General features: G+C 45.7%; 1 long non-coding RNA gene and 29 other non-coding genes across 30 annotated transcripts in view; 1 reads left to right on the top strand and 29 right to left on the bottom strand.

Annotated features, from left to right (window-relative positions):
- LOC140456830 (uncharacterized) overlaps nt 1-14,135 on the top strand; it is a 14,723-nt gene extending 588 nt beyond the window's left edge. Inside the window, exons 2-3 of the long non-coding RNA XR_011953167.1 lie at nt 17-123; nt 14,017-14,135. This is a non-coding gene — a long non-coding RNA (uncharacterized lncRNA). The remainder of the gene's footprint in view (nt 1-16; nt 124-14,016) is intronic.
- A 28,275-nt stretch (nt 14,136-42,410) lies between these two features.
- On the bottom strand, nt 42,411-42,496 carry trnal-cag (transfer RNA leucine (anticodon CAG)). The gene has a single exon. It is a non-coding gene; the product is annotated as a tRNA-Leu (tRNA).
- A 1,661-nt stretch (nt 42,497-44,157) lies between these two features.
- trnav-aac (transfer RNA valine (anticodon AAC)) lies at nt 44,158-44,230 on the bottom strand. Its single transcript has one exon. It is a non-coding gene; the product is annotated as a tRNA-Val (tRNA).
- A 1,613-nt stretch (nt 44,231-45,843) lies between these two features.
- trnal-cag (transfer RNA leucine (anticodon CAG)) lies at nt 45,844-45,925 on the bottom strand. The gene has a single exon. It is a non-coding gene; the product is annotated as a tRNA-Leu (tRNA).
- A 1,665-nt stretch (nt 45,926-47,590) lies between these two features.
- On the bottom strand, nt 47,591-47,663 carry trnav-aac (transfer RNA valine (anticodon AAC)). Its single transcript has one exon. It is a non-coding gene; the product is annotated as a tRNA-Val (tRNA).
- Nucleotides 47,664-49,277: 1,614 nt separating this feature from the next.
- trnal-cag (transfer RNA leucine (anticodon CAG)) lies at nt 49,278-49,359 on the bottom strand. The gene has a single exon. It is a non-coding gene; the product is annotated as a tRNA-Leu (tRNA).
- A 1,665-nt stretch (nt 49,360-51,024) lies between these two features.
- On the bottom strand, nt 51,025-51,097 carry trnav-aac (transfer RNA valine (anticodon AAC)). The gene has a single exon. It is a non-coding gene; the product is annotated as a tRNA-Val (tRNA).
- Nucleotides 51,098-52,710: 1,613 nt separating this feature from the next.
- On the bottom strand, nt 52,711-52,792 carry trnal-cag (transfer RNA leucine (anticodon CAG)). Its single transcript has one exon. It is a non-coding gene; the product is annotated as a tRNA-Leu (tRNA).
- A 1,665-nt stretch (nt 52,793-54,457) lies between these two features.
- On the bottom strand, nt 54,458-54,530 carry trnav-aac (transfer RNA valine (anticodon AAC)). Its single transcript has one exon. It is a non-coding gene; the product is annotated as a tRNA-Val (tRNA).
- A 1,598-nt stretch (nt 54,531-56,128) lies between these two features.
- trnal-cag (transfer RNA leucine (anticodon CAG)) lies at nt 56,129-56,210 on the bottom strand. Its single transcript has one exon. It is a non-coding gene; the product is annotated as a tRNA-Leu (tRNA).
- Nucleotides 56,211-57,875: 1,665 nt separating this feature from the next.
- On the bottom strand, nt 57,876-57,948 carry trnav-aac (transfer RNA valine (anticodon AAC)). The gene has a single exon. It is a non-coding gene; the product is annotated as a tRNA-Val (tRNA).
- Nucleotides 57,949-59,561: 1,613 nt separating this feature from the next.
- trnal-cag (transfer RNA leucine (anticodon CAG)) lies at nt 59,562-59,643 on the bottom strand. Its single transcript has one exon. It is a non-coding gene; the product is annotated as a tRNA-Leu (tRNA).
- Nucleotides 59,644-61,308: 1,665 nt separating this feature from the next.
- Nucleotides 61,309-61,381, bottom strand: trnav-aac (transfer RNA valine (anticodon AAC)). The gene has a single exon. It is a non-coding gene; the product is annotated as a tRNA-Val (tRNA).
- Nucleotides 61,382-62,979: 1,598 nt separating this feature from the next.
- trnal-cag (transfer RNA leucine (anticodon CAG)) lies at nt 62,980-63,061 on the bottom strand. The gene has a single exon. It is a non-coding gene; the product is annotated as a tRNA-Leu (tRNA).
- A 1,665-nt stretch (nt 63,062-64,726) lies between these two features.
- On the bottom strand, nt 64,727-64,799 carry trnav-aac (transfer RNA valine (anticodon AAC)). Its single transcript has one exon. It is a non-coding gene; the product is annotated as a tRNA-Val (tRNA).
- Nucleotides 64,800-66,413: 1,614 nt separating this feature from the next.
- trnal-cag (transfer RNA leucine (anticodon CAG)) lies at nt 66,414-66,495 on the bottom strand. The gene has a single exon. It is a non-coding gene; the product is annotated as a tRNA-Leu (tRNA).
- Nucleotides 66,496-68,160: 1,665 nt separating this feature from the next.
- trnav-aac (transfer RNA valine (anticodon AAC)) lies at nt 68,161-68,233 on the bottom strand. Its single transcript has one exon. It is a non-coding gene; the product is annotated as a tRNA-Val (tRNA).
- Nucleotides 68,234-69,846: 1,613 nt separating this feature from the next.
- trnal-cag (transfer RNA leucine (anticodon CAG)) lies at nt 69,847-69,928 on the bottom strand. Its single transcript has one exon. It is a non-coding gene; the product is annotated as a tRNA-Leu (tRNA).
- Nucleotides 69,929-71,593: 1,665 nt separating this feature from the next.
- Nucleotides 71,594-71,666, bottom strand: trnav-aac (transfer RNA valine (anticodon AAC)). Its single transcript has one exon. It is a non-coding gene; the product is annotated as a tRNA-Val (tRNA).
- Nucleotides 71,667-73,264: 1,598 nt separating this feature from the next.
- Nucleotides 73,265-73,346, bottom strand: trnal-cag (transfer RNA leucine (anticodon CAG)). The gene has a single exon. It is a non-coding gene; the product is annotated as a tRNA-Leu (tRNA).
- A 1,665-nt stretch (nt 73,347-75,011) lies between these two features.
- Nucleotides 75,012-75,084, bottom strand: trnav-aac (transfer RNA valine (anticodon AAC)). Its single transcript has one exon. It is a non-coding gene; the product is annotated as a tRNA-Val (tRNA).
- Nucleotides 75,085-76,697: 1,613 nt separating this feature from the next.
- Nucleotides 76,698-76,779, bottom strand: trnal-cag (transfer RNA leucine (anticodon CAG)). The gene has a single exon. It is a non-coding gene; the product is annotated as a tRNA-Leu (tRNA).
- A 1,665-nt stretch (nt 76,780-78,444) lies between these two features.
- Nucleotides 78,445-78,517, bottom strand: trnav-aac (transfer RNA valine (anticodon AAC)). Its single transcript has one exon. It is a non-coding gene; the product is annotated as a tRNA-Val (tRNA).
- Nucleotides 78,518-80,130: 1,613 nt separating this feature from the next.
- Nucleotides 80,131-80,212, bottom strand: trnal-cag (transfer RNA leucine (anticodon CAG)). Its single transcript has one exon. It is a non-coding gene; the product is annotated as a tRNA-Leu (tRNA).
- Nucleotides 80,213-81,877: 1,665 nt separating this feature from the next.
- trnav-aac (transfer RNA valine (anticodon AAC)) lies at nt 81,878-81,950 on the bottom strand. The gene has a single exon. It is a non-coding gene; the product is annotated as a tRNA-Val (tRNA).
- Nucleotides 81,951-83,563: 1,613 nt separating this feature from the next.
- On the bottom strand, nt 83,564-83,645 carry trnal-cag (transfer RNA leucine (anticodon CAG)). Its single transcript has one exon. It is a non-coding gene; the product is annotated as a tRNA-Leu (tRNA).
- An 18,496-nt stretch (nt 83,646-102,141) lies between these two features.
- On the bottom strand, nt 102,142-102,223 carry trnal-cag (transfer RNA leucine (anticodon CAG)). Its single transcript has one exon. It is a non-coding gene; the product is annotated as a tRNA-Leu (tRNA).
- A 1,665-nt stretch (nt 102,224-103,888) lies between these two features.
- trnav-aac (transfer RNA valine (anticodon AAC)) lies at nt 103,889-103,961 on the bottom strand. Its single transcript has one exon. It is a non-coding gene; the product is annotated as a tRNA-Val (tRNA).
- A 1,614-nt stretch (nt 103,962-105,575) lies between these two features.
- trnal-cag (transfer RNA leucine (anticodon CAG)) lies at nt 105,576-105,657 on the bottom strand. The gene has a single exon. It is a non-coding gene; the product is annotated as a tRNA-Leu (tRNA).
- Nucleotides 105,658-107,319: 1,662 nt separating this feature from the next.
- Nucleotides 107,320-107,392, bottom strand: trnav-aac (transfer RNA valine (anticodon AAC)). The gene has a single exon. It is a non-coding gene; the product is annotated as a tRNA-Val (tRNA).
- Between the last annotated feature and the right edge of the window lie 35,278 nt (nt 107,393-142,670).

The following is a 142,670-nucleotide window of genomic DNA, read 5'->3' as shown; positions in this document are numbered from 1 at the left end:
GTTTCTCCTTCCACAGATACCAGTGATTAATGCCAAAGCTGTGTTGCCTGTGGAGAGTGTGATGTTTGACTTTCTTGTTCAGCTGCAGTTTGTGTGGTGAAGGTGCTCCCACAATGTGATTGGGTAAGAGGCATTACAGGTTATTCATTACAGCAACAGTTATTATTTGAAGATAATGTCCAAATCCAGAACAGTTTGTAGTTTTATTATCATGCTTATAATTTCACAAAAATACGATTGAGAACTTTAGACATAAAGCCATGGGTGGAGATTTTAGGTCAGGTGACCAAAAGCATTGCCGAAAAACAGGTTTTGAGGGATATCTTAAAGGTGGAAAGCAGACCTGTGAGGTTTTGTCTGCAAATTCCAGACCATGTTGCTTTAGTAACTGTAGAATCAGCCGCAGAGTTGAAGTAATGAATTTAAAAAAAGTTGGAAGTCTCGAAGAAAATGGGTTGAGAATTCGGCAAAGAATGTGTGGTGCAGGGAGCTAGGGATGATAACAGCCAGAAATCAAATCAAGAGTGAGAATTTAAAATTGTTGTTGCTTATGAATCGGAGCCTTTTGACTGATGAACGTGTTTGGGGAGAAGTGAGCACGTGGGCGATAGAGCTTTCATTTTTTTCTTGAGATTACAGGGAGGTTGAATTTGGGAGGTTGGCCAGGAGTGTGTTTGGATAATGAAGTCTGGAGATAACACATGTTGGATGAGAGTTTCAGTATATGAGCTGAGATGAGGGTAGAATCAGCTAGAAATAGTGGTGTTGGAGTGGGACTGGGCTGACCCTCTCACCTCAGGTTGTGAATCAGGCGGTAACACAATCGGGAGCTGAGTGGCCCTGGTGGGGCCTAAAATGAGTGTCGCTCAGCTGGCTGTTGCTGAGCAGCTGCTGCTTGATAGCCCTTTGATGACATTTTCCATCACTTTACTGCTGATCGAGTGTGGACTGACAGAGGGAAGTTGCCTGAGTTGGATTTGCCCTGTGTTTTTGTGTTGAACATCCCTGGGCAATGTTCCACATTGTTGGTCGATGCCAGTGCTGGAGCGGTATGTGGCTTGGTGGGTGGCAATTTATGGAGCACAAGCTATCAGTACTATTGCCAGAATATTAGCAGGACCTATAGCCTTTACACTACTTAACCATTTCTCGATATTGTTTGAACTAAATTGAACTCGCTTAAAGCTCACATCTGTGACGTTAGGAACCACTGGAGAAGGCTGAGACGGATCATCTCACTTTGCATCTGGCTGAAAATTACTGCAAATGGTGTCAACTTATCTTTTGCATGGATGTGTGAAACCCCTCCAGTAAGGGTGGGGATTTCTGTGAAGCTTCCTGCAACGAGTTGTTTAATTGTCCATTACCATTCACAACTGGGTGTGGCAGAACTGATCCATTGATTGTGGGATCATTTAGCTCTGTTGCTTGCTGCTGATGCTGTTTTGAAATGCCGATGGTCCTGTTTGGTAGCTTCGCCAGGTTGGCACTTACTTTTTAGGTATGCCTGGTGCTGCTCATGGCATGCTGACCTATCCTGTCCATTGTGATGGGTGAGTGCGGGATGTACAAACCCATGAATTTAGATTGTGCTGGAGTACAGTTCTGCTGCTGTTTTTTTATCCCTGAGTAGGAGAGTCCAGAAACAGAGAGCATAGGTTGAGGGTGAGAGGGGAAAGATATAAAAGGGAACTAAGGAACAACTTTTTCACGCAGAGTGTGGTGCATGTATGGAATAAGCTGCCAGAAGAAGTGGTGGAGGCTGACAATTATAGCATTTTAAAGGCATTCAGATACTTGATATGAATAGTGAAGATTTAGAGGCGTATGGCCCAGGTGCTGGCAAGAGGGATAAGATGAGGTTCGGATATCTAGTCGGCATGGACAAATTTGACCGAAGGTTCTATTTAGTGACTCACAGCTCAGTCGGTTTCGGTCTTTTCAAAGATAAATCTTAGTCTGTTTTATTTTAGGAAAGCTACAACATTCAGTAAAGCGACGGTTTATTTCTTTAAGTCCACATCTTATGATACTTTGATTCAGTTTTTTAATATAAAATATTGGTACTAATTTATTCTAGAGTAGTGTTTTATAAAGCTGTAAGACTATGTGCCTTTTTCTGGGTCTGTGGACTGTTAAGGTGCAGAGATGGCCATTCGTACAGTGTGCTCTTCCTGTTGGATTTCGGAGATTAAGGAAAGTTTAAATTATCCTGATTGTCTGCAGGTAGTGAGGATGCAATTCCTGGAGGATTTCATGGGCCCGATAAACGTAATGAAGAATTTTCAGGAACCGGAGGAGGGGTGTGGGGGCGGTGGTATGATAGGTGGCAGTTTCAGAAAGGCAGGAAAACTGCCGATCCAGTCAGGTAGATGGGTTTCCTCTCGGAAAGGGAGGAGTGGAGGGCAAGTAGTGCAGGAGTCTCGTGTGGTTATTTCCATCTCAAATAAGTATACTGTTTTGCAAAGCATCAGGGGTAACAGACTCTCGGGAATATCGCACTGACAGCCAAGTTACTAGTGTAATGTGAGGTATATCAGGTTCTACGCGATCGATGGTGATAGGGGGCTCTTTAGTCTGCAGCACAGACTGCAGTTTCTGACAGTGAGACATCAGAATGGGGTGGTCTCTCCTTACTGCCTGGGTGAAGGATGGCTCCGAGGGTGCAAAATATTCTGAAAGACGATAATGACCAGTGGGAGGTCGCTGTACATTGGTACCAATGACATAAGAGAAAAGGATGAAGTCCTGATGAGAGAATATAGCAAGTTAGCCTGGAGGATAATAAGCAGGTCCTTGTGGGTAGTAATATCTGGATTACTCCCGGTGCCACATGCTAGTGAGAGTAGGAATAGCAGGGTAGAGCAGATTAATGCGTGGCTAAGGATCTGATACAGGGGAGAAGGATTCACATTTTTGGATCATTGGAATCTCTGCTGGGGTAGAATTGACATGCATAAGAAGTATGGATTACACCTGAATTGGAAGGTGTCTAATATCCAAGCAGGGAGATTTGCTAGTGCTACTCGGGAGGCATTAAACCAGTGAGGGCGTGGGGGTAAACCTAAAGAGATAGTAAGAAAGGAGGTAAGTCTGAGGCTGGTACAGTTGAGAAGTTAGACAGGCAAGGCAGGCAAGGGCAAGGCACAGTAGGACTGACGAGGTACAATAGACAATAGGTGCAGGAATAGGCCATTTTGCCCTTTGAGTCAGCACCACCATTCATTATGATCATGGCTGATCGTCCACAATCAGTATCCTGTTCCTGTCTTATCTCCGTAACACTTGATTCCATTATCTTTAACAGCTCTATCCATCTCTTTCTTGAAAGTATCCAGAGACTTGGCCTCCATTGCCTTCTGGGGCAGTGCATTCCATGTGTCCACGACTCTCTGGGTGAAGACGTTTCTCCTCAACTCTGTTCTAAATGGCGTCTCCCTTATTTTTAAATGGTGTCCTCTGGTTCAGGACTCACCCATCTGTGGAAACATGCTTCTTGCCTCCAGAGTGTCCAACCCTTTAATAATCTTGTAGGTGTCTATCAGATCCCCTCTCATTCTTCTAAACTCAAGTGTATACAAGCTCAGTCGCTCCAATCTTTCAACATGATCATTCTGCCAGTCCGGTAATTGACCTCATGAACCTACCCAACACTCCCTCAATAGCCACAATGCTCTTCCTCAAATGTGGAGACCAACACTGCACACAACACTCCAGGTGTGGTCTTTCCAGGGCCCTGTACAGCTGCAGAAGGACCTCTTTGCTCCTATACTCAATTCCTCTTGTTATGAAGGCAAGCATGCAGTGAGCTTTCTTTACTACCTGCTGTACCTGCATGCTTGCTTTCATTGACTGATGTACAAGAACACCTAGATCTCATTGTACTTCCCCTTGACCAAACTTGACTCCTTTTAGATAGTAATCTGCCTTCCTGTTCTTGCTTCCAAAGTGGATAACCACACATTTATCCACATTAAACTGCATCTGCTATGCATCCGTGCACTCACCTAGCCTGTCCAAGTTCATCTGTATTCTCATAACATCCTCCTCACATTTCACCCTGCCACCAAGCTTTGTGTCATCAGCAAATTTGCTAATATTACTTTTAATATGTTCATCTATATTATTACTGTATATTGTAAACAGCTGCGGTCCCAGCACCGAACCTTGTGGTACCTGCAGTCACTGCCTGCCATTCCGACAGGAAACGTTTATCACTACTCTTTGCTTCCTGTCAGCCAGCAAATTTTCAATCCAAGTCAATCCAAGAAATTGAGGGTCTGGTCAAAAGGATGAAGGAGGGATATGACAGGTACAGACAGCTGGGTTTGAGTGAATCCCTCGGAGTATAGGGGCAGTAGCAGTACACTCGAGGGAAAACAGGAGGGCAAAAACGAGACATGAGATAGCTTTTGGGGAAAGAGGTTTAAGGACAATCCAAAGAAATTCTACAAAACACTAAGGACAAAAGAGTAACCAGGGAGAGAATAGGGACCCTCAAAGATCAACAAGGCTGTCTGTGGAACCACAGAAGGTGGGAGAGATGCTATCCGAGGATTTCATGTCAGCTTTTACTGAAAGAGGATATGGAAGCTAGAGACTTTGGAGAAATAAATCGTGATAACTTGACATCTATCCATATTACAGAGGTTGTACTGGATGTCTTATACAGGAAGCTGAGTAAATCTGTGGGACCTGATCGGGTGTATCCCAAAACTTTGTGGGACGTTAGGGAAGTAATTGATGGGCCCCTCGCTGAGATATTTCTATCACCGATAGCCACAGGTGAGGTGCTGCAAGACAGGTGCCATTATTTGAGAAAGTTGATGAGGAAAGGCCAGGGAACAATACGATGGTGAGCTTTAAGTTAGTGGCAGACAAGGTGTTGGAAGGAATTCTGAAGGACAGGTTTATATGGAATTTGAAAGGCAAGAAGTGATTAGGGATAGTCAGCATAGCTTTGTACATAAATCACTAACATGGACGTCAGAAAGGCATTCAAAAAGGTTCCACATAACAGGCTGGTTAGCTAGTTAGACACCATGGAATACGGAGAGAACCAGCTATTTGGATACAAATTGGCTGGAAGGTTGGAGACGGAGGGTAGTGTTTTTCGGACTGGAGCCCTGTGATGAGCAATATGGTGCAAGGATCGGTGCTGGGTCCACTGCTTTTCAGCACTTATATCAGTGACTTCTATGTGAATATATGAGGTATAGTTAGTAGGTTTACAGTAGACATCAAAAGTGGAGGTGCACTGGACAGCGAAGAAGGTTACCTCAGAGTACAATGGGACTTCAATCAACTGGGCTGAGGATTATCAGATCGAGTTCATTTCAGACAAATATGAGGTGCTCCATTTTCAAAAAGCAAATGAGGGCAGGAATTATACACTTAATTGGAAGTTCCTCGGGAATGTTGCTGGAAAAAGAGACCTTGGAGTGCAGGTTCACAGTTCCTTGAAAGTGGAATTATAGGCAGGGTAGTGAAGAAGGTGATTAATGGACTTGCCTTTACTGGTCAGTGCATTGAGTAGTGGAGTTGGGACGTCATTTGGCGGCTGCACAGCACATTGATTGAGCCATTTCTGGAATTCTGGTGTCAGTCCTGTTCTCCCTGCTATCGGAATGATATTGTGAAACTTGAAAGGGTTCAGAAAAGATCTGCAAAGATGTTGCCAGGGTTGAGGGTGTGAGCTACATAGGTAGATGTTGAATAAGCTGGGGCTGTTTTCCTTGGAGCATCGGATACAATTGTGAGGGGCATGGATAGGGTGAAATCCCAGGGTCTTATTCCCAGTATATGAGAGTCCAAAGCTTGGGGGCACAGGCTTCAGCTGTGAGGGAAAAGATTTAAAAGGGATCTAAGGGGCAATGTTTTCCAGCTGAACATGGTATGTGTATGGAATAAGGTGGCAGAGGAAGTGTGGAGGCTGGTACAATTACCCAATTATGCCTTGAGATGTTGTATGTGATTAGCAAAAATTTAGAAGGATATAGGCCAAGAGCTGGCATATGGGATGAGATCAATTTAGGATATCTGGTCGGCATGGACAAGTTGGATCGAAGGGTCTGTTTCTCTGCTGTACATCTTTATGCCACTACTAAAATTAAGATGGGTTTCTCTTTTATGGAGAGTTAGCAGAAGATCATATAATTCTTCTTGGAGCTGAGAAGGTTAGGCAGTAATTTCGACCAGGAGCAGATTTGTTTCCAGGATATTTAATTTATAGAGAGACAGAGGGAGAAATTATTAACGTCACAATTTTTAGTTACTACCTTCAGGTAACTGGCAAATAATGCCGGTTAAAAATGTGAAGATTATTTTACTAACTAAGTTCTGAGCATCTGGAACAGTTTGACCGACAGCTGGATGCAGATTCAGTCGTTATTGTCAGAACAAGTTTGGAATTTAACTTTTTTAAGGACGGATCTGGAGGGCTACAGACAAATGGGAGGTGAGTTGGGATAGACTGGCCCTATCTTCAGAGGGGGAGAGTACAACCCCAATGGGCTGAATAGCCCCAAGCCCCTGTGCTCTGTGTTCCTGCCCCATTCACTGTGAATGATGAAGCTCATCCCAGGGCAGAGTCATAAAGACCTCCAGAATGGAATTAGACCCTTTGTCCGAACTGGTCCATGCCGACCAGATATCCCAACTTAATCTAGTCCCATTTGCCAACATTTGGCACATTTCCTCTACACCCTTCCTATTCATATACCCATCCAGATGCCAAATGGTGTAATTGTACCAGCCTCCACCACTTCTCTGAACAGAAGATTCCATACATGCACCAATCTCAGTGTGAAAAAAGTTGCCTCTTTGTTCACTTTTAAATCTTTCCCCTCTCACTTTAAACCTACACCCTCTTGTTCTAGGCTCCCCCACCCCAGGGAAAAGACCTTGTCTATTTTTCCCATCCATGCTCCTCATGATTTTATAAAACTCTGAGGTCACCCCTCAGTATCCGATGCTCTTGGGAGAATCCCACTCAGGTCACAATGGGGCCCGGGTGTTTGACAAAACTTCAGACCAATAGGAGAATTGGCGTGATCCTCCAGCCAATGGGAGTGAATTAGGGTGGGTCCCGCAGGCCAACACGGCCATGAGCTGTGCAGGTGCAGTGTCACTGTGAGGGGGGACCTAGTAGTGAGTGTGAAGGGAGTGGGAGAGACTGAAAAGTCTGGGGAAGAAATGGAGCTATTGTGGACTGGGAGGGTTTATAAACACACGGTTTTAGGTTGCTAGACCTGAATTAGAAATTCTTGGTAAATTAGAACCAAAAGAACTGCGGATGCTGTAAATCTCACACAACAACCAAAAGGTACTGGTAAAGCTCTGCAGGTCTGGCAGCATCTGTGAAGAGAAATCAGAGTTAACATTTTTTATCCGCTGACCCTTCCTCAGAACTGATGTTACTGAAAAGAAATGTCGGTTTATATGCAGAAGGTAGGGGTTAAGCAGTAAATGATAGGTGGTGATAGATTCCAAAGAAAAATGGGAGCAGTTGTACAAGGGAGTGGATAACGATCTGACTGGGGAGAGGGTAAATAGCTGTTTCTGGGGACTGTTAGTGACTAACCATAGGTAATATGTAATGGTAGGCTGTAATAAAAAGGCCTGGCATGTGGGTTAAGAGGCTAGGGCGCTAGGACATTGGAGAGGTCAGGACCTAAACTTATGGAATTTGATACTGGGGCTCGAGGGGTGCAGGGTCCCCAAGTAGAAGATGAGGTGTAGTTCTTCCAGCTTGCGTTAACGTGTGGTGCTGGAAAAGCACAGCAGGTCAGGCAACATCTCAGGAGCAAGAGAATCGACGTTTTGGGCATATTCCTTTCATCAGGAATGCCGGGATTGGGGAGGGGGAGTAAGAGGGCGGAGAGATAAATGAGGAATTTGAGGGGTTGGTGGGAAGGGAGCAAGGATGTCGGTGGAGGGTAATGGAGAGAGGGTGGAGTGGATAATTGGAAAGGAAGATGGACAGGTGGGACAGTTCAAGAGGGTGGTGTCGAGTTGGAGGGTTGGATCTGAGATAAGGCAGGGGAGGGGAGATGAGGTAACCTTGATTCTGTGGTTAAAGGGTCCCAATGTGGAAGATGAGGTTTTATTCCTCCAGGCGGCGGGTGGCTGGGGTTTGGTGGTGGGGTTGGCCCAGGACTTGCATGTCCTTGGCGGAGTGGGTGGGGAAGTTGAAGTGGTCGGCCACAGGTTGGTGCATGCATCCCAGAAATGTTCCCTGAAACATTCCATAAGTTGGTGTCCTGACTCCCCAGTGGAGAGGAGACCACATCGAAAGTAAAGGCCATGATAGTTGAGGTGTTTGGATGTGTAGGAAAATCTCTGCTGGATGTGGAAGGGTCCTTTTAGGGGTGAGGGGGAGGTGTGGGCACAGGTTTTACACCTCTTGCTTTGACAAGTGAAGGGGCTGGGAATGGAGGGTGGGTTAGTTGGAAGCATGGATCTGACTAGGAATTCACAGGGATTGTTCTCTGTGGAATGCTGAAAGGAATGGAGCGGGAAATATATCTGGTGGGATCTGATTGTAGGTGGTGGAAATGGCGGAGGCTGATGCGTTGTATCTGGGTGGAAGGTGAGGACTAGGGGTTTCTATCCTTGTTACAGTTGGAGAGGTGTGGTTCAATGGCAGAGGTGTAGGAAGTGGTGGAGATGCACTGGAGAGTATTGTTGACCACGTGGGAGGGGAAATTGCAGTCCTTGAAATACGGGACGTTTTGGTATGTTCTGGAGTGTTCTGCCAGCTTGCATCAAGCTTCACTGGAACACTGCAGTAAGCATGAGACTGAGATGTTGGCCAGGGAACAGACTCGTGTGTTAAAATGACAGGCAACTGGAAGCTCGGGGTCTGTTTTGCAGCAGAACGTAGATCATCAGCTGCCATTTCCAGCACCTCCACTGAGATGCTGCCAGACACAGGTTCCTGTCCCTTCCATTAACAGCTGTGCACCCTCCAAGCCAGATCGTTATTCACTCCTTTTTCTTTCCAAAAGTTCCTGTCTCTCTTTGTGCTCTGTCCCCACCTATTATTTACTCTTCAACCCCTATCTCCTGCAGTCCAAAGATATGCAGGTTCCGTGAATTGGCCAAGCAAAGTTTCCCGTAGTGTTCAGGGATGTATAGGTTAGGTGCATTAGTCAGGGGAAATGTAGAATAATAGGGTCGGCGAATGGGTTTGGTTGAGCAACTCTTCAGAGAGTGGGTGTGGACTTGTTGGACCCAATGGCCTGTTTCCACTCTGTAGGGATTCTAATTTTCCCAGCTACCGTCGGTTCTGAGGAAGGGTCACTGGACCTAGAATGACCCTTGGTGTGTGCAGGGGGAGGAAACTGGAAAGGGGAGTTGGATCCAGTTTTGACTGGGAGGGTTTAATTACACTCTGAACAGGTAGTTAGGCCTGAATTAGAAACTCTTGCTCCCACGTTTACAGCAAATGGGAAAACGGCTGTGGGCCTCAGGCCGTGATAGGTCCTGGGTTATGGTCACCATGTTTACTTGGGGCAAGGTACAGCGAGGCACATAGACATGTCCTCTTCCTGGGTGGGGGAGCGGTGATTTGAAGAGGAGCATTTACACATCAAACACATACCAAGAGAAGTGTTTGCCTTCACTATTCATCTTGCATTGACTGTGAGCTTTGTTTTGTGAATTCATTTTATAGGATATTAATTGAGAATAATTGAGACAGGGATCTCAAAAGCAATTTTCTATCATCAGCAGGGTCATCAGGATCTGAATAACATTGACACTGAACTGTAGAAAGGAGGAAGGTGTGTCTGTTCTGTCTGTGGGAAAGTGTTTTTATTTCGAACAAAAAGATATTCAAATTTGTGGTTGGATCACCCTTTGGGTTTGTGCTCTGTTCTGGGCCCTGCAGCTGTGGAAGGAGATATTGCCCTGAGAGGGAGCACAGATTGATCCAAATTACACCTCGTCTCTTTGTAGGAAATGTCAGATTTTGTCCCAGTCACCCACTTCATGATGTTTGCCTGGAAACTCCTTATTTTCAATTCACTGCAAACTTCTCATTAAAATTCCTTATGGACTCAAATTGCAGCACCATTTTGGTTCGAATGTTCCAGATTCTGACAACTGTCTGTTCATCCAGAAACTGCTGAAGTCTATGTTCACTCTGGGGTTACCAAGGGCTGAAGTGAAAGATGAGATACAATTCCTCATCTCCCATTGAGATGAATTGGAACAGTACAGGAGGCTGAGGGCAGTGTAGATGGGAGAAGGCAATAAAAATGACAGGGCTGCACTGTGAGGGCTGTTTGGCTCAATCAGTGTGTTTTGGAGTTGGGTGTAAACAGAGCGAGGGGAGACAGGGAGAAGGTGAACTACAGCTTCAGTTTTAGTTCCGGACATTCAGAAATTCACTTGGTCCCAATGGGAACAGGCAATTTGTAAGTGAAACCTGCTGAGTTTGTTTTTCAACAGTTTTTAATAATATAAAATGTCAGCTTCAGTAAAGATTGGGGCTTTTGATTATGATGGAAATGTTTGAAGTGAAGGAATGTTTCTCGCTCATTTAAATTCTCTTAATGGGAGTAACTAGCTGAATCTAGAGACACATAGTTACAGGAGACCTCAGACCCATGGTCTGCTCCTCTTGTACAATGTGGAACATAAGGGACGCTTTCAGTGTCCCTGACGGCTACGTGTGCAGGAAGTGGGCCCACCTACAGCTACTGGGAAACTGCTTTTCAGAACAGGAGCTGTGAGTGGACTTACTGTAGAGCATCTGTGATACTGAGAATGTTATAGACAGCCGTTTTAGTGAGTTAGTCACACTGCAGGTGAGGATTACACAGGCAGAAAGGGAATGGGTGACCATCAGATCAAGTAAAAGGTTCAGGAAGGAAGTGCAGCACTCCCCAGTGATCATTCCCCTTCTCAGACAGATATTGTGCACCGCTTGGGATTCTATACTGGGTGGGGTGTACTCTCAGGGGAAATCAACAGCCAGGTCCATTACACCACAGATAGCTCCGCTGCACAGAACAGGAGGAAGGAGAATGGCAGAGCTACAGTGACAGGGTCAGAGACAGACGCGTCTGTGGCCACAGACATGAATTCAGGACAGTGGAACCCAGGTCTATTTATTGATAAGTAGACAGACGAATAAAGGTCAGCGTCCCAAATGTAACCTTCAGCACTTGATCACCCTGAAACTCTACTTTCCTGGGAATGTGCACTTGTTCTGAGCCCTTCAGAGGGATTGAAGGGGATGGGGATAAAACAGAAACAGGGTTGTGTTGTAGATCTACAAAATAACAGTCACCCTCCCCTCTTGGTCTCTCCCCTCTGTCTCCCATCGCCCATCGTACCTCCTCCCCACCACAGGGAAAAGACCTTGTGTATTTACCCTGTCCATGCCCCTACTGATTTTATAAACCTCTGGAAGGTCACCCATCAGCCTCTGACACTCCAGGGAAAACAGTGTATTCATCCTCTACCTGTACCTCAAATCCTCCAACCCTGGCAACATACTTGTAATTCTTTTCTGACCCTTTTCAACTTTCACAATATTGTTTTGATGGAAGGAGACCAGAATTGCACTGAATATTCCAAACATGGTCTAACCAATGCCGTGTACAGCGGTAATATGACCTCCCAACTTCTATGACTTCCCAACTCCTGTACTCTGTACTCTGACCATTAAAGGAAAGCATACTAAGCACCTTCTTCACTATCCTATCTTACTGCGATTCTGCTTTCAAGGAGCTATGAACCTGCACTCCAAGGTCTCTTTGTTCAGCAGCACTCCCGAGGACCTTACCATTAAGTGTATACATCCTGCTAATATTTGCTTTTCCAAAATGCCATACCCCACATTTATCTAAATTAATCTCCATCTGCCAGTCCTCAGCAAATTCAACCATCTGATCAAGATCCTGTTGTAATCTGAGGTAATCCTCTTCATTGTCCACTACACCTCCAATTTTGGTGTCATCTTACTAACATTACTTCCTATATTCACATCCAAATCATTTATATAAATTATGAAAATTAGTGGATCCAGCACCGATCCTTTGTGACACTCCACTGGTCACAGGTCTCCAGTCTGAAAAGCAACCTTCCACCACCCTCTATCTTCTACCTTTGAACAAGTTTTGTATCCAAATGGCTAGTTCTCTCTGTATCCCATGAAATCTAACCTTGCTAACCAGTCTCCCATGGGGAACCTTGTTGGACGCCTTACTGAAGTCCATCTAGATCATTTCCACTGCTTTGCCCCCATCAATCCTCTTGTTGTTACTTCAAAAAAATTGACTGAAGTTCATGAGAAGTGATTTCTCACACACAAAGCCGTTATTAATATCCAGGACTTAACTCTGTACATTGGGGTCTGTGTCACCCAATTATAGGTGTTAATATTCTGGATAAAGTTCACGTACACCAGCTTTGTGTTAGCGACTGTGTATTGAGTCTTGTTAATAACACCAACACAGGTGAGTTCCTTTTGAAAGGCAGTCCCTATATCCCTAACCCTCTCCCACCTGCTCTGTCTCCTCCCTCCCTAACATAGACAGTAAGTGGGAGGAGCTCACGGAGTTTCCATGTGATTGAGATTGAGAAATTCTTCCCTCCTTTCCACTAGCCCACCAAGAAATGGTGGTAGTGTCCTTACCTCTGGACCAGGAGGATCTGGTTCAGAGTTGAGTAACAGCATCTTTGAAGAGGCTGATTGGCTTGGTCATGTTTTCGATACTATCTTCCAGCTGTCCCTGCCTGAGCCTCCAAACAGAACCTTCCCGTAGTTTCTCTCCTGTCAGACTCTTCTATTGCTCCCTTTGTCCAGGATCCTCTTCTGCTACTGCACTGTTCCTGTCCCTCACTGATCTGTCCATCCCCCAGTGTCCTCCACATTCATTCATTGGTTACAATCCCATTGTCCCAGTTCTCCAGCCCCGCCCCCTCCATCCTATTAGGCAGCAGCTGCTGTCAATCACCCAGGCTCCTGTGAGATCTGGAGCATGTGCTATAGGAGGGGAGACCTGTGCACGGGGGCAGAGCTGGGCAATTGTTGGCGGATGTGTAGGGTGGGTCAATGCCAGGGAGGCTGTGGGTGTGTGGGATTAATCTGTCATTGGCAGCGTCCTCCCTCTGAAAACAGGACCCAGGTGAATGGCCCCTCCCCTGGTATCGTGACCAGTGGTCAAAGTATCAATGGGGAAGCATTTTGCAGAAAGTTATCAGAACTCTTGTGAAGATTCAGGAATGTTATGGAAAGGGACAGGGGTGGGCCTGTAATTAGAGTTCTGATCTGTTCCATTTTAGTTCAGATATGATTTGGCCAGTGTGTGCAGGATGGTTCTCATCAGAGGTTGGACTGGGGGAAATGAGTATGAGGTTCCAGTTTGGAGGGAAAAAAATCAATGTGGGTCTGACCCTGGGAGGTCGGGGGAGGATTCATCAAACACCGGGAGGCTCCGAGTCAGACTCATTGATTTGATTAAATTTACTACAGTGTGGAAACAGGCCCTTCGGCCCAACCAGTCCACACCGACTCGCTGAAGAGCAACCTACCCAGACCTATTTCCCCTCTGACTAAAGCACCAAACACTATGGGTAATTTACCGTGGCTAATTCAACTGACCTGCACTGCCAGTCTTTGGATTGTGGGAGGAAACCGGAGCACCCGGAGGAAACCCACGCAGACACGGAGAGAATGAGTCCGAGGCTGGAATCGAATCTGGGACCCTAGTGCTGTGAGGCAGCAGTGCTAATTACTGTGCCATCGTGCCGCCTCTTTTTTTGGTTCTTAGTCTGCAGACAGGAGCTCTGAAACTGAATTCAGAGAATAGAGAGTGTTAGAACTGGGTGTGGAGGGAAGGAGTGAGGAGATTGGTTTGGATTTCAGTTCACAGAAGAGAGAAATTGTGAGACTGAGATTTAAAGCTTTGGGGGAAACAAAGAAAATACAATTTTATCCTACAATTGTCTTATGAATTTCCATCCTGTATTAACAGTTGTGACTTATTTTCTCTGTTGTAGGGTTCTGAAAGGGCGGATTTGTGGATGAGAAATTCCAACTGAACTTCCTGTTCAGTTTTGATAGTTACTTGATCCGTGCCGATCTGAATATCATTGGCCTTTTCATGTGGAAGGAAAGGTGTGTATTCTGTCTGTGGGCGAATATTTCAAATGTCAGTGTGTCTGGGAAAAAAAGTACCGAGACACAGCCATGTCCATGTTAGTGTGGTGACTGTGGAGAAAGAGTTCATTTGCTTTTTAAAGTCTGAAAAAACATGGCACATTTCCCATGAACAATTAAGTTACTGATTTGTTTTGTATGAGGACAAGTTTTTAATTAATCATGCAACCAGAAAGACACCAGGATCCCTGCACCATGGAAAATACTATGAAAACGGGATTGTTGTAAAGGGGTTAATTATCGATCATGGCTTGTAATCCATTGGCGTTGTCACATCAGTTCCAATGCCTTGGGGAAACACTGCAAATGTGATGAATGCAGTGTAGGTTTCACTTATTAAACTGTCAAAAGGTGCAGAAGAAATTTACAAGGAATTTGCCAGGTCTCAGGGGTCTGAGTTACAGAGAGATGTTGGACAAGTGAAGATTTTATTTTTGTTTAGAGCAGTGGAAACAGAGGGGAGTGTTTTCTGGAAGTGTATAAGATCATGAGAGGCATGGGTAAGGTGAATGCACTCAGTCTTTTTCTCAGGAAACCAAGGATTGGAGGGCATCAGTTTACGGTTAGAGGAGAAATTATGAAAGGGAACCTGAGGGACAACTGTTTTACACAAAGGGTGGTATGTATATGGACTGAGCTGCCAGTGGAAGTGGTTGAGGCGGGAACACTAACAACATGTAAAAGACATTTGGACAAATACATGGATAGCAAAGGGTCAGAAGCAAATGGGCCAAGTGCAGGGAAATGGGGATCGCGTGGATGGGCAATCTGATTGGCTTGGGCCAAAGAGCCTGTCTCAGCTGTAGGACCCTGACTCCAAGTATATTTACTAATTCTCCCGCTATCTCTGGTAGCACCCTGGGATGTATTCGATCAGGGCAAAGAGACTTGTCTACCTTTAGCTCCATTAGCTTGCCCAGTTCTAACACTTTGGTGATAATGGTTGTTTCTTGGTTGTCGCTTTCATTAGTCTCCTTATCAATTACTGGCATGTTCTTCGTATCCTCCACTGTGAAGGCTGACTGCTGTGTACTCATATTCCTGAACCCTGTTGGATAGGAATAACTAGGCACAGAACTCTGAGAGGTCTTCTTTGAGTCTTTTATTGATGAGACATGGCAGTTACTTGGATAGTGTACATGCAGAACACCTCCAGGCAGCATCAAGTAACTCCCCGCCTGTCCGACGTATGGCTCCCATTCTTATAACTTTGTGGTTTGTGGTTTTGAATGGATGCTGTCTCTCAATATTATCTCCATGGCAATGGCAGTTAAAAAGTCGAGTTAAACCACATACCCCTCCCCCACGCCCCTGTGGCTCAATCAGGTATCTGACAGGCGGTTCACTCTCAGTGGGGCTGTCTGTCAGGATTCTGATGTGGAAGAGCCAGTGTTGGAGTAGGGTGGGCAAAGTTTAAAAACCACACATCACCAGGTTATAGTCCAACAGGTTTATTTGGAAGTACAAGCTTTTGGAGTGTGCTGTGATTTTGAACTTGATCAGGATTATCTCTATGATAAATTACAGAGGCCATATGTTCACCAAACAATAGGTTCCTTTCTAGCAGTGTAAACTGCTATTCCGGCCCTGGGGATTGCTACTCATCACTTTTCTCCCCCAATCCCATCTAGCTTTCTGTTGATCTTTAAAGTTTTTCTAATCTCCTAGTTTATCCTTGGTCTTTGCCAATTTGTATGCTTTCTATTTCAATTTGATAAACTCCCTTATTTCCTTAGCCACCCATGGCAGATTATTCCTTTTCCTATAGTCCTTCCTTTTCACTGATATACACTTTTGCTGAGCAGTTTGGAAAAAAATCTCTGATATTCCTCCACTGTCCGTCAACTGTCCCACCCTAAAGTCTTTGCTTCCAGTCTACAATAGCCAACTCTTGCCTCATTCTATCGTAGTCTCCTTTGTTTAAGCACAGGATCTTGGGATTAGATTTAATATTCCCGCTTTCCAACTGTATTCTAAATTCAACCAGACTTATCACAAGTCTTTTTATCAGATTACGGGATGAGGCGATGTTACAAGGGTGTTTTGGTTTTCATTGTTAGAGACCTTAGCTTTGTAACAAAGTACAGGATAAATATTCACAACAGAGTATTCTGGATGGTGTGAATGTACTACACAGTCTAAAACCATAAATCACTGTCTCCCCTCAGTTTACATGATTTGCAGATGCCGATGTTGGACTGGGGTGTATAAATTTAAAAATCACACTACACCAGGTTATAGTCCTTCAGGTTTAATTGGAAGCACACTAGATTAGAGTGTTGCTCTTTCATCATGATCCAATTAAACCTGTTGGACTATAACCTGTTGTTGTATGATTTTTAACTCACCTCAGTTTAAAATTGCAAAATCATTATCTCCCACATGCTTCCACACTATCTACGTTTGGACCGCTAATCCACCTGAATATACTGCTTTTTCCAAAAATCCCCTTTGGTGAAGGTGGTGAGTTTTGGATTCAGCTTTCCAGTTATTACCGTAAGAAGATAGGCCCTGGGCACAGGAGAGGCAATGCAGCCCTTCGAACCAGCTCCACCATTTAATACGGTGATGATTGAGCTCACCTCGGTCTCAACTGGATTTTCCTGCCTGCTCTCTCTCATCCTTCATCTAATTGCAAAATCAACATCTATATTTCTTCAGTAAATTTGCTCATTGTCCTGGCATCCACCGCATTTTGAATAGGGAATTCCACAGATTCACAGCACATTGAGACAGGTACATTCTTCTTCATGAGTATAGAATAGAATCCCTACCATGCAGAAACAGGGTAATCATCCATGGAGTCCACACCAATCCTATAATGAGCATCCAATTCAGACTCAACCATTTCCTGTACTTCCCATGGTTAATGGCTTAACCTGCACACGCATGGATACTGTGGACAATTTAGCATCGCCAATCCACTTAACCTGCACATCTTTGGACTGTGGGATGAAACTGGAGCACCCAGAGGAAACCCGCACAGACACAGGGAGACCGTGTAAACTCCACACAGTCGCCTAAGGCTGGAACCAAATCCAGGTCCCTGACGCTGAAACTCAGGAATGCTAACCATTGAGCCACCTCTGCTTAAAATCTGCTTCTCCTATTAACCTCCCCACGCCCCAGTTGGCTGAATCTATATTCCTTACATCAGAAAATCAGCTTGTGGAAGCAGATGTCTCCGTAAAACCCAGTGACAGTCCATATGTTCTGTGTATCTGAATGGGGATCCTATACACAACACCCAACAGTCCACGCTTTTCTTTCACTTTCCTGAGACAGGGCTCCAGTGGCTTCATGGGGACTACAACTTCCACAATCCGTGAGGCAGGGACCATACGTGTGCGGGGAAACCCGGCACTATACATGTACAGAATGTGGACGGGTTTTTGAGATGTACTTATGGTAAGTATACTTTGCGGAAAGTATTTCACATGTGATTGGCTGGAGGAGGAATGTATCTGCTTATAGTATTGATCTATTCGGGGGTCAAAGTGTCACTACACCCATGTAGGAACACTCTCCATTCCCAATTCATTGTAATGCTGGGAATCACCTAATGGGGAACAAAGAAGGATCTGACCCATTCTCCCAGACTGAAGGTTCCTCTTCGGTCCAGGATCTGCCACCTCCCTTTCTGTTTCCTTTTGTTTCATTCTGCTGTTACATCATTGACTTGCAGCAACTGAAGGGAAAGGAAGTGAACCCAGAAAGGGTGCAGAGTCTAACCAGGGACGGGAAGTGGTGGCATGGATCTGTTTATCAGTAACTCCATGAGAATGGGGAGGGTGTACATTAGGGGGTCGCAGAGTCAGAATGGTGGGAGAGAGTAAGTGGGCTGGAGGATTACAGTTTTGAGGGAAGAAAGGGAAAAAGATTCCAGAGAAACAAGAAGAATTGTCTGTTCTGAATTTCTAATCTGTACATAATCCTGGACACAGGGTGCGAGATGGTGAAGGTTTGCAGACTGAAATCTCAAAATCACGTGCAGGTCGTGATTAAGTTAACCAGCATTTGACGAAGCAAAGATGGAGAATCACTGGGCCAAAATCCTGCAACACTCTCCCTCCCAGCATCGTCGATCTCTCTGCACCAAATGGACTGTGAATGGTTCAAGACAGCAGCTCACTACCATCTTCTCAAGGGTAACGAGAGATGGGGAATAAATGCTGGCTGAGCCAGTGATGCCCATATCCTGGAAATGGGTTCTATCTCTAGTTGCATGAAACCTAACTGATGTTACTGCGGGATGATGAGGGATCTGACTGCACCCTCCAGGAGGCAGCACCATCACACTACCCCTGCCTACACCCACACAGTAACACAGCAACATCACTGGAACAAGAGGCAGTGAAACCAAAGGAGGACTTAGATATAGTTCTTCGAGGCAAAGTCATGAAAGGGGATTGGAACAGAGCAGGAACAGGAGACTGAGCTGGATGGTCAGCTGATTCCCATTGAATGGTGGAGCAGGATTGAAAGACCGAATGGCCTCCTGCTGCTATCTCCCAGATATGTATGTAGTCATGGAGCCCGGATAGGAAGAAGTGGGCAGGCATTCTCCAGGAGATTGCAATTTCACAACAGTTTTCAGTGAGGGACGGTTTGATGGATTTTATTTAACATTTATCTTTAACACAAGGTTTTTAAATTTTGGCTTTAAAACTTCCCTGTGTGCACTCACTGGTCTCTCAATCGTGTTGAAGACGCAGCAAATCCGTTGTCATGCAGAGGGGTGAACAGCTCCTACCCCGTGTGAACGCGCTGGGGACTCGGGGTGGGATGAATCACTGAATCCATTCTCCTATATTGAGTATCTGAATGGCCTCTCCCCCTGTGTGGGCTCACTGGGACTTCGCAGGTGGTGCATTTGTGTGAATCTCCCCCCACACTGGGAGCAAATGAATGGCCTTTCCCCAGAGTGAGCTCGCTGGTGTTTCAGCAGGTCACTGAGTGAGTCCTTTCCCACAAACTGAGCAGGTGAATGGCCTCTCCCCGATAGGAATGCACTGATGTCTTCGCAGGTGAGAGATTTGAATTAATCCTTTCTCACACATGGAGCAGGTGAAGGGTCTTAATCCGCTGTGCCATCTCTTGTGCCTCAGCAGGTTCTCCTTCACCGCCACTCCCTCACCACCAGACGCCTGGAGGAAGAACGCCTCATCTTCCGCCTTGGAACACTTCAACCCCAGGGCATCAATGTGGACTTTAACAGTTTCCTCATTTCCCCTTCCCCCACCTCACCTTAGTTCTAAACTTCCAGCTCAGTAACTGTCCCCTTGACTTGTCCGGACTTGTCCTACCTGCCTATCTTCTTTTCCACCTATCCACTCCACCCTCTCCTTCTTGACCTATCACCTTCATCCCCTCCCCCACTCACCCATTGTACTCTATGCTATTTTCTCCCCACCCCCACCCTCCTCTAGCTTATCTCTCCACGCTTCAGGCTCACTGCCTTTATTCCTGATGAAGGGGTTTTGCCCGAAACGTCAATTTCGAAGCGACTTGGATGCTGCCTGAACTGCTGTGCTCTTCCAGCACCACTAATCCAGAATCTGGTTTCCAGCATCTGCAGTCATTGTTTTTACCTGTAAGATCGAGTAGTTCCCTTCCCATACATGGGGCAGGTGAACGGCCTCTCCCCAGTGTGACTGTGTCAGTCAGTGTCGCGCTGGGAGGTGTAAGTGAATCCCTTCCCACAGTCCTTACATGTACACAGCCTCACCTTGGTCCAAACACATTGGTGTCTTCCCAGATCACATGACCAGTTAAATATTCGACCACTTGCATAACATAGGAATGATTTTTCTGGGCTGGGAATGCTGCTTTCCCCTTCCATATTACCGATAAGGATCAGGACCTGTGGAATTGGACGACTCTGCAGTTGATGTGATTTTAAAGCTGAGTTTCCCATTTTGGAACTCTCTCTGTCTGTAAAACAAGGTTTCCCCTATCATTACTATAACTCCCAACACCAGCTCTCCCTTCAGTTCCCCTGAATTTCTAAATTTGGACTAATGCAATGACCTACTTAATGTGCCTTTCTCTCACTTGTATCTGAAAGTAAGTTGGCGCCATTTTGAATAACTTTATACACTTTACCAGCAGAACTCATACTTCCTCTGTCATTTACGATTTGTAACCCATGGGAAATTTGTTACCATCTCCGATGACCGTTATAATGCTCTGACCACTTCGCTGGAGCCAGTGCAAGTCAATTCTAACAATTACCAATAGATTGTATCTGAACGGGATGCCCCCACAACAGTAGGCACTCTGACACTCAGTGCCCATCATTTAAGTTATTTTTGTTAAAGCCCCTCATGTGTCTGGCAATCTGACAATACAATCGAAGATATTTTATACAGTAACCTTTCAGTCTCAATTTCCAGTTCCAGTCCTCGAAGCAGCCAGTAACATGCCAGTGAATTGAATTCTAACAGCAGCATTGCCTTGGCAGAAGTGATTGAGGAGAATGAAGCTGTCTTCTCTGGACTATCTAAAAATGAACAAACATCTTAAAGAGATCAATATGGTAGACACTGCAAGGATGTGTGCCCTGGCTGATGTGTCTGGAATGAAATCAGCACTAACTGTGGTATCTTTATCCAGCATCCCCTTTAGCTGCATAAATGTTTAAGATTTATTTGCTGCTCTAATTCCACTCTCTTGATCAGTCCCACTTGTAACTGCTGTAATGTTGGTGGCCGTGTAAATTTATAACATTTCATTTATTCCATCCCAAAACTTCTCTGTATAGGTGTCTCACTTTTGTTCACCGAGACTCTCATTCAATCTGACCTCTTCACAATGCCTGCTCTGATAATTCCTTAGAGGGCTCAGAATGAAATGTTCACAGAAGGACAAAACGAGGCTGATTGACTCATCAGCTCTCCAAAGCATCACCTCACCAAATGCCATTCTTTACCTTTACCCCATAAACATTCCCATTCATCCCCTTCCAATAATTGTTCAATTCTATCTCGTCATTGTACCTGGCTCCACCTCGCTCTTTTGGCAGTGCATTCCATAAACTTTCTCTGCATGAAAACGTTTTGTCTCATGTCACATGTGCTTCCTTTATCAATCCCTTTACATCAGAGCCTCCTCATTATTGATTCCCCCATGCATGTGAACAGTTCCTCCCGATCTACTCTCACTAGATCCCTCTTGGAGGTATTTTTACCCAGTATCCCCTGAGATGATGAATATCATCTCTCCCGGTCCCAGGAGACCAGTGCGAGACCATTCAGGTGCTCCCACTCTCGTACTGGGTTCAGTGCACCATCCAGCCTCACTGTACTCCAGCGAATTCTCAGTGGGGAGAGGCCATTCACCTGCTCTGAGTGTGGGAAGCCACGCACTCAGATATCCAGCTTGATGAATCATCGGCGAGCTCACAAGTAACCACAGTGATTGGATTTGTTTTGTTTGTTCATGGGATCATGGCATCACTTGCTGGGGCAGCATTTGTCATCCATTCTAACTGTCCAGGAGATGGTTCAGAGTCAACCCCATTATTCAGGGTCTGGATTCACATGTCGGCTGGACCAGGTCAGAATTAGCACAATTTCCCAGGCCCAATGACATGAAGAGTTGATGTCTGGTCTGTTATCCTATTTCAGAAATATTAATGAATAATGTTTCCAGTTGAATTAAAAGTGAAAGACCAAAATGGGTTTTAGCCTGATTGAGCACATCCTCCTGTTTTCTTAGTTGTTATTGACAGTCTCATTCCCCTTGCACCGGAACCTGTTGCAGAGAGTGTTACAGAAAAGGCAGAATGGTCAGCTGCAGCTGGTCACCTGACCTGTCACTGGTCGCAAAGGTGCACTCTCCACAGATGCTGCCAGATCTGCTGAATTTTTACAGCAATGTCTGCTTTTGTTCCTGATATCCCAGCATTTGCTGATGATCAGTTTTTCAATGTTCATCTTGTCTGTTGCAGAGGAGTTGATTGATGAGTTTGGAGGGTTTTGAAAATTGCAAGTTAGGCCACAAATTAGCCATGATCATCCTGAATGGCAGAGCAGGATTGAGGGGCTGAATGGCCTCCCCCTGTTCCAATGGAAGTTATCCATCTGCAGCTCTCATGATAACAGCAGAGTTTCTCCGAGACCCAGTGAGTGGTGAGGCACGTGAGATTGTGGGGGGAGGCAGATTCAATCAGGGATTCGGGAAAACAATCAATGACCTATCCATCTGATTGTTAACTCAGACAGATAGGCAGAAAGAAAGATGCACATTTCGATAGCACCTTTGATGACCTGGGGTAATGAAATATGCTTCAAACCAATGATTTCAGCTTCAAATCTCTGAAAACACAGACACAAAGCTTCCTACTTGTACCAGGTTGTCTCTCAACCTCCTGTTTTCTTAAGAAAAGAGTTTTAAGCTATTTAGCCTTTCCTAGTGATTATAACCGCTGCATTTCTGTCAGATTTCTGACTGAACCTTTATTTTCCTGTTGTGAGTGATGCTATTAGCAGAAACAGTTCCTGACTTGTGAGGGGTTTCGGTTGGAGTATTTATATTTACAAATTCATTCCCACCCTCACATACAGTGTGAAATTGATGTAAAACTGAAGGAAAGGATTGAGTGAGAACCCAGAGAAACACAAAACGCAGCATGTGTACCTTAGCTGAATGAACCTGGCATGAGGAAACTGTGACAACAATCACAATTAGTTAGAATCACAGCATCCCTTAGGCACACAAACAGGCTATTCAGTCCATCGAGTCTGCAATGACCTGCTGTCCCACCCTACCCCCGTAACCCCACATTTACCATGGCTAACCCAACCCACCTAACCTACACACTACAGGCCATGTTAGCACGGCCAATCCATCAAACCTGCACATCTGTGGGAGGGTCTCAAATTATGTCTAAGTGCTCAGAATTGTGGATGAAGGCTCAAAATACTTGACTCTGATGTAAATCGTCTTTTTTATCAAAATAAAATCTAGGGGAAACTGCAGCCAGGAAGATTTTCGATTATCTCATGAGGAAGAGAATTCAAAATTCGTACCACTGACCAAAGGGCGCAGTGAAGTCACAGAGGTCTGGGAATCATAAATGTAACAGGTTGTGAGCAAGGTGAGGGTGAGACAAGGACAAAAAGACAGTCCGTTACACGGGGGAAGGCAGGAGAGATTAAACAGCAGAAATGGTAGTCCCTCAAGGCCACAGGGAATAGAGTGAGGGCTGGGAAAGAAACCAGGAAACAAGTTATGCAGCTGTGAAAGATATACATTATAAAAGCAGATTATAACAACATAGAGGGCAGAGTTCACAGTCTGAAATTGTTGCTCTCGTTGGTGAGTACGAACGCTGTAAAGCCTGGGTCATTCTATTACAGTCAACACATTCAGGATAGGCCAAGTGGCCTCGATCTGTGCTGTAACTTTCTGATAAATTTATTCTGACATTTGGAATTTAGGTTGGATGATGTTCATAAATTTTCAAATTGGACTTGAGTTTGATATTCTGGAGAAATGTTAAATAAATCTCAATGATCCCATTCTGCAGACTTTAGTCCACAGCCCTGCATGTTCCAGCATCTCAGTTAGATCCATGTCCTTTTATTCTAATGTGATGCTGGTTACTGCCTCTGCCACCCCATCAATGAGTTCCTGCTCCCCACCATCTCCGAGTGAAATGAATTCTCCCCTCCCCTTCTTTGTGAGAATTAGTTTCAATCTAAATCCTCCAGTTTCTGACCTCTCAGTTAATGAATAGCTCCTTCCTAACCATCCGATCTGGATTCCTCAGCATTTTATCACTTCAATTAAATCTCAGCTCATCCTCCTTGGAAATCATCCCCAATCTATCCAACCTTTCCTCAGAGCAGAAATTTCCCAATTGTAGAATCATTCTGATCAATCTCCTCTGTACCCTCTCTGGTGTGATCACATCAACTCTGGAATAAGGGGATCAGAAATGTGTGAAGTACTTTAGCCGTGGTCAAAGGAGTGTTCCTGACATTTCCCTTGTCACCTCTGTGTTCCTGTGGTTGTCACTCACACAAGAAGTGTCCTGGTTTTCCCACATGGAACTGGATGTGCACTCCATGGGGCTGGGATTCCCTAACATGTGTTTATTTGTTTACTCATCCTAAATTAACTTCAGATTAAAACAATATTATCAGCTACCGACCAATCAACTTCTTCTATTATACTCAAGTCACCTAACTTTGTAAAATCTCTTTAAAATTATTACAATCTAAACGCAACAGGCTTTAATTTGCTGATCAAGTATTCAGATGTCTCCACTGTTACAATCACTTGAAGATTATCTTTACCTTCAGCTACATTTGGTGAATTGAACACTGATTGTAAATATATGAATATCAAATGGACTTGAGTTTTATGATAATTAATCCAGTCTGACATTCTTGTTGGTTAATATCTTGAAGAGAACTGTCCTCAGAACTCCAGCTGTGCTCTGATTTCATTCACAACTGGTTTTGGTTGGACTGCAGATCTTAGATCTGTTCTGTTGTTTCCTGGATTGCTTCACTCTGTCTATCACTTGCTGCTTATGCTGTTAGGCACACAAGTAGTCTTCTTTGGGTACTTCATCAGGTTAACACCTCATTTTTAGGTATTCATGCTGCTGTTACTGGCATGCCCTCATGGATTCTCTCAGTTGAATGAGGATTGATACTCTGGTTAGATGGTAAGAGGTAAGTTGGGGAATATGCTGGGCCGTGATTCTGTAAGTTTTGTTGGAGTACAATTCTACTGCTGTTGGTGGAAGGAAAGAGCTGAACTCTTACACGGTCAGCCCCATACACAAGAAGCGACATGCAGTATCATGAACACTGATAGGCCAAGACATGAAATACGAGCAACACTGTACAATGATGCAGGATCACACCTGCAGCAAGGGGAGTTTAAAATCCAACTTAACATAGGAGTTGGGAAAGAAGCAGCTGATCAGATTGTCGCTTTCATAATCATAACGAGACTCTGTGAGATTGTTGTACTGTTGGAGAGAGGATGGAGGAGGTTGGGGTAATGAAGAGCCCTTCAAAAGAAACTAATCTGCCTGAAAGTCATGGGATCAACTCGATTGTGATGCATTTAACAGAAAGCTAATTAAATCTGTTTTTATCCCCAAAAGATAACAAGACTGATGGTGCTTCCAATCATCATCAGAAACAAACCCCAGAATACATTGTTCATAGATGAATATCAATAGCCAATCAACATCCAACACCTGCAATTATTCAGCAAACTTATGTGTGATGAACCAGAAAATCACTGTTCACTCTGTGCAGATGGACAGCGATGTGGGGAAGTTTTGGCCCAGTGGTATTGTTGCTAGACAGTTAATCCACAGCCTCAGATAACGTTCTGGAGACCTGGGTTCAAAGCCTACTACAGCAAATGGGGGAATTTCAATTCAATAATTAAAAATCTCGAGAATTTAAGAATCTAATGATGACCATTAATCGAATGCCAGCAAAACCCATCTGATTCAGTAATGCCCTTTCAGGAAGGAAGCTACCATCCTTACCTAGTCTGGCCTACATTGTGACCTCAGACCTACAGCAATGTGGTCGACTCTTACCTGCCCTCTGGGCAATTAGGGATGGGCAGTAAATGCTGCCGGGCCAGCGACACTCTCATCCTGTGAATGAATAAAGGAAAATAAAAGTCTCTACCCAGTGTGAATCTGTACATGGTCAACGATGTTGTGAACATTTCCAAAACTATGTTCTCTATATGCAAAACTTCATGAACTGCCAAAACCATTGTTCATTCCTTGGTGTGAAAAAGAGAGAGAAAAAATCCTTCAGCTGTGGTTATGAGTAAATTCATTGGTTTCTCAGCAGGATGGATGTCTGAGTGAATCCCTCGTCCACACCCCCCCGCCCCCTCCCCCCCCAACACACACACACACAGAGCAGGTCAACAGCTCCCCATTCTGACTGGTTTGGCCAGTTTCCAGCTGGGATGGGTAAAGAAATCCCCACATTTCCAGAGTCTGTCCCTAGTGTGGCTGCACTGCTGTTTTGCCATTTCAGATAAATGTTAGCAGACTGTTATACACACTATTAGCTCACCCCCCCCCCTACCCCCACACGAACCAGTATAAAGTAGTAAACATTATCTCCTGCTGTGGAGGGACAGCCTGTATTGGACTGAGTAGGAACACTGAGCAGATTTACATAAATGACAACTTAATCGGTGACTAGAGCAAGTTAAGCAAGTCCAAATAAAATGCATTATAGCACAGAAAGAGGCCAATCAAATCCAAGCTGGCTCTCTGTAGCAGAATCCCATATTCTCACTCCCCATACATCCCCCAAACTTATTTCCCTCAGATCTGATATAATTGTTTTTATCAATCTTTCTCTTCTCCTCTGCCTGTACCACCATAATAGGCAACATGTTCTGCATATTTCCAGCCAATACAGTCAGCAGAAACACTTGCTCATCTCCCGCTGTCTCAAAACCTTACATCTGACCTTAACGCTTGTGCCATCACCTTTCGAATGCAGATATTTTTGTCTGCTATATCTAGGTCTGTTATAATCTTATACAGCTCTATCAAAACTATATCCAACTTCTTCACTTCCAAGAAAAAAGCAATTTCTTCAAATCAATCAAGTGACAGCATTTTCTTCATCAGTGAACCACTCCAGTAAGTCTGTACTCCACACTCTGAAGATCACTCAGATCATTCATTGTTGATGCCCATTTTGTTCCACAAATCCAGACGAGACAAGTTTTCTGCACAATAGCAGTAGCTTTATTATCGGACAGCTGGCGAGAGTTTCAAAGCATCTCTAAAGTAGCAGAGTGTCTACTTGTAGAGACTCTTCTTCATGAATCTCTGCCTTACCCACAGAGACAGTACATTTAATAGGAATTAGACAAAGGCATATCAGTCAAATGGGCGATTGTCATTACATAGTTTAAAGCAGGTAATTATGACCTTACAAAGCTTGATGAATGACGATGTCCTGTGATAACGTGTGAATGGATTATAGAAATTGATTATCATATTGTTCATGACTATGTGACTATGTGTTGATGGGAAGAGATTAAGGCAGAAAGGTTCCTCCTTTAGTAAATGGGGGATTCACTGCCCTATGGAGGTAAGACAATAGGAGTGGGAGGCAGTTTAACAGGGTTTTGCACAGGGCTCTCAGTCTTGTCTGGAAAGGGCAAATTCCTCTGTCTGGGGTTCCGGGGCAATCCACAGGTGTAGCAGCAAGAAGTTCTATTTTGAGATACTGTCAGCCTCCCCCCTTCTGTAGTGTTCTGTCTGTATTGGCAGAGTACAGGCCTTCAGTTGAAGAAATAAGGCCTTTTGCAGGGGACTGTTTAACCCTTGAGACTGCACGGTGTCCTGAAAGAGAAACAAAAGGTAAGGAACTGGCCCCTCTATGGTATTTTAACTTCCTCGTTCTGACCAGGAATCTGTTGATCAATATGAATGCAATGATTGACTGTGACCTAACTGGAGATTTGTCAAGGGTCAGCATCTTTTCCATGAGTTTGTTATCATTCCACCAATAATGAATCCCAGCATCCCATTTGTTTTACTCAAAACACTTTCTGTTTTCTCTCCTTTAATGATTGGTACACATTGTCCCCATTCCTGCTGTCCTGCTCTCTGTGTCTGTGCCATTCAAATATATATATTACCTTTCTACATTGCTTCTCTCAAATGCATCAACTTACTGTGTGGTCTAAAGAAGAGACATATTCCACTCAAAATACTATCTCTCGCTCCACACATTATACCCTCTGGAAATCAGAACAGGACAGCACTGGAATAATTGGCTTACCATGTGTGTGCGGATCATGATGCTATTCCAAACTAATTCCATCTGCCTGTACATGATCCATATCCCTGCCAATCCATGCCTGCTTATGTGTCTGCCCAAATGCCTCTTAAACGTTGCGATTGTTTCTGATTTTCCCATCTCTCAGTAAAGTACATTCTTGTCACTTATCACTTTCTGCATAAGATGCTTGTCTGACACAACTCCCTTTAAACTTGCACATGTTGTTGCAAATGTTAAGCAGATCATGCAGCATCTGTGAAGAAAAACATTTAATGTTTTGGGTCTGGTCACCGTTCCTCAGAAACGTTAACTGTAATTTATCTTCATAGAAGCTGCTAGACCTGCTGAACCTTTTTTGAAAATGTTTTTGTTTCTAGTTTACAGCATCTGCAGTTGTTTTGGTTTTCATTTCCTTTAAACTTGCCCCCTCTCCCCTTAAAGCTATGGCCTCTAGAATTTGCCATTTTCACCTTGGAAAAAAATTCAGATTATTCACTCTGTCTGAACCTTTCGGATCACCCGCAGCCACTGACATTCCCAAGACAAAAATCCATGTCATTCCAACCTCTCCCAATCCAGGCAACATCGTGGTAAACCTGTTTTCACGCTGTCCAAAGCCTCCACATCCTCCTTTTTATGTGGTGATCAAAACAGCACACAATACTCCAAAGGTGGCCTCATGACAGTTTTATATTCAGTCCCTGACAAAAGAAGGCAAGTATGCCATACAGATCCTTCACCACTTTCAGGGAACTGTGAACTTGCCCCTGAAGATCCCTGTGTTCATCAATGCTGCTGAGAGCCCTTCGGTTTAGTGAATACATTCCTCTTGCAATGAGCATCCCAAAATACATCTTGTCTGGATTAAAATCTATCTTCGTATGGGTTTTCCAACTGATCTCTTTCTTGCTGTATCCTTTGACAACATTCTTCATGATTCACAACTTCATCTATTTGCACCATCTAGAAACTTACTCATTAAATCGTTTACATTTTCATGCTAATCATTGATATATGTTACTGACAATAGATGTTCCATTTCTGATCCTTGTGGAACAACACTGACCACAGAACTCCAGCCAGCGACATGTAGATAAAGGGAGACTTGGTGATGAGATACCAGCCCCTGTGGAGTTATTTCAGTAGTGACAAGAGAAAAGTGTGATTTGGGATAAGCATTTCTGCCATCATTCCATTATTTGGGAAGCTTGACTCATTCAAACCTGTCTTTGGTGACTGGCCCCAGTATGTGGAAGGAATGTGTTAAATTTTTCGAGGCAAATGACGTTGGGGCCAATGAAAAGCAAAAAGTATTTCTCCTGATAGCTTGTGGACCCGGAGATTTTTCGGTTTTTAGGAGCTGAACATATTTCATTTAGTCAGTCAGTCGGAAAGCATTTCAGGTATTGGAGTGGCACTAGATGTTCCAAGATATTCACAATCCTGGTTAAATCACCCTGGAGCAGATTTTCAGTTCTGTGTACCCTACCTGTGGACTCCCCCAGAACCAAGTATAAATCAGTAAACAGTATCTCCTGCTGTGGAAGGACAACTTGTGTTGGTCTGAGCATGAACACAGAGCAGATTTACCTGAATGATAATTTAACCCCTGGACACAAATAACCAGAACAAGTTAAGCAAGTACAAAAAAAAAGTGTTATGGCACAGAAAGGTACCCATCAAATCTAAGCTGTCTCTCTGTAGCAGAATCCTTTATTCTCATTCTCCAACTGTCCCCAAGCCCCTGGAAGTTTATTTCCCTCAGATCTGATATAATCGTATTTGTTAATCATTGATCATCACTACTTGCACCACCATAATAGGCAGCATGTTCTGCATATTTCCAGCCAATACAGTCAGCGGGAACACTTGCTCATCTCCCACTTTCTCATAACGTTATATCTAATCTTACATTTTGAGACATCACCTATCAAGTGCAATTTATTTTATTGTCTGATCTATCTAGATGTGTTATAATCTTATCCATTTTAATCTATCAAGATATATTCAACTTGATTTCTTCAAAGAAAATGGCATTTTTTTTCCAAATCAATCCTGTTACTGCATTTTCTTCATCAATACACCACACCAGTAATTCTGTCCTCCACACCCTGAAGATCACTCAGATCCTTCCTGAGCAGGAATCTGTTGACCTGAATTGGATTCAATGATTGACTGTGACCTAATCAGTCACTGAAATTGTTTAATGAAACCCAGGATCTCATATGATTTGATCAAAACTCTTTGATTATGTCCTCTCTCCTATAAAGAATTGTACACATTGTCCCCCCTTCCCTCAGTCTCTACTCTTTGTGTCTGTGCTATCCAAATATATATTTCCTTTCTACATTGCTTTTCTAAAAATGTATCAACTCACTGTGTGTTATAAAAAAATATTAACTCTCGCTCCATACGTTGTACCCCCAGGAAATCAGAAAAGTACAGCACCGGAATAATGAGCCCACCATGTCTGTGCAGACCATGATGCCATTCCAAACTAATTCCACCTGCCTGGACATGATCCATGTCCCTGCCAACCCCTGCCGGCTTATGTGTCGTCCCAAATGCCTCTGAAGCATTATGATTGTTTCTGCTTTTACCACCTCCCAGGAGAGTACATTCTAGTCATCTACCACCTTTTGCATAAGAAACTTGCCTGACATAACTCCCTTTAAACTTCCTCATGTTGTTGGAAATCCTGAGCAGGTTTTGCAGCTTCTGAGAAAATAAAAATCCGTTAATGTTTCGGGTCCTTCATCAGAACCGTGAACTCTGATTTCTCTTCACAGATGCTTCCAGACTTGTTGAGGATTTCCAGAAACTTCTGTTTTTGTTTCTGATTTACCGCATCTTCTGTTCTTTTGGTTTTTATTTTGTTTAAATTTCCCCCTGTCCCCTGAAATCTATGGCCTCTAGAATTTGTCATTTCTACCTTGGAAAAAGATTAAGATTATAGAACATGGAACATAGAACAATAAAGCGCAGAACAGGCCCTTCGGCCCTCAATGTTGCGCCGACCTGTGGAATTTTCTCAACTCGTCCCCCGACACTATCCCAAAATCATCCATGAGCTTATCTAAGGATTGTTTAAAACTCCCTAAAGTTCCCTTAGGGAACTCCCTAAAGAATTTAAAACTCCCTAAAGAATTCACCAGATCATCCAACTTGGAGATATGTGAGGAGATGAGCACAATGGAAATGTCTGGATTGTGAGAAGAATTGCAAATTCCCAGACCTACTGGAGACTCATTGTCACAGACATTCTGTGTGAAGAGATTTATTTTGTCATCCAGCTTCATGTCACACCAGTGACTTTACACTGAAAAGAGACCTTTCCGCTGACTGTGGTGAAAAAAAAATTAAGATCTCTAAAGGTCTTAAATTCAATGGTCTTTATTTACCATCACTCTATTAACACGGGGAAGAAGTCGTTCAGCTGTTCCATGCGTGGGAAGGTATTCACTTGAGGATCCACCAATGCCTTGCTCTTTCTTCCCTGCTCAGAGACTCAAGCATTTTCCCCACTACAGATGTTACGCTAACTGATCTATACTTCCCCATCTTTTGTCTACATTCCTTTTTTTAAACATCGGTGCCACTGTATTCCAATCTGCAGAGACTGCCCCAGAGTCCAGCACATTTGGAAAATTACTGACAGTGCAGCTGTTCTATCCACAGCTGTCTCTTTTAGCACCCTGGGATGCATTACACCAGGACCAGGAGAATTCTCTATCCTTAGCTCCATGAGCTTGCCCAACACTAGCATTCTGTAATAATGTTTGTTTCCAAGTCCTCACCAACTCCATCTCTTTGTCAATCACTGGCGTGTTATTAGTGCCCTCCACTGTGAAGACCGATACAAAATACCTGTTCAGTGCCTTAGCCGTTCCATCACATCCCATAACTAAATGGCCCTTCTCATCCTCTGAAGGACCAACATTTACCTTCGCCATTCTTTTTCATTTAAAGTTTTCATAGAAACTTCTGCTATCTGTCTTTAAATTCTGTGATGCATTTTTCTGTCCTGTTCTTTCTTACGGTTCTTTATCGCTCGCCTTGTGGCTTTCTTTTGACCTTTAATGCTTTCCCAATCTTCCAGTTTCATGCTGTTTTGATCACTTTGTATGCCTCATCTTTCAGTGTGAGAGATGGGGAGGGAGAGTGGGGAGGGGAGGGGGAGGGAGAGGGGAGGACAGAGGGTGAGACGAGAGGGTGGAGGAGGGGGCGCTGCGGGGATAAGGGGATTGGGGAAAGAGGCAGCGCAGAGGAAAGAAGGGGTGGAGAGAGGGCTGTAGGAGAGAGGGGGTAGGAGAGAGCTGGGAACGGTGGGTGAGAGTAGGAGGAGAGATGGGAGAAGAGAGTAGGAGGAGTTGGGTAGGAGAGGGAAAATGAGGACATGGGGTGATGAGCGAGGGGTGAATGGCATGAGGTGGAGTAGAGGGGTGGAGGGTGTAGGACAGGGAGGTTATAGGAGAGAGGGAGAGGAATGAAGGAGAGGAGAAGAGGTGAGGAGCAAGTGGAAGGTGGAGGAGGGGGAGGAGACAGTGAATGAAGTGGGGGGGCGAGTGATGGGGAGGAGAAGGGAGGAGAGGGTGTAGGAGAGAGGGGGAAGGAGGGGGGAGTAGAGGGGGTAGGAGGCGAAGGCAGAGGGGAAGTTTGTGGTGTGAGGCGAGGGAGAGTTTGGGGTGGAGTAGGAGAGGGGGTGGAGAAGGGGGTGAGAGGTGGAGGAGAGAGGGACTTGGGGGTGGAGGATGTGTGTAGGGTTGGGGAGGAGAGCAGTGAAGATGAGGAGGAGGGGGAGGATGGGGGAGGACGGTGAGAGGTGAGGGGGAGAAGAGAGTGCGGGAGGAGAGGCAGTAGTGGGGGAAGGAGTGGGAAGGTGAGGAGGGAAGGGGAGCAGAGACAGGGAGGAGAGCCATGAAAGGGGGGGGGGGGCAGGAGAGATGGTAGAGTAGAGGGGAGGACAAGTGGGAGGAGAGGATACGAGGGGAGAACATAGGGGGTAGGGAAGGGGTTCAGGAGAAGGGATAAAGAAGAAGGGGATGGGAGAGGGGAAGAAGTGAGTGTGGGGAAGAGGGGAGGAGAGGGCGGGAAAGTGGAAAGGAGAGGAGGGGAGGTGAAGAAAGGAGAGGGTGGAAGATGAGAAGGGGTGAGGAGAGGGAATGAGAAGAGAGGGGCTGAGGAGAGTGGGGAGAAGGGAGAGAGGAGAGGTGAGAGGGAGAGGGGAAAGGAGAGGAGGGGGAGAGGTGAGAGGGGAGATGAGAGAGATATGGGGATGAGAGAGGAGAGAGGGAAGAGGGTAGAGGAGAGAGGGGGGAGGGGAGAGGAGAGAGGAGAGTGTGGAGAGGAGAGCATAGAGAGAGGAGAGGAGAGAGGGAAGAGGGGAGAGGGAAGAGGGAAGAGGAGACAGTGGTGATGAGTGAGAGGAGTGAGTAGTGACGAGTGAGAGGAGGGGTAGAGGGGAGAGGAGAGAGTGGAGAGGTGAGCGGGAGAGGGGAGAAAAGAGCTGAGGGGAAAGGTGAGGGGGAGAGAAGAGAGGGGAGAGGAGAGAGGGGGGAGCAGAGAGCAGAGGGGGAGAGCTGGCAGTGGTGAGGAGTGAGAGGAGAGGGGAGAGGAGAGAGGGAAGAGGCTAGAGGGGATAGGAGAGAGTAGAGAGGGAGGAGGAGAGGGGATAGGTGATGAGGAGAGAGGGGAAAAGAGAGAGCGGAGAGGAGACAGAAGAGCTGGGAGGGGAGAAGGGAGAAGAGAGAGTGGTGAGGAGTGAGAGGAGAGGAGAGAGGAGAGAGGGAGGAGGAAGGGGAGGGGGAAGACGAGAGAGGGGAGGGGGAGAAGAGAGGAGTGGAGAGAGCAGAGGGGGAGAGGGGAGAGGTGAGGGAAGGAGAGAGAGGGATAGGAGAGAGAGGAAGTGAGAGAGGTGAAGAGACAGAAAGAGGGGGAAGAGAGAGAGGGGAGGAGAGTGTAGGGGAGGAGAGGGGAGTAGAGAGGGGGATGAGAGAGATGGGGTGGAGAGTGAGTGGGCGAGAGGGAAGGAGAGAGAGCGGAGGAGAGAGAGTGGGTGGAGTGAGGGGGAGGAAGGAGAGAGTGAGGAAAGAGAGGAGAGGTTAGGGGAGGATGGGGCAGGGGAGAAGGGAGAGGGGAGGGGAGGGTGTGTGAGGAGAGAGGGCGAGGAGAGAGAGGGGAGGAAAGAGAGTGGGGACGGAGAGAGGGAGGAGAGAGAGGGGAAGTTAGGGGAGGACGGATAGGGGGAGGAGAGGAGGGGAGGGAGTGGGAGGAGAAAGGGGAGGATGGAGTGGGGAAGAAGAGAGGGGGTGGAAGAGAGGGGCGGAAGACTGAGAGTGGGAAGTTGAGGTAGAGAGCAGCAGGGGGAAAGGAGAGTGTCAGAGATGGGGAGAAGGAGAGTAGGTGAGGTGTGGAGGCGAGTAGGAGGAGAGCAGGGGTGGATGTTAGCGGGGAGAGAAGAGGTGAGGGGGAGGAGGTGGTGATGTGGAGAGAGGGAGTAGACAGCAGGAGGGGGTGGTAGCAGAAGGAGGTGGCGAGGAGAGTTCGAGGGGACAGAGTGGTTGGAGGTGGGAGAGGAGGAGATTGGGTGAAAGGCAGAATGGCAGATGGGTAGGACGGTGAAAGTGGGGGAGGAAAGTGAGGAGAGAATCAGGAAGAAGGGTGAGGGCCGGCTGGCAGAGGAGAGAGGAGTAAGAGAGGGGTAGGAAGATTGGTAGGAGAGTAACCCACCCAGACCTTTCTCCACCTGAACACTTCATCTAACCCTATGGGCAACTCCCCCATGACCAGTCCACTCTGACCTGCACATCATTGGACCGGGTGAGGAAACCCACGCAAACACTGGGGAGAATGTGCACCCTCCACACAGACAATCGCCTGGGGCAGGATTTTTACAGGGTCCCTGGCACTGTGAGGTATCAGTGGTAACCACTGAGCCACAGTGAGACCCTAATGAGAGAGAATGGGGGAAGAGAGAGGAGAGAGGGGAGAGAGAAGAGTGAGGGGAGAGAGAAGAGAGAGCGGAGAGAGAAGATGAATGGGACAGAGAAGAGTGAGGGGGAGGAGAGAGAGGGAGAAGAGGGGAGGGGAGAAGAAAGGTGAAGAAGATGTGAAGGGAGAGCAAGAGAATGAGAGTGTGAAAGAGAAAATGAGAGAGGGAGAGAAAGAGGAGTGAGAAGAGAGAGAGCGAGAGGGAGAGAGAGAGATAGATAGAAAAGTCAGAAAAGGAACAAGTGACCCACAGCCCACACAGACAGACAGAGACAGTAACAGGTCAATATTCCCCCTGTCAGCCCACATGGTGTGAATACAATGGCTGACTTAGCTAGGTTCAAATACTCCCAAGGTCTGTCACTCAACCCCATCTCCTCCCCAACTCAGTTCATCCTTTCAGCTCCCAGCCTCCTCTACCTGGAACACACCTCCCCCCAGGAATGTGACACACCAACAATCACCTAAGACTTTTTTACAGACCGTCAGCGAGGATACGATGGAGAAATTATATGCAGTGATTGGTAATGAATGAGGATGGAACACTCAAATGCCAATTGTTTACAGTTTCTGATGAATTGATTGATCATGTCAGATTTTGATGAGATGTTTGTTTGGCGTTTCCTGTCTGTGAATCGTCTCCAAATTGGTAGGAGAGGCACGGTGGCACAGGGGGTTAGCACTGCTGCCTTACAGTGCCCGAGACCCGGGTTCAATTCTTCCCTCAGGTGACTCTCTGTGTGGAGTTTGCACATTTTCCCCGTGGCTGCATGGGTTTCCTCCAGGTGTTCCGGTTTCCTCCCACAATCCAAAAATGTGCAGGTTAGGTGAATTGGCAATGCTAAATTGCCCTTAGTGTTCGGTGAAGGGGTAAACGTAGGTGTATGGGTTTGGGTGGTATGCGGGTCGGTTGGGCTGAAGGGCCTGCTTCCAAACTGTAAGTAATCTAATCTAATTTAAATATTCAAAGAAGTTTAATAAACGGAGTGTCAGTCCAGGTGAGAAATCAGACAGACAAATAATGCCCTTTGCTTTATACTTTTGTGGGTATTCCCTTCTTTGCAATCCATCACTATTCGGGCAGAGAGAAAAGATTAATCAAAATAAAGTAAGAATTTATCTCTAGAAATGAACATTATATTTCTCTCCCAAAGCTTGCCAGTCCTATTGGGTTCCTCCTGCACCCTCTCTTTTATTTCAGAAACTCACATTATCCCTCCTCCTGGCCGAGGGTTATCAGTACACTCACAACAGAGATGATCACACATTGTGCAAGATGGGAGGGTCCTGAGAGGTGATAGACTCATTCATTTCCCAGAAGGTTTCAGGAGTGATTTATGATGAGATGGAGCAATTGCAGTTGAAGCGAGATGCGACAGAGCTTATTGGCTTATAATTGATGTAGATAAGGAAGATGAAAACAAGATGTTCACATTAGCTGTCGAAATGGACGATGAGATACAAAAATTAAGATTCTGGATATGTTGACAGGGATGATTTGATGAAGTGGCCATATGGAAGGGATTCAATACCCACTGTATCTTAATGGTATACATTTAGACTGAACAGCCTGAAGTTCTGTATTTAATTTCCAGATTCTGTCAAGCCGTGGGCTTGAATTATCCCAGTACCAGAGCCATAGTGATGTAGCTCAGGCAGTCACATTGAAGGGCCTGGGCATCTTCCAATTTGTCATGGTTCCTTCTCCTGTTTTGAAGACCCCTCTAGCTCTCTGACACATTTGGTTATGAAAGCAGGAAAATTGGTGACAACCTCTATAAACAGTGAGAGCTCCAGTTGTTCCACCGCCCTTCAGATCCCTGCTAATCTTCCTGCTGTAGGGAAATTGGCACGTCTGGCTGGTGACAGGCTGTATGGCTCCAATGGTCAGCAGCGGGCTGCAAGATAAAGGTTGCGAGTTTGAGATCATCCAGGTATGGAGATTTGTTTGTTCCAGATCAGTCTATGGGAATACTACCCTACCTCCATTTAAACCGGAAAATCCATGGCAAGATTCAATTGCAGCCCAAACCATTGATGATTCTGTGTTCCCTGGCTCCACATGGAGTAAGACAGGTACAAACAATGCTCTATCCAGACCCTGCTGTCAACAGAAAGTGGCCACTGCAGCTCCCTGCACAGCCCTTGGACACAGCTTACAGAAACTCCCCCCTCATGAACGGGGATTCCCGTGTGAAAATTTTGACATTTAATGATGTAACAGCTCCAACCAAACCCCTGTCCCCAAAATTCAAAGTTGCTGAATTTAGTGATGAGAACAGTGTTATGAAGGTGAAGGACTGCCCTCCACCTTGAAATGAGAGTGAATGCTGTTCAGAACTGAGACCTGACAAATACCAGCTAGCAGTCTCAGCGTGTACTGAAAAATTGGAAAGATGTAACATTTGGCTGTGAAACAAACCTGAGTTGGTTGCTAATTAGAAAACAATTCCTATTTTGCCAATCAATTTAAATTATTCCTCAGAATATTAAAATCCAATCGCGCTTCAATTTAGTGTTTCGAAACACTGCAGAACCGAGAGCGTCCATAATGTTACCCCCACTGACCATTCCCCATGAAACATGCCCAGGTCCTCAGCTGAGGGTTTTTGCTGGGAACCTTTGTTCATTGGCTTTGAACTGGGTCGCCTGCCTAAGAAAATCAGATGCGGTACTGCTTTTAGTGGAAGGATCAGAGCACGGTAACTCCACTCTGAAACAGAATGGCCATCAATGCTGTACACATCTGTGCATATTCAGAACCAGGTTGGAGAAACGCATAACAATGTTTCACACAGTAATGAAACGGGATTGCATTTCTTTTCACCACTCGAACAGATATGAGTGAGCAAATTCAAAGCCAGGTTTGCTGATGTGAACAGCACGTTAGAAAGCTCTGCGCGTGTCAGTCTGAAAGGCTGCCTTCGGGAATAAGGCTATTCTTGCTGGATTTTGACACAGGGTGATTTTGTGTCAGAGTCGTCCAGCGCTAAAATTTACAGCCGTTCAACGCTTCACCTTTCTGTTTCCAGGAGCTGGTTGCTCTCCAGCCTAACTGGCATCATTGAAAAATTAAGAAAATCACGTGAAATTGCTCACAAAGTATATTTGTCAGGGGCGCACAGTTTGGAATGTAGGGCGAGTCTGAAAATGCTGGGACAGCTTTCCTTTCATTGTCGGCATGAACTGAAGGAAGGTTTGTCAACAGAATACTTAAGGTTTTGTATTCCGCAATGTGGGGCGAGTTGAAAACTGGAGAGCATAGGTTGAAGATGAGACAGGTAAAATATAAAAGGGACTTTTATATCTTTCCGACACAGAAAGCTGTGAGTGTATGGAATCAACTACCAGAGGAAGTGGATGAGGCGAGTACACTCAGAAGATTTCAAAGGCAACTGGATGAGTTTCTGGATAGGAAGGGTTTAGTTGGATAGGGGCCAAATTCTGGGAAATGGATTTTGTTTAAAATGCATTTTTAGAGATTTCGAAGCATGAATGCTGTTCTGGGGACAGTCCGAGGGCAATCAGTGAGAAACGGCTCCCAGCTCCTACAGCGGAGCAATTCCAAATTATGCTCCCAACATATATTGGAAACTTATTGTACCGTCACCTCCCAACAAACTCTGAAATGAGGGAAAACAAAGAACCGAATATGAATGGACCATGAAAAGTGAATATTCCCAAACACAGTCTGGATTAGATTAGTTTGCCCATCCGATCAACAATGTGGCAGTGCCTGCTGCCCAGGTCTCCAGAACAGAAGTGAAGGAAATGAGAGAAATTTAAGACCATATGACATCACAACTAACCGGAATTATTTTCCCATCCGCCAGAACACCAAATAATGAGAAGTAAAGTCACTGCAGGATTAAGTTTCACAGCAGCGATGAAATACCAATCTCCGTTCAGTTTCAGCAAAAACAGTGAACAACACAACTTGGCCGAAACATGATGCAGCAGTGGAACCGCTTGAGGCCTGGGCTTTCCATATGGGAGGCGAATGTGATCACTACAGCATGGACACTGGCCCACTGGAGAGGGTGCACACTCCCAAATCAGAGATACATTTCCAATAAGCGAAGGAAGATGGTCGTGTTGGAATTTAAATACTGAACATTAACACGCTGCAGTAAAACCGGAAACACACACAAATGGTGGGATTCAAACACACGCCTCATTAGAGATTGGAGCTACAATGCAGCACCTCCTACCAGAAGGCCAGCCACTGCAGTCGCACATTTTCTTACACTTTCAATGGTGCTCCTGCAAAACAACAGAACCAAAGTCACAGGGAAAGACTTCCCCCATCCCTGTCCTGCTCGCACTGCTGCTGGGATCTGCCCAGCTGCAATATCAATCTTGCAGCAGATAATGATAACCCTTCAATCCACACAAAAACCAAAGGGAAGCTGTTCCTACCTTCTGAGAATTGTGTGAGCCACAAATGCAATGTCTGTACAAGAGAATGGAAATTCGATTCTGATTCAACAACGAAACCAAGAGCTGCATGATATTACTAGAATTTCGATTGTTGCCTTGGTAAATGATTTCACCCATTGCTCGAAACAGGACGACTTTCACCTTCACACGGAACATGAAACACGCTGAAATACAGGGAAAATGCACAAAGCTGAGCAGGCCGTGTTCCACATCATACCGTGCAACATACTGACGGTTACGACGTCTGTTTTGCAGATTTAACGTCCCAAAGAATGTTCTCGCCCTGATAAGTGAGGGGAGCATTGCAATCGGAGAAAGACAGATCAGATTGTGAGGAAGCGCAAACATCAGTGCCAGTACAAGTTGTCGCTTTCCTTGTCTTTTTCTTTAACAATGCAACTTGTTGCACAGATGTTTACACCTGGACATGAGCCACACGGCTGCCAACTCAGGTGGCAACCAGAGTGGGGATCGATGGAAAGTGACTCAGAAAGTTTACTAAATTCTCTGGTGCTTATTAGAGGTGCAGTTTCTGTTCACGTTAATCTAAAAGGCAGTTTCTGAACATAGTAACAGAAGCCAAAGTTGATTCCCCCATGCACACATCAGAAGGTGTCAGAGAGATTGTTAACTGTACCTGAGTGCTCTATGTTCTCGATGTGAAGAGCTCTCACACCTGAGTCACCTTCCACTCTCTTGTTGCCAAATGAATCACAAAGAAGGAGCTGCACCAGAGCTGCAATTGCCACACTTTTCCACTCGCCCTCCCCGTTTACGTTTTCCTGCTCGTCAGTGATTTAAAGAAAATTAATTGCATGCGATGTCATTCTGTAGCCTCTCGTCGATTCCTCCGTTTCAGTTCCAACATAGCTTAGATCTCGGGGCGCACCTTAATAAGAGCGACGCTATGACAGCACAGGTCCGAAGGTTCCTCTGAGAGTGTAAGTTTTTTCATTGCTGTTGCTGATTGAATGAGCCATTGACGTGCGAACTGCTCCAAAACATGATTCAGGACCTCCGGTGCCATCTCTCGCGCGTTGAATAACAACAAACAACTTCCAAATGAGGCATTTCAGAGAAGACTTGGGGGTACGTTTGACAGACAGACAAGTTCAGGAATTCGTGGTGCGCTGTGACACCAGCGCATCAGCTTCTTCCCTGCCTTTGAACCGAGCCGCCTGCGCAAGGAATGCAAATGCGGTACTACTTTTTGTGGAAGGATCAGAACGCGGCAACTACACTCTCAAAGAGAATGGCATTTGATCAGAACCAGGTTGGAGAAAATCTTTATACTGCTTTGCAAGGTAATTAAATGGAGTTGCCTTACATTTCACGACGAGAGCAGATTCGTTCAAGCAAATTCGAAAGCAGGTTTACAGATGGGAAAGCAAGCAAGGAAGCTCCGTTCTTGCGCATGGGAACGGCTGCAGTTGAAGAACAAAGCAGTTTCTGCCCAGTTTTGAACAAGGGACCTTTCGCGTGTTAGGCGAACGTGATGACCACTACACCACAGAAACCAGCCGAGGAGATCCTACTGCAGCTCAGTGGCATCCAGCACTGAAAGTTGAATAATTCTACGTTTCAGCTTTCTGTTTCCAATAGCTTGTTATTGTCCAGCGTAACATGATCTTATGGAAGGGTTGTAAACTGAGTATTTATGTGTTTTACCCAAGTTGGGGTGAGTTGAAAAATCGAAAGCATAGTTTTAAGGTGAGTGGGCTGAAATTGACAAAGGACCTGAGGCACATTTCCCACACAGAAGGTTGTGCGTGTTTGGAATGAGCTCCCAGAGGAAGTGGAGGAGGCGATTACACTGAGAAAATTGCAAAGGTAATCGGATGAGTTTCTGGATAAGATTGGTTTAGCGGGATTGGGGCCAAATGCTGGGGAACGGGACTTGTTTAATCTTGGCTATGCGGTGAGCATGGACGAGATTCACCGAAGTATCTGTTTCCACGCGGTGTACCCCAATACCGTCGTGTTGCTTACACCGGCTTTAAAGGATTCCTTTTTAGCAGAGCTTGCTGTTCCAGTCTGTGGCACAATCGTTTAGTCTATTCGACTGCTCACGGGAAAGGTAGTATTGTGAAACACTGCAGAAACGATCGACTTCCTTACGTATGCTCCGACTGACCATACTCCGTGAAATTTTCCCAGACCCTCAGTTGAGGATTTTTGCTGCTGGAAGTTACCTCAGAAACCCTGTTAACCCGTAATGTACTGAGCGAATCGCAAAACAGTAAGCATTTAACACGTAACGCAAACAAAACTGGCATGCCGAATGCATTTTCAGACACAGAGATGCATGAAAGCTAAATGTGAGACAGTCCGAGGGCATGAGTCATAAAGTAATCTCACAACTAACAACAGGGCAATTCCAAACTACTCTTTCAAACATACTGCAGCCTTAGTGCACCAACACTTCCCAGACAATGCTGAAAAGAGAGAAGGAAAAAACATAATAATAACGGGCCATAAAAAGTAAATTTCACCAATCACAGTCTCGGTAGATTGCCTTTCCCTTCCGATGTCTCCAGGATGGAAATAAAGGAAATGGGAGAAATTCAAGAACATGTGACATCGAAATTCATTGGATCGATTTCCCCATTGGCCAGAAAACCAAATAACGACGAGTCGAGTCACCAAATTACGAGTTAACAGGGTTTCTGAGGTAACTTCCAGCAGCAAAAATCCTCAACTGAGGGTCTGGAAAAATTTCACGGAGTATGGTCAGTCGGAGCAAAAGTAAGGAAGTCGTTCGTTTCTGCAGTGTTTCATCACAACAGCGATGAAATAACAGTCTCCATTCGGTTCCAGGAAACGCACAAATTGCCTGGAACAGCAGAGCTGTTTGCGATTTTCCGCGTGGCACTATCCCACACCACAGTTAATTCCCCGGGAAGCAAACCCATTTTACTTTTGTTTTCAAAAATCAATACAGTCGGGACCGAAACAGCATTTTAACAAGCGGCGGCATTGGAGTTTAACAGCAGAAACGGCAGTGGCGGGATTCGAACCCGCGCCCCTTTCAGGACTGGAACCTGAATCCAGCGCCTTAGACCGCTCGGCCACACAAACAGCCAGCCGCACGGCCCGTTTTCTTGCATTTCTAATTGTGCCCCTGCATAACAACAGACGCAAAGTCACATGAAAAGGGTTCCATGATCCCTCTCCGACTCGCACAGCTGCTGGGATGTGCCCGGCTACAATGTCAATGTCGCATCAGATAATGATAGCCCATCAATCCAGACAAAAATCAATGGTAAGCTGAGTCTATCTTCTCAGACTCTTTTCACCTACATATGTATCTGTGAGTGCGTGACAATATATGTTCGCTTATGATTTGGTCAAATAACCATGAGCTGCTTGACATTACTGCAATTTCGATTCTTGCTTTGCTAAATGATTTCACCCATTGCTCGAAAAAGGACGACTTTCACGTTTACACGGAACACGAAACACGCCGGACTACAGGGAAAATGCACAAAGCTGAGCAGGCCGTGTTCCAAATCATACCGTGCAGCATTTATTCAGTCACTGTGTCTGTTTTGCAGAAGAAGGGTCCCAAAGAAAGTTCTCTACCCTAAAACCGGAAGTCGCATTACATTCCGAGAGCGACAGATCCCATTGTGAGGATGCTCTGACCTCGGAGCCTGTTCGAGATGACACTTTCCGTGCCTTTTACCTTAAACGGGCAATTTGCTGCAGAGATGTTCACTCCTGGACATGAGCCACATGGATACCAACTGAGTCGGAAACCTGTGCGGGAATCGACGAGAAGCGACTCAATACATTTTGCTAACTTCCATGGTGCTTCTTAGAAATGGAGTTTCTGTTCACCTCAATCTAAAAGGCAGTTTCTGAACATAGTGACAGAACTCAAAAGGTAATTACCTCACCCCACCGCCACTCCGGAAGAGGTGCTAACTGCCCTTGATTGCTTTTTGTTCTCGATGTGAAGAGCTCTCACGCCTGAGTCACCTTCACGTCTGTGTTTGCTGAGTGAATCACAAAGAAGGAGTTTCACCAGAGCTTCAATTGCCACACCTCTCCACTCGCCCTCTCCGTGAACATTTTCCTGCTCGTCAGTGATTTAAAGAAAATTAAATGGATGCGATGTCATTCTGTAGCCTCTCTGTCGATTCCTCCGTTACAGTTCCAACATGGCTTAGATCTCGGGGCGCACCTTCATACTAGCGACGCTATGACAGCACAGGTCCGGAGGTTCCTCTCAGAGTCTATGTTTTTTTTCATTGCTGTTGCTGATTGAATGAGCCACTAACGTGCGAACTGCTCCAAAACATGATTCAGGACCTCCGGTGCCAACTCACGCGCGTTGAATAACGACAGACAGCTTCCAAATGAAGCCTTTCAGAGACGACTTTGGGGTACGTTTGACAGACAGACAAGTTCAGGAATTCGTGGTGCGCTGTGACACCAGCGCATCCGCTTCTTCCCTGCCTTTGAACCGGGCCGCCTGCGCAAGGAATGCAAATGCGGTACTGCTTTTCGTGGAAGGATCAGAACGCGGCAACTACACTCTCAAACAGAATGGCATATGATCAGAACCAGGTTGGAGAAAAACTTTATAACGCTTTGCACAGTAATTAAATGGAGTTGCCTTGCATTTCACTACGAGAGCAGATTCGTTCAAGCAAATTCGAAGGCAGGTTTGCAGATGGGAAAGCAAGCAAGGAAGCTCCGTTCTTGTGCATGTGAAAGGCTGCACTTGAAAAAGGAAGCAGTTTCTGCCCAGTTTCGAACTGGGGACCTTTCGCGTGTTAGGCGAACGTGATGACCACTACACCACAGAAACCAGCCGAGGCTACCGTACTGCAGCTCAGTGGCATCCAGCACTGAACGTTGAAGCAATTCTACGTTTCACCTTTCTGTTTCCAATAGTTTGTTATTGTCCAGCGAAATTAACATCTTGAAAACGTAAAAAAAACCACGTGAAATTGATGACAAAATATAGACAAGGATGTCGTCAATGTTTGGACCGTAGGGCGAGGTGGAATAAGCTGGGACGACTTTCCCCGCAGCATAACGGCTGCGACATGATCTTATGGAAGGGTTGTAAACTGAGTATTTATGTGTTTTACCCAAGTTGGGGTGAGTTGAAAAATCGAGAGCATCGGTTAAAGGTGTGTGGGCTGAAATTGACAAAGGACCTGCGGCACATTTCCCACACAGAAGGTTGTGCGCGTTTGGAATGAGCTACCAGAGGAAGTGACGGAGGCGATTACACTCAGAAAATTGCAAAGGTAATCGGATGAGTTTCTGGATAGGATGGGTTTAGCGGGATTGGGGCCAAATGCTGGGGAACGGGACTTGTTTAACTTTGGCTAGGTGGTGAGCATGGACGAGATACACCGAAGTATCTGATTCCACGAGGTGTACCCCAATACCGTCGTGTTGCTTACACCGGCTTTAAAGGATTACTTTTTAGCAGAGCTTGCCGTCGCAGTCTGTGGCACAATCGTTTCATCTGTTCGACTGCTCACGGGAAAGGTAGTATTGTGAAATACTGCAGAAACGAGCGACTTCCTTACTTTTGCTCCGACTGACCATACTCCGTGAAATTTTCCCAGACCCTCAGTTGAGGATTTCTGCTGCTGGAAGTTACCTCAGAAACCCTGTTAACTCGTAATGTACTGAGCGAATCGCAAAACAGTAAGCATTTAACACGGAACACAAACAAAACTGGCATGCCTAATGCATTTTCAGACACAGAGATGCATGAATGCTAAATGTGAGACAGTCCGAGGGCATGAGTCATAAAGTAATCTCACAACTAACAACAGGGCAATTCCAAACTACTCTTTCAAACATACTGCAGCCTTAGTGCACCAACACTTCCCAGACAATGCTGAAAAGAGAGAAAGAAAGAACATAATAAGAAGGGGCCATAAAAAGTGAATTTCACCAATCACAGTCTCGATGAGATTCCCTTTCCGTTCCGATGCCTCCAGGACGGAAATAAAGGAAATGGGAGAAATTCAATAACATGTGACATCGAAATTCATTGGATCGATTTCCCCATTGACCAGAAAACCAAATAACGACGATTCGAGTCACCACATTACGAGTTTCAGGGTTTCTGAGGTAACTTCCAGCAGCAAAAATCCTCAACTGTGGGTCCGGGGATATTTCACGGAGTATGGTCAGTCGGAGCAAAAGTAAGGAAGTCGTTCGTTTCTGCAGTGTTTCATCACAACAGCGATGAAATAACAGTCTCCATTCGGTTCCAGTAAACGCTCAAATTGCCTGGAACAGCAGAGCTGTTTGCGATTTTCCGCGTGGCACTGTCCCACACCACAGTTAATTCCCCGGGAAGCAAACGCATTTTACTTTTGTTTTCAACATCAATACAGTGGGGGCGGAAACAGCATTTTAACAAGCTGCAGCATTGGAGTTAAACAGCAGAAATGGCAGTGGCGGGATTCGAACCCGCGCCCCTTTCAAGACTGGAACCTGGATCCAGCGCCTTAGACCGCTCGGCCACACTACCAGCCGACCGCACAGCCCCTTTTCTTGCATTTCCAATTGTGCCCCTGCATAACAACAGACGCAAAGTCACATGAAAAGGGTTCCATGATCCCTCTCCGACTCGCACAGCTGCTGGGATGTGCCCGGCTGCAATGTCAATGTCGCAGCAGATAATGATAGCCCATCAATCCAGACAAAAATCAATTTTAAGCTGAGTCTATCTTCTCGGACTCTTTTCAGCTACAAATGTATCTGTGAGTGCGTGACAATATATGTTCGCTTATGATTTGGTCAAATAACCATGAGCTGCTTGACATTACTGCAATTTCGATTCTTGCTTTGCTAAATGATTTCACCCATTGCTCGAAAAAGGACGACTTTCACGTTTACACGGAACACGAAACACACCGGACTACAGGGAAAATGCACAAAGCTGAGCAGGCCGTGTTCCACATCATACCGTGCAGCATTTATTCAGTCACTGTGTCTGTTTTGCAGAATAAGGGTCCCAAAGAAAGTTCTCTACCCTAAAACCGGAAGTCGCATTACATTCCGAGAGCGACAGATCACATTGTGAGGATGCTCTGACCTCGGAGCCTGTTCGAGATGACACTTTCCGTGCCTTTTACCTTAACCGTGCAATTTGCTGCAGAGATGTTCACTCCTGGACATGAGCCACATGGATACCAAGTGAGTCGGAAACCTGTGCGGGAATCGACGAGAAGCGACTCAATACATTTTGCTAACTTCCATGGTGCTTATTAGAAATGGAGTTTCTGTTCACCTCAATCTAAAAGGCAGTTTCTGAACATAGTAACAGAACTCAAAAGGTAATTACCTCACCCCACCCCCAGTCCGGAAGAGGTGCTAACTGCCCTTGATTGCTTTTTGTTCTCGATGTGAAGAGCTCTCACGCCTGAGTCACCTTCACGTCTCTGTTTGCTGAGTGAATCACAAAGAAGGAGTTTCACCAGAGCTTCAATTGCCACACCTCTCCACTCGCCCTCTCCGTGAACATTTTCCTGCTCGTCAGTGATTTAAAGAAAATTAAATGGATGCGATGTCATTCTGTAGCCTCTCTGTCGATTCCTCCGTTACAGTTCCAACATGGCTTAGATCTCGGGGCGCACCTTCATACTAGCGACGCTATGACAGCACAGGTCCGGAGGTTCCTCTCAGAGTGTATGTTTTTTTTCATTGCTGTTGCTGATTGAATGAGCCACTAACGTGCGAACTGCTCCAAAACATGATTCAGGACCTCCGGTGCCAATTCACGCGCGTTGAATAACGACAGACAGCTTCCAAATGAAGCCTTTCAGAGACGACTTTGGGGTACGTTTGACAGACAGACAAGTTCAGGAATTCGTGGTGCGCTGTGACACCAGCGCATCCGCTTCTTCCCTGCCTTTGAACCGGGCCGCCTGCGCAAGGAATGCAAATGCGGTACTGCTTTTCGTGGAAGGATCAGAACGCGGCAACTACACTCTCAAACAGAATGGCATATGATCAGAACCAGGTTGGAGAAAAACTTTATAACGCTTTGCACAGTAATTAAATGGAGTTGCCTTGCATTTCACTACGAGAGCAGATTCGTTCAAGCAAATTCGAAGGCAGGTTTGCAGATGGGAAAGCAAGCAAGGAAGCTCCGTTCTTGTGCATGTGAAAGGCTGCACTTGAAAAAGGAAGCAGTTTCTGCCCAGTTTCGAACTGGGGACCTTTCGCGTGTTAGGCGAACGTGATGACCACTACACCACAGAAACCAGCCGAGGCTACCGTACTGCAGCTCAGTGGCATCCAGCACTGAACGTTGAAGCAATTCTACGTTTCACCTTTCTGTTTCCAATAGCTTGTTATTGTCCAGCGAAATTAACATCTTGAAAACGTAAAAAAAACCACGTGAAATTGATGACAAAATATAGACAAGGATGTCGTCAATGTTTGGACCGTAGGGCGAGGTGGAATAAGCTGGGACGACTTTCCCCGCAGCATAACGGCTGCGACATGATCTTATGGAAGGGTTGTAAACTGAGTATTTATGTGTTTTACCCAAGTTGGGGTGAGTTGAAAAATCGAGAGCATCGGTTAAAGGTGAGTGGGCTGAAATTGACAAAGGACCTGCGGCACATTTCCCACACAGAAGGTTGTGCGCGTTTGGAATGAGCTACCAGAGGAAGTGACGGAGGCGATTACACTCAGAAAATTGCAAAGGTAATCGGATGAGTTTCTGGATAGGATGGGTTTAGCGGGATTGGGGCCAAATGCTGGGGAACGGGACTTGTTTAACTTTGGCTAGGTGGTGAGCATGGACGAGATACACCGAAGTATCTGATTCCACGAGGTGTACCCCAATACCGTCGTGTTGCTTACACCGGCTTTAAAGGATTACTTTTTAGCAGAGCTTGCCGTCGCAGTCTGTGGCACAATCGTTTCATCTGTTCGACTGCTCACGGGAAAGGTAGTATTGTGAAATACTGCAGAAACGAGCGACTTCCTTACTTTTGCTCCGACTGACCATACTCCGTGAAATTTTCCGAGACCCTCAGTTGAGGATTTCTGCTGCTGGAAGTTACCTCAGAAACCCTGTTAACTCGTAATGTACTGAGCGAATCGCAAAACAGTAAGCATTTAACACGGAACACAAACAAAACTGGCATGCCTAATGCATTTTCAGACACAGAGATGCATGAATGCTAAATGTGAGACAGTCCGAGGGCATGAGTCATAAAGTAATCTCACAACTAACAACAGGGCAATTCCAAACTACTCTTTCAAACATACTGCAGCCTTAGTGCACCAACACTTCCCAGACAATGCTGAAAAGAGAGAAAGAAAGAACATAATAAGAAGGGGCCATAAAAAGTGAATTTCACCAATCACAGTCTCGATGAGATTCCCTTTCCGTTCCGATGCCTCCAGGACGGAAATAAAGGAAATGGGAGAAATTCAATAACATGTGACATCGAAATTCATTGGATCGATTTCCCCATTGACCAGAAAACCAAATAACGACGAGTCGAGTCACCACATTACGAGTTAACAGGGTTTCTGAGGTAACTTCCAGCAGCAAAAATCCTCAACTGTGGGTCCGGGGAAATTTCACGGAGTATGGTCAGTCGGAGCAAAAGTAAGGAAGTCGTTCGTTTCTGCAGTGTTTCATCACAACAGCGATGAAATAACAGTCTCCATTCGGTTCCAGTAAACGCTCAAATTGCCTGGAACAGCAGAGCTGTTTGCGATTTTCCGCGTGGCACTGTCCCACACCACAGTTAATTCCCCGGGAAGCAAACGCATTTTACTTTTGTTTTCAACATCAATACAGTGGGGGCGGAAACAGCATTTTAACAAGCTGCAGCATTGGAGTTAAACAGCAGAAATGGCAGTGGCGGGATTCGAACCCGCGCCCCTTTCAAGACTGGAACCTGGATCCAGCGCCTTAGACCGCTCGGCCACACTACCAGCCGACCGCACAGCCCCTTTTCTTGCATTTCCAATTGTGCCCCTGCATAACAACAGACGCAAAGTCACATGAAAAGGGTTCCATGATCCCTCTCCGACTCGCACAGCTGCTGGGATGTGCCCGGCTGCAATGTCAATGTCGCAGCAGATAATGATAGCCCATCAATCCAGACAAAAATCAATTTTAAGCTGAGTCTATCTTCTCGGACTCTTTTCAGCTACAAATGTATCTGTGAGTGCGTGACAATATATGTTCGCTTATGATTTGGTCAAATAACCATGAGCTGCTTGACATTACTGCAATTTCGATTCTTGCTTTGCTAAATGATTTCACCCATTGCTCGAAAAAGGACGACTTTCACGTTTACACGGAACACGAAACACACCGGACTACAGGGAAAATGCACAAAGCTGAGCAGGCCGTGTTCCACATCATACCGTGCAGCATTTATTCAGTCACTGTGTCTGTTTTGCAGAATAAGGGTCCCAAAGAAAGTTCTCTACCCTAAAACCGGAAGTCGCATTACATTCCGAGAGCGACAGATCACATTGTGAGGATGCTCTGACCTCGGAGCCTGTTCGAGATGACACTTTCCGTGCCTTTTACCTTAACCGTGCAATTTGCTGCAGAGATGTTCACTCCTGGACATGAGCCACATGGATACCAAGTGAGTCGGAAACCTGTGCGGGAATCGACGAGAAGCGACTCAATACATTTTGCTAACTTCCATGGTGCTTATTAGAAATGGAGTTTCTGTTCACCTCAATCTAAAAGGCAGTTTCTGAACATAGTAACAGAACTCAAAAGGTAATTACCTCACCCCACCCCCAGTCCGGAAGAGGTGCTAACTGCCCTTGATTGCTTTTTGTTCTCGATGTGAAGAGCTCTCACGCCTGAGTCACCTTCACGTCTCTGTTTGCTGAGTGAATCACAAAGAAGGAGTTTCACCAGAGCTTCAATTGCCACACCTCTCCACTCGCCCTCTCCGTGAACATTTTCCTGCTCGTCAGTGATTTAAAGAAAATTAAATGGATGCGATGTCATTCTGTAGCCTCTCTGTCGATTCCTCCGTTACAGTTCCAACATGGCTTAGATCTCGGGGCGCACCTTCATACTAGCGACGCTATGACAGCACAGGTCCGGAGGTTCCTCTCAGAGTGTATGTTTTTTTTCATTGCTGTTGCTGATTGAATGAGCCACTAACGTGCGAACTGCTCCAAAACATGATTCAGGACCTCCGGTGCCAATTCACGCGCGTTGAATAACGACAGACAGCTTCCAAATGAAGCCTTTCAGAGACGACTTTGGGGTACGTTTGACAGACAGACAAGTTCAGGAATTCGTGGTGCGCTGTGACACCAGCGCATCCGCTTCTTCCCTGCCTTTGAACCGGGCCGCCTGCGCAAGGAATGCAAATGCGGTACTGCTTTTCGTGGAAGGATCAGAACGCGGCAACTACACTCTCAAACAGAATGGCATATGATCAGAACCAGGTTGGAGAAAAACTTTATAACGCTTTGCACAGTAATTAAATGGAGTTGCCTTGCATTTCACTACGAGAGCAGATTCGTTCAAGCAAATTCGAAGGCAGGTTTGCAGATGGGAAAGCAAGCAAGGAAGCTCCGTTCTTGTGCATGTGAAAGGCTGCACTTGAAAAAGGAAGCAGTTTCTGCCCAGTTTCGAACTGGGGACCTTTCGCGTGTTAGGCGAACGTGATGACCACTACACCACAGAAACCAGCCGAGGCTACCGTACTGCAGCTCAGTGGCATCCAGCACTGAACGTTGAAGCAATTCTACGTTTCACCTTTCTGTTTCCAATAGCTTGTTATTGTCCAGCGAAATTAACATCTTGAAAACGTAAAAAAAACCACGTGAAATTGATGACAAAATATAGACAAGGATGTCGTCAATGTTTGGACCGTAGGGCGAGGTGGAATAAGCTGGGACGACTTTCCCCGCAGCATAACGGCTGCGACATGATCTTATGGAAGGGTTGTAAACTGAGTATTTATGTGTTTTACCCAAGTTGGGGTGAGTTGAAAAATCGAGAGCATCGGTTAAAGGTGAGTGGGCTGAAATTGACAAAGGACCTGCGGCACATTTCCCACACAGAAGGTTGTGCGCGTTTGGAATGAGCTACCAGAGGAAGTGACGGAGGCGATTACACTCAGAAAATTGCAAAGGTAATCGGATGAGTTTCTGGATAGGATGGGTTTAGCGGGATTGGGGCCAAATGCTGGGGAACGGGACTTGTTTAACTTTGGCTAGGTGGTGAGCATGGACGAGATACACCGAAGTATCTGATTCCACGAGGTGTACCCCAATACCGTCGTGTTGCTTACACCGGCTTTAAAGGATTACTTTTTAGCAGAGCTTGCCGTCGCAGTCTGTGGCACAATCGTTTCATCTGTTCGACTGCTCACGGGAAAGGTAGTATTGTGAAATACTGCAGAAACGAGCGACTTCCTTACTTTTGCTCCGACTGACCATACTCCGTGAAATTTTCCCAGACCCTCAGTTGAGGATTTCTGCTGCTGGAAGTTACCTCAGAAACCCTGTTAACTCGTAATGTACTGAGCGAATCGCAAAACAGTAAGCATTTAACACGGAACACAAACAAAACTGGCATGCCTAATGCATTTTCAGACACAGAGATGCATGAATGCTAAATGTGAGACAGTCCGAGGGCATGAGTCATAAAGTAATCTCACAACTAACAACAGGGCAATTCCAAACTACTCTTTCAAACATACTGCAGCCTTAGTGCACCAACACTTCCCAGACAATGATGAAAAGAGAGAAAGAAAGAACATAATAAGAAGGGGCCATAAAAAGTGAATTTCACCAATCACAGTCTCGATGAGATTCCCTTTCCGTTCCGATGCCTCCAGGACGGAAATAAAGGAAATGGGAGAAATTCAATAACATGTGACATCGAAATTCATTGGATCGATTTCCCCATTGACCAGAAAACCAAATAACGACGATTCGAGTCACCACATTACGAGTTTCAGGGTTTCTGAGGTAACTTCCAGCAGCAAAAATCCTCAACTGTGGGTCCGGGGATATTTCACGGAGTATGGTCAGTCGGAGCAAAAGTAAGGAAGTCGTTCGTTTCTGCAGTGTTTCATCACAACAGCGATGAAATAACAGTCTCCATTCGGTTCCAGTAAACGCTCAAATTGCCTGGAACAGCAGAGCTGTTTGCGATTTTCCGCGTGGCACTGTCCCACACCACAGTTAATTCCCCGGGAAGCAAACGCATTTTACTTTTGTTTTCAACATCAATACAGTGGGGGCGGAAACAGCATTTTAACAAGCTGCAGCATTGGAGTTAAACAGCAGAAATGGCAGTGGCGGGATTCGAACCCGCGCCCCTTTCAAGACTGGAACCTGGATCCAGCGCCTTAGACCGCTCGGCCACACTACCAGCCGACCGCACAGCCCTTTTTCTTGCATTTCCAATTGTGCCCCTGCATAACAACAGACGCAAAGTCACATGAAAAGGGTTCCATGATCCCTCTCCGACTCGCACAGCTGCTGGGATGTGCCCGGCTGCAATGTCAATGTCGCAGCAGATAATGATAGCCCATCAATCCAGACAAAAATCAATTTTAAGCTGAGTCTATCTTCTCGGACTCTTTTCAGCTACAAATGTATCTGTGAGTGCGTGACAATATATGTTCGCTTATGATTTGGTCAAATAACCATGAGCTGCTTGACATGACTGCAATTTCGATTCTTGCTTTGCTAAATGATTTCACCCATTGCTCGAAAAAGGACGACTTTCACGTTTACACGGAACACGAAACACGCCGGACTACAGGGAAAATGCACAAAGCTGAGCAGGCCGTGTTCCAAATCATACCGTGCAGCATTTATTCAGTCACTGTGTCTGTTTTGCAGAATAAGGGTCCCAAAGAAAGTTCTCTACCCTAAAACCGGAAGTCGCATTACATTCCGAGAGCGACAGATCACATTGTGAGGATGCTCTGACCTCGGAGCCTGTTCGAGATGACACTTTCCGTGCCTTTTACCTTAAACGGGCAATTTGCTGCAGAGATGTTCACTCCTGGACATGAGCCACATGGATACCAAGTGAGTCGGAAACCTGTGCGGGAATCGACGAGAAGCGACTCAATACATTTTGCTAACTTCCATGGTGCTTATTAGAAATGGAGTTTCTGTTCACCTCAATCTAAAAGGCAGTTTCTGAACATAGTAACAGAACTCAAAAGGTAATTACCTCACCCCACCGCCACTCCGGAAGAGGTGCTAACTGCCCTTGATTGCTTTTTGTTCTCGATGTGAAGAGCTCTCACGCCTGAGTCACCTTCACATCTCTGTTTGCTGAGTGAATCACAAAGAAGGAGTTTCACCAGAGCTTCAATTGCCACACTTCTCCACTCGCCCTCTCCGTGAACATTTTCCTGCTCGTCAGTGATTTAAAGAAAATTAAATGGATGCGATGTCATTCTGTAGCCTCTCTGTCGATTCCTCCGTTACAGTTCCAACATGGCTTAGATCTCGGGGCGCACCTTCATACTAGCGACGCTATGACAGCACAGGTCCGGAGGTTCCTCTCAGAGTGTATGTTTTTTTTCATTGCTGTTGCTGATTGAATGAGCCACTAACGTGCGAACTGCTCCAAAACATGATTCAGGACCTCCGGTGACAACTCTCGCGCGTTGAATAACGACAGACAGCTTCCAAATGAAGCCTTTCAGAGACGACTTTGGGGTACGTTTGACAGACAGACAAGTTCAGGAATTCGTGGTGCGCTGTGACACCAGCGCATCAGCTTCTTCCCTGCCTTTGAACCGGGCCGCCTGCGCAAGGAATGCAAATGCGGTACTGCTTTTCGTGGAAGGATCAGAACGCGGCAACTACACTCTCAAACAGAATGGCATATGATCAGAACCAGGTTGGAGAAAAACTTTATAACGCTTTGCACAGTAATTAAATGGAGTTGCCTTGCATTTCACTACGAGAGCAGATTCGTTCAAGCAAATTCGAAGGCAGGTTTGCAGATGGGAAAGCAAGCAAGGAAGCTCCGTTCTTGTGCAAGTGAAAGGCTGCACTTGAAAAAGAAAGCAGTTTCTGCCCAGTTTCGAACTGGGGACCTTTCGCGTGTTAGGCGAACGTGATGACCACTACACCACAGAAACCAGCCGAGGCTACCGTACTGCAGCTCCGTGGCATCCAGCACTGAAAGTTGAAGCAATTCGACGTTTCACCTTTCTGTTTCCAATAGCTTGTTATTGTCGAGCGAAATTAACACCTTGAAAACGTAAAAAAAGACACGTGAAATTGATGACAAAATATAGACAAGGATGTCGTCAATGTTTGGACCGTAGGGCGAGGTGGAATAAGCTGGGACGACTTTCCCCGCAGCATAACGGCTGCGACATGATCTTATGGAAGGGTTGTAAACTGAGTATTTATGTGTTTTACCCAAGTTGGGGTGAGTTGAAAAATCGAGAGCATCGGTTTAAGGTGAGTGGGCTGAAATTGACAAAGGACCTGCGGCACATTTCCCACACAGAAGGTTGTGCGTGTTTGGAATGAGCTACCAGAGGAAGTGGAGGAGGCGATTACACTCAGAAAATTGCAAAGGTAATCGGATGAGTTTCTGGATAGGGTTTAGCGGGATTGGGGCCAAATGCTGGGGAACGGGACTTGTTTAACTTTGGCTAGGTGGTGAGCATGGACGAGATACACCGAAGTATCTGATTCCACGCGGTGTACCCCAATACCGTCGTGTTGCTTACACCGGCTTTAAAGGATTACTTTTTAGCAGAGCTTGCCGTCGCAGTCTGTGGCACAATCGTTTCGTCTGTTCGACTGGTAGTATTGTGAAACACTGCAGAAACGAACGACTTCCTTCCTTTTGCTCCGACTGACCATACTCCGTGAAATTTTCCCAGACCCTCAGTTGAGGATTTCTGCTGCTGGAAGTTACCTCAGAAACCCTGTTAACTCGTAATGCACTGAGCGAATCGCAAAACAGTAAGCATTTAACACGGAACACAAACAAAACTGGCATGCCTAATGCATTTTCAGACACAGAGATGCATGAATGCTAAATGTGAGACAGTCCGAGGGCATGAGTCATAAAGTAATCTCACAACTAACAACAGGGCAATTCCAAACTACGCTTTCAAACATACTGCAGCCTTAGTGCACCAACACTTCCCAGACAATGCTGAAAAGAGAGAAAGAAAGAACATAATAAGAAGCGGCCATAAAAAGTGAATTTCACCAATCACAGTCTCGATGAGATTCCCTTTCCGTTCCGATGCCTCCAGGACGGAAATAAAGGAAATGGGAGAAATTCAATAACATGTGACATCGAAATTCATTGGATCGATTTCCCCATTGACCAGAAAACCAAATAACGACGAGTCGAGTCACCACATTACGAGTTAACAGGGTTTCTGAGGTAACTTCCAGCAGCAAAAATCCTCAACTGTGGGTCCGGGGAAATTTCACGGAGTATGGTCAGTCGGAACAAAAGTAAGGAAGTCGTTCGTTTCTGCAGTGTTTCATCACAACAGCGATGAAATAACAGTCTCCATTCGGTTCCAGTAAACGCTCAAATTGCCTGGAACAGCAGAGCTGTTTGCGATTTTCCGCGTGGCACTGTCCCACACCACAGTTAATTCCCCAGGAAGCAAACGCATTTTACTTTTGTTTTCAACATCAATACAGTGGGGGCGGAAACAGCATTTTAACAAGCTGCAGCATTGGAGTTAAACAGCAGAAATGGCAGTGGCGGGATTCGAACCCGCGCCCCTTTCAAGACGGGAATCTGGATCCAGCGCCTTAGACCGCTCGGCCACACTACCTGCCGACCACACGGCCCCTTTTCTTGCATTTCCAATTGTGCCCCTGCATAACAACAGACGCAAAGTAACATGAAAAGGGTTCCATGATCCCTCTCCGACTCGCACAGCTGCTGGGATGTGCCCGGCTGCAATGTCAATGTCGCAGCAGATAATGATAGCCCATCAATCCAGACAAAAATCAATTTTAAGCTGAGTCTATCTTCTCGGACTCTTTTCAGCTACAAATGTATCTGTGAGTGCGTGACAATATATGTTCGCTTATGATTTGGTCAAATAACCATGAGCTGCTTGACATTACTGCAATTTCGATTCTTGCTTTGCTAAATGATTTCACCCATTGCTCGAAAAAGGACGACTTTCACGTTTACACGGAACACGAAACACGCCGGACTACAGGGAAAATGCACAAAGCTGAGCAGGCCGTGTTCCACATCATACCGTGCAGCATTTATTCAGTCACTGTGTCTGTTTTGCAGAATAAGGGTCCCAAAGAAAGTTCTCTACCCTAAAACCGGAAGTCGCATTACATTCCGAGAGCGACAGATCACATTGTGAGGATGCTCTGACCTCGGAGCCTGTTCGAGATGACACTTTCCGTGCCTTTTACCTTAACCGTGCAATTTGCTGCAGAGATGTTCACTCCTGGACATGAGCCACATGGATACCAAGTGAGTCGGAAACCTGTGCGGGAATCGACGAGAAGCGACTCAATACATTTTGCTAACTTCCATGGTGCTTATTAGAAATGGAGTTTCTGTTCACCTCAATCTAAAAGGCAGTTTCTGAACATAGTAACAGAACTCAAAAGGTAATTACCTCACCCCACCCCCAGTCCGGAAGAGGTGCTAACTGCCCTTGATTGCTTTTTGTTCTCGATGTGAAGAGCTCTCACGCCTGAGTCACCTTCACGTCTCTGTTTGCTGAGTGAATCACAAAGAAGGAGTTTCACCAGAGCTTCAATTGCCACACCTCTCCACTCGCCCTCTCCGTGAACATTTTCCTGCTCGTCAGTGATTTAAAGAAAATTAAATGGATGCGATGTCATTCTGTAGCCTCTCTGTCGATTCCTCCGTTACAGTTCCAACATGGCTTAGATCTCGGGGCGCACCTTCATACTAGCGACGCTATGACAGCACAGGTCCGGAGGTTCCTCTCAGAGTGTATGTTTTTTTTCATTGCTGTTGCTGATTGAATGAGCCACTAACGTGCGAACTGCTCCAAAACATGATTCAGGACCTCCGGTGCCAATTCACGCGCGTTGAATAACGACAGACAGCTTCCAAATGAAGCCTTTCAGAGACGACTTTGGGGTACGTTTGACAGACAGACAAGTTCAGGAATTCGTGGTGCGCTGTGACACCAGCGCATCCGCTTCTTCCCTGCCTTTGAACCGGGCCGCCTGCGCAAGGAATGCAAATGCGGTACTGCTTTTCGTGGAAGGATCAGAACGCGGCAACTACACTCTCAAACAGAATGGCATATGATCAGAACCAGGTTGGAGAAAAACTTTATAACGCTTTGCACAGTAATTAAATGGAGTTGCCTTGCATTTCACTACGAGAGCAGATTCGTTCAAGCAAATTCGAAGGCAGGTTTGCAGATGGGAAAGCAAGCAAGGAAGCTCCGTTCTTGTGCATGTGAAAGGCTGCACTTGAAAAAGGAAGCAGTTTCTGCCCAGTTTCGAACTGGGGACCTTTCGCGTGTTAGGCGAACGTGATGACCACTACACCACAGAAACCAGCCGAGGCTACCGTACTGCAGCTCAGTGGCATCCAGCACTGAACGTTGAAGCAATTCTACGTTTCACCTTTCTGTTTCCAATAGCTTGTTATTGTCCAGCGAAATTAACATCTTGAAAACGTAAAAAAAACCACGTGAAATTGATGACAAAATATAGACAAGGATGTCGTCAATGTTTGGACCGTAGGGCGAGGTGGAATAAGCTGGGACGACTTTCCCCGCAGCATAACGGCTGCGACATGATCTTATGGAAGGGTTGTAAACTGAGTATTTATGTGTTTTACCCAAGTTGGGGTGAGTTGAAAAATCGAGAGCATCGGTTAAAGGTGAGTGGGCTGAAATTGACAAAGGACCTGCGGCACATTTCCCACACAGAAGGTTGTGCGCGTTTGGAATGAGCTACCAGAGGAAGTGACGGAGGCGATTACACTCAGAAAATTGCAAAGGTAATCGGATGAGTTTCTGGATAGGATGGGTTTAGCGGGATTGGGGCCAAATGCTGGGGAACGGGACTTGTTTAACTTTGGCTAGGTGGTGAGCATGGACGAGATACACCGAAGTATCTGATTCCACGAGGTGTACCCCAATACCGTCGTGTTGCTTACACCGGCTTTAAAGGATTACTTTTTAGCAGAGCTTGCCGTCGCAGTCTGTGGCACAATCGTTTCATCTGTTCGACTGCTCACGGGAAAGGTAGTATTGTGAAATACTGCAGAAACGAGCGACTTCCTTACTTTTGCTCCGACTGACCATACTCCGTGAAATTTTCCCAGACCCTCAGTTGAGGATTTCTGCTGCTGGAAGTTACCTCAGAAACCCTGTTAACTCGTAATGTACTGAGCGAATCGCAAAACAGTAAGCATTTAACACGGAACACAAACAAAACTGGCATGCCTAATGCATTTTCAGACACAGAGATGCATGAATGCTAAATGTGAGACAGTCCGAGGGCATGAGTCATAAAGTAATCTCACAACTAACAACAGGGCAATTCCAAACTACTCTTTCAAACATACTGCAGCCTTAGTGCACCAACACTTCCCAGACAATGATGAAAAGAGAGAAAGAAAGAACATAATAAGAAGGGGCCATAAAAAGTGAATTTCACCAATCACAGTCTCGATGAGATTCCCTTTCCGTTCCGATGCCTCCAGGACGGAAATAAAGGAAATGGGAGAAATTCAATAACATGTGACATCGAAATTCATTGGATCGATTTCCCCATTGACCAGAAAACCAAATAACGACGATTCGAGTCACCACATTACGAGTTTCAGGGTTTCTGAGGTAACTTCCAGCAGCAAAAATCCTCAACTGTGGGTCCGGGGATATTTCACGGAGTATGGTCAGTCGGAGCAAAAGTAAGGAAGTCGTTCGTTTCTGCAGTGTTTCATCACAACAGCGATGAAATAACAGTCTCCATTCGGTTCCAGTAAACGCTCAAATTGCCTGGAACAGCAGAGCTGTTTGCGATTTTCCGCGTGGCACTGTCCCACACCACAGTTAATTCCCCGGGAAGCAAACGCATTTTACTTTTGTTTTCAACATCAATACAGTGGGGGCGGAAACAGCATTTTAACAAGCTGCAGCATTGGAGTTAAACAGCAGAAATGGCAGTGGCGGGATTCGAACCCGCGCCCCTTTCAAGACTGGAACCTGGATCCAGCGCCTTAGACCGCTCGGCCACACTACCAGCCGACCGCACAGCCCTTTTTCTTGCATTTCCAATTGTGCCCCTGCATAACAACAGACGCAAAGTCACATGAAAAGGGTTCCATGATCCCTCTCCGACTCGCACAGCTGCTGGGATGTGCCCGGCTGCAATGTCAATGTCGCAGCAGATAATGATAGCCCATCAATCCAGACAAAAATCAATTTTAAGCTGAGTCTATCTTCTCGGACTCTTTTCAGCTACAAATGTATCTGTGAGTGCGTGACAATATATGTTCGCTTATGATTTGGTCAAATAACCATGAGCTGCTTGACATGACTGCAATTTCGATTCTTGCTTTGCTAAATGATTTCACCCATTGCTCGAAAAAGGACGACTTTCACGTTTACACGGAACACGAAACACGCCGGACTACAGGGAAAATGCACAAAGCTGAGCAGGCCGTGTTCCAAATCATACCGTGCAGCATTTATTCAGTCACTGTGTCTGTTTTGCAGAATAAGGGTCCCAAAGAAAGTTCTCTACCCTAAAACCGGAAGTCGCATTACATTCCGAGAGCGACAGATCACATTGTGAGGATGCTCTGACCTCGGAGCCTGTTCGAGATGACACTTTCCGTGCCTTTTACCTTAAACGGGCAATTTGCTGCAGAGATGTTCACTCCTGGACATGAGCCACATGGATACCAAGTGAGTCGGAAACCTGTGCGGGAATCGACGAGAAGCGACTCAATACATTTTGCTAACTTCCATGGTGCTTATTAGAAATGGAGTTTCTGTTCACCTCAATCTAAAAGGCAGTTTCTGAACATAGTAACAGAACTCAAAAGGTAATTACCTCACCCCACCGCCACTCCGGAAGAGGTGCTAACTGCCCTTGATTGCTTTTTGTTCTCGATGTGAAGAGCTCTCACGCCTGAGTCACCTTCACATCTCTGTTTGCTGAGTGAATCACAAAGAAGGAGTTTCACCAGAGCTTCAATTGCCACACTTCTCCACTCGCCCTCTCCGTGAACATTTTCCTGCTCGTCAGTGATTTAAAGAAAATTAAATGGATGCGATGTCATTCTGTAGCCTCTCTGTCGATTCCTCCGTTACAGTTCCAACATGGCTTAGATCTCGGGGCGCACCTTCATACTAGCGACGCTATGACAGCACAGGTCCGGAGGTTCCTCTCAGAGTGTATGTTTTTTTTCATTGCTGTTGCTGATTGAATGAGCCACTAACGTGCGAACTGCTCCAAAACATGATTCAGGACCTCCGGTGACAACTCTCGCGCGTTGAATAACGACAGACAGCTTCCAAATGAAGCCTTTCAGAGACGACTTTGGGGTACGTTTGACAGACAGACAAGTTCAGGAATTCGTGGTGCGCTGTGACACCAGCGCATCAGCTTCTTCCCTGCCTTTGAACCGGGCCGCCTGCGCAAGGAATGCAAATGCGGTACTGCTTTTCGTGGAAGGATCAGAACGCGGCAACTACACTCTCAAACAGAATGGCATATGATCAGAACCAGGTTGGAGAAAAACTTTATAACGCTTTGCACAGTAATTAAATGGAGTTGCCTTGCATTTCACTACGAGAGCAGATTCGTTCAAGCAAATTCGAAGGCAGGTTTGCAGATGGGAAAGCAAGCAAGGAAGCTCCGTTCTTGTGCAAGTGAAAGGCTGCACTTGAAAAAGAAAGCAGTTTCTGCCCAGTTTCGAACTGGGGACCTTTCGCGTGTTAGGCGAACGTGATGACCACTACACCACAGAAACCAGCCGAGGCTACCGTACTGCAGCTCCGTGGCATCCAGCACTGAAAGTTGAAGCAATTCGACGTTTCACCTTTCTGTTTCCAATAGCTTGTTATTGTCGAGCGAAATTAACACCTTGAAAACGTAAAAAAAGACACGTGAAATTGATGACAAAATATAGACAAGGATGTCGTCAATGTTTGGACCGTAGGGCGAGGTGGAATAAGCTGGGACGACTTTCCCCGCAGCATAACGGCTGCGACATGATCTTATGGAAGGGTTGTAAACTGAGTATTTATGTGTTTTACCCAAGTTGGGGTGAGTTGAAAAATCGAGAGCATCGGTTTAAGGTGAGTGGGCTGAAATTGACAAAGGACCTGCGGCACATTTCCCACACAGAAGGTTGTGCGTGTTTGGAATGAGCTACCAGAGGAAGTGGAGGAGGCGATTACACTCAGAAAATTGCAAAGGTAATCGGATGAGTTTCTGGATAGGGTTTAGCGGGATTGGGGCCAAATGCTGGGGAACGGGACTTGTTTAACTTTGGCTAGGTGGTGAGCATGGACGAGATACACCGAAGTATCTGATTCCACGCGGTGTACCCCAATACCGTCGTGTTGCTTACACCGGCTTTAAAGGATTACTTTTTAGCAGAGCTTGCCGTCGCAGTCTGTGGCACAATCGTTTCGTCTGTTCGACTGGTAGTATTGTGAAACACTGCAGAAACGAACGACTTCCTTCCTTTTGCTCCGACTGACCATACTCCGTGAAATTTTCCCAGACCCTCAGTTGAGGATTTCTGCTGCTGGAAGTTACCTCAGAAACCCTGTTAACTCGTAATGCACTGAGCGAATCGCAAAACAGTAAGCATTTAACACGGAACACAAACAAAACTGGCATGCCTAATGCATTTTCAGACACAGAGATGCATGAATGCTAAATGTGAGACAGTCCGAGGGCATGAGTCATAAAGTAATCTCACAACTAACAACAGGGCAATTCCAAACTACGCTTTCAAACATACTGCAGCCTTAGTGCACCAACACTTCCCAGACAATGCTGAAAAGAGAGAAAGAAAGAACATAATAAGAAGCGGCCATAAAAAGTGAATTTCACCAATCACAGTCTCGATGAGATTCCCTTTCCGTTCCGATGCCTCCAGGACGGAAATAAAGGAAATGGGAGAAATTCAATAACATGTGACATCGAAATTCATTGGATCGATTTCCCCATTGACCAGAAAACCAAATAACGACGAGTCGAGTCACCACATTACGAGTTAACAGGGTTTCTGAGGTAACTTCCAGCAGCAAAAATCCTCAACTGTGGGTCCGGGGAAATTTCACGGAGTATGGTCAGTCGGAACAAAAGTAAGGAAGTCGTTCGTTTCTGCAGTGTTTCATCACAACAGCGATGAAATAACAGTCTCCATTCGGTTCCAGTAAACGCTCAAATTGCCTGGAACAGCAGAGCTGTTTGCGATTTTCCGCGTGGCACTGTCCCACACCACAGTTAATTCCCCAGGAAGCAAACGCATTTTACTTTTGTTTTCAACATCAATACAGTGGGGGCGGAAACAGCATTTTAACAAGCTGCAGCATTGGAGTTAAACAGCAGAAATGGCAGTGGCGGGATTCGAACCCGCGCCCCTTTCAAGACGGGAATCTGGATCCAGCGCCTTAGACCGCTCGGCCACACTACCTGCCGACCACACGGCCCCTTTTCTTGCATTTCCAATTGTGCCCCTGCATAACAACAGACGCAAAGTAACATGAAAAGGGTTCCATGATCCCTCTCCGACTCGCACAGCTGCTGGGATGTGCCCGGCTGCAATGTCAATGTCGCAGCAGATAATGATAGCCCATCAATCCAGACAAAAATCAATTTTAAGCTGAGTCTATCTTCTCGGACTCTTTTCAGCTACAAATGTATCTGTGAGTGCGTGACAATATATGTTCGCTTATGATTTGGTCAAATAACCATGAGCTGCTTGACATTACTGCAATTTCGATTCTTGCTTTGCTAAATGATTTCACCCATTGCTCGAAAAAGGACGACTTTCACGTTTACACGGAACACGAAACACGCCGGACTACAGGGAAAATGCACAAAGCTGAGCAGGCCGTGTTCCACATCATACCGTGCAGCATTTATTCAGTCACTGTGTCTGTTTTGCAGAATAAGGGTCCCAAAGAAAGTTCTCTACCCTAAAACCGGAAGTCGCATTACATTCCGAGAGCGACAGATCACATTGTGAGGATGCTCTGACCTCGGAGCCTGTTCGAGATGACACTTTCCGTGCCTTTTACCTTAACCGTGCAATTTGCTGCAGAGATGTTCACTCCTGGACATGAGCCACATGGATACCAAGTGAGTCGGAAACCTGTGCGGGAATCGACGAGAAGCGACTCAATACATTTTGCTAACTTCCATGGTGCTTATTAGAAATGGAGTTTCTGTTCACCTCAATCTAAAAGGCAGTTTCTGAACATAGTAACAGAACTCAAAAGGTAATTACCTCACCCCACCCCCAGTCCGGAAGAGGTGCTAACTGCCCTTGATTGCTTTTTGTTCTCGATGTGAAGAGCTCTCACGCCTGAGTCACCTTCACGTCTCTGTTTGCTGAGTGAATCACAAAGAAGGAGTTTCACCAGAGCTTCAATTGCCACACCTCTCCACTCGCCCTCTCCGTGAACATTTTCCTGCTCGTCAGTGATTTAAAGAAAATTAAATGGATGCGATGTCATTCTGTAGCCTCTCTGTCGATTCCTCCGTTACAGTTCCAACATGGCTTAGATCTCGGGGCGCACCTTCATACTAGCGACGCTATGACAGCACAGGTCCGGAGGTTCCTCTCAGAGTGTATGTTTTTTTTCATTGCTGTTGCTGATTGAATGAGCCACTAACGTGCGAACTGCTCCAAAACATGATTCAGGACCTCCGGTGCCAATTCACGCGCGTTGAATAACGACAGACAGCTTCCAAATGAAGCCTTTCAGAGACGACTTTGGGGTACGTTTGACAGACAGACAAGTTCAGGAATTCGTGGTGCGCTGTGACACCAGCGCATCCGCTTCTTCCCTGCCTTTGAACCGGGCCGCCTGCGCAAGGAATGCAAATGCGGTACTGCTTTTCGTGGAAGGATCAGAACGCGGCAACTACACTCTCAAACAGAATGGCATATGATCAGAACCAGGTTGGAGAAAAACTTTATAACGCTTTGCACAGTAATTAAATGGAGTTGCCTTGCATTTCACTACGAGAGCAGATTCGTTCAAGCAAATTCGAAGGCAGGTTTGCAGATGGGAAAGCAAGCAAGGAAGCTCCGTTCTTGTGCATGTGAAAGGCTGCACTTGAAAAAGGAAGCAGTTTCTGCCCAGTTTCGAACTGGGGACCTTTCGCGTGTTAGGCGAACGTGATGACCACTACACCACAGAAACCAGCCGAGGCTACCGTACTGCAGCTCAGTGGCATCCAGCACTGAACGTTGAAGCAATTCTACGTTTCACCTTTCTGTTTCCAATAGCTTGTTATTGTCCAGCGAAATTAACATCTTGAAAACGTAAAAAAAACCACGTGAAATTGATGACAAAATATAGACAAGGATGTCGTCAATGTTTGGACCGTAGGGCGAGGTGGAATAAGCTGGGACGACTTTCCCCGCAGCATAACGGCTGCGACATGATCTTATGGAAGGGTTGTAAACTGAGTATTTATGTGTTTTACCCAAGTTGGGGTGAGTTGAAAAATCGAGAGCATCGGTTAAAGGTGAGTGGGCTGAAATTGACAAAGGACCTGCGGCACATTTCCCACACAGAAGGTTGTGCGCGTTTGGAATGAGCTACCAGAGGAAGTGACGGAGGCGATTACACTCAGAAAATTGCAAAGGTAATCGGATGAGTTTCTGGATAGGATGGGTTTAGCGGGATTGGGGCCAAATGCTGGGGAACGGGACTTGTTTAACTTTGGCTAGGTGGTGAGCATGGACGAGATACACCGAAGTATCTGATTCCACGAGGTGTACCCCAATACCGTCGTGTTGCTTACACCGGCTTTAAAGGATTACTTTTTAGCAGAGCTTGCCGTCGCAGTCTGTGGCACAATCGTTTCATCTGTTCGACTGCTCACGGGAAAGGTAGTATTGTGAAATACTGCAGAAACGAGCGACTTCCTTACTTTTGCTCCGACTGACCATACTCCGTGAAATTTTCCCAGACCCTCAGTTGAGGATTTCTGCTGCTGGAAGTTACCTCAGAAACCCTGTTAACTCGTAATGTACTGAGCGAATCGCAAAACAGTAAGCATTTAACACGGAACACAAACAAAACTGGCATGCCTAATGCATTTTCAGACACAGAGATGCATGAATGCTAAATGTGAGACAGTCCGAGGGCATGAGTCATAAAGTAATCTCACAACTAACAACAGGGCAATTCCAAACTACTCTTTCAAACATACTGCAGCCTTAGTGCACCAACACTTCCCAGACAATGCTGAAAAGAGAGAAAGAAAGAACATAATAAGAAGGGGCCATAAAAAGTGAATTTCACCAATCACAGTCTCGATGAGATTCCCTTTCCGTTCCGATGCCTCCAGGACGGAAATAAAGGAAATGGGAGAAATTCAATAACATGTGACATCGAAATTCATTGGATCGATTTCCCCATTGACCAGAAAACCAAATAACGACGAGTCGAGTCACCACATTACGAGTTAACAGGGTTTCTGAGGTAACTTCCAGCAGCAAAAATCCTCAACTGTGGGTCCGGGGAAATTTCACGGAGTATGGTCAGTCGGAGCAAAAGTAAGGAAGTCGTTCGTTTCTGCAGTGTTTCATCACAACAGCGATGAAATAACAGTCTCCATTCGGTTCCAGTAAACGCTCAAATTGCCTGGAACAGCAGAGCTGTTTGCGATTTTCCGCGTGGCACTGTCCCACACCACAGTTAATTCCCCGGGAAGCAAACGCATTTTACTTTTGTTTTCAACATCAATACAGTGGGGGCGGAAACAGCATTTTAACAAGCTGCAGCATTGGAGTTAAACAGCAGAAATGGCAGTGGCGGGATTCGAACCCGCGCCCCTTTCAAGACTGGAACCTGGATCCAGCGCCTTAGACCGCTCGGCCACACTACCAGCCGACCGCACAGCCCCTTTTCTTGCATTTCCAATTGTGCCCCTGCATAACAACAGACGCAAAGTCACATGAAAAGGGTTCCATGATCCCTCTCCGACTCGCACAGCTGCTGGGATGTGCCCGGCTGCAATGTCAATGTCGCAGCAGATAATGATAGCCCATCAATCCAGACAAAAATCAATTTTAAGCTGAGTCTATCTTCTCGGACTCTTTTCAGCTACAAATGTATCTGTGAGTGCGTGACAATATATGTTCGCTTATGATTTGGTCAAATAACCATGAGCTGCTTGACATTACTGCAATTTCGATTCTTGCTTTGCTAAATGATTTCACCCATTGCTCGAAAAAGGACGACTTTCACGTTTACACGGAACACGAAACACACCGGACTACAGGGAAAATGCACAAAGCTGAGCAGGCCGTGTTCCACATCATACCGTGCAGCATTTATTCAGTCACTGTGTCTGTTTTGCAGAATAAGGGTCCCAAAGAAAGTTCTCTACCCTAAAACCGGAAGTCGCATTACATTCCGAGAGCGACAGATCACATTGTGAGGATGCTCTGACCTCGGAGCCTGTTCGAGATGACACTTTCCGTGCCTTTTACCTTAAACGGGCAATTTGCTGCAGAGATGTTCACTCCTGGACATGAGCCACATGGATACCAAGTGAGTCGGAAACCTGTGCGGGAATCGACGAGAAGCGACTCAATACATTTTGCTAACTTCCATGGTGCTTATTAGAAATGGAGTTTCTGTTCACCTCAATCTAAAAGGCAGTTTCTGAACATAGTAACAGAACTCAAAAGGTAATTACCTCACCCCACCCCCAGTCCGGAAGAGGTGCTAACTGCCCTTGATTGCTTTTTGTTCTCGATGTGAAGAGCTCTCACGCCTGAGTCACCTTCACGTCTCTGTTTGCTGAGTGAATCACAAAGAAGGAGTTTCACCAGAGCTTCAATTGCCACACCTCTCCACTCGCCCTCTCCGTGAACATTTTCCTGCTCGTCAGTGATTTAAAGAAAATTAAATGGATGCGATGTCATTCTGTAGCCTCTCTGTCGATTCCTCCGTTACAGTTCCAACATGGCTTAGATCTCGGGGCGCACCTTCATACTAGCGACGCTATGACAGCACAGGTCCGGAGGTTCCTCTCAGAGTGTATGTTTTTTTTCATTGCTGTTGCTGATTGAATGAGCCACTAACGTGCGAACTGCTCCAAAACATGATTCAGGACCTCCGGTGCCAATTCACGCGCGTTGAATAACGACAGACAGCTTCCAAATGAAGCCTTTCAGAGACGACTTTGGGGTACGTTTGACAGACAGACAAGTTCAGGAATTCGTGGTGCGCTGTGACACCAGCGCATCCGCTTCTTCCCTGCCTTTGAACCGGGCCGCCTGCGCAAGGAATGCAAATGCGGTACTGCTTTTCGTGGAAGGATCAGAACGCGGCAACTACACTCTCAAACAGAATGGCATATGATCAGAACCAGGTTGGAGAAAAACTTTATAACGCTTTGCACAGTAATTAAATGGAGTTGCCTTGCATTTCACTACGAGAGCAGATTCGTTCAAGCAAATTCGAAGGCAGGTTTGCAGATGGGAAAGCAAGCAAGGAAGCTCCGTTCTTGTGCATGTGAAAGGCTGCACTTGAAAAAGGAAGCAGTTTCTGCCCAGTTTCGAACTGGGGACCTTTCGCGTGTTAGGCGAACGTGATGACCACTACACCACAGAAACCAGCCGAGGCTACCGTACTGCAGCTCAGTGGCATCCAGCACTGAACGTTGAAGCAATTCTACGTTTCACCTTTCTGTTTCCAATAGCTTGTTATTGTCCAGCGAAATTAACATCTTGAAAACGTAAAAAAAACCACGTGAAATTGATGACAAAATATAGACAAGGATGTCGTCAATGTTTGGACCGTAGGGCGAGGTGGAATAAGCTGGGACGACTTTCCCCGCAGCATAACGGCTGCGACATGATCTTATGGAAGGGTTGTAAACTGAGTATTTATGTGTTTTACCCAAGTTGGGGTGAGTTGAAAAATCGAGAGCATCGGTTAAAGGTGAGTGGGCTGAAATTGACAAAGGACCTGCGGCACATTTCCCACACAGAAGGTTGTGCGCGTTTGGAATGAGCTACCAGAGGAAGTGACGGAGGCGATTACACTCAGAAAATTGCAAAGGTAATCGGATGAGTTTCTGGATAGGATGGGTTTAGCGGGATTGGGGCCAAATGCTGGGGAACGGGACTTGTTTAACTTTGGCTAGGTGGTGAGCATGGACGAGATACACCGAAGTATCTGATTCCACGAGGTGTACCCCAATACCGTCGTGTTGCTTACACCGGCTTTAAAGGATTACTTTTTAGCAGAGCTTGCCGTCGCAGTCTGTGGCACAATCGTTTCATCTGTTCGACTGCTCACGGGAAAGGTAGTATTGTGAAATACTGCAGAAACGAGCGACTTCCTTACTTTTGCTCCGACTGACCATACTCCGTGAAATTTTCCCAGACCCTCAGTTGAGGATTTCTGCTGCTGGAAGTTACCTCAGAAACCCTGTTAACTCGTAATGTACTGAGCGAATCGCAAAACAGTAAGCATTTAACACGGAACACAAACAAAACTGGCATGCCTAATGCATTTTCAGACACAGAGATGCATGAATGCTAAATGTGAGACAGTCCGAGGGCATGAGTCATAAAGTAATCTCACAACTAACAACAGGGCAATTCCAAACTACTCTTTCAAACATACTGCAGCCTTAGTGCACCAACACTTCCCAGACAATGCTGAAAAGAGAGAAAGAAAGAACATAATAAGAAGGGGCCATAAAAAGTGAATTTCACCAATCACAGTCTCGATGAGATTCCCTTTCCGTTCCGATGCCTCCAGGACGGAAATAAAGGAAATGGGAGAAATTCAATAACATGTGACATCGAAATTCATTGGATCGATTTCCCCATTGACCAGAAAACCAAATAACGACGATTCGAGTCACCACATTACGAGTTTCAGGGTTTCTGAGGTAACTTCCAGCAGCAAAAATCCTCAACTGTGGGTCCGGGGATATTTCACGGAGTATGGTCAGTCGGAGCAAAAGTAAGGAAGTCGTTCGTTTCTGCAGTGTTTCATCACAACAGCGATGAAATAACAGTCTCCATTCGGTTCCAGTAAACGCTCAAATTGCCTGGAACAGCAGAGCTGTTTGCGATTTTCCGCGTGGCACTGTCCCACACCACAGTTAATTCCCCGGGAAGCAAACGCATTTTACTTTTGTTTTCAACATCAATACAGTGGGGGCGGAAACAGCATTTTAACAAGCTGCAGCATTGGAGTTAAACAGCAGAAATGGCAGTGGCGGGATTCGAACCCGCGCCCCTTTCAAGACTGGAACCTGGATCCAGCGCCTTAGACCGCTCGGCCACACTACCAGCCGACCGCACAGCCCTTTTTCTTGCATTTCCAATTGTGCCCCTGCATAACAACAGACGCAAAGTCACATGAAAAGGGTTCCATGATCCCTCTCCGACTCGCACAGCTGCTGGGATGTGCCCGGCTGCAATGTCAATGTCGCAGCAGATAATGATAGCCCATCAATCCAGACAAAAATCAATTTTAAGCTGAGTCTATCTTCTCGGACTCTTTTCAGCTACAAATGTATCTGTGAGTGCGTGACAATATATGTTCGCTTATGATTTGGTCAAATAACCATGAGCTGCTTGACATTACTGCAATTTCGATTCTTGCTTTGCTAAATGATTTCACCCATTGCTCGAAAAAGGACGACTTTCACGTTTACACGGAACACGAAACACGCCGGACTACAGGGAAAATGCACAAAGCTGAGCAGGCCGTGTTCCAAATCATACCGTGCAGCATTTATTCAGTCACTGTGTCTGTTTTGCAGAATAAGGGTCCCAAAGAAAGTTCTCTACCCTAAAACCGGAAGTCGCATTACATTCCGAGAGCGACAGATCACATTGTGAGGATGCTCTGACCTCGGAGCCTGTTCGAGATGACACTTTCCGTGCCTTTTACCTTAAACGGGCAATTTGCTGCAGAGATGTTCACTCCTGGACATGAGCCACATGGATACCAAGTGAGTCGGAAACCTGTGCGGGAATCGACGAGAAGCGACTCAATACATTTTGCTAACTTCCATGGTGCTTATTAGAAATGGAGTTTCTGTTCACCTCAATCTAAAAGGCAGTTTCTGAACATAGTAACAGAACTCAAAAGGTAATTACCTCACCCCACCCCCACTCCGGAAGAGGTGCTAACTGCCCTTGATTGCTTTTTGTTCTCGATGTGAAGAGCTCTCACGCCTGAGTCACCTTCACATCTCTGTTTGCTGAGTGAATCACAAAGAAGGAGTTTCACCAGAGCTTCAATTGCCACACCTCTCCACTCGCCCTCTCCGTGAACATTTTCCTGCTCGTCAGTGATTTAAAGAAAATTAAATGGATGCGATGTCATTCTGTAGCCTCTCTGTCGATTCCTCCGTTACAGTTCCAACATGGCTTAGATCTCGGGGCGCACCTTCATACTAGCGACGCTATGACAGCACAGGTCCGGAGGTTCCTCTCAGAGTGTATGTTTTTTTTCATTGCTGTTGCTGATTGAATGAGCCACTAACGTGCGAACTGCTCCAAAACATGATTCAGGACCTCCGGTGACAACTCTCGCGCGTTGAATAACGACAGACAGCTTCCAAATGAAGCCTTTCAGAGACGACTTTGGGGTACGTTTGACAGACAGACAAGTTCAGGAATTCGTGGTGCGCTGTGACACCAGCGCATCAGCTTCTTCCCTGCCTTTGAACCGGGCCGCCTGCGCAAGGAATGCAAATGCGGTACTGCTTTTCGTGGAAGGATCAGAACGCGGCAACTACACTCTCAAACAGAATGGCATATGATCAGAACCAGGTTGGAGAAAAACTTTATAACGCTTTGCACAGTAATTAAATGGAGTTGCCTTGCATTTCACTACGAGAGCAGATTCGTTCAAGCAAATTCGAAGGCAGGTTTGCAGATGGGAAAGCAAGCAAGGAAGCTCCGTTCTTGTGCAAGTGAAAGGCTGCACTTGAAAAAGAAAGCAGTTTCTGCCCAGTTTCGAACTGGGGACCTTTCGCGTGTTAGGCGAACGTGATGACCACTACACCACAGAAACCAGCCGAGGCTACCGTACTGCAGCTCCGTGGCATCCAGCACTGAAAGTTGAAGCAATTCGACGTTTCACCTTTCTGTTTCCAATAGCTTGTTATTGTCGAGCGAAATTAACACCTTGAAAACGTAAAAAAAGACACGTGAAATTGATGACAAAATATAGACAAGGATGTCGTCAATGTTTGGACCGTAGGGCGAGGTGGAATAAGCTGGGACGACTTTCCCCGCAGCATAACGGCTGCGACATGATCTTATGGAAGGGTTGTAAACTGAGTATTTATGTGTTTTACCCAAGTTGGGGTGAGTTGAAAAATCGAGAGCATCGGTTTAAGGTGAGTGGGCTGAAATTGACAAAGGACCTGCGGCACATTTCCCACACAGAAGGTTGTGCGTGTTTGGAATGAGCTACCAGAGGAAGTGGAGGAGGCGATTACACTCAGAAAATTGCAAAGGTAATCGGATGAGTTTCTGGATAGGGTTTAGCGGGATTGGGGCCAAATGCTGGGGAACGGGACTTGTTTAACTTTGGCTAGGTGGTGAGCATGGACGAGATACACCGAAGTATCTGATTCCACGCGGTGTACCCCAATACCGTCGTGTTGCTTACACCGGCTTTAAAGGATTACTTTTTAGCAGAGCTTGCCGTCGCAGTCTGTGGCACAATCGTTTCGTCTGTTCGACTGGTAGTATTGTGAAACACTGCAGAAACGAACGACTTCCTTCCTTTTGCTCCGACTGACCATACTCCGTGAAATTTTCCCAGACCCTCAGTTGAGGATTTCTGCTGCTGGAAGTTACCTCAGAAACCCTGTTAACTCGTAATGCACTGAGCGAATCGCAAAACAGTAAGCATTTAACACGGAACACAAACAAAACTGGCATGCCTAATGCATTTTCAGACACAGAGATGCATGAATGCTAAATGTGAGACAGTCCGAGGGCATGAGTCATAAAGTAATCTCACAACTAACAACAGGGCAATTCCAAACTACGCTTTCAAACATACTGCAGCCTTAGTGCACCAACACTTCCCAGACAATGCTGAAAAGAGAGAAAGAAAGAACATAATAAGAAGCGGCCATAAAAAGTGAATTTCACCAATCACAGTCTCGATGAGATTCCCTTTCCGTTCCGATGCCTCCAGGACGGAAATAAAGGAAATGGGAGAAATTCAATAACATGTGACATCGAAATTCATTGGATCGATTTCCCCATTGACCAGAAAACCAAATAACGACGAGTCGAGTCACCACATTACGAGTTAACAGGGTTTCTGAGGTAACTTCCAGCAGCAAAAATCCTCAACTGTGGGTCCGGGGAAATTTCACGGAGTATGGTCAGTCGGAACAAAAGTAAGGAAGTCGTTCGTTTCTGCAGTGTTTCATCACAACAGCGATGAAATAACAGTCTCCATTCGGTTCCAGTAAACGCTCAAATTGCCTGGAACAGCAGAGCTGTTTGCGATTTTCCGCGTGGCACTGTCCCACACCACAGTTAATTCCCCAGGAAGCAAACGCATTTTACTTTTGTTTTCAACATCAATACAGTGGGGGCGGAAACAGCATTTTAACAAGCTGCAGCATTGGAGTTAAACAGCAGAAATGGCAGTGGCGGGATTCGAACCCGCGCCCCTTTCAAGACGGGAATCTGGATCCAGCGCCTTAGACCGCTCGGCCACACTACCTGCCGACCACACGGCCCCTTTTCTTGCATTTCCAATTGTGCCCCTGCATAACAACAGACGCAAAGTAACATGAAAAGGGTTCCATGATCCCTCTCCGACTCGCACAGCTGCTGGGATGTGCCCGGCTGCAATGTCAATGTCGCAGCAGATAATGATAGCCCATCAATCCAGACAAAAATCAATTTTAAGCTGAGTCTATCTTCTCGGACTCTTTTCAGCTACAAATGTATCTGTGAGTGCGTGACAATATATGTTCGCTTATGATTTGGTCAAATAACCATGAGCTGCTTGACATTACTGCAATTTCGATTCTTGCTTTGCTAAATGATTTCACCCATTGCTCGAAAAAGGACGACTTTCACGTTTACACGGAACACGAAACACGCCGGACTACAGGGAAAATGCACAAAGCTGAGCAGGCCGTGTTCCACATCATACCGTGCAGCATTTATTCAGTCACTGTGTCTGTTTTGCAGAATAAGGGTCCCAAAGAAAGTTCTCTACCCTAAAACCGGAAGTCGCATTACATTCCGAGAGCGACAGATCACATTGTGAGGATGCTCTGACCTCGGAGCCTGTTCGAGATGACACTTTCCGTGCCTTTTACCTTAACCGTGCAATTTGCTGCAGAGATGTTCACTCCTGGACATGAGCCACATGGATACCAAGTGAGTCGGAAACCTGTGCGGGAATCGACGAGAAGCGACTCAATACATTTTGCTAACTTCCATGGTGCTTATTAGAAATGGAGTTTCTGTTCACCTCAATCTAAAAGGCAGTTTCTGAACATAGTAACAGAACTCAAAAGGTAATTACCTCACCCCACCCCCAGTCCGGAAGAGGTGCTAACTGCCCTTGATTGCTTTTTGTTCTCGATGTGAAGAGCTCTCACGCCTGAGTCACCTTCACGTCTCTGTTTGCTGAGTGAATCACAAAGAAGGAGTTTCACCAGAGCTTCAATTGCCACACCTCTCCACTCGCCCTCTCCGTGAACATTTTCCTGCTCGTCAGTGATTTAAAGAAAATTAAATGGATGCGATGTCATTCTGTAGCCTCTCTGTCGATTCCTCCGTTACAGTTCCAACATGGCTTAGATCTCGGGGCGCACCTTCATACTAGCGACGCTATGACAGCACAGGTCCGGAGGTTCCTCTCAGAGTGTATGTTTTTTTTCATTGCTGTTGCTGATTGAATGAGCCACTAACGTGCGAACTGCTCCAAAACATGATTCAGGACCTCCGGTGCCAATTCACGCGCGTTGAATAACGACAGACAGCTTCCAAATGAAGCCTTTCAGAGACGACTTTGGGGTACGTTTGACAGACAGACAAGTTCAGGAATTCGTGGTGCGCTGTGACACCAGCGCATCCGCTTCTTCCCTGCCTTTGAACCGGGCCGCCTGCGCAAGGAATGCAAATGCGGTACTGCTTTTCGTGGAAGGATCAGAACGCGGCAACTACACTCTCAAACAGAATGGCATATGATCAGAACCAGGTTGGAGAAAAACTTTATAACGCTTTGCACAGTAATTAAATGGAGTTGCCTTGCATTTCACTACGAGAGCAGATTCGTTCAAGCAAATTCGAAGGCAGGTTTGCAGATGGGAAAGCAAGCAAGGAAGCTCCGTTCTTGTGCATGTGAAAGGCTGCACTTGAAAAAGGAAGCAGTTTCTGCCCAGTTTCGAACTGGGGACCTTTCGCGTGTTAGGCGAACGTGATGACCACTACACCACAGAAACCAGCCGAGGCTACCGTACTGCAGCTCAGTGGCATCCAGCACTGAACGTTGAAGCAATTCTACGTTTCACCTTTCTGTTTCCAATAGCTTGTTATTGTCCAGCGAAATTAACATCTTGAAAACGTAAAAAAAACCACGTGAAATTGATGACAAAATATAGACAAGGATGTCGTCAATGTTTGGACCGTAGGGCGAGGTGGAATAAGCTGGGACGACTTTCCCCGCAGCATAACGGCTGCGACATGATCTTATGGAAGGGTTGTAAACTGAGTATTTATGTGTTTTACCCAAGTTGGGGTGAGTTGAAAAATCGAGAGCATCGGTTAAAGGTGAGTGGGCTGAAATTGACAAAGGACCTGCGGCACATTTCCCACACAGAAGGTTGTGCGCGTTTGGAATGAGCTACCAGAGGAAGTGACGGAGGCGATTACACTCAGAAAATTGCAAAGGTAATCGGATGAGTTTCTGGATAGGATGGGTTTAGCGGGATTGGGGCCAAATGCTGGGGAACGGGACTTGTTTAACTTTGGCTAGGTGGTGAGCATGGACGAGATACACCGAAGTATCTGATTCCACGAGGTGTACCCCAATACCGTCGTGTTGCTTACACCGGCTTTAAAGGATTACTTTTTAGCAGAGCTTGCCGTCGCAGTCTGTGGCACAATCGTTTCATCTGTTCGACTGCTCACGGGAAAGGTAGTATTGTGAAATACTGCAGAAACGAGCGACTTCCTTACTTTTGCTCCGACTGACCATACTCCGTGAAATTTTCCCAGACCCTCAGTTGAGGATTTCTGCTGCTGGAAGTTACCTCAGAAACCCTGTTAACTCGTAATGTACTGAGCGAATCGCAAAACAGTAAGCATTTAACACGGAACACAAACAAAACTGGCATGCCTAATGCATTTTCAGACACAGAGATGCATGAATGCTAAATGTGAGACAGTCCGAGGGCATGAGTCATAAAGTAATCTCACAACTAACAACAGGGCAATTCCAAACTACTCTTTCAAACATACTGCAGCCTTAGTGCACCAACACTTCCCAGACAATGCTGAAAAGAGAGAAAGAAAGAACATAATAAGAAGGGGCCATAAAAAGTGAATTTCACCAATCACAGTCTCGATGAGATTCCCTTTCCGTTCCGATGCCTCCAGGACGGAAATAAAGGAAATGGGAGAAATTCAATAACATGTGACATCGAAATTCATTGGATCGATTTCCCCATTGACCAGAAAACCAAATAACGACGATTCGAGTCACCACATTACGAGTTTCAGGGTTTCTGAGGTAACTTCCAGCAGCAAAAATCCTCAACTGTGGGTCCGGGGATATTTCACGGAGTATGGTCAGTCGGAGCAAAAGTAAGGAAGTCGTTCGTTTCTGCAGTGTTTCATCACAACAGCGATGAAATAACAGTCTCCATTCGGTTCCAGTAAACGCTCAAATTGCCTGGAACAGCAGAGCTGTTTGCGATTTTCCGCGTGGCACTGTCCCACACCACAGTTAATTCCCCGGGAAGCAAACGCATTTTACTTTTGTTTTCAACATCAATACAGTGGGGGCGGAAACAGCATTTTAACAAGCTGCAGCATTGGAGTTAAACAGCAGAAATGGCAGTGGCGGGATTCGAACCCGCGCCCCTTTCAAGACTGGAACCTGGATCCAGCGCCTTAGACCGCTCGGCCACACTACCAGCCGACCGCACAGCCCCTTTTCTTGCATTTCCAATTGTGCCCCTGCATAACAACAGACGCAAAGTCACATGAAAAGGGTTCCATGATCCCTCTCCGACTCGCACAGCTGCTGGGATGTGCCCGGCTGCAATGTCAATGTCGCAGCAGATAATGATAGCCCATCAATCCAGACAAAAATCAATTTTAAGCTGAGTCTATCTTCTCGGACTCTTTTCAGCTACAAATGTATCTGTGAGTGCGTGACAATATATGTTCGCTTATGATTTGGTCAAATAACCATGAGCTGCTTGACATTCCTGCAATTTCGATTCTTGCTTTGCTAAATGATTTCACCCATTGCTCGAAAAAGGACGACTTTCACGTTTACACGGAACACGAAACACACCGGACTACAGGGAAAATGCACAAAGCTGAGCAGGCCGTGTTCCACATCATACCGTGCAGCATTTATTCAGTCACTGTGTCTGTTTTGCAGAATAAGGGTCCCAAAGAAAGTTCTCTACCCTAAAACCGGAAGTCGCATTACATTCCGAGAGCGACAGATCACATTGTGAGGATGCTCTGACCTCGGAGCCTGTTCGAGATGACACTTTCCGTGCCTTTTACCTTAAACGGGCAATTTGCTGCAGAGATGTTCACTCCTGGACATGAGCCACATGGATACCAAGTGAGTCGGAAACCTGTGCGGGAATCGACGAGAAGCGACTCAATACATTTTGCTAACTTCCATGGTGCTTATTAGAAATGGAGTTTCTGTTCACCTCAATCTAAAAGGCAGTTTCTGAACATAGTAACAGAACTCAAAAGGTAATTACCTCACCCCACCCCCAGTCCGGAAGAGGTGCTAACTGCCCTTGATTGCTTTTTGTTCTCGATGTGAAGAGCTCTCACGCCTGAGTCACCTTCACGTCTCTGTTTGCTGAGTGAATCACAAAGAAGGAGTTTCACCAGAGCTTCAATTGCCACACCTCTCCACTCGCCCTCTCCGTGAACATTTTCCTGCTCGTCAGTGATTTAAAGAAAATTAAATGGATGCGATGTCATTCTGTAGCCTCTCTGTCGATTCCTCCGTTACAGTTCCAACATGGCTTAGATCTCGGGGCGCACCTTCATACTAGCGACGCTATGACAGCACAGGTCCGGAGGTTCCTCTCAGAGTGTATGTTTTTTTTCATTGCTGTTGCTGATTGAATGAGCCACTAACGTGCGAACTGCTCCAAAACATGATTCAGGACCTCCGGTGCCAATTCACGCGCGTTGAATAACGACAGACAGCTTCCAAATGAAGCCTTTCAGAGACGACTTTGGGGTACGTTTGACAGACAGACAAGTTCAGGAATTCGTGGTGCGCTGTGACACCAGCGCATCCGCTTCTTCCCTGCCTTTGAACCGGGCCGCCTGCGCAAGGAATGCAAATGCGGTACTGCTTTTCGTGGAAGGATCAGAACGCGGCAACTACACTCTCAAACAGAATGGCATATGATCAGAACCAGGTTGGAGAAAAACTTTATAACGCTTTGCACAGTAATTAAATGGAGTTGCCTTGCATTTCACTACGAGAGCAGATTCGTTCAAGCAAATTCGAAGGCAGGTTTGCAGATGGGAAAGCAAGCAAGGAAGCTCCGTTCTTGTGCATGTGAAAGGCTGCACTTGAAAAAGGAAGCAGTTTCTGCCCAGTTTCGAACTGGGGACCTTTCGCGTGTTAGGCGAACGTGATGACCACTACACCACAGAAACCAGCCGAGGCTACCGTACTGCAGCTCAGTGGCATCCAGCACTGAACGTTGAAGCAATTCTACGTTTCACCTTTCTGTTTCCAATAGCTTGTTATTGTCCAGCGAAATTAACATCTTGAAAACGTAAAAAAAACCACGTGAAATTGATGACAAAATATAGACAAGGATGTCGTCAATGTTTGGACCGTAGGGCGAGGTGGAATAAGCTGGGACGACTTTCCCCGCAGCATAACGGCTGCGACATGATCTTATGGAAGGGTTGTAAACTGAGTATTTATGTGTTTTACCCAAGTTGGGGTGAGTTGAAAAATCGAGAGCATCGGTTAAAGGTGAGTGGGCTGAAATTGACAAAGGACCTGCGGCACATTTCCCACACAGAAGGTTGTGCGCGTTTGGAATGAGCTACCAGAGGAAGTGACGGAGGCGATTACACTCAGAAAATTGCAAAGGTAATCGGATGAGTTTCTGGATAGGATGGGTTTAGCGGGATTGGGGCCAAATGCTGGGGAACGGGACTTGTTTAACTTTGGCTAGGTGGTGAGCATGGACGAGATACACCGAAGTATCTGATTCCACGAGGTGTACCCCAATACCGTCGTGTTGCTTACACCGGCTTTAAAGGATTACTTTTTAGCAGAGCTTGCCGTCGCAGTCTGTGGCACAATCGTTTCATCTGTTCGACTGCTCACGGGAAAGGTAGTATTGTGAAATACTGCAGAAACGAGCGACTTCCTTACTTTTGCTCCGACTGACCATACTCCGTGAAATTTTCCCAGACCCTCAGTTGAGGATTTCTGCTGCTGGAAGTTACCTCAGAAACCCTGTTAACTCGTAATGTACTGAGCGAATCGCAAAACAGTAAGCATTTAACACGGAACACAAACAAAACTGGCATGCCTAATGCATTTTCAGACACAGAGATGCATGAATGCTAAATGTGAGACAGTCCGAGGGCATGAGTCATAAAGTAATCTCACAACTAACAACAGGGCAATTCCAAACTACTCTTTCAAACATACTGCAGCCTTAGTGCACCAACACTTCCCAGACAATGCTGAAAAGAGAGAAAGAAAGAACATAATAAGAAGGGGCCATAAAAAGTGAATTTCACCAATCACAGTCTCGATGAGATTCCCTTTCCGTTCCGATGCCTCCAGGACGGAAATAAAGGAAATGGGAGAAATTCAATAACATGTGACATCGAAATTCATTGGATCGATTTCCCCATTGACCAGAAAACCAAATAACGACGATTCGAGTCACCACATTACGAGTTTCAGGGTTTCTGAGGTAACTTCCAGCAGCAAAAATCCTCAACTGTGGGTCCGGGGATATTTCACGGAGTATGGTCAGTCGGAGCAAAAGTAAGGAAGTCGTTCGTTTCTGCAGTGTTTCATCACAACAGCGATGAAATAACAGTCTCCATTCGGTTCCAGTAAACGCTCAAATTGCCTGGAACAGCAGAGCTGTTTGCGATTTTCCGCGTGGCACTGTCCCACACCACAGTTAATTCCCCGGGAAGCAAACGCATTTTACTTTTGTTTTCAACATCAATACAGTGGGGGCGGAAACAGCATTTTAACAAGCTGCAGCATTGGAGTTAAACAGCAGAAATGGCAGTGGCGGGATTCGAACCCGCGCCCCTTTCAAGACTGGAACCTGGATCCAGCGCCTTAGACCGCTCGGCCACACTACCAGCCGACCGCACCGCCCCTTTTCTTGCATTTCCAATTGTGCCCCTGCATAACAACAGACGCAAAGTCACATGAAAAGGGTTCCATGATCCCTCTCCGACTCGCACAGCTGCTGGGATGTGCCCGGCTGCAATGTCAATGTCGCAGCAGATAATGATAGCCCATCAATCCAGACAAAAATCAATTTTAAGCTGAGTCTATCTTCTCGGACTCTTTTCAGCTACAAATGTATCTGTGAGTGCGTGACAATATATGTTCGCTTATGATTTGGTCAAATAACCATGAGCTGCTTGACATTACTGCAATTTCGATTCTTGCTTTGCTAAATGATTTCACCCATTGCTCGAAAAAGGACGACTTTCACGTTTACACGGAACACGAAACACACCGGACTACAGGGAAAATGCACAAAGCTGAGCAGGCCGTGTTCCACATCATACCGTGCAGCATTTATTCAGTCACTGTGTCTGTTTTGCAGAATAAGGGTCCCAAAGAAAGTTCTCTACCCTAAAACCGGAAGTCGCATTACATTCCGAGAGCGACAGATCACATTGTGAGGATGCTCTGACCTCGGAGCCTGTTCGAGATGACACTTTCCGTGCCTTTTACCTTAACCGTGCAATTTGCTGCAGAGATGTTCACTCCTGGACATGAGCCACATGGATACCAAGTGAGTCGGAAACCTGTGCGGGAATCGACGAGAAGCGACTCAATACATTTTGCTAACTTCCATGGTGCTTATTAGAAATGGAGTTTCTGTTCACCTCAATCTAAAAGGCAGTTTCTGAACATAGTAACAGAACTCAAAAGGTAATTACCTCACCCCACCCCCAGTCCGGAAGAGGTGCTAACTGCCCTTGATTGCTTTTTGTTCTCGATGTGAAGAGCTCTCACGCCTGAGTCACCTTCACGTCTCTGTTTGCTGAGTGAATCACAAAGAAGGAGTTTCACCAGAGCTTCAATTGCCACACCTCTCCACTCGCCCTCTCCGTGAACATTTTCCTGCTCGTCAGTGATTTAAAGAAAATTAAATGGATGCGATGTCATTCTGTAGCCTCTCTGTCGATTCCTCCGTTACAGTTCCAACATGGCTTAGATCTCGGGGCGCACCTTCATACTAGCGACGCTATGACAGCACAGGTCCGGAGGTTCCTCTCAGAGTGTATGTTTTTTTTCATTGCTGTTGCTGATTGAATGAGCCACTAACGTGCGAACTGCTCCAAAACATGATTCAGGACCTCCGGTGCCAATTCACGCGCGTTGAATAACGACAGACAGCTTCCAAATGAAGCCTTTCAGAGACGACTTTGGGGTACGTTTGACAGACAGACAAGTTCAGGAATTCGTGGTGCGCTGTGACACCAGCGCATCCGCTTCTTCCCTGCCTTTGAACCGGGCCGCCTGCGCAAGGAATGCAAATGCGGTACTGCTTTTCGTGGAAGGATCAGAACGCGGCAACTACACTCTCAAACAGAATGGCATATGATCAGAACCAGGTTGGAGAAAAACTTTATAACGCTTTGCACAGTAATTAAATGGAGTTGCCTTGCATTTCACTACGAGAGCAGATTCGTTCAAGCAAATTCGAAGGCAGGTTTGCAGATGGGAAAGCAAGCAAGGAAGCTCCGTTCTTGTGCATGTGAAAGGCTGCACTTGAAAAAGGAAGCAGTTTCTGCCCAGTTTCGAACTGGGGACCTTTCGCGTGTTAGGCGAACGTGATGACCACTACACCACAGAAACCAGCCGAGGCTACCGTACTGCAGCTCAGTGGCATCCAGCACTGAACGTTGAAGCAATTCTACGTTTCACCTTTCTGTTTCCAATAGCTTGTTATTGTCCAGCGAAATTAACATCTTGAAAACGTAAAAAAAACCACGTGAAATTGATGACAAAATATAGACAAGGATGTCGTCAATGTTTGGACCGTAGGGCGAGGTGGAATAAGCTGGGACGACTTTCCCCGCAGCATAACGGCTGCGACATGATCTTATGGAAGGGTTGTAAACTGAGTATTTATGTGTTTTACCCAAGTTGGGGTGAGTTGAAAAATCGAGAGCATCGGTTAAAGGTGAGTGGGCTGAAATTGACAAAGGACCTGCGGCACATTTCCCACACAGAAGGTTGTGCGCGTTTGGAATGAGCTACCAGAGGAAGTGACGGAGGCGATTACACTCAGAAAATTGCAAAGGTAATCGGATGAGTTTCTGGATAGGATGGGTTTAGCGGGATTGGGGCCAAATGCTGGGGAACGGGACTTGTTTAACTTTGGCTAGGTGGTGAGCATGGACGAGATACACCGAAGTATCTGATTCCACGAGGTGTACCCCAATACCGTCGTGTTGCTTACACCGGCTTTAAAGGATTACTTTTTAGCAGAGCTTGCCGTCGCAGTCTGTGGCACAATCGTTTCATCTGTTCGACTGCTCACGGGAAAGGTAGTATTGTGAAATACTGCAGAAACGAGCGACTTCCTTACTTTTGCTCCGACTGACCATACTCCGTGAAATTTTCCCAGACCCTCAGTTGAGGATTTCTGCTGCTGGAAGTTACCTCAGAAACCCTGTTAACTCGTAATGTACTGAGCGAATCGCAAAACAGTAAGCATTTAACACGGAACACAAACAAAACTGGCATGCCTAATGCATTTTCAGACACAGAGATGCATGAATGCTAAATGTGAGACAGTCCGAGGGCATGAGTCATAAAGTAATCTCACAACTAACAACAGGGCAATTCCAAACTACTCTTTCAAACATACTGCAGCCTTAGTGCACCAACACTTCCCAGACAATGCTGAAAAGAGAGAAAGAAAGAACATAATAAGAAGGGGCCATAAAAAGTGAATTTCACCAATCACAGTCTCGATGAGATTCCCTTTCCGTTCCGATGCCTCCAGGACGGAAATAAAGGAAATGGGAGAAATTCAATAACATGTGACATCGAAATTCATTGGATCGATTTCCCCATTGACCAGAAAACCAAATAACGACGATTCGAGTCACCACATTACGAGTTTCAGGGTTTCTGAGGTAACTTCCAGCAGCAAAAATCCTCAACTGTGGGTCCGGGGATATTTCACGGAGTATGGTCAGTCGGAGCAAAAGTAAGGAAGTCGTTCGTTTCTGCAGTGTTTCATCACAACAGCGATGAAATAACAGTCTCCATTCGGTTCCAGTAAACGCTCAAATTGCCTGGAACAGCAGAGCTGTTTGCGATTTTCCGCGTGGCACTGTCCCACACCACAGTTAATTCCCCGGGAAGCAAACGCATTTTACTTTTGTTTTCAACATCAATACAGTGGGGGCGGAAACAGTATTTTAACAAGCTGCAGCATTGGAGTTAAACAGCAGAAATGGCAGTGGCGGGATTCGAACCCGCGCCCCTTTCAAGACTGGAACCTGGATCCAGCGCCTTAGACCGCTCGGCCACACTACCAGCCGACCGCACAGCCCCTTTTCTTGCATTTCCAATTGTGCCCCTGCATAACAACAGACGCAAAGTCACATGAAAAGGGTTCCATGATCCCTCTCCGACTCGCACAGCTGCTGGGATGTGCCCGGCTGCAATGTCAATGTCGCAGCAGATAATGATAGCCCATCAATCCAGACAAAAATCAATTTTAAGCTGAGTCTATCTTCTCGGACTCTTTTCAGCTACAAATGTATCTGTGAGTGCGTGACAATATATGTTCGCTTATGATTTGGTCAAAGCGGATTAAACAAGATTAGCATCTACCCACCAATCAACATCTTCCATTATACTCAAGTCACCTAACTTTTTAAAATCTCTTTAAAATTATTACTATGTAAACACCACAGGCCTTAAGTTGCTGATCAAGTAAATATATGGATATCAAAAGGACTTGAGTTTTATGATAATTAATCCAGTCTGACATTCTTTTGGTTAATATCTTGAAGAGAACTGTCCTCAGAACTCCAGCTGTGCTCTGACTTCATTCACAACTGGATTTGGTTGGACTGCAGTTCTTAGATCTGTTCTGTTGTTTCCCGAATTGCTTCATTATGTCTATCACTTGCTGCTTATGCTGTTAGGCACACAAGTAGTCTTCTTTGGGAACTTAATCAGGTTAACACCTCATTTTTAGGTATTCATGCTGCTGTAACTGGCATGCCCTCCTGAATTCTCTCAGTTGAATGAGGATTGATACACTGGTTTGATGCTAAGAGGTAAATTGGGGAATATGCTGGGCCGTGATTCTGTAAGTTTTGTTGGAGTACAATTCTACTGCTGTTGGTGGAAGGAAAGAGCTAAACTCTTACACTGTCAGCCCCATGCACAAGAAGCTACATGCAGTATCATGAACACTGATAGGCCAAGACATGAAATACGAGCAACACTGTACAATGATGCAAGATCACAACTGCAGTAAGGGGAGTTTAAGATCCAACTTGACATAGGAGTTGGGAAAGAAGCAGCTGATCAGATTGTCTCATTCATAATCATAAAGAGACTCTGTGAGATTATTGTACTGTTGGAGAGAGGATGGAGGATGTTGGGGCAATGAAGAGCCCTTCAAAAGGAACTAATCTGCCTGAAAGTCATGGTTTCAAATCGATTGTGATGCATTTAACAGAAAGCTGATTAAATCTGTTTTTATCCCCAAAAGATAACAAGACTGATGGTGCTTCCAATCATCATCAGAAACAAACCCCAGAATACATTGTTCACAGATGAATATCAAGAGCCAATCAACATCCAACTCCTGCAATTATTCAGCAAACTTATGTGTGATGAACCAGAAAATCACTATTCACTCTGTGCAGATGGACAGTGATGTGGGGAAGTATTGGCCCAGTGGTATTGTCGCTAGACAGTTAATCCAAAGCCCCAGATAACGTTCTGGAGACCTGGGTTCAAAGCCTACTACAGCAGCTGGGGGAATTTGAATTCAATTTTAAAAAAAACTCGAGAATTTAAGAGTCCAATGATGACCATTAATCGATTGTCAGAAAAACCCATCTGGATCACTAATGCCCTTTCAGGAAGGAAGCTGCTATCCTTACCTGGTCTGGCCTACATTGTGACCTCAGACCCACAGCAATGGGGTTGACTCTTACCTGCCCACCGGGCAATTAGGGATAGGCAGTAAATGCTGCCGGGATAGCGACACCCTCATCCTGTGAATGAATAAAGGAAAATAAAAGTCTCTACCCAGTGTGAATCTGTACATGTTCAACAATGTTGTGAACATTTCCAAAACTATGTTCTCTATATGCAAAACTTTATGAACTGCCAAAACCATTGTTCATTCCTTGGTGTGAAAAATAGAGAGAAAAAATCCTTCAGCTGTGGTTATGAGTAAATTCATTGGTGTCTCAGCAGGATGGATGCCTGAGTGAATCCCTCGTCCAGACACCCCCTCCCCACTCCCCGCCCCCTCCCCCCACACACACAGAGCAGGTCAACAGCTCCCCAGTCTGACTGGTTTGGCCAGTTTCCAGCTGGGGTGGGTAAAGAAATCCCCACATTTCCAGAGTCTGTCCCTAGTGTGGCTGTACTGGTGTTTTGCCATTTCAGATAAATGTTAGCAGACTGTTACACACACTGTTAGCTCACCACCCCCCCCCCCCCCCCAAAAACCCAGTATAAAGCAGTAAACATTATCTCCTGCTGTGGAAGGACAGCCTGTATTGGTCGGAGTAGGAACACTGAGCAGATTTACCAAAATGACAACTTAATCAGTGACCAGAGCAAGTTAAGCAAGTCCAAATAAAATGCATTATAGCACAGAAAGTGGCCAATCAAATCCAAGCTGGCTCTCTGCAGCAGAATCCCATATTCTCATTCCCCATACATCCCCCAAACTTTGCAAGTTAATTTCCCTCAGAACTGATCTAATTGTTTTTATCAATCATTGATCTTCTCTCCTTGCGCCACCATAATAGGCAACATGTTCTGCATATTTCCAGCCAATACAGTCAGCAGAAACACTTGCTCATCTCCCGCTGTCTCAAAACCTTACATCTGACCTTAACGCTTGTGCCATCACCTATCAAATGCAGATATTTTTGTCTGCTATATCTAGGTCTGTTATAATCTTATACAGCTCTATCAAAACTATATCCATCTTCTTCACTTCAAAGAAATTAGCAATTTCTTCAAATCGATCCAGTGACTGCATTTTCTTCATCAGTGAACCACTCCAGTAAGTCTGTACTCCACACTCTGAAGATCACTCATATCCTTCATTGTTGATGCCCATTTTGTTCCACAAATCCAGACGAGAAAGTTTTCTGCACAACAGCAGTAGCTTTATTATTGGACAGCTGGTGAGAGTTTCAAAGCATCTCTAAAGTCGCTGAGTGTCTACTTGTAGAGACTCTTCTTCATGAATCTCTGCCTTACCCACAGAGACACTATATTTAATAGGAATTAGACAAAGGTATATCAGTCACATGGGCGATTGTCATTACATAGTTTACAGCAGGTAATTATGACCTTACAAAGCTTGATGAATGACGATGAGCTGTGATAATGTGTGATGGATTACAGAAATTGATTATCATATTGTTCATGATTATGTGTTGATGGGAAGAGATTAAGGCAGAAGGGTTCTTCCTCCAGTAAATGGGGGATTCACTTCCCTATGCTCATATGGAGGGGAGGTAAGACAATAGGAGTGGGAGGCAGTTTAACAGGATTTTGCACAGGGCTCTCAGTCTTGTCTGGAAAGGGCAAATTCCTCTGTCTGGGGTTACAGGGCAATCCACATATGTGGCAGCAAGAAGTTCTATTTTGAGATACTGTCAGCATCCCCCCTTCTGTGGTGTTTCATCTGTATTGTAAGAGTACAGGCCTTCAGTTGATGAAATAAGGCCTTTGCCAGAGGAATGTTTAACCCTTGAGACCCCACGGTGTCCTGAAAGAGAAACAAAAGGTATGGAACTGGCCCCTCTGTGGTATTTTAACTTCCTCGTTCTGACCAGGAATCTGTTGACCAGAATTGAATGCAATGATTGACTGTGACCTAACTAGAGATTTGTCAAGGGTCAGCATCTTTTCCGTGAGTTTGTTATCATTCCACCAATAATGAATCCCAGCATCCCATTTGTTTTACTCAAAACACTTTCTGTTTTCTCTCCTTTAATGATTGGTACACATTGTCCCCCATTCCTGCTGTCCTGCTGTCTGTGTCTGTGCCATTCAAATATATATATATTTCCTTTCTACATTGCTTCTCTCAAAATGCGTCAACTTACTGTGTGTTCTAAAGAAGAGACATATTCCACTCAAAATACTATCTTTCGCTCCACACATTCTACCCTCTGGAAAACAGAACAGTACAGCACTGGAATAATTGGCCCACAGTGTGTGGATCATGATGCTATTCCAAACTAATTCCATCTGCCTGTACATGATCCATATCCCTGCCAATCCATGCCTGCTTATGTGTCTGCCCAAATGCCTCTTAAACGTTGCGATTGTTTCTGATTTTCCCATCTCTCAGTAAAGTACATTCTTGTCACTTACCACCTTCTGCATAAGAAACTTGTCTGACACAACTCCCTTTAAACTTGCACATGTTGCACATGTTGCACAAATATTAAGCAGATCATGCAGCAGCTGTGAAGAAAAATCAGTTAATGTTTTGGGTCTGGTCACCGTTCCTCAGAAACGTTAATTGTAATTTATCTTCATAGAAGCTGCTCGACCTGCTGAACTTTTCTTGAAAATGTTTTTCTTTCTAGTTTAAAACATCTGCAGTTGTTTTGGTTTTCATTTCCTTTAAACTTGCCCCCTCTCCCCTTAAAGCTATGGCCTCTAGAATTTGCCATTTTCACCTTGGAAAAAGATTCAGATTATTCACTCTGTCTGAACCTTTCGGATCACCCGCAGCCACTGACATTCCCAAGACAAAAATCCATGTCATTCCAACCTCTCCCAATCCAGGCAACATCGTGGTAAACCTGTTTTCACGCTGTCCAAAGCCTCCACATCCTCCTTTTTATGTGGTGATCAAAACAGCACACAATACTCCAAAGGTGGCCGAATGACATATTTCATTTAGTCAGTCAGTCGGAAAGCATTTCAGGAATTGGAGTGACACTAGATGTTCCAAGATATTCACAGTCCTGGTTAAAACACCTTGGAGCAGATTTTCAGTTCTGGGTACCCTACCTGGGGACTCCCCCAGAACCAAGTATAAATCAGTAAACAGTATCTCCTGCTGTGGAAGGACAACCTGTGTTGGTCTGAGCATGAACACAGAGCGGATTTACCTTAATGATAATTTAACCCCTGAAGACAAATTACCAGAACAAGTTAAGCAAGTGCAAAAAAAGGTGTTATGGCACAAAAAGGGGCCCATCAATCCAAGCTGGCTCTATGTAGCAGAATCCCTTATTCTCATTCTCTAACTGTCCCCAAACCCCTGGAAGTTTATTTCCCTCAGATCTGATATAATCGTATTTGTTAATCATTGATCAACCCTACTTGCACCACCATAATAGGCAGCATGTTCTGCATATTTCCAGCCTATACAGTCAGCAGGAGCACTTGCTCATCTCCCACTTTCTCATAAGGTTATATCTAATCTTAAATTTTGAGCCATCACCGATCAAGTGCAATTTATTTTATTGTCTGCTCTATCTAGATGTGTTATAATCTTATCCATTTTAATCTATCAAGATATATTCAACTTGATTTCTTCAAAGAAAATAACATTTTTTTCCCAAATCAATCCTGTTACTGCATTTTCTTCATTGGTGCACCACACCAGTAAGTTTGTATTCCACACCCTGAAGATCACTCAGATCCTTCCTGAGCAGGAATCTGTTGACCTGAATTGGATACAATGATTGACTGTGACCTAATCAGTCACTGAAATTGTTTAATGAAACCCAGGATCCCATATGTTTTGATCAAAACACTTTGATTATGTCCTCTCTCCTTTAAAGAATTGCACACATTGTTTTCCCCCCTTCCCTCAGTCTCTCCTCTTTGTGTCTGTGCTATCCAAATATATATTTCCTTTCCGCATTGCTTTTCTAAAAATGTATCAACTCACTGTGTGTTCTAAAACATATTAACTCTCGCTCCATACGTTGTACCCCCTTGAAAACAGAACAGTACAACACCGGAATAATGGGCCCACCATGTCTGTGCAGACCATGATGCCATTCCAAACTAATTCCACCTGCCTGGACATATCCATGTCCCTGCCAACCCCTGCCGGCTTATGTGTCGTCCCAAATGCCTCTGAAGCATTATGACTGTTTCTGCTTTTACCAACTCCCAGGAGAGTAAATTCTAGTCATCTACCACCTTTTGCATAAGAAACTTGCCTGACATAACTCCCTTTAAACTTCCACATGTTGTTGGAAATGCTCAGCAGGTCTTGCAGCATCTGAGAAAATAAAACTCCGTTAATGTTTCGGGTCCTTCATCAGAAACGTGAACTCTGATTTCTCTTCACAGATGCTTCCAGACTTGTTGAGCATTTCCAGAAACTTCTGTTTTTGTTTCTGATTTACCGCATCTTCTGTTCTTTTGGTTTTTATTTTGTTTAAATTTCCCCCTGTCCCCTGAAATCTATGGCCTCTAGAATTTGTCATTTCTACCTTGGAAAACGATTAAGATTATAGAACATAGAACATAGAACAATAAAGCGCAGAACAGGCCCTTCGGCCCTCAATGTTGCGCCGACCTGTGGAATTTTCTCAACTCGTCCCCATACACTATCCCAAAATCATCCATGAGCTTATCGAAGGATTGTTTAAAACTCCCTAATGTGGCTGAGTTGACTACCTTAGCTGGTAGGGCATTACACACACTTTCCATTCTCTCTGTGTAAAGAATTTGCCTCTGACATCTGTCTTAAATCTATCACCCCTCAATTTGTAGTTGTGCCGTCTCGTACAAGCTGACGTCATCATCCTAGGAAAAAGACTTTCACTGTCTACCCTATCTAATCCTCAGATTATCTTGTATGTCTCTATAAATCCCCCCTTAGCTGCCTTGTTTCCAATGAGAACAGATCCAAGTCTCTCAGCCTTTCCTCATAAGACCTTCCCTCCAGTCCAGGCACCATCCTTCTGCACCTTTTCCAAAGCTTCCACATCCTTTTCATAATGGGGCGACCAGAACTGTACACAATATTCCAACTGTGGCCGCACCAGTGTTTTGTATAGTTGCAATATGATATTGTGGTTCCAGAACTCACTCCCTCTACGAATGAAACCTAACACACCGGATGCCGCCTTAACAGCACTATCCACTTGGGTGGCAACTTTCAGGGATCTATTTACATGGACTCCAAGATCACTCTGCACATCCACACCACCAAGAATCTTTCCATTGACCCAGTACTCTGCCTTCCTGTTATTCTTCCCAAAGTGCATCACCTCACATTTCGCTGCAAAGGAATTCCACTTGCACCTCTCGCAAAAAGTGAGACAAATCAACATGATATAAAGATCCAACAGAGTCACTCCATTCATTTAGACATAAAGGGAACATGATTATCTGGTCTATCAGAGAGCAAAGGTTTCAAAAAACATTGTGTGTGGTCAAACACCAACACAGACACACGTACACACACACACACACACACACACACACACACACACATAAGAATACGAGTGTTCCAGTGAACTGACTGCAGAAATTATTTAACATTATCCAGTTAACAATCTAAAAACATTCACAGACAGAGAAGCCATAAATATGTTGTGTTTATGGGAAAGGATTCACCAGATCATCCAACTTGGAGATATGTGAGGAGATGAGCACAATGGCAATGTCTGGATTGTGAGAAGAATTGCAAATTCCCAGACCTACTGGAGACTCATTGACACAGACATTCTGTGTGAAGAGATTTATTTTGTCATCCAGCTTCATGTCACACCAGTGACTTTACACTGAAAAGAGACCTTTCCGTTGACTGTGGTGAAAAAAAAAACTTTAAGATCTGTAAAGGTCTTAAATTCAATGGTCTTTATTTAACATCACCCTATTCACACGGGGAAGAAGTCGTTCAGCTGTTCCATGCATCGGAAGGTATTCACTTGAGGATCCAGCAATGCCTTGCTCTTTCTTCCCTGATCAGAGACTCAAGCATTTTCCCCACTACAGGTGTTACGCTAACTGATCTATACTTCCCCATCTTTTGTCTACATTTCTTTTTAAACAGCGGTGCCACTGTATTCCAATCTGCAGAGACTGCCCCAGAGTCCAGCACATTTGGAAAATTACTGACAGTGCAGCTGTTCTATCCACAACTGTCTCTTTTAGCACCCTGGGATGCATTACACCATGACCAGGAGAATTCTCTATCCTTAGCTCCATGAGCTTGCCCAACACTAGCATTCCGTAATAATGTTTATTTCCAAGTCCTCACCAACTCCATCTCTTTGTCAATCACTGGCGTGTTATTAGTGCCCTCCACTGTGAAGACCGATACAAAATACCTGTTCAGTGCCTTAGCCGTTTTATCACATCCCATAACGAAATGGCCCTTCTCATCCTCTGAAGGACCAACATTTACCTTCGCCATTCTTTTTCATTTCAAGTTTTCATCGAAACTTCTGCTCACTGTCTTTAAATTCTGTGATGCATTTTTCTCTCCTGTTCTTTCTTACGGTTCTTTACCGCTCTTCTTGTGGCTTTCTTTTGACCTTTAATGCTTTCCCAATCATCCAGTTTCATGCTGTTTTGATCACTTTGTATGCCTCAGTTTTCAGTGTGAGAGATGGGGAGGGAGAGTGGGGAGGGGAGGGGGAGGGATAGGGGAGGAGAGAGGGTGAGAAGAGAGGGTGGAGGAGGGGGCGGTGCGGGGATAAGGGGATTGGGGAAAGAGGCAGCACAGAGGAAAGAAGGGGTGGACAGAGGGCTGTTGGAGAGAGGGGGTAGGAGAGAGCTGGGAACGGTGGGTGAGAGTAGGAGGAGAGATGGGAGAAGAGAATAGGAGGAGTTGGGTAGGAGAGGGAAAATGAGGACATGGGGTGATGAGCGAGGCGTGAATGGCATGAGGGGGAGTAGAAGGGTGTAGGATGTAGGAAAGGGGGGTTATAGGAGAGAGGGAGAGAAATGAAGGAGAGGAGTAGAGGTGAGGAGCAAGTGGAAGGTGGAGGAGGGGGAGGAGACAGTGAATGAAGTGGGGGGGCGAGTGATGGGGAGGAGAAGGGAGGAGAGGGTGTAGGAGAGAGGGGGAAGGAGAGGGGGAGTAGAGGGGGTCGGAGGAGAAGGCAGAGGGGAAGTTTGTGCTGTGAGGCGAGGGAGAGTTTGGGGTGGAGTAGGAGAGGGGGTGGAGAAGGGGGTGAGAGGTGGAGGAGAGAGGGACTTGGGGGTGGAGGATGTGTGAAGGGTTGGGGAGGAGAGCGGTGAAGATGAGGAGGAGGGGGAGGATGGGGGAGGACGGTGAGAGGTGAGGGGGAGAAGAGAGTGCGGGAGGAGAGGCAGTAGTGGAGGAAGGAGGGGGAGGGTGAGGAGGGAAGGGGAGCAGAGACAGGGAGGAGAGCCATCAAAGGGGGGGCAGGAGAGATGGTAGAGTAGAGGGGAGGACAAGTGGGAGGAGAGGATACGAGGGGAGAACATAGGGGGTAGGGAAGGGGTTCAGGAGAAGGGATGAAGAAGAAGGGGATGGGAGAGGGGAAGAAGTGAGTGTGGGGAAGAGGGGAGGAGAGGGCGGGTGGGTAGAGAGGAGAGGAGGGGAGGTGAAGAAAGGAGAGGGTGGAAGATGAGAAGGGGTGAGGAGAGGGAATGAGAAGAGAGGGGCTGAGGAGAGAGGGGAGAAGGGAGAGAGGAGAGGTGAGAGGGAGAGGGGAAAAGGAGAGGAGAGGGGAGAGGTGAGTGGGGAGATGAGAGAGATATGGGGATGAGAGAGGAGAGAGGGAAGAGGGGAGAGGAGAGAGGAGAGAGGGGAGGGGGGAGGGGAGAGGAGAGAGGAGAGTGTGGAGAGGAGAGCATAGAGAGAGGAGAGGAAAGAGGGGAGAGGGAAGAGGGAAGAGGAGACAGTGGTGAGGAGTGAGAGGAGTGAGTAGTGACGAGTGAGAGGAGGGGTAGAGGGGAGAGGAGAGAGTGCAGAGGTGAGCGGGAGAGGGGAGAAAAGAGAGCTGAGGGGAAAGGTGAGGGGGAGAGAAGAGAGGGGAGAGGAGAGAGGAGGGAGCAGAGAGCAGAGGGGGAGAGCAGACAGTGGTGAGGAGTGAGAGGAGAGGGGAGACGAGAGAGGGAAGAGGCTAGAGGGGAGAGGAGAGAGTAGAGAGGGAGGAGGAGAGGGGATAGGTGATGAGGAGAGAGGGGAAAAGAGAGAGCGGAGAGGAGACAGAAGAGCTGGGAGGGGGAGAAGGGAGAAGAGAGAGTGGTGAGGAGTGAGAGGAGAGGAGAGAGGAGAGAGGGATGAGGAAGGGGAGGGGGAAGACGAGAGAGGGGAGGGGGAGAAGAGAGGAGAGGAGAGAGCAGAGGGGGAGAGGGGAGAGGTGAGGGAAGGAGAGAGAGGGATAGGAGAGAGAGGAAGTGAGAGAGGTGAAGAGACAGAAAGAGGGGGAAGCGAGTGAGGGGAGGAGAGTGTAGGGGAGGAGACGGGAGGAGAGAGGGGGATGAGAGAGATGGGGTGGAGAGTGAGTGGGCGAGAGGGAAGGAGAGAGAGGGGAGGAGAGAGAGTGGGTGGAGTGAGGGGGAGGAAGGAGAGAGTGAGGAAAGAGAGGAGAGGTTAGGGGAGGATGGGGCAGGGGAGAAGGGAGAGGGGAGGGGAGGGTGTGTGAGGAGAGAGGGCGAGGAGAGAGAGGGGAGGAAAGAGAGTGGGGATGGAGAGAGGGAGGAGAGAGAGGGGAAGTTAGGGGAGGATGGAGAGGGGGAGGAGAGGAGGGGAGGGAGTGGGAGGAGAAAGGGGAGGATGGAGTGGGGAAGAAGAGAGGGGGTGGAAGAGAGGGGCGGAAGACTGAGAGTGGGAAGATGAGGTAGAGAGCAGCAGGGGGAAAGGAGAGTGTCAGAGATGGGGAGAAGGAGAGTAGGTGAGGTGTGGGGGCGAGGAGGAGGAGAGCAGAAGTGGATGTTAGCAGGGAGAGAAGAGGAGAGGGGGAGGAGGTGGTGATGTGGAGAGAGGGAGTAGACAGCAGGAGGGGGTGGGAGCAGAAGGAGGTGGCGAGGAGAGTTCGAGGGGACAGAGTGGTTGGAGATGGGAGAGGAGGAGATTGGGTGAAAGGCAGAATGGCAGATGGGTAGGACGGTGAAATTGGGGGAGGAAAGTGAGGAGAGAATCAGGAAGAAGGGTGAGGACCGGCTGGCAGAGGAGAGGGGAGTAAGAGAGGGGTGGGAAGATTGGTAGGAGAGTAACCCACCCAGACCTTTCTCCACCTGAACACTTCATCTAACCCTATGGGCAACTCCCCCATGACCAGTCCACTGTGACCTGCACATCATTGGACCGGGTGAGGAAACCCACGCAAACACTGGGGAGAATGTGCACCCTCCACACAAACAATCGCCTGGGGCAGGATTTTTACAGGGTCCCTGGCACTGTGAGGTATCAGTGGTAACCACTGAGCCACAGTGAGACCCTAATGAGAGAGAATGGGGGAAGAGAGAGGAGAGAGGGGAGAGAGAAGAGGAATGGGACAGAGAAGAGTGAGGGGGAGGAGAGAGAGGGAGAAGAGGGGAGGGGAGAAGAAAGGTGAAGAAGAGGTGAAGGGAGAGCAAGAGAATGAGAGTGTGAAAGAGAAAATGAGAGAGGGAGAGAAAGAGGAGTGAGAAGAGAGAGAGCGAGAGGGAGAGAGGGAGATAGATAGAAAAGTCAGAAAAGGAACAAGTGACCCACAGCCCACACAGAGACAGTAACAGGTCAATATTCCCCCTGTCAGCCCACATGGTGTGAGTACAATGGCTGACTGAGCTAGGTTCAAATACTCCCAAGGTCTGTCACTCAACCCCATCTCCTCCCCAACTCAGTTCATCCTGTCAGCTCCCAGCCTCCTCTACCTGGAACACACCTCCCCCCAGGAATGTGACACACCAACAATCACCTAAGACTTTTTTACAGACCGTCAGCGAGGATACGATGGAGAAATTATATGCAGTGATTGGTAATGAATGAGGATGGAACACTCAAATGCCAATTGTTTACAGTTTCTGATGAATTGATTGATCATGTCAGATTTTGATGAGATGTTTGTTTAGCGTTTCCTGTCTGTGAATCGTCTCCAAATTGGTAGGTGAGGCACGGTGGCACGGTGGGTTAGCACTGCTGCCTTACAGCGCCCGAGACCCGGGTTCAATTCCTCCCTCAGGCGACTCTCTGTGTGGAGTCTGCACATTTTCCCCGTGGCTGCGTGGGTTTCCTCCAGGTGTTCCGGTTTCCTCCCACAATCCAAAAATGTGCAGGTTAGGTGAATTGGCCATGCTAAATTGCCCGTAGTGTTTGGTGAAGGGGTAAACGTAGGAGTATGGGTTTGGGTGGTATGCGGGTCGGTTGGGCTGAAGGGCCTGCTTCCAAACTGTAAGTAATCTAATCTAATTTAAATATTCAAAAAGTTTAATAAACGGAGTGTCAGTCCAGGTGAGAAATCAGACAGACAAATAATGCCCTTTGCTTTATACTTTTGTGGGTATATCCTTCTTTGCAATCCATCACTATTCGGGCAAAGAGAAAAGAATAATCAAAATAAAGTAAGAAATTATCTCTAGAAATGAACATTATATTTCTCTCCCAAAGCTTGCCAGTCCTATTGGGTTCCTCCTGCACCCTCTCTTTTATTTCAGAAACTCACATTATCCCTCCTCCTGGCCGAGGGTTATCAGTACACTCACAACAGAGATGATCACACATTGTGCAGGATGGGAGGGTCCTGAGAGGGGATAGACTCATTCATTTCCCAGAAGGTTTCAGGAGTGATTTATGATGAGATGGAGCAATTGCAGTTGAAGCGAGATGCGACAGAGCTTATTGGCTTATAATTGATGTAGATAAGGAATTTGAAAACAAGATGTTCACATTAGCTGTCGAAATGGACGATGAGATACAAAAATTAAGATTCTGGATAGGTTGACAGGGATGATTTGATGAAGTGGTCATATGGAAGGGATTCAATACCCACTGTATCTTAATGGTATACATTTAGACTGAACAGCCTGAAGTTCTGTATTTAATTTCCAGATTCTGTCAAGCCGTGGGCTTGAATTATCCCAGTACCAGAGCCATAGTGATGTAGCTCAGGCAGTCACATTGAAAGGCCTGGGTATCTTCCAATTTGTCATGGTTCCTTCTCCTGTTTTGAAGACCCCTCAAGCTCTCTGACACTTTTGGTAATGAAAGCAGGAAAATTGGTGACAGCCTCTATAAACAGTGAGAGCTCCAGTTGTTCCACCGCCCTTCAGATCCCCGCTAAACTTCCTGCTGTAGGGAAATTGGCACGTCTGGCTGGTGACAGGCTGTATGGCTCCAATGGTCAGCAGCGGGCTGCAAGATAAAGGTTGCTAGTTTAAGATCATCCAGGTATGGAGATTTGTTTGTTCCAGATCAGTCTATGGGAATACTACCCTACCTCCATTTAAACCGGAAAATCCATGGCAAGATTGAATTGCAGCCCAAACCATTGATGATTCTGTGTTCCCTGGCTCCACATGGAGTAAGACAGGTACAAACACTGCTCTATCCAGACCCCTGCTGTCAACAGAAAGTGGCCACTGCAGCTCCCTGCACAGCCCTTGGACACAGCTTACAGAAACTCCCCCCTCATGAACGGCGCTTCCCGTGTGAAAATTTTGACATTTAATGATGTAACAGCTCCAACCAAACCCCTGTCCCCAAAATTCAAAGTTGCAGAATTTAGTGATGAGAACAGTGTTATGAAGGTGAAGGCCTGCCCTCCACCTTTAAATGAGAGTGAATGCTGTTCAGAACTGAGACCTGACAAATACCAGCTAGCAGTCTCAGCGTGTACTGAAAAATTGGAAAGATGTAACATTTGGCTGTGAAACAAACCTGAATTGGTTGCTAATTAGAAAACAATTCCTATTTTGCCAATCAATTTAAATTATTCCTCAGAATATTAAAATCCAATCGCGCTTCAATTTAGTGTTTCGAAACACTGTACAACCGAGGGCGTCCATAATGTTGCCCCCACTGACCATTCCCCATGAAACATGCCCTGGTCCTCAGCTGAGGGTTTTTGCCAGGAACATTTGTTCATTGGCTTTGAACTGGGTCGCCTGCCTAAGAAAATCAGATGCGGTACTGCTTTTAGTGGAAGGATCAGAGCACGGTAACTCCACTCTGAAACAGAATGGCCATCAATGCTGTACACATCTGTGCATATTCAGAACCAGGTTGGAGAAACGCATAACAATGTTTCACACAGTAATGAAACGGGATTGCATTTCTTTTCACCACTCGAACAGATATGAGTGAGCAAATTCAAAGTCAGGTTTGCTGATGTGAACAGCACATTAGAAAGCTCTGCGCGTGTCAGTCTGAAAGGCTGCCTTCGGGAATAAGGCTATTCTTGCTGGATTTTGACACAGGGTGATTTTGTGTCAGAGTCGTCCAGCGCTAAAATTTACAGCCGTTCAACGCTTCACCTTTCTGTTTCCAGGAGCTGGTTGCTCTCCAGCCTAACTGGCACCATTGAAAAATTAAGAAAATCACGTGAAATTGCTCACAAAGTATATTTGTCAGGGGCGCACAGTTTGGAATGTAGGGCGAGTCTGAAAATGCTGGGACAGCTTTCCTTTCATTGTCGGCATGAACTGAAGGGAGGTTTGTCAACGGAATACTTAAGTTTTTGTATTCCGCAATGTGGGGCGAGTTGAAAACTGGAGAGCATAGGTTGAAGGTGAGACAGGTAAAATATAAAAGGGACTTTTATATCTTTCCGACACAGAAAGCTGTGAGTGTCTGGAGTCAACTACCAGAGGAAGTGGAGGAGGCGAGTACACTCAGAAGATTTCAAAGGCAACTGGATGAGTTTCTGGATAGGAAGGGTTTAGTTGGATAGGGGCCAAATGCTGGGAAATGGATTTTGTTTAAAATGCATTTTTAGAGATTTCGAAGCATGAATGCTGTTCTGGGACAGTCCGAGGGCAATCAGCGAGAAACGGCTCCCAGCTCCTACAGCGGAGCAATTCCAAATTATGCTCCCAACATACCGTCACCTCCCAACAAACTCTGAAATGAGGGAAAACAAAGAACCGAATATGAATGGACCATGAAAAGTGAATATTCCCAAACACAGTCTGGATTAGATTAGTTTGCCCATCCGATCAACCATGTGGCAGTGCCTGCTGCCCAGGTCTCCAGAACAGAAGTGAAGGAAATGAGAGAAATTTAAGACCATATGACATCACAACTAACCGGAATTATTTTCCCATCCGCCAGAACACCAAATAATGAGAAGTAAAGTCACTGCAGGATTAAGTTTCACAGCAGCGATGAAATACCAATCTCCGTTCAGTTTCAGCAAAAACAGTGAACAACACAACTTGGCCGGAACATGATGCAGCAGTGGAACCGCTTGACGCCTGGGCTTTCCATATGGGAGGCGAATGTGATCACTACAGCATGGACACTGGCCCACTGGAGAGGGTGCACACTCCCAAATCAGAGATACATTTCCAATAAGCGAAGGAAGATGGTCGTGTTGGAATTTAAATACTGAACATTAACACGCTGCAGTAAAACCGGAAACACACACAAATGGTGGGATTCAAACACACGCCTCATTAGAGATTGGAGCTACAATGCAGCACCTCCTACCAGAAGGCCAGCCACTGCAGTCGCACATTTTCTTACACTTTCAATGGTGCTCCTGCAAAACAACAGAACCAAAGTCACAGGGAAAGACTTCCCCCATCCCTGTCCTGCTCGCACTGCTGCTGGGATCTGCCCAGCTGCAATATCAATCTTGCAGCAGATAATGATAACCCTTCAATCCACACAAAAACCAAAGGGAAGCTGTTCCTACCTTCTGAGAATTGTGTGAGCCACAAATGCAATGTCTGCACAAGAGAATGGAAATTCGATTCTGATTCAACAACGAAACCAAGAGCTGCATGATATTACTAGAATTTCGATTGTTGCCTTGGTAAATGATTTCACCCATTGCTCGAAACAGGACGACTTTCACCTTCACACGGAACATGAAACACGCTGAAAGACAGGGAAAATGCACAAAGCTGAGCAGGCCGTGTTCCACATCATACCGTGCAACATACTGACGGTTACGACGTCTGTTTTGCAGATTTAACGTCCCAAAGAATGTTCTCGCCCTGATAAGTGAGGGGAGCATTGCAATCGGAGAAAGACAGATCAGATTGTGAGGAAGCGCAAACATCAGTGCCAGTACAAGTTGTCGCTTTCCTTGTCTTTTACCTTCACAATGGAACTTGTTGCACAGATGTTTACACCTGGACATGAGCCACACGGCTGCCAACTCAGGTGGCAACCAGAGTGGGGATCGATGGAAAGTGACTCAGAAAGTTTACTAAATTCTCTGGTGCTTATTAGAGGTGCAGTTTCTGTTCACGTTAATCTAAAAGGCAGTTTCTGAACATAGTAACAGAAGCCAAAGTTGATTCCCCCATGCACACATCAGAAGGTGTCAGAGAGATTGTTAACTGTACCTGAGTGCTCTATGTTCTCGATGTGAAGAGCTCTCACACCTGAGTCACCTTCCACTCTCTTGTTGCCAAATGAATCACAAAGAAGGAGCTGCACCAGAGCTGCAATTGCCACACTTTTCCACTCGCCCTCCCCGTTTACGTTTTCCTGCTCGTCAGTGATTTAAAGAAAATTAATTGCATGCGATGTCATTCTGTAGCCTCTCGTCGATTCCTCCGTTTCAGTTCCAACATAGCTTAGATCTCGGGGCGCACCTTAATAAGAGCGACGCTATGACAGCACAGGTCCGAAGGTTCCTCTGAGAGTGTAAGTTTTTTCATTGCTGTTGCTGATTGAATGAGCCATTGACGTGCGAACTGCTCCAAAACATGATTCAGGACCTCCGGTGCCATCTCTCGCGCGTTGAATAACAACAAACAACTTCCAAATGAGGCATTTCAGAGAAGACTTGGGGGTACGTTTGACAGACAGACAAGTTCAGGAATTCGTGGTGCGCTGTGACACCAGCGCATCAGCTTCTTCCCTGCCTTTGAACCGAGCCGCCTGCGCAAGGAATGCAAATGCGGTACTACTTTTTGTGGAAGGATCAGAACGCGGCAACTACACTCTCAAAGAGAATGGCATTTGATCAGAACCAGGTTGGAGAAAATCTTTATACTGCTTTGCAAGGTAATTAAATGGAGTTGCCTTACATTTCACGACGAGAGCAGATTCGTTCAAGCAAATTCGAAAGCAGGTTTACAGATGGGAAAGCAAGCAAGGAAGCTCCGTTCTTGCGCATGGGAACGGCTGCAGTTGAAGAACAAAGCAGTTTCTGCCCAGTTTTGAACAAGGGACCTTTCGCGCGTTAGGCGAACGTGATGACCACTACACCACAGAAACCAGCCGAGGAGATCCTACTGCAGCTCAGTGGCATCCAGCACTGAAAGTTGAATAATTCTACGTTTCAGCTTTCTGTTTCCAATAGCTTGTTATTGTCCAGCGTAACATGATCTTATGGAAGGGTTGTAAACTGAGTATTTATGTGTTTTACCCAAGTTGGGGTGAGTTGAAAAATCGAAAGCATAGTTTTAAGGTGAGTGGGCTGAAATTGACAAAGGACCTGAGGCACATTTCCCACACAGAAGGTTGTGCGTGTTTGGAATGAGCTCCCAGAGGAAGTGGAGGAGGCGATTACACTGAGAAAATTGCAAAGGTAATCGGATGAGTTTCTGGATAAGATTGGTTTAGCGGGATTGGGGCCAAATGCTGGGGAACGGGACTTGTTTAATCTTGGCTATGCGGTGAGCATGGACGAGATTCACCGAAGTATCTGTTTCCACGCGGTGTACCCCAATACCGTCGTGTTGCTTACACCGGCTTTAAAGGATTCCTTTTTAGCAGAGCTTGCTGTTCCAGTCTGTGGCACAATCGTTTAGTCTATTCGACTGCTCACGGGAAAGGTAGTATTGTGAAACACTGCAGAAACGATCGACTTCCTTACGTATGCTCCGACTGACCATACTCCGTGAAATTTTCCCAGACCCTCAGTTGAGGATTTTTGCTGCTGGAAGTTACCTCAGAAACCCTGTTAACCCGTAATGTACTGAGCGAATCGCAAAACAGTAAGCATTTAACACGTAACGCAAACAAAACTGGCATGCCGAATGCATTTTCAGACACAGAGATGCATGAAAGCTAAATGTGAGACAGTCCGAGGGCATGAGTCATAAAGTAATCTCACAACTAACAACAGGGCAATTCCAAACTACTCTTTCAAACATACTGCAGCCTTAGTGCACCAACACTTCCCAGACAATGCTGAAAAGAGAGAAGGAAAAAACATAATAATAACGGGCCATAAAAAGTAAATTTCACCAATCACAGTCTCGATTAGATTGCCTTTCCCTTCCGATGTCTCCAGGATGGAAATAAAGGAAATGGGAGAAATTCAATAACATGTGACATCGAAATTCATTGGATCGATTTCCCCATTGGCCAGAAAACCAAATAACGACGAGTCGAGTCACCAAATTACGAGTTAACAGGGTTTCTGAGGTAACTTCCAGCAGCAAAAATCCTCAACTGAGGGTCTGGAAAAATTTCACGGAGTATGGTCAGTCGGAGCAAAAGTAAGGAAGTCGTTCGTTTCTGCAGTGTTTCATCACAACAGCGATGAAATAACAGTCTCCATTCGGTTCCAGTAAACGCTCAAATTGCCTGGAACAGCAGTGCTGTTTGCGATTTTCCGCGTGGCACTGTCCCACACCACAGTTAATTCCCCGGGAAGCAAACGCATTTTACTTTTGTTTTCAACATCAATACAGTGGGGGCGGAAACAGCATTTTAACAAGCTGCAGCATTGGAGTTAAACAGCAGAAATGGCAGTGGCGGGATTCGAACCCGCGCCCCTTTCAAGACTGGAACCTGGATCCAGCGCCTTAGACCGCTCGGCCACACTACCAGCCCATCGCACAGCCCCTTTTCTTGCATTTCCAATTGTGCCCCTGCATAACAACAGACGCAAAGTCACATGAAAAGGGTTCCATGATCCCTCTCCGACTCGCACAGCTGCTGGGATGTGCCCGGCTGCAATGTCAATGTCGCAGCAGATAATGATAGCCCATCAATCCAGACAAAAATCAATTTTAAGCTGAGTCTATCTTCTCGGACTCTTTTCAGCTACAAATGTATCTGTGAGTGCGTGACAATATATGTTCGCTTATGATTTGGTCAAATAACCATGAGCTGCTTGACATTACTGCAATTTCGATTATTGCTTTGCTAAATGATTTCACCCATTGCTCGAAAAAGGACGACTTTCACGTTTACACGGAACACGAAACACGCCGGACTACAGGGAAAATGCACAAAGCTGAGCAGGCCGTGTTCCAAATCATACCGTGCAGCATTTATTCAGTCACTGTGTCTGTTTTGCAGAATAAGGGTCCCAAAGAAAGTTCTCTACCCTAAAACCGGAAGTCGCATTACATTCCGAGAGCGACAGATCACATTGTGAGGATGCTCTGACCTCGGAGCCTGTTCGAGATGACACTTTCCGTGCCTTTTACCTTAAACGGGCAATTTGCTGCAGAGATGTTCACTCCTGGACATGAGCCACATGGATACCAAGTGAGTCGGAAACCTGTGCGGGAATCGACGAGAAGCGACTCAATACATTTTGCTAACTTCCATGGTGCTTATTAGAAATGGAGTTTCTGTTCACCTCAATCTAAAAGGCAGTTTCTGAACATAGTGACAGAACTCAAAAGGTAATTACCTCACCCCACCGCCACTCCGGAAGAGGTGCTAACTGCCCTTGATTGCTTTTTGTTCTCGATGTGAAGAGCTCTCACGCCTGAGTCACCTTCACGTCTGTGTTTGCTGAGTGAATCACAAAGAAGGAGTTTCACCAGAGCTTCAATTGCCACACCTCTCCACTCGCCCTCTCCGTGAACATTTTCCTGCTCGTCAGTGATTTAAAGAAAATTAAATGGATGCGATGTCATTCTGTAGCCTCTCTGTCGATTCCTCCGTTACAGTTCCAACATGGCTTAGATCTCGGGGCGCACCTTCATACTAGCGACGCTATGACAGCACAGGTCCGGAGGTTCCTCTCAGAGTCTATGTTTTTTTTCATTGCTGTTGCTGATTGAATGAGCCACTAACGTGCGAACTGCTCCAAAACATGATTCAGGACCTCCGGTGCCAACTCACGCGCGTTGAATAACGACAGACAGCTTCCAAATGAAGCCTTTCAGAGACGACTTTGGGGTACGTTTGACAGACAGACAAGTTCAGGAATTCGTGGTGCGCTGTGACACCAGCGCATCCGCTTCTTCCCTGCCTTTGAACCGGGCCGCCTGCGCAAGGAATGCAAATGCGGTACTGCTTTTCGTGGAAGGATCAGAACGCGGCAACTACACTCTCAAACAGAATGGCATATGATCAGAACCAGGTTGGAGAAAAACTTTATAACGCTTTGCACAGTAATTAAATGGAGTTGCCTTGCATTTCACTACGAGAGCAGATTCGTTCAAGCGAATTCGAAGGCAGGTTTGCAGATGGGAAAGCAAGCAAGGAAGCTCCGTTCTTGTGCATGTGAAAGGCTGCACTTGAAAAAGGAAGCAGTTTCTGCCCAGTTTCGAACTGGGGACCTTTCGCGTGTTAGGCGAACGTGATGACCACTACACCACAGAAACCAGCCGAGGCTACCGTACTGCAGCTCAGTGGCATCCAGCACTGAACGTTGAAGCAATTCTACGTTTCACCTTTCTGTTTCCAATAGCTTGTTATTGTCCAGCGAAATTAACATCTTGAAAACGTAAAAAAAACCACGTGAAATTGATGACAAAATATAGACAAGGATGTCGTCAATGTTTGGACCGTAGGGCGAGGTGGAATAAGCTGGGACGACTTTCCCCGCAGCATAACGGCTGCGACATGATCTTATGGAAGGGTTGTAAACTGAGTATTTATGTGTTTTACCCAAGTTGGGGTGAGTTGAAAAATCGAGAGCATCGGTTAAAGGTGAGTGGGCTGAAATTGACAAAGGACCTGCGGCACATTTCCCACACAGAAGGTTGTGCGCGTTTGGAATGAGCTACCAGAGGAAGTGACGGAGGCGATTACACTCAGAAAATTGCAAAGGTAATCGGATGAGTTTCTGGATAGGATGGGTTTAGCGGGATAGGGGCCAAATGCTGGGGAACGGGACTTGTTTAACTTTGGCTAGGTGGTGAGCATGGACGAGATACACCGAAGTATCTGATTCCACGAGGTGTACCCCAATACCGTCGTGTTGCTTACACCGGCTTTAAAGGATTACTTTTTAGCAGAGCTTGCCGTCGCAGTCTGTGGCACAATCGTTTCATCTGTTCGACTGCTCACGGGAAAGGTAGTATTGTGAAATACTGCAGAAACGAGCGACTTCCTTACTTTTGCTCCGACTGACCATACTCCGTGAAATTTTCCCAGACCCTCAGTTGAGGATTTCTGCTGCTGGAAGTTACCTCAGAAACCCTGTTAACTCGTAATGTACTGAGCGAATCGCAAAACAGTAAGCATTTAACACGGAACACAAACAAAACTGGCATGCCTAATGCATTTTCAGACACAGAGATGCATGAATGCTAAATGTGAGACAGTCCGAGGGCATGAGTCATAAAGTAATCTCACAACTAACAACAGGGCAATTCCAAACTACTCTTTCAAACATACTGCAGCCTTAGTGCACCAACACTTCCCAGACAATGCTGAAAAGAGAGAAAGAAAGAACATAATAAGAAGGGGCCATAAAAAGTGAATTTCACCAATCACAGTCTCGATGAGATTCCCTTTCCGTTCCGATGCCTCCAGGACGGAAATAAAGGAAATGGGAGAAATTCAATAACATGTGACATCGAAATTCATTGGATCGATTTCCCCATTGACCAGAAAACCAAATAACGACGAGTCGAGTCACCACATTACGAGTTAACAGGGTTTCTGAGGTAACTTCCAGCAGCAAAAATCCTCAACTGTGGGTCCGGGGAAATTTCACGGAGTATGGTCAGTCGGAGCAAAAGTAAGGAAGTCGTTCGTTTCTGCAGTGTTTCATCACAACAGCGATGAAATAACAGTCTCCATTCGGTTCCAGTAAACGCTCAAATTGCCTGGAACAGCAGAGCTGTTTGCGATTTTCCGCGTGGCACTGTCCCACACCACAGTTAATTCCCCGGGAAGCAAACGCATTTTACTTTTGTTTTCAACATCAATACAGTGGGGGCGGAAACAGCATTTTAACAAGCTGCAGCATTGGAGTTAAACAGCAGAAATGGCAGTGGCGGGATTCGAACCCGCGCCCCTTTCAAGACTGGAACCTGGATCCAGCGCCTTAGACCGCTCGGCCACACTACCAGCCGACCGCACAGCCCCTTTTCTTGCATTTCCAATTGTGCCCCTGCATAACAACAGACGCAAAGTCACATGAAAAGGGTTCCATGATCCCTCTCCGACTCGCACAGCTGCTGGGATGTGCCCGGCTGCAATGTCAATGTCGCAGCAGATAATGATAGCCCATCAATCCAGACAAAAATCAATTTTAAGCTGAGTCTATCTTCTCGGACTCTTTTCAGCTACAAATGTATCTGTGAGTGCGTGACAATATATGTTCGCTTATGATTTGGTCAAATAACCATGAGCTGCTTGACATTACTGCAATTTCGATTCTTGCTTTGCTAAATGATTTCACCCATTGCTCGAAAAAGGACGACTTTCACGTTTACACGGAACACGAAACACGCCGGACTACAGGGAAAATGCACAAAGCTGAGCAGGCCGTGTTCCAAATCATACCGTGCAGCATTTATTCAGTCACTGTGTCTGTTTTGCAGAATAAGGGTCCCAAAGAAAGTTCTCTACCCTAAAACCGGAAGTCGCATTACATTCCGAGAGCGACAGATCACGTTGTGAGGATGCTCTGACCTCGGAGCCTGTTCGAGATGACACTTTCCGTGCCTTTTACCTTAACCGTGCAATTTGCTGCAGAGATGTTCACTCCTGGACATGAGCCACATGGATACCAAGTGAGTCGGAAACCTGTGCGGGAATCGACGAGAAGCGACTCAATACATTTTGCTAACTTCCATGGTGCTTCTTAGAAATGGAGTTTCTGTTCACCTCAATCTAAAAGGCAGTTTCTGAACATAGTAACAGAACTCAAAAGGTAATTACCTCACCCCACCCCCAGTCCGGAAGAGGTGCTAACTGCCCTTGATTGCTTTTTGTTCTCGATGTGAAGAGCTCTCACGCCTGAGTCACCTTCACGTCTCTGTTTGCTGAGTGAATCACAAAGAAGGAGTTTCACCAGAGCTTCAATTGCCACACCTCTCCACTCGCCCTCTCCGTGAACATTTTCCTGCTCGTCAGTGATTTAAAGAAAATTAAATGGATGCGATGTCATTCTGTAGCCTCTCTGTCGATTCCTCCGTTACAGTTCCAACATGGCTTAGATCTCGGGGCGCACGATACTAGCGACGCTATGACAGCACAGGTCCGGAGGTTCCTCTCAGAGTGTATGTTTTTTTTCATTGCTGTTGCTGATTGAATGAGCCACTAACGTGCGAACTGCTCCAAAACATGATTCAGGACCTCCGGTGCCAACTCTCGCGCGTTGAATAACGACAGACAGCTTCCAAATGAAGCCTTTCAGAGACGACTTTGGGGTACGTTTGACAGACAGACAAGTTCAGGAATTCGTGGTGCGCTGTGACACCAGCGCATCAGCTTCTTCCCTGCCTTTGAACCGGGCCGCCTGCGCAAGGAATTCAAATGCGGTACTGCTTTTCGTGGAAGGATCAGAACACGGCAACTACACTCTCAAACAGAATGGCATATGATCAGAACCAGGTTGGAGAAAAACTTTATAACGCTTTGCACAGTAATTAAATGGAGTTGCCTTGCATTTCACTACGAGAGCAGATTCGTTCAAGCAAATTCGAAGGCAGGTTTGCAGATGGGAAAGCAAGCAAGGAAGCTCCGTTCTTGTGCAAGTGAAAGGCTGCACTTGAAAAAGGAAGCAGTTTCTGCCCAGTTTCGAACTGGGGACCTTTCGCGTGTTAGGCGAACGTGATGACCACTACACCACAGAAACCAGCCGAGGCTACTGTACTGCAGCTCAGTGGCATCCAGCACTGAAAGTTGAAGCAATTCTACGTTTCACCTTTCTGTTTCCAATAGCTTGTTATTGTCCAGCGAAATTACCATCTTGAAAACGTAAAAAAAACCACGTGAAATTGATGACAAAATATAGACAAGGATGTCGTCAATGTTTGGACCATAGGGCGAGGTGGAATAAGCTGGGACGACTTTCCCCGCAGCATAACGGCTGCGACATGATCTTATGGAAGGGTTGTAAACTGAGTATTTATGTGTTTTACCCATGTTGGGGTGAGTTGAAAAACCGAGAGCATCGGTTTAAGGTGAGTGGGCTGAAATTGACAAAGGACCTGCGGCACATTTCCCACACAGAAGGTTGTGCGTGTTTGGAATGAGCTACCAGAGGAAGTGGAGGAGGCGATTACACTCAGAAAATTGCAAAGGTAATCGGATGAGTTTCTGGATAGTGAAAGAAGTCGCAGCCTATCCAGCCTCTGCTTATAATTCAAACTCTCCATTCCCATCAACATCCTGGTAAATCTCTTCTGAATCCGCTCCAACTACATAATGTCCTCCCGATATCAGCATGACCAGAACTGGACACTGAATTCCAGAAAAGGCCTCCTCAACATCCAAAATAAAGTCCCAGCTCTCGTACTCAAAGATCTGAGCAATGAAGGCAAGTGTGCGAAGCACCTTCTTAACCACCCTGTCTACATGTGACACAGACTTGAAAGACCTGAACCCCTCGGCCTCTTTGTTCCATATCTCTACTCGAGGCCCTGTTTTTACTTAGTGTAAGTCTGCCCTCGTTTGTTTTATCAAAATGTAATATATTGCATTTATTCTAATCCAAAAATCCCAAACAAACCTGAGCATTACAGACAGTAGGAGTATACTTAAGAGGGAAATCAGGAGGGCAAAAAGGGGACATGAGATAGCTTTGGCAAATAGGGTTATGAATAATCCCAAGGGTGTTAATAAATACATTAAGAACAAAAGCGTAACTCGAGAGAGATTAGGGCTCCTCAAAGATCAGTAAGGTAGCCTGTGTGTGGAGCCGCAGGCGATGGGAGAGATACTAACTAAATATTTTGCATCAGTGTTTACTGTGGAGAAGGGCATGGACAATATAGAATGTGGGGAGATAGATGTCGATTTGTTGAATATGTCCATCTTACAGGACGTGCTGGGTGTCTTGGAACCCGTAAATCTTGGTTAATCCTCAGCACCTGATCAGGTGAACCCTAGAATACTGGGAAGCTGGGAATGTGATTGATGGGCCTCTTGCTGAGATATTTTTATCATCGATTATCACAGGTGAGATGCCGAAAGACTAGAGGTTGGTTAACGTGGTGCTACTATTTAAGAAAGTTGGTGAGGAAAAGCCAGGGAGATATCGACCGGTGACCCTGACATTGATGCTGGGCAAGTTATTGGAGGGAATCCTGAGGAACAAGATGTGCATGTATTCTGAAAAGCAAGGACTGATTAGTGATAGTCAGCATGACAATGTGCGTGGGAAATAATGTCTCACAAAATTGATTGAGTTATTTGAAGATGTATTAAAGAGGATTGATGAGGGCAGAGAGGTTGACATAATCGATGGAATTCAGTAAGGCGCTCGACAAGGTTCCCCATCGAAGACTGGTTAGCAAGGTTAGATCTCATGGAATACAGGGAGAGCTAGCCGTTTGGATACAGAACTGGCTCAAATGTAGAAGGCAGGGTAGTGGTGGAGGGTTGTTTTTCAGATTGGAGGCATGTGACCAGTGGAATGCCGCAAGGATCAATGCTGAATTGACTACGTTTCGTCATTATATATATATATATGATTTAGATATGAACATAGGAGGTATAGATAGTAAGTTTGCAGATGACACCAAAATTGGAGGTATAGTGGACAGCGAAGCGGGTTACCTCAGAGTACAACAGGATGTTGTTCAGATGGGTGAGAAGTGGCAGATGGAGTTTAATTCAGATAAATGTGACGTGCTGCATTTTGGAACAGCAAATCTTAACAGGACTGATACACTTAGTGGCAAATTCCTAGATAGTGTTGATGAACAAAGATATCTTGCAGTGCAGGTTCATATTTCCTTGAACGTAGAGTTGCAGGTAGATCGGATATTGAAGAAAGTGTTTGGAATACATTCCTTTATTGATCAGAGCATTGAGTATAGAAGTTGGAAGGTCATGTACAGGACATCAGTTAGGCTTCTTTTCGAATATTGTGTGCAATTCTGTTCTCCATCAATTGGAAAGATGTTGTGAAACTTGAAAGGGTCAACAAAGATTTACAAGGATATTGCCAGGGTTTGAGCTGCAGGAAGAGAGCAAAAAGGCTGGGGCTTTCTCTCCCTGGAGCATTAGAGACTGAGGAGTGACCTCTACAGAGGTTTATAAAATCATTAGTAGCATGGATAGGGTAAACAGACAAGGTCTTTTCCCTGAGTAGGAGAGTCCAGAAATAGAGAGCATAGGTTGAGGGTGAGAGGGGAAAGATATAAAAGGGAACTAAGGAGCAACTTTTTCACGCAGAGTGTGGTGCCTGTATGGAATAAGCTGCCAGAAGAAGTGGTGGAGGCTGACAATTATAGCATTTTAAAGGCATTCAGATACTTGACATGAATAGGAAAGATTTAGAGGCGTATGGCCCAGGTGCTGGCAAGAAGGATAAGATTAGGTTCGGATATCTAGTCGGCATGGACAAATTTGACCGAAGGTTCTATTTAGTGGTGTTCATCTGTGACTCACAGCTCAGTCGGTTTCGGTCTTTTAAAAGATAAATCTTAGTCTGTTTTATTTTAGGAAAGCTACAACGTTCAGTAGAGCGACGGTTTATTTCTTTAAGTCCACATCTTATGATACTTTGATTCAGTTTTTTAATATAAAATATTGGTACTAATTTATTCTAGAGGAGTGTTTTATAAAACTGTAAGACAATGTGCCTTTTTCTGGGTCTGTGGACTGTTAAGGTGCAGAGATGGCCATTCGTACAGTGTGCTCTTCCTGTTGGATTTCGGAGATTAAGGAAAGTTGCAATGATCCTGATTGTCTGCAGGAAGTGAGGATGCAATTCCTGGAGGATTTCATTGACCCGATAAAGGTAATGAAGAATTTTCAGGAACCGGAGGGGGGGGGGGGGGGGGGAGTGGTATGATAGGTGGCAGTTTCAGAAAGGCAGGAAAACTGCCGAACCAGTCAGGTAGATGGGTTTCCTCTCGTAAAGGGAGGAGTGGAGGGCAAGTAGTGCAGGAGTCTCCTGTGGTTATTTTCATCTCAAATAAGTATAATGTTTTGCAAAGCATTAGGGGTCACAGACTCTCGGGAATATCGCACTGACAGCCAAGTTACTAGTGTAATGTGAGGTATATCAGGCTCCACGCGATCGATGGTGATAGGGGGCTCTGTAGTCTGCAGCATAGAATGCAGTTTCTGACGATGAGATACCAGAATGGAGTGGTCCCTCCTTGCTGCCTGGGTGAAGGATGGCTCCGAGTGTGCAGAATATTCTGAAAGAGGAGAATGATCAGTGGGAGGTCGCTGTACATTGGTACCAATGACATAAGAGAAAAGGATGAAGTCCTGATGAGAGAATACAGCAAATTAGCCTGGAGGATAATAAGCAGGACCTTGTGGGTAGTAATATCTGGATTGCTCCCGGTGCCACATGCTAGTGAGAGTAGGAATAGCAGGGTAGAGCAGATTTATGCGTGGCCAAGGATCTGATACACGGGAGAAGGATTCACATTTTTGGATCATTGGAATCTCTGCTGGGGTAGAATTGACGTGCATAAGAAGGATGGATTACACCTGAATTGGAAGGTATCTAATATCCAAGCAGGGAGATTTGCTTGTGCTACTCGGGAGGCATTAAACCAGTGAGGGCGTGGGGGTAAACCTAAAGAGATAGTGAGAAAGGAGGTAAGTCTGAGGCTGGTACAGTTGAGAAGTTAGACAGGCAAGGCAGGCAAGGGCAAGGCACAGTAGGACTGTCGAGGTACAATAGACAATAGGTGCAGGAATAGGCCATTTTGCCCTTTGAGTCAGCACCACCATTCATTATGATCATGGCTGACCGTCCACAATCAGTATCCTGCTCCTGTCTTATCTCCGTACCACTTGATTCCATTTTCTTTAACAGCGCTATCCATCTCTTTCTTGAAAGTATCCAGAGACTTGGCCTCCATTGCCTTCTGGGGCAGTGCATTCCATGTGTCCACTACTCTCTGGGTGAAAACGTTTCTCCTCAACTCTGTTCTAAATGGCCTCTCCCTTATTTTTAAATGGTGTCCTCTGGTTCTGGACTCACCCATCTGTGGAAACATGCTTCTTGCCTCCAGAGTGTCCAACCCTTTAATAATCTTGTAGGTGTCTATCAGATCCCCTCTCATTCTTCTAAACTCAAGTGTATACAAGCTCAGTCGCTCCAATCTTTCAACATGATCATTCTGCCATTCCGGTAATTGACCTCATGAACCTACCCAACACTCCCTCAATAGCCGCAATGCTCTTCCTCAAATGTGGAGACCAACACTGCACACAACACTCCAGGTGTGGTCTTTCCAGGGACCTGTACAGCTGCAGAAGGACCTCTTTGCTCCTATACTCAATTCCTCTTGTTATGAAGGCAAGCATGCAGTGAGCTTTCTTTACTACCTGCTGTACCTGCATGCTTGCTTTCATTGACTGATGTACAAGAACACCTCGATCTCATTGTACTTCCACTTGACCAAACTTGCCTCCTTTTAGATAGTAATCTGCCTTCCTGTTCTTGCCTCCAAAGTGGATAACCACACATTTATCCACATTAAACTGCATCTGCTATGCATCCGTGCACTCATCTAGGCTGTCCAAGTTCACCTGTATTCTCATAATATCCTCCTCACATTTCACCCTGCCACCCAGCTTTGTGTCATCAGCAAATTTGCTAATATTACAGTAATAATATAGATGAACATATTAAAAGTATTGTAAACAGCTGTGGTCCCAGCACCGAACCTTGTGGTACCCCACTAGTCACTGCCTGCCATTCCGACAGGAAACGTTTATCACTACTCTTTGCTTCCTGTCAGCCAGCCAATTTTCAATCCAAGTCAGTATATTCCCCTTTGTAAAACCATGCTGACTCTGACGAATCCTATTACTGCTATCCAAATGAGCCAAAATTTCATCTTTTATAATTGACTCCAGCATCTTTCTCACCACTGACATCAGGCTAACCGGTCTATAGTTCCTTGTTTTCTCTCTCCCACCTTTCTTGAAAAATGGGACAACATTAGCCACCCTCCAACCTGACTTTACATCTTCTGATTCTGTGTCTCCCCCTTCGCAAGGGACTGAACGTCATCCCTCACCAACAGGACCATCAGTCTGCCCTTTTGATAGCACTGCACTGCATTTATTTCAATGCAAGAGGTTTGACAGGGAAAGTAGATGAGCTTAAGATATGGTTTTGAACATGGGACTGGGATATAGTGGGTATTACAGAAACGTGGTTTAGGTTGGAAAGGACAGGTAGCTTAACGTTCTTGGGAATAGATGTAAGAGGAAGGATAGAAAGGGGGATAAGAAAGAGGGTGGAATGGTGTTTTTGATTAGGGACAATATTATTATTGTGCTTAGGGAGGATATTCATGGGAGTTCACCCGGTGACATTACTTGGGTGGAACTGGGAAATAAGAACAGGATGATCACCTTATTGAGGTTATCTGTGTGGGTTTCATCCGGGTGCTCTGGTTTCCTCCCACAGTCCAAAGATGTGCAGGTTGGGTGGATAATCCAGGCTGAATTGCCCATAGCTTTCAGGGATGTGCAGGTTGGGTGGATCAGCCATGTGAAATTACCCATAGTTTTCAGGGATGTGCAGGTTGGGTGGATTGGCCATGTGAAATTGCAAGGTAAAAAGAATGAGTGCAGATGCTGAAAACCAAATACTGGATTAGTGGTGCTGGAAGAGCACAGCAGTTCAGGACGCATCCAACGAGCAGCGAAATCGGGCTTTCGCCCGAAACGTCGATTTAGATGCTCGTTGGATTCTGCCTGAACTGCTGTACTCTTCCAGCACCACTAATCCAGCATGTGAAATTGCCTACAGTGTTCAGGGATGTGCAGGCTAAGGGGATTGGCCATGTGAAATGCAGCGTTACAGGGGTAAGATAGGAGGCTGTGAGGGTCAGCGTGGATGTGATGGGCCCAATGGCCTACTTCCACACTTGGGATTCTCTGACGATAATTCTACTAGTTTTAAAATAGTTGCAGAAAATAATAGACCAGATCTAAAAGTTGGTGTTCAAAATTGGACAAAGGTGAATTTTCAAGGTACAAGGCAAGAACTTTCAAGATTTCTTTGCAACCCCCAGGTAAAGGGCCGGCTGGACAGTGGGAACATAAGAACGGAAGGAATAGGAGCAGGAGTAGGCCATCTGGCCCCTCGAGCCTGCACTGCCATTCAATGAGATCAGGGCTGATCTTTTCATGGCCTCAGCTCCACATTCCTGCTCTCTCACCTTAACCCTTAATTCCTTTCCTGTTGGCAAATCTACATTTTGCCTTAAAGACATTCAAGTTGACAACGTCAACTGCTACACTCAGCAGGGAATTCCACAGATTCATAACCCTTTAGCTGAAGAAGTTCCTCCTCAACTCTGTCCTAAATCAGATACCCCCTTATTTTGACGCTATGCTCTCTAGGCTGATAAATCGTGATAACTTGACATCTATCCATATTACAGAGGTTGTACTGGATGTCTTATACATAAAGCTGAGTAAATCTGTGGGACCTGATCGGGTGTATCCCAAATCTTTGTGGGACGTTAGGGAAGTAATTGATGGGACCCTCGCTGAGATATTTCTATCACCGATAGCCACAGGTGAGGTGCTGCAAGACAGGTGCCATTATTTGAGAAAGGTGATGAGGAAAGGCCAGGGAACAATACGCTGGTGAGCTTGAAGTTAGTGGCAGACAAGGTGTTGGAAGGAATTCTGAAGGACAGGTTTATATGTAATTGGAAAGGCAAGAAGTGATTAGGGATAGTCAGCATGGCTTTGTACATAAATCACTAACTTGGACTTCAGAAAGGCATTCAAAAAGGTTCCACATAACAGAATGGTTAGCAAGTTAGACACCATGGAATACGGAGAGAACCAGCTATTTGGATACAAATTGGCTGGAAGGTTGGAGACGGAGTGTAGTGCTTTTAGGACTGGCGGCCTGTGATGAGCAATATGCTGTAAGGATCGGTGCTGGGTCCACTGCTTTTCAGCACTTATATCAGTGATTTCTATGTGAATATGAGGTATAGTTAGTAGTTTTACAGTAGACATCAAAAGTGGAGGTGCACTAGACAGCGAAGAATGTTACCTCAGAGTACAATGGGACTTCAATCAACTGGGCTGAGGATTATCAGATCGAGTTCATTTCAGACAAATATGAGGTGGTAATGGTAGGCTGTAATAAAAGGGCCTGGTATGTGGGTTAAGAGGCTAGGGCGCTAGGACATTGGAGAGGTCAGGACCGAAACTTATGGAATTTGATACTGGGGCTCGAGGGGTGCAGGGTCCCCAAGTAGAAGATGAGGTGTTGTTCTTCCAGCTTGCGTTAACGTGTGGTGCTGGAAAAGCACAGCAGGTCAGGCAACATCTCAGGAGCAAGGGAATCGACGTTTTGGGCATATTCCTTTCATCAGGAATGCCGGGTTTGGGATGGGGGAGTAAGAGGGCGGAGAGATAAATAAGAGGAATTTGAGGGGTTGGTGGGAAGGGAGCAAGGAAGGCAATAGGTAGATATAGGTGGAGGGTAATGGAGAGAGGGTGGAGTGGATAATTGGAAAGGAAGATGGACAGGCGGGACAGTTCAAGAGGGTGGTGTCGAGTTGGAGGGTTGGATCTGGGATAAGGTAAGGGAGGGGAGATGAGGGAACCTTGATTCTGTGGTTAAAGGGTCCCAATGTGGAATGTGAGGTTTTATTCCTCCAGGCGTCGGGTGGCTGGGGTTTGGTGGTGGGGTTGGCCCAGGACTTGCATGTCCTTGGCGGAGTGGGTGGGGAAGTTGAAGTGGTCGGCCACAGGATGGTGGGGTTGGTTGGTGCGTGCATCCCAGAAATGTTCCCTGAAACATTCCACAAGTTGGTGTCCTGACTCCCCAGTGGAGAGGAGACTACATCGAAAGTAAAGGCCATGATAGTTGAGGTGTTTGGATGGGTAGGAAAATCTCTGCTGGATGTGGAAGGGTCCTTTTAGGGGTGAGGGGGAGGTGTGGGCACAGGTTTTACACCTCTTGCTTTGACAAGTGAAGGGGCTGGGAGTGGAGGGTGGGTTAGTTGGAAGCATGGATCTGACTAGGAATTCACAGGGATTGTTCTCTGTGGAATGCTGAAAGGAATGGAGCGGGAAATATATCTGGTGGGATCTGATTGTAGGTGGTGGAAATGGCGGAGGCTGATGCGTTGTATCTGGGTGGAAGGTGAGGACTAGGGGTTTCTATCCTTGTTACAGTTGGAGAGATGTGGTTCAATGGCAGAGGTGTGGGAAGTGGTGGAGATGCACTGGAGAGTATTGTTGACCACGTGGGAGGGGAAATTGCAGTCCTTGAAATACGGGACGTTTTGGTATGTTCTGGAGTGTTCTGCAAGCTTGCATCAAGCTTCACTGGAACACTGCAGTAAGCATGAGAGTGAGATGTTGGCCAGGGAACAGACTCGTGTGTTAAAATGACAGGCAACTGGAAGCTCGGGGTCTGTTTTGCAGCAGAACGTAGATCATCAGCTGCCATTTCCAGCACCTCCACTGAGATGCTGCCAGACACAGGTTCCTGTCCCCTCCATTAACAGCTGTGCACCCTCCAAGCCAGATCGTTATTCACTCCTTTTTCTTTCCAAATGTTCCTGTCTCTCTTTGTGCTCTGTCCCCACCTATTATTTACTCTTCAACCCCTATCTCCTGCAGTCCAAAGAAATGCAGGTTCGGTGAATTGGCCAAGCTAAGTTTCCCGTAGTGTTCAGGGATGTATAGGTTAGGTGCATTAGTCAGGGGAAATGTAGAATAATAGGGTCGGCGAATGGGTTTGGTTGAGCAACTCTTCAGAGAGTGGGTGTGGACTTGTTCGGCCCAATGGCCTGTTTCCACTCTGTAGGGATTCTAATTTTCCCAGCTACCGTCGGTTCTGAGGAAGGGTCACTGGACCGAGAATGACCCTTGATGTGTGCAGGGGGAGGAAACTGGAAAGGGGAGTTGGATCCAGTTTTGACTAAGAGGGTTTAATTACACTCTGAACAGGTAGTTAGGCCTGAATTAGAAACTCTTGCTCCCACGTTTACAGCAAATGGGAAAACGGCTGTGGGCCTCAGGCCGTGATAGGTCCTGGGTTATGGTCGCCATGTTTACTTGGGGCAAGGTACAGCGAGGCACATAGCCATGTCCTCTTCCTGGGTGGGGGAGCGGTGATTTGAAGAGGAGCATTTACACATCAAACACATACCATGAGAAGTGTTTGCCTTCACTATTCATCTTGCATTGACTGTGAGCTTTGTTTTGTGAATTCATTTTATAGGATATTAATTGAGAATAATTGAGACAGGGATCTCAAAAGCAATTTTCTATCATCAGCAGGGTCATCAGGATCTGAATACCATTGACACTGAACTGTAGAAAGGAGGAAGGTGTGTCTGTTCTGTCTGTGGGAAAGTGTTTCTTTTCGAGCAAAAAGATATTCAAATTTGTGGTTGGATCACCCTTTGGGTTTGTGCTCTGTTCTGGGCCCTGCAGCTGTGGAACGAGATATTGCCCTGAGAGGGAGCGCAGATTGATCCAAATTACACCTCGTCTCTTTGTAGGAAATGTCAGATTTTGTCCCAGTCACCCACTTCATGATGTTTGCCTGTAAACTCCTTATTTTCAATTCACTGCAAACTTCTCGTTAAAATTCCTTATGGACTCAAATTGCAGCCCCATTTCGGTTCGAATGTTCCAGATTCTGACAACTGTCTGTTCATCCAGAAACTGCTGAAATCTATGTTCACTCTGGGGTTACAAAGGGCTGAAGTGAAAGATGAGATACAATTCCTCATCTCCCATTGAGATGAATTGGAACAGTACAGGAGGCTGAGGGCAGTGTAGATGGGAGAAGGCAATAAAAATGACAGGGCTGCACTGTGAGGGCTGTTTGGCTCAATCAGTGTGTTTTGGAGTTGGGTGTAAACAGAGCGAGGGGAGACAGGGAGAAGGTGAACTACAGCTTCAGTTTTAGTTCAGGACATTCAGAAATTCACTTGGTCCCAATGGGAACAGGCAATTTGTAAGTGAAACCTGCTGAGTTTGTTTTTCAACAGTTTTTAATAATATAAAATGTCAGCTTCAGTAAAGATTGGGGCTTTTGATTATGATGGAAATGTTTGAAATGAAGGAATGTTTCTCGCTCATTTAAATTCTCTTAATGGGAGTAACTAGCTGAATCTAGAGACACATAGTTACAGGAGACCTCAGACCCGTGGTCTGCTCCTCTTGTACGATGTGGAACATAAGGGACGCTTTCAGTGTCCCTGACGGCTACGTGTGCAGGAAGTGGGCCCACCTACAGCTACTGGGAAACTGCTTTTCAGAACAGGAGCTGTGAGTGGACTTACTGTAGAGCATCTGTGATACTGAGAATGTTATAGACAGCCGTTTTAGTGAGTTAGTCACACTGCAGGTGAGGATTACACAGGCAGAAAGGGAATGGGTGACCATCAGATCAAGTAAAAGGTTCAGGAAGGAAGTGCAGCACTCCCCAGTGATCATTCCCCTTCTCAGACAGATATTGTGCACCGCTTGGGATTCTATACTGGGTGGGGTGGACTCTCAGGGGAAATCAACAGCCAGGTCCATTACACCACAGATAGCTCCGCTGCACAGAACGGGAGGAAGGAGAATGGCAGAGCTACAGTGACAGGGTCAGAGACAGACGCGTCTGTGACCACAGACATGAATCCAGGACAGTGGAACCCAGGTCTATTTATTGATAAGTAGACAGACGAATAAAAGTCAGCGTCCCAAATGTAACCTTCAGCACTTGATCACCCTGAAACTCTACTTTCCTGGGAATGTGCACTTGTTCTGAGCCCTTCAGAGGGATTGAAGGGGATGGGGAGAAAACAGAAACAAGGTTGTGTTGTAGATCTAGAAAATAACAGTCACCCTCCCCTCTTGGTCTCTCCCCTCTGTCTCCCATCGCCCATCGTACCTCCTCCCCACCACAGGGAAAAGACCTTGTGTATTTACCCTGTCCATGCCCCTACTGATTTTATAAACCTCTGGAAGGTCACCCATCAGCCTCTGACACTCCAGGGAAAACAGTGTATTCATCCTCTACCTGTACCTCAAATCCTCCAACCCTGGCAACATACTTGTAATTCTTTTCTGACCCTTTTCAACTTTCACAATATTGTTTTGATGGAAGGAGACCAGAATTGCACTGAATATTCCAAACATGGTCTAACCAATGCCGTGTATAGCGGTAATATGACCTCCCAACTCCTATGACTTCCCAACTCCTGTACTCTGTGCTCTGACCATTAAAGGAAAGCATACTAAGCACCTTCTTCACTATCCTATCTCACTGCGATTCTGCTTTCAAGGAGCTATGAACCTGCACTCCAAGGTCTCTTTGTTCAGCAGCACTCCCGAGGACCTTACCATTAAGTGTATACATCCTGTTAATATTTGCTTTTCCAAAATGCAGTACCCCACATTTATCTAAATTAAACTCCATCTGCCAGTCCTCAGCAAATTCAACCATCTGATCAAGATCCTGTTGTAATCTGAGGTAATCCTCTTCATTGTCCACTACACCTCCAATTTTGGTGTCATCTTACTAACATTACTTCCTATATTCACATCCAAATCATTTATATAAATTATGAAAATTAGTGGATCCAGCACCGATCCTTTGTGACACTCCACTGGTCACAGGTCTCCAGTCTGAAAAGTAACCTTCCACCACCCTCTGTCTTCTACCTTTGAACAAGTTTTGTATCCAAATGGCTAGTTCTCTCTGTATCCCATGAAATCTAACCTTGCTAACCAATCTCCCATGGGGAACCTTGTTGGATGCCTTACTGAAGTCCATCTAGATCATTTCCACTGCTTTGCCCCCATCAATCCTCTTGTTGTTACTTCAAAAAAATTGACTGAAGTTCATGAGAAGTGATTTCTCACACACAAAGCCGTTATTAATATCCAGAACTTAACTCTGTACATTGGGGTCTGTGTCACCCAATTATAGGTGTTAATATTCTGGATAAAGTTCACGTACACCAGCTTTGTGTTAGTGACTGTGTATTGAGTCTTGTTGATATCACCAACACAGGTGAGTTCCTTTTGAAAGGCAGTCCCTATATCCCTAACCCTCTCCCACCTGCTCTGTCTCCTCCCTCCCTAACATAGACAGTAAGTGGGAGGAGCTCACGGAGTTTCCATGTGATTGAGATTGAGAAATTCTTCCCTCCTTTCCACTAGCCCACCAAGAAATGGTGGTAGTGTCCTTACCTCTGGACCAGGAGGATCTGGTTCAGAGTTGAGTAACAGCATCTTTGAAGAGGCTGATTGGCTTGGTCATGTTTTCCATACTATCTTCCAGCTGTCCCTGCCTGAGCCTCCAAACAGAACCTTCCCGTAGTTTCTCTCCTGTCAGACTCTTCTATTGCTCCCTTTGTCCAGGATCCTCTTCTGCTACTGCACTGTTCCTGTCCCTCACTGACCTGTCCATCCCCCAGTGTCCTCCACATTCATTCATTGGTTACAATCCCATTGTCCCAGTTCTCCAGCCCCGCCCCCTCCATCCTATTAGGCAGCAGCTGCTGTCAATCACCCAGGCTCCTGTGAGATCTGGAGCATGTGCTGTAGGAGGGGAGACCAGTGCACGGGGGCAGAGCTGGGCAATTGTTGGCGTATGTGTAGGGTGGGTCAATGCCAGGGAGGCTGTGGGTGTGTGGGATTAATCTGTCAATGGCAGCGTCCTCCCTCTGAAAACAGGACCCAGGTGAATGGCCCCTCCCCTGGTATCCTGACCAGTGGTCAAAGTATCAATGGGGAAGCATTTTGCAGAAAGTTATCAGAACTCTTGTGAAGATTCAGGAATGTTATGGAAAGGGACAGGGGTGGGCCTGTAATTAGAGTTCTGATCTGTTTCATTTTAGTTCAGATATGATTTGGCCAGTGTGTGCAGGATGGTTCTCATCAGAGGTTGGACTGGGGGAAATGAGTATGAGGTTCCAGTTTGGAGGGAAAAAAATCAATGTGGGTCTGACCCTGGGAGGTCGGGGGAGGATTCATCAAACACCGGGAGGCTCCGAGTCAGACTCATTGATTTGATTAAATTTCCTTCAGTGTGGAAACAGGCCCTTCGGCCCAACCAGTCCACACCGACCCGCTGAAGAGCAACCTACCCAGACCTATTTCCCCTCTGACTAAAGCACCAAACACTATGGGTAATTTACCGTGGCTAATTCAACTGACCTGCACTGCCAGTCTTTGGATTGTGGGAGGAAACCGGAGCACCCGGAGGAAACCCACGCAGACACGGAGAGAATGAGCCCGAGGCTGGAATCGAATCTGGGACCCTAGTGCTGTGAGGCAGCAGTGCTAATTACTGTGCCATCGTGCCGCCTCTTTTTTTGGTTCTTAGTCTGAAGACAGGAGCTCTGAAAATGAATTCAGAGAATAGAGAGTGTAAGAACTGGGTGTGGAGGGAAGGAGTGAGGAGATTGGTTTGGATTTCAGTTCACAGAAGAGAGAAATTGTGAGACTGAGATTTAAAGCTTTGGGGGAAACAAAGAAACTACAATTTAATCCTATAATTGTCTTATGAATTTCCATCCTGTATGAACAGTTGTGACTTATTTTCTCTGTTGTAGGGTTCTGAAAGGGCGGATTTGTGGATGAGAAATTCCAACTGAACTTCCTGTTCAGTTTTGATAGTTACTTGATCCGTGCCGATCTGAATATCATTGGCCTTTTCATGTGGAAGGAAAGGTGTGTATTCTGTCTGTGGGCGAATATTTCAAATGTCAGTGTGTCTGGGAAAAAAAGTACCGAGACACAGCCATGTCCATGTTAGTGTGGTGACTGTGGAGAAAGAGTTCATTTGCTTTTTAAAGTCTGAAAAAACATGGCACATTTCCCATGAACAATTAAGTTACTGATTTGTTTTGTATGAGGACAAGTTTTTAATTAATCATGCAACCAGAAAGACACCAGGATCCCTGCACCATGGAAAATACTATGAAAACGGGATTGTTGTAAAGGGGTTAATTATCGATCATGGCTTGTAATCCATTGGCGTTGTCACATCAGTTCCAATGCCTTGGGGAAACACTGCAAATGTGATGAATGCAGTGTAGGTTTCACTTATTAAACTGTAAAAAGGTGCAGAAGAAATTTACAAGGAATTTGCCAGGTCTCAGGGGTCTGAGTTACAGAGAGATGTTGGACAAGTGAAGATTTTATTTTTGTTTAGAGCAGTGGAAACAGAGGGGGGTGTTTTCTGGAAGTGTATAAGACCATGAGAGGCATGGGTAAGGTGAATGCACTCAGTCTTTTTCTCAGGAAACCAAGGATTGGAGGGCATCAGTTTACGGTTAGAGGAGAAATTATGAAAGGGAACCTGAGGGACAACTGTTTTACACAAAGGGTGGTATGTATATGGACTGAGCTGCCAGTGGAAGTGGTTGAGGCGGGTACACTAACAACATGTAAAAGACATTTGGACAAATACATGGATAGCAAAGGGTCAGAAGCAAATGGGTCAAGTGCAGGAAAATGGGGATCGCGTGGATGGGCAATCTGATTGGCTTGGGCCAAAGAGCCTGTCTCAGCTGTAGGACCCTGACTCCAAGTATATTTACTAATTCTCCCGCTATCTCTGGTAGCACCCTGGGATGTATTCGATCAGGGCAAAGAGACTTGTCTACCTTTAGCTCCATTAGCTTGCCCAGTTCTAACACTTTGGTGATAATGGTTGTTTCTTGGTTGTCGCTTTCATTAGTCTCCTTATCAATTACTGGCATGTTCTTCGTATCCTCCACTATGAAGACTGACTGCTGTGTGCTCATATTCCTGAACCCTGCTGGATAGGAATAACTAGGCACAGAACTCTGAGAGGTCTTCTTTGAGTCTTTTATTGATGAGACATGGCAGTTACTTGGATAGTGTACATGCAGAACACCTCCAGGCAGCATCAAGTAACTCCCCGCCTGTCCGACGTATGGCTCCCATTCTTATACCTTTGTGGTTTGTGGTTTTGAATGGATGCTGTCTCTCAATATTATCTCCATGGCAATGGCAGTTAAAAAGTCGAGTTCTGCTCAACACTTCGTGGTTAAACCACATACCCCTCCCCCACGCCCCTGTGGCTCAATCAGGTATCTGACAGGCGGTTCACTCTCAGTGGGGCTGTCTGTCAGGATTCTGATGTGGAAGAGCCGGTGTTGGAGTAGGGTGGGCAAAGTTTAAAAACCACACATCACCAGGTTATAGTCCAACAGGTTTATTTGGAAGTACAAGCTTTTGGAGTGTGCTGTGATTTTGAACTTGATCAGGATTATCTCTATGATAAGTTACAGAGGCCATATGTTCACCAAACAATAGGTTCCCCTCTAGCAGTGTAAACTGCTATTCCGGCCCTGTGGATAGCTACTCATCACTTTTCTCCCCCAATCCCATCTAGCTTTCTGTTGATCTTTAAAGTTTTTCTAATCTCCGAGTTTCTCCTTGGTCTTTGCAAATTTGTATGCTTTCTATTTCAATTTGATAAACTCCCTTATTTCCTTAGCCACCCATGGCAGATTATTCCTTTTCCTACAGTCCTTCCTTTTCACTGATATACACTTTTGCTGAGCAGTTTGGAAAAAATCTCTGATATTCCTCCACTGTCCGTCAACTGTCCCACCCTAAAGTCTTTGCTTCCAGTCTACAATAGCCAACTCTTGCCTCATTCTATCGTAGTCTCCTTTGTTTAAGCACAGGATCTTGGGATTAGATTTAATATTCCCGCCTTCCAACTGTATTCTAAATTCAACCAGACTTATCACAAGTCTTTTTATCAGATTACGGGATGAGGCGATGTTACCAGGGTGTTTTGGTTTTCATTGTTAGAGACCTTAGCTTTGTAACAAAGTACAGGATAAATATTCACAACAGAGTATTCTGGATGGTGTGAATGTACTACACAGTCTAAAACCATAAATCACTGTCTCCCCTCAGTTTACATGATTTGCAGATGCCGATGCTGGACTAGGGTGAAGAAATTGAAAAATCACACTACACCAGGTTATAGTCCTTCAGGTTTAATTGGAAGCACACTAGATTAGAGCGTTGCTCTTTCATCATGATCCAATTAAACCTGTTGGACTATAACCTGTTGTTGTGTGATTTTTAACTCACCTCAGTTTAAAATTGCTAAATCATTATCTCCCACATGCTTCCTCACTATCTACGTTTGGACCGCTAATCCACCTGAATATACTGCTTTTTCCAAAAATCCCCTTTGGTGAAGGTGGTGAGTTTTAGATTCAGCTTTCCAGTTATTACCGTAAGAAGATAGGCCCTGGGCACAGGAGAGGCAATGCAGCCCTTCGAACCAGCTCCACCATTTAATACGGTGATGATTGAGCTCACCTCGGTGTCAGCTGGATTTTCCTGCCTGCTCTCTCTCACCCTTCATCTCATTGGAAAATCAACATCTATATTTCTTCAGTAAATTTGCTCATTGTTCTGGCATCCACCGCATTTTGAATAGGGAATTCCACAGATTCACAGCACATTGAGATAGGTACATTCTTCTTCATGGGTATAGAATAGAATCCCTACCATGCAGAAACAGGGTAATCATCCATGGAGTCCACACCAATCCTACAATGAGCATCCAAGTCAGACTCAACCATTTCCTGTACTTCCCATGGTTAATGGCTTAACCTGCACATGCATGGATACTGTGGACAATTTAGCATCGCCAATCCACTTAACCTGCACATCTTTGGACTGTGCGATGAAACTGGAGCACCCAGAGGAAACCCGCACAGACACAGGGAGACCGTGTATACTCCACACAGTCGCCTAAGGCTGGAACCAAATCCAGGTCCCTGACGCTGAAACTCAGGAATGCTAACCATTGAGCCACCTCTGCTTAAAATCTGCTCCTCCTATTAACCTCCCCACGCCCCAGTTGGCTGAATCTATATTCCTTACATTAGAAAATCAGGTTGTGGAAGCAGATGTCTCCGTAAAACCCAGTGACAGTCCATATTTTCTGTGTATCTGAATGGGGATCCTATACACAACACCCAACAGTCCACGCTTTTCTTTCACTTTCCTGAGACAGGGCTCCAGTGGCTTCATGGGGACTACAACTTCCACAATCCGTGAGGCAGGGACCATACGTGTGCGGGGAAACCCGGCACTATACATGTACAGAATGTGGGCGGGTTTTTGAGATGTACTTATGGTAAGTATACTTTGCGGAAAGTATTTCACATGTGATTGGCTGGAGGAGGAATGTATCTGCTTATAGTATTGATCTGTTCGGGGGTCAAAGTGTCACTACATCCATGTAGGAACACTCTCCATTCCCAATTCATTGTAATGCTGGGAATCACCTAATGGGGAACAAAGAAGGATCTGACCCATTCTCCCAGACTGAAGGTTCCTCTTCGGTCCAGGATCTGCCACCTCCCTTTCTGTTTCCTTTTGTTTCATTCTGCTGTTACATCATTGACTGAAGGGAAAGGAAGTGAACCCAGAAAGGGTGCAGAGTCTAACCAGGGACGGGAAGTGGTGGCATGGATCTGTTTATTAGTAGCTCTATTAGAATGTGGAGGGTGTACATTAGGGGGTAGCAGAGTCAGAATGGTGGGAGAGAGTAAGTGGACTGGAGGATTACAGTTTTGAGGGAAGAAAGGGAAAAAGATTCCAGAGAAACAAGAAGAATTGTCTGTTCTGAATTTCTAATCTGTACATTATCCTGGACACAGGGTGCGAGATGGTGAAGGTTTGCAGACTGAAATCTCAAAATCACGTGCAGGTCGTGATTAAGTTAACCAGCATTTGACGAAGCAAAGATGGAGAATCACTTGGCCAAAATCCGGCAACACTCTCCCTCCCAGCATCGTCGATCTCTCTGCACCAAATGGACTGTGAATGGTTCAAGACAGCAGCTCACTACCATCTTCTCAAGGGTAACGAGAGATGGGGAATAAATGCTGACTGAGCCACTGATGCCCATATCCTGGAAATGGTTTCTATCTCTAGTTGCATGAAATCCAACTGATGTTACTGCAGGATGATGAGGGGTCTGAGTGCATCCTCCAGGAGGCAGCACCATCACATTACCCCTGCCTATACCCACACAGTAACACAGCAACATCACTGGAACAAGAGGCAGTGAAACCAAAGGAGGACTTAGATATAGTTCTTCGAGGTAAAGTCATGAAAGGGGATTGGAACAGAGCAGGAACAGGAGACTGAGCTGGATGGTCAGCTGATTCCCATTGAATGGTGGAGCAGGATTGAAAGACCGAATGGCCTCCTGCTGCTATCTCCCAGATATGTATGTAGTCATGGAGCCCGGATAGGAAGAAGTGGGCAGGCATTCTCCAGGAGATTGCACTTTCACAACAGTTTTCAGTGAGGTACGGTTTGATGGATTTTATTTAACATTTATCTTTAACACAAGGTTTTTAAATTTTGGCTTTAAAACTTCCCTGTGTGCACTCACTGGTCTCTCAATCGTGTTGAAGACGCAGCAAATCCGTTGTCATGCAGAGGGGTGAACAGCTCTTACCCAGTGTGAACGCGCTGGGGACTCGGGGTGGGATGAATCACTGAATCCATTCTCCTATATTGAGTATCTGAATGGCCTCTCCCCCTGTGTGGGCTCACTGGGACTTCGCAGGTGGTGCATTTGTGTGAATCTCCCCCCACACTGGGAGCAAATGAATGGCCTTTCCCCAGAGTGAGCTCGCTGGTGTTTCAGCAGGTCACTGAGTGAATCCTTTCCCACAAACTGAGCAGGTGAATGGCCTCTCCCCGATAGGAATGCACTGATGTCTTCGCAGGTGAGAGATTTGAATTAATCCTTTCTCACACATGGAGCAGGTGAAGGGTCTTAATTCGCTGTACCATCTCTGGTGCCTCTGCAGGTTCTCCTTCACCGCCGCTCCCTCACCACCAGACGCCTGGAGGAAGAACGCCTCATCTTCCGTCTCGGAACACTTCAACCCCAGGGCATCAATGTGGACTTTAACAGTTTCCTCATTTCCCCTTCCCCCACCTCACCTTAGTTCTAAACTTCCAGCTCAGTAACTGTCCCCTTGACTTGTCCGGACTTGTCCTACCTGCCTATCTTCTTTTCCACCTATCCACTCCACCCTCTCCTTCTTGGCCTATCACCTTCATCCCCTCCCCCACTCACCCATTGTACTCTATGCTATTTTCTCCCCACCCCCACCCTCCTCTAGCTTATCTCTCCACGCTTCAGGCTCACTGCCTTTATTCCTGATGAAGGGGTTTTGCCCGAAACGTCAATTTCGAAGCGACTTGGATGCTGCCTGAACTGCTGTGCTCTTCCAGCACCACTAATCCAGAATCTGGTTTCCAGCATCTGCAGTCATTGTTTTTACCTGTAAGATCGAGTAGTTCCCTTCCCATACATGGGGCAGGTGAACGGCCTCTCCCCAGTGTGACTGTGTCAGTCAGTGTCGCGCTGGGAGGTGTAAGTGAATCCCTTCCCACAGTCCTTACATGTACACAGCCTCACCTTGGTCCAAACTCATTGGTGTCTTCCCAGATCACATGACCAGTTAAATATTCGACCACTTGCATAACATAGGAATGATTTTTCTGGGCTGGGAATGCTGCTTTCCCCTTCCATATTACCGATAAGGATCAGGACCTGTGGAATTGGACGACTCTGCAGTTGATGTGATGTTAAAGCTGAGTTTCCCATCTGGGAACTCTCTCTGTCTGTAAAACAAGGTTTCCCCTATCATTACTATAACTCCCAACACCAGCTCTCCCTTCAGTTCCCCTGAATTTCTAAATTTGGACGAATGCAATGACCTACTTAATGTGCCTTTCTCTCACTTGTATCTGAAAGTAAGTTGGCGCCATTTTGAATAACTTTATACACTTTACCAGCAGAACTCATACTTCCTCTGTCATTTACGATTTGTAACCCATGGGAAATTTGTTACCATCTCCGATGACCGTTATAATGCTCTGACCACTTCTCTGGAGCCAGTGCAAGTCAATTCTAACAATTACCAATAGATTGTATCTGAACGGGATGCCCCCACAACAGTAGGCACTCTGACACTCAGTGCCCATCATTTAAGTTATTTTTGTTAAAGCCCCTCATGTGTCTGGCAATCTGGCAATACAATCGAAGATATTTTGTACAGTAACCTTTCAGTCTCAATTTCCAGTTCCAGTCCTTGAAGCAGCCAGTAACATGCCAATGAATTGAATTGTAACAGCAGCATTGCCTTGGCAGAAGTGATTGAGGAGAATGAAGCTGTCTTCTCTGGACTATCTAAAAATGAACAAACATCTTAAAGAGATCAATATGGTAGACACTGCAAGGATGTGTGCCCTGGCTGATGTGTCTGGAATGAAATCAGCACCATCTGTGGTATCTTTACCCAGCATCCCCTTTAGCTGCATAAATGTTTAAGATTTATTTGCTGCTCTAATTCCACTCTCTTGATCAGTCCCACTTGTAACTGCTGTAATGTTGGTGGCCGTGTAAATTTATAACATTTCATTTATTTCATCCCAAAACTTCTCTGTTAGGTGTCCCACTTTTGTTCACCGAGACTCTCATTCAATCTGACCTCTTCACAATGCCTGCTCTGATAATTCCTTAGAGGGCTCAGAATGAAATGTTCACAGAAGGACAAAACGAGGCTGATTGACTCATCAGCTCTCCAAAGCATCACCTCACCAAATGCCATTCTTTACCTTTACCCCATAAACATTCCCATTCATCCCCTTCCAATAATTGTTCAATTCTATCTCGTCATTGTACCTGGCTCCACCTCGCTCTTTTGGCAGTGCATTCTATAAACTTTCTCTGCATGAAAACGTTTTGTCTCATGTCACACGTGCTTCCTTTATCAATCCCTTTACATCAGAGCCTCCTCATTATTGATTCCCCCATGCATGTGAACAGTTCCTCCCAATCTACTCTCACTAGATCCCTCTTGAAGGTATTTTTACCCAGTATCCCCTAGGATGATGAATATCAACTCTCCCGGTCCCAGGAGACCAGTGCGAGACCATTCAGGTGCTCCCACTCTCGTACTGGGTTCAGTGCACCATCCAGCCTCACTGTACTCCAGCGAATTCTCACTGGGGAGAGGCCATTCACCTGCTCTGAGTGTGGGAAGCCACGCACTCAGATATCCAGCTTGATGAATCATCGGCGAGTTCACAAGTAACCACAGTGATTGGATTTGTTTTGTTTGTTCATGGGATCATGGCATCACTTGCTTGGGCAGCATTTGTCATCCATTCTAACTGTCCAGGAGATGGTTCAGAGTCAACCCCATTATTCAGGGTCTGGATTCACATGTCGGCTGGACCAGGTCAGAATTAGGACAATTTCCCAGGCCCAATGACATGAAGAGTTGATGTCTGGTCTGTTATCCTATTTCAGAAATATTAATGAATAATGTTTCCAGTTGAATTAAAAGTGAAAGACCAAAAGGGGTTTTAGCCTGATTGAGCACATCCTCCTGTTTTCTCAGTTGTTATTGACAGTCTCATTCCCCTTGCACCGGAACCTGTTCCAGAGAGTGTTACAGAAAAGGCAGAATGGTCAGATGCAGCTTGTGACCTGACCTGTCACTGGTCGCAAAGGTGCACTCTCCACAGATACTGCCAGATCTGCTGAATTTTTACAGCAATGTCTGCTTTTGTTCCTGATATCCCAGCATTTGCTGATGATCAGTTTTTCAATGTTCATCTTGTCTGTTGCAGAGGAGTTTATTGATGAGTTTGGAGGGTTTTGAAAATTGCAAGTTAGGCCACAAATTAGCCATGATCATCCTGAATGGCAGAGCAGGATTGAGGGGCTGAATGGCCTCCCCCTGTTCCAATGGAAGTTATCCATCTGCAGCTTGTGGCAACATTTCCCCTCACTGTTCACTTCCCCTCCATGTTGAACACACTGTTACTGACTGAACAAACCTCCTGTGTTTGAAATAACCCTGTTCATGTTCAGTGGCTCCATCTCCGGCCACCCGGGTTTAACTCATATCATGGAATGCTGTCTAGTATTACTGCGGGAATGCCCACAAGGCCTAATCATGGAGTCAGTATCCCCGGGATCCATAAACCCCGTTTATTTCCTCCTTACTCTTTCATTCTGGCTATTGAACTGTGAGTTTCAATCTATTCTCCTGTCATGCTCTTCAACATACCCATGTGGGTGGACTAGAGGCAACTGGGATTTAATGAAGGGAAGTGGGGATTAGGCAGAAACACTAAGGGAGGTGACAGCAAAGAAAGCTCTCATGATAACAGCAGAGTTTCTCCGAGACCCAGTGAGTGGTGAGGCACGTGAGATTGTGGGGGGAGGCAGATTCAATCAGGGATTCGGGAAAACACTCAATGACCTATCCATCTGATTGTTAACTCAGACAGATAGGCAGAAAGAAAGATGCACATTTCGATAGCACCATTGATGACCTGGGGTAATGAAATATGCTTCAACCCAATGATTTCAACCTCAAATCTCTGAAAACACAGACACAAAGCTTCCTACTTGTACCAGGTTGTCTCTCAGCCTCCTGTTTTCTTAAGAAAAGAGTTTTAAGCTATTTAGCCTTTCCTAGTGATTATAACCGCTGCATTTCTGTCACATTTGTGACTGAACCTTTATTTTCCTGTTGTGAGTGATGCTATTAGCAGAAACAGTTCCTGACTTGTGAGGGGTTTCGGTTGGAGTATTTATATTTACAAATTCATTCCCACCCTCACATACAGTGTGAAATTGATGTAAAACTGAAGGAAAGGATTGAGTGAGAACCCAGAGAAACACAAAACGCAGCATGTGTACCTTAGCTGAATGAACCTGGCATGAGGAAACTGTGAAAACAATCACAATTAGTTAGAATCACAGCATCCCTTAGGCACACAAACAGGCTATTCAGTCCATCGAGTCTGCAATGACCTGCTGTCCCACCCTACCCCCATAACCCCACATTTACCATGGCTAACCCAACCCACCTAACCTACACACTACAGGCCATGTTAGCACGGCCAATCCATCAAACCTGCACATCTGTGGGACGGTCTCAAATTATGTCTAAGTGCTCAGAATTGTAGAGGAAGTCTCAAAATACTTGACTCTGATGTAAATCCTCTTTTTTATCAAAAAAAAATCTAGGGGAAACTGCAGCCAGAAAGATTTCCAATTATCTCATGAGGAAGAGAATTAAAAATTCGTACCACTGACCAAAGGGCGCAGTGAAGTCACAGAGGTCTGGGAATCATAAATGTAACAGGTTGTGAGCAAGGTGAGGGTGAGACAAGGACAAAAAGACAGTCCGTTACACGGGGGAAGGCAGGAGAGATTAAACAGCAGAAATGGTAGTCCCTCAAGGCCACAGGGAATAGAGTGAGGGCTGGGAAAGAAACCAGGAAACAAGTTATGCAGCTGTGAAAGATACATTATAAAAGCAGATTATAACAACATAGAGGGCTGAGTTCACAGTCTGAAATTGTTGCTCTCGTTGGTGAGTACGAACGCTGTAAAGCCTGGGTCATTCTATTACAGCCAACACATTCAGAACAGGCCAAGTGGCCTCGATCTGTGCTGTAACTTTCTGATAAATTTATTCTGACATTTGGAATTTAGGTTGGATGATGTTCATAAATTTTCAAATTGGACTTGATTTTGATATTCTGGAGAAATGTTAAATAAATCGCAATTATTCCATTCTGCAGACTTTAGTCCACAGCCCTGCATGTTTCAGCATTTCAGTTAGATCCATGTCCTTTTATTCTAATGTGATGCTGGTTACTGCCTCTGCCACCCCATCAATGAGTTCCTGCTCCCCACCATCTCCGAGTGAAATGAATTCTCCCCTCCCCTTCTTTCTGAGAATTAGTTTCAATCTAAATCCTCCAGTTTCTGACCTCTCAGTTAATGAATAGCTCCTTCCTAACCACCCGATCTGGATTCCTCAGCATTTTATCACTTCAATTAAATCTCAGCTCATCCTCCTTGGAAATCATCCCCAATCTATCCAACCTTTCCTCAGAGCAGAAATTTCCCAATTGTAGAATCATTCTGATCAATCTCCTCTGTACCCTCTCTGGTGTGATCACATCAACTCTGGAATAAGGGGATCAGAAATGTGTGAAGTACTTTAGCCGTGGTCAAAGGAGTGTTCCTGACATTTCCCATGTCACCTCTGTGTTCTTGTGGTTGTCACTCACACAAGAAGTGTCCTGGATTTCCCACATGGAACTTGATGCACACTCCATGGGGCTGGGATTCCCTAACATGTGTTTATTTGTTTACTAATCCTAAATTAACTTCAGATTAAAACAACATTATCAGCTACCGACCAATCAACTTCTTCAAGTCACCCAACTTATTAAAATCTCTTTAAAATTATTACTATCTAAACGCAACAGGCTTTAATTTGCTGATCAAGTATTCAGATGTCTCCACTGTTACAATCACTTGAAGATTATCTTTACCTTCAGCTACATTTGGTGAATTGAACACTGATTGTAAATATATGAATATCAAATGGACTTGAGTTTTATGATAATTAATCCAGTCTGACATTCTTGTTGGTTAATATCTTGAAGAGAACTGTCCTCAGAACTCCAGCTGTGCTCTGACTTCATTCACAACTGGTTTTGGTTGGACTGCAGATCTTAGATCTGTTCTGTTGTTTCCTGGATTGCTTCACTCTGTCTATCACTTGCTGCTTATGCTGTTAGGCACACAAGTAGTCTTTTTTGGGAACTTCATCAGGTTAACACCTCATTTTTAGGTATTCATGCTGCTGTTACTGGCATGCCCTCCTGGATTCTCTCAGTTGAATGAGGATTGATACTCTGGTTTGATAGTAAGAGGTAAGTTGGGGAATATGCTGGGCCGTGATTCTGTAAGTTTTGTTGGAGTACAATTCTACTGCTGTTGGTGGAAGGAAAGAGCTGAACTCTTACACGGTCAGCCCCATACACAAGAAACTACATGCAGTATCATGAACACTGATAGGCCAAGACATGAAATACGAGCAACACTGTACAATGATGCAGGATCACACCTGCAGCAAGGGGAGTTTAAAATCCAACTTAACATAGGAGTTGGGAAAGAAGCAGCTGATCAGATTGTCTCATTCATAATCATAACGAGACTCTGTGAGATTGTTGTACCGTTGGAGAGAGGATGGAGGAGGTTGTGGTAATGAAGAGGCCTTCAAAAGAAACTAATCTGCCTGAAAGTCATGGGATCAACTCGATTGTGATGCATTTAACAGAAAGCTAATTAAATCTGCTTTTATCCCCAAAAGATAACAAGACTGATGGTGCTTCCAATCATCATCAGAAACAAACCCCAGAATACATTGTTCATAGATGAATATCAATAGCCAATCAACATCCAACACCTGCAATTATTCAGCAAAGTTATGTGTGATGAACCAGAAAATCACTGTTCACTCTGTGCAGATGGACAGCGATGTGGGGAAGTTTTGGCCCAGTGGTATTGTTGCTAGACAGTTAATCCACAGCCTCAGATAACGTTCTGGAGACCTGGGTTCAAAGCCTACTACAGCAGCTGGGGGAATTTCAATTCAATAATTAAAAAACTCGAGAATTTAAAAATCTAATGATGACCATTAATCGAATGCCAGCAAAACCCATCTGGTTCAGTCATGCCCTTTCAGGAAGGAAGCTGCCATCCTTACCTGGTCTGGCCTACATTGTGACCTCAGACCTACAGCAATGTGGTCGACTCTTACCTGCCCTCTGGGCAATTAGGAATGGGCAGTAAATGCTGCCGGGCCAGCGACACTCTCATCCTGTGAATGAATAAAGGAAAATAAAATTCTCTACCCAGTGTGAATCTGTACATGTTCAACGATGTTGTGAACATTTCCAAAACTATGTTCTGTATATGCAAAACTTCATGAACTGCCAAAACCATTGTTCATTCCTTGGTGTGAAAAAGAGAGAGAGAAAATCCTTCAGCTGTGGTTATGAGTAAATTCAATGGTTTCTCAGCAGGATGGATGCCTGAGTGAATCCCTCGTCCACACCCCCCCCGCCCCCTCTTCACCCACACCCCCCCTCCCCACACACACACACACACAGAGCAGGTCAACAGCTCCCCATTCTGACTGGTTTGGCCAGTTTCCAGCTGGGATGGGTAAATAAATCCCCACATTTCCAGAGTCTGTCCCTAGTGTGGCTGCACTGCTGTTTTGCCATTTCAGATAAATGTTAGCAGACTGTTATACACACTATTAGCTCACCCCCCACCCCCACACGAACCAGTATAAAGTAGTAAACATTATCTCCTGCTGTGGAGGGACAGCCTGTATTGGACTGAGTAGGAACACTGAGCAGATTTACATAAATGACAACTTAATCGGTGACTCGAGCAAGTTAAGCAAGTCCAAATAAAATGCATTATAGCACGGAAAGAGGCCAATCAAATCCAAGCTGGCTCTCTGTAGCAGAATCCCATATTCTCACTCCCCATACATCCCCCAAACTTATTTCCCTCAGATCTGATATAATTGTTTTTATCAATCATTCATCTTCTCCTCTGCCTGTACCACCAGAATAGACAGCATGTTCTGCATATTTCCAGCCAATACAGTCAGCAGAAACACTTGCTCATCTCCCGCTGTCTCAAAACCTTACATCTGACCTTAACGCTTGTGCCATCACCTATCGAATGCAGATATTTTTGTCTGCTTTATCTAGGTCTGTTATAATCTTATACAGCTCTATCAAAACTATATCCAACTTCTTCACTTCCAAGAAAATAGCCATTTCTTCAAATTAATCAAGTGACTGCATTTTCTTCATCAGTGAACCACTCCAGTAAGTCTGTACTCCACACTCTGAAGATCACTCATATCCTTCATTGTTGATGCCCATTTTGTTCCACAAATCCAGACGAGACAAGTTTTCTGCACAATAGCAGTAGCTTTATTATCGGACAGCTGGCGAGAGTTTCAAAGCATCTCTAAAGGAGCAGAGTGTCTACTTGTCGAGGCTCTTCTTCATGAATCTCTGCCTTACCCACAGAGACAGTATATTTAATAGGAATTAGACAAAGGCATATCAGTCAAATGGGCGATTGTCATTACATAGTTTAAAGCAGGTAATTATGACCTTACAAAGCTTGATGAATGACGATGTCCTGTGATAACGTGTGAATGGATTACAGAAATTGATTATCATATTGTTCATGGCTATGTGACTATGTGTTGATGGGAAGAGATTAAGGCAGAAAGGTTCCTCCTTTAGTAAATGGGGGATTCACTGCCCTATGGAGGTAAGACAATAGGAGTGGGAGGCACTTTAACAGGGTTGTGCACAGGGCTCTCAGTCTTGTCTGGAAAAAGCAAATTCCTCTGTCTGGGGTTCCGGGGCAATCCACATGTGTAGCAGCAAGAAGTTCTATTTTGAGATACTGTCAGCCTCCCCCCTTCTGTAGTGTTCTGTCTGTATTGTCAGAGTACAGGCCTTCAGTTGAAGAAATAAGGCCTTTTGCAGGGGACTGTTTAACCCTTGAGACCGCACGGTGTCCTGAAAGAGAAACAAAAGGTAAGGAACTGGCCGCTCTATGGTATTTTAACTTCCTCGTTCTGACCAGGAATCTGTTGATCAATATGAATGCAATGATTGACTGTGACCTAACTAGAGATTTGTCAAGGGTCAACATCTTTTCCATGAGTTTGTTATCATTCCACCAATAATGAATCCCAGCATCCCATTTGTTTTACTCAAAACACTTTCTGTTTTCTCTCCTTTAATGATTGGTACACATTGTCCCCATTCGTGCTGTCCTGCTCTCTGTGTCTGAGCCATTCAAATATATATATTACCTTTCTACATTGCTTCTCTCAAATGCATCAACTTACTGTGTGGTCTAAAGAAGAGACATATTCCACTCAAAATACTATCTCTCGCTCCACACATTATACCCTCTGGAAATCAGAACAGGACAGCACTGGAATAAGTGGCTCACCATGTGTGTGCGGATCATGATGCTATTCCAAACTAATTCCATCTACCTGTACATGATCCATATCCCTGCCAATCCATGCCTGTTTATGTGTCTGCCCAAATGCCTCTTAAACGTTGCGATTGTTTCTGATTTTCCCATCTCTCAGTAAAGTACAATCTTGTCACTTACCACTTTCTGCATAAGATGCTTGTCTGACACAACTCCCTTTAAACTTGCACATGTTGTTGCAAATGTTAAGCAGATCATGCAGCATCTGTGAAGAAAAACATTTAATGTTTTGGGTCTGGTCACCGTTCCTCAGAAACGTTAACTGTAATTTATCTTCATAGAAGCTGCTAGACCTGCTGAACCTGTTTTGAAAATGTTTTTGTTTCTAGTTTACAGCATCTGCAGTTGTTTTGGTTTTCATTTCCTTTAAACTTGCCCCCTCTCCCCTTAAAGCTATGGCCTCTAGAATTTGCCATTTTCACCTTGGAAAAAGATTCAGATTATTCACTCTGTCTGAACCTTTCGGATCACCCGCAGCCACTGACATTCCCAAGACAAAAATCCAAGTCTTTCCAACCTCTCCCAATCCAGGCAACATCGTGGTAAACCTGTTTTCACGCTGTCCAAAGCCTCCACATCCTCCTTTTTATGTGGTGATCAAAACAGCACACAATACTCCAAAGGTGGCCTCATGACAGTTTTATATTCAGTCCCTGACAACAGAAGGCAAGTATGCCATACAGATCCTTCATCACTTTCAGGGAACTGTGAACTTGCCCCTGAAGATCCCTGTGTACATCAATGCTGCTGAGAGCCCTTCGGTTTAGTGAATACATTCCTCTTGCAATGAGCATCCCAAAATACATCACCTCACTCTTGTCTGGATTAAAATCTATCTTCGTATGGGTTTTCCAACTGATCTCTTTCTTGCTGTATCCTTTGACAACATTCTTCACGATTCACAACTTCATCTATTTGCACCATCTAGAAACTTACTAATTAAATCGTTTACATTTTCATGCTAATCATTGATATATGTTACTGACAATAGATGTGCCATTTCTGATCCTTGTGGAACAACACTGACCACAGAACTCCAGCCAGCGACATGCTGTGGAAGGAACATATTTCATTTAGTCAGTCAGTCTGAAAGCATTTCAGGTATTGGAGTGGCACTAGATGTTCCAAGATGTTCACTGTCCTGGTTAAATCACCCTGGAGCAGATTTTCAGTTCTGTGTACCCTACCTGGGGACTCCCCCAGAACCAGGTATAAAACAGTAGACATTATCTCCTGCTGTGGAAGGACAACCTGTGTTGGTCTGAGCATGAACACAGAGCAGATTTACCTTAATGATAATTTAACACTGAACACAAATAACCAGAACAAGTTAAGCAAGTACAAAAAAATAGTGTTATGGCACAGGAAGTTACCCATCAAATCTAAGCTGTCTCTCTGTAGCAGAATCCCTTATTCTCATTCTCCAACTGTCCCCAAACCCCTGGAAGTTTATTTCCCTCAGATCTGTTACAATCGTATTTGTTAATCATTGATCAACCCTACTTGCACCACCATAATAGGCAGCATGTTCTGCATATTTCCAGCCAATACAGTCAGCGGGAGCACTTGCTCATCTCCCACTTTCTCATAACATTAAATCTAATCTTACATTTTGAGCCATCACTATCAAGTGCAATTTATTTTATTGTCTGATCTATCTAGATGTGTTATAATCTTATCCATTTTAATCTATCAAGATATATTCAACTTGATTTCTTCAAAGAAAATGACATTTTTTTTCCAAATCAATCCAGTGACTGCATTTTCTTCATCAATGCACCACACCAGTAATTCTGTCCTCCACACCCTGAAGATCACTCAGATCCTTCCTGAGCAGGAATCTGTTGACCTAAATTGGATACAATGATTGACTGTGACCTAATCAGCCACTGAAATTGTTTAATGAAACCCAGGATCCCATATGTTTTGATCAAAACTCTTTGATTATGTCCTCTCTCCTTTAAAGAATTGTACACCTTGTCCCCCCTTCCCTCAGTCTCTACTCTTTGTTTCTGTGCTATCCAAATATATATTTCCTTTCTACATTGCTTTTCTAAAAATGTATCAACTCACTGTGTGTTATAAAAAATATTAACTCTCGCTCCATACGTTGTACCCCCTGGAAATCAGAAAAGTACAGCACCGGAATAATCGGCCCATCATGTCTGTGCAGACCATGATGCCATTCCAAACTAATTCCACCTGCCTGGACATGATCCATGTCCCTGCCAACCCCTGCCGGCTTATGTGTCGTCCCAAATGCCTCTGAAGCATTATGATTGTTTCTGCTTTTACCACCTCCCAGGAGAGTACATTCTAGTCATCTACCACCTTTTGCATAAGAAACTTGCCTGACATAACTCCCTTTAAACTTCCTCATGTTGTTGGAAATCCTGAGCAGGTTTTGCAGCTTCTGAGAAAATAAAAATCCGTTAATGTTTCGGGTCCTTCATCAGAAACGTGAACTCTGATTTCTCTTCACAGATGCTTCCAGACTTGTTGAGGATTTCCAGAAACTTCTGTTTTTGTTTCTGATTTACTGCATCTTCTGCTCTTTTGGTTTTTATTTTGTTTAAATTTCCCCCTGTCCCCTGAAATCTATGGCCTCTAGAATTTGTCATTTCTACCTTGGAAAAAGATTAAGATTATAGAACATGGAACATAGAACAATAAAGCACAGAACAGGCCCTTCGGCCCTCAATGTTGCGCCGACCTGTGGAATTTTCTCAACTCGTCCCCCTACACTATCCCAAAATCATCCATGAGCTAGCTTATCTAAGGATTGTTTAAAACTCCCTAAAGTGGCTGAGTTAACTATCTTAGCTGGTAGGGCATTACACACACTTTCCATTCTCTCTGTGTAAAGAATTTGCGTCTGACATCTGTCTTAAATCTATCACCCCTCAATTTGTAGTTGTGCCGTCTCGTACAAGCTGACGTCATCATCCTAGGAAAAAGACTTTCACTCTCTACCCTATCTAATCCTCAGATTACCTTATATGTATCTATAAATCCCCCCTTAGCCGCCTTCTTTCCAATGAGAATAGATCCAAGTCTCTCAGCCTTTCCACATAAGACCTTCCCTCCAGTCCAGGCACCATCCTTCTGCACCTTTCCCAAAAAATCCACATCCTTTTTATAATGGGGCGACCAGAACTGTACACAATATTCCAACTGTGGCCGCACCAGTGTTTTGTATAGTTGCTATATGATATTGTGGTTCCAGAACTCACTCCGTCTCCGAATGAAACCTAACACACCGGATGCCGCCTTAACAGCATTATCCACTTGGGTGGCAACTTTCAGGGATCTATTTACATGGGCTCCAAGATCCCTCTGCACATCCACACTACCAAGAATATTTCCATTGACCCAGTACTCTGCCTTCCTGTTATTCTTCCCAAAGTGCATAACCTCACATTTAGCTGCAATGAATTCCACTTGCAACTCTCGCAAGAAGTGAGACAAATCAACATGATATAAAGATCCAACAGAGTCACTACATTCATTTAGACATAAAGGGAACATGATTATCTGGTCTATCAGTGAGCAAAGGTTTCAAACAACATTGTGTGTGGTCAAACACCAACACACACACACACACACAATAGTGTGAGTGTTCCAGTGAACTGACTGCAGAAATTATTTAACATTATCCAGTTAACAATCTAAAAACATTCACATCAGAGAAGCCATAAATATGTTGTGTTTATGGGAAAGGATTCACCAGATCATCCAACTTGGAGATATGTGAGGAGATGAGCACAATGGAAATGTCTGGATTGTGAGAAGAATTGCAAATTCCCAGACCTACTGGAGACTCATTGACACAGACATTCTGTGTGAAGAGATTTATTTTGTCATCCAGCTTCATGTCACACCAGTGACTTTACACTGACAAGAGACCTTTCCGCTGACTGTGGTGAAAAAAAATTAAGATCTGTAAAGGCCTTAAATTCAATGGTCTTTATTTAACATCACCCTATTCACACGGGGAAGAAGTCGTTCAGCTGTTCCATGCGTGGGAAGGTATTCACTTAAGGATCCACCAATGCCTTGCTCTTTCTTCCCTGCTCAGAGACTCAAGCATTTTCCCCACTACAGATGTTACGCTAACTGATCTATACTTCCCCATCTTATGTCTACATTCCTTTTTTTAAACATCGGTGCCACTGTATTCCAATCTGCAGAGACTGCCCCAGAGTCCAGCACATTTGGAAAATTACTGACAGTGCAGCTGTTCTATCCACAGCTGTCTCTTTTAGCACCCTGGGATGCATTACACCAGGACCAGGAGAATTCTCTATCCTTAGCTCCATGAGCTTGCCCAACACTAGCATTCCGTAATAATGTTTATTTCCAAGTCCTCACCAACTCCATCTCTTTGTCAATCACTGGCGTGTTATTAGTGCCCTCCACTGCGAAGACCGATACAAAATACCTGTTCAGTGCCTTAGCCGTTCCATCACATCCCATAACTAAATGGCCTTTCTCATCCTCTGAAGGACCAACATTTACCTTCGCCATTCTTTTTCATTTAAAGTTTTCATAGAAACTTCTGCTATCTGTCTTTAAATTCTGTGATGCATTTTTCTGTCCTGTTCTTTCTTACGGTTCCTTATCGCTCGCCTTGTGGCTTTCTTTTGACCTTTCATGCTTTCCCAATCTTCCAGTTTCATACAGTTTTGATCACTTTGTATGCCTCATCTTTCAGTGTGAGAGATGGGGAGGGAAAGTGGTGTGGGGGGTGAGGGAGAGGGGAGGAGATGGGGGAGAAGAGAGGGTTGTGGAGGGGGTGGTGCGGGGATAAGGGGATTGGGGAAAGAGGCAGCGCAGAGGAAAGAAGGGGTGGAGAGAGGGCTGTAGGAGAGAGCTGGGAACGGTGGGTGAGAGTAGGAGGAGAGATGGGAGAAGAGAATAGGAGGAGTTGGGTAGGAGAGGGAAAATGAGGACATGGGGTGATGAGCGAGGGCTGAATGGCATGAGGGGGAGTAGAGGGGTGGAGGGTGTAGGACAGGGGGGTTATAGGAGAGAGGGAGAGGAATGAAGGAGAGGAGTAGAGGTGAGGAGCAAGTGGAAGGTGGAGGAGGGGGAGGAGACAGTGAATGAAGTGGGGGGCAAGTGATGGGGAGGAGAAAGGAGGAGAGGTTGCAGGAGAGAGGGGGAAGGAGGGGGAGGAGAAGGGGAGGAGGCGAAGACGTAGGGGAAGTTTGGGGTGTTAAGGCGAGGGAGAGGTTGGGATGGAGTAGTAGAGGGGGTGGAGAAGCGGGTGAGAGGTGGAGTAGAGATGGACTTGGGGTGGAAGGTGTGTGGAGGGTTGGGGAGGAGAGCGGTGAAGATGATAAGGAGGGGGAGCATTGGGGAGGACGGTGGGAGGTGAGGGGGAGGAGAGAGTGTGGGAGGAGAGGCGGAAGTGGGGGAAGGAGGGGGAAGGTGAGGAGGGAAGGGGAGCAGAGTCAGGGAGGAGAGTCATGGAGGAGGGGGCAGGAGAGATGGGAGAGTAGAGGGGAGGACAGGTGGGAGGAGAGGATACGAGGGGAGAACATGGGGGGAGGGAAGGGGTTCAGGAGAAGGGATGAAGAAGAAGGGGACGGTAGAGTGGAAGAAGTGAGTGTGGAGAAGAGGGGAGGAGAGAGCGGGGAAGGGGAGAGGAGAGGAGGGGAGGTAAAGAAAGGAGAGGGTCGAAGATGAGAAGGGGTGAGGTGAGGGGATGAGGAGACAGGGCCCAAATAGAGAGGGGAGAGGGGAGAGAGGAGAGGTGAGCGGGAGAGGGGAGAAAGGAAGGAGAGGGGAGAGGTGAGGGGGAGATGAGAGAGATATGGGGAGGAGAGAGAGGAGGTGGAGAGGGAGAGAGGAGAGTAGAGAGGAGAGTGTGGAGAGGAGAGCAGGGAGAGAGGAGTGGAGAGAGGGAAGGGGAGAGGGGAGAGGGAAGAGGAGAGGGGAGAGGGAAGAGGAGACAGTGGTGAGGAGTGAGAGGAGTGAGTAGTGACAAGTAAGAGGAGGGGTAGGGGGGAGAGGAGAGAGTGGAGAGTTGAGCGGGAGAGAGGAGAAAAGAGCTGAGGGGAAAGGTGAGAGGAGAGAGAAGAGAGGGGAGAGGAGAGAGGAGGGAGCAGAGAGCAGAGGGGGAGAGCCGACAGTGGTGAGGAGTGAGAGGAGAGAGAAGTGAGGAGAGACAGGAGAGGGGAGAGGAGAGAGGGAAGAGGCAAGAGGGGAGAGAAGAGAGTAGAGACGGAGGAGGAGGGGGATAGGGGATGAGGACAGAGGGGTAAAGGAGAGAGAAGAGATGGGAGGGGGAGAAGGGAGAGGAGAGAGTGATGAGGAGTGAGAGGAGAGGAGAGAGGAGAGTGGGAGGAGGAAGGGGAGAAGGGATGATGAGAGATGGGAAGGGGGAGAAGAGAGGAGAGGAGAGAGCAGAGGGGAGACGGCAGAGTTGACTGGAGGAGAGAGAGAGGGAAAGGGGAGAGGGGGAAGAGAGAGAGGGGAAGAGACAGAAAGAGGGGGAAGAGAGTGAGGGGAGGACAGTGTAGGGGAGGTGAGGGGAGGAGGGAGGGGGATGAGAGAGATGGGGTGGAGAGAGAGTGTGCAAGAGGGAAGGAGAGAGGGGAGGAGAGAGAGGGGAAGGCGAGAGAGTGGGTGGAGTGAGGGCGAGGAAGGAGAGAGTGTTGAAAGAGAGGGGAGGTTAGGGGATGATGGAGCGGGGAGGAGAGAGAGGGGAGGGAAGGGTGTGTGAGGAGAGAGGGGGAGGAGAGAGAGTGGGGACGGAGAGAGGGAGGAGAGAGAGGGGAAGTTAGGGGGAGGACGGAGAGGGGAGGAGAGAGAGGGGAGGAGAGAGAGGGTAGGGAAGGGAGTGGGAGGAGAGAAGGGGAGGATGGAGTGGGGAAGAAGAGAGGAGGAGGAGAGAAGGGGCGGAAGAGAGGGGCGGAAGAGAGAGGTGGAAGACTGAGAGTGGGAGGATGGGGTAGAG

The sequence above is a fragment of the Chiloscyllium punctatum genome, chromosome 31 (genome assembly GCF_047496795.1).
Source record: "Chiloscyllium punctatum isolate Juve2018m chromosome 31, sChiPun1.3, whole genome shotgun sequence".
NCBI lineage: Eukaryota > Metazoa > Chordata > Chondrichthyes > Orectolobiformes > Hemiscylliidae > Chiloscyllium > Chiloscyllium punctatum.
The sequence above is the reverse complement of the archived record's forward strand: the minus strand, read 5'-3'. Positions and strand labels throughout refer to the sequence as shown.